Source organism: Pinus tabuliformis, chromosome 3_2, assembly GCF_031772625.1.
Source record: "Pinus tabuliformis cultivar Carrire ecotype Pingquan chromosome 3_2, CPIR1, whole genome shotgun sequence".
In the NCBI taxonomy this organism is placed as follows: domain Eukaryota; kingdom Viridiplantae; phylum Streptophyta; class Pinopsida; order Pinales; family Pinaceae; genus Pinus; species Pinus tabuliformis.
Genome location: NC_142302.1, coordinates 1,198,092,766 through 1,198,236,944, shown reverse-complemented (window position 1 = coordinate 1,198,236,944; position 144,179 = coordinate 1,198,092,766). Strand labels below are relative to the sequence as shown.

Here is a 144,179-nt window from a genome sequence, read left to right as displayed (position 1 = left end):
GTGGGATAGTTTATGGGTTTGTGGCCAACATCTAGATATGTCTATCTATGCATTGAGAAAAAATGGAAACCCTTAATCAAAGGGGAGATCACCTCTTCCTTCTATGGGAGACGTTTTTTCACTTCTTTTTTTTTTTAAATAAACAAGATCTAGATTTGATTTTCCAGGGTGGACTATACTTTATGGATGCCCAAGGAATTTATTTAGATCGATGGAGCCCCAATTTCAATCTAGAATGTGATGTCCCCTTTGTTGTGCCAGTCTTGGATAAGTCACCATGTCTTCCCATCAATTGTTGCAATGATGCTACCCTCAAAAGTATTGGCAACACTTTGGGAAAGTATGTCGACAAAGCAGAATCTCGAGATGGACTCTTTACATGTGCTCGGATTTGCATGGAAGTAAATCTAGATAAGGAACTTCCTACTACAATCAACCTGAGTTTGGATAGTTGGTCCCATATCTAAGAAGTCGATTATGATCACCTCAGTCCTTTAAATGTAAAATTTGTTAGGAATATGGTCACTTTGTTAGAAATTTTCCTAGAAAGCAAGAAGAATAGGAAAAACAAGGAGATTCAGGAGAATAATGGAAACAAGCAAAGAAAAGGAAGAGAGCTAATAGATAACAATTCCCCCCTAATAAGCAGTAGGAACAAGAAAATTAGAGAGGAACCAGATCCAACTCTCCCAAGAATAAATCCACTGGTAGTGGGGAAGGAACGACCAATCTGCAAATAAAGTCATAAATGGGAACACATATGAAGTCCTCGATGATGAAGAAGAGAAAGGGGGAATCCCTCAGGAATGCCTCCCAAAAAAATAAAATCAGCTAATAATCCAACTTGATCTCCATGAGCCCGTAGAGCTATCGAGTAAGTCTAGACCCACTGGGGAACATGAAGCAAATCAGGGTCAATTCTCTTAAGAAGAAGAAGGCTTCCTCTCGCCAAGAGAAGGCAATGCAATGCCAACATTTGCAAATTCAAACGACGAGAAATCTAAAGCATAAAAAAGTAAAAGAGACTGAACGACAAATTTGTAGAATGAGAAGGAATACAAATAGAGAAGTTTGGATAGAAAAAACAAAAAAAGAGAGAAAGAACTAGGACACCAATCCACCCTAAAACATCTCCAAATAAGGGTTATGGGAAATAAGGGAAGAGAAAAGGGTTTTGGTGTTTGCCACTTAAAGGGATTGTTGTTCCTTGGAGATAACCTCTGGTTGCAAGTGGTCAATGCCCAGGACATCTACTAAAATTGATAAAATCTTTTAAATGAAAGGTAAAAGAGAGAGAGAGACCATGAGAGCTGCAATGAATGTTCTAATTCTAAAACCTAGCATTCAGATCCAGAATGTTGAGGACAATGAGTAATGTGACTTTTAAAGTACAGAGATGGTTAGAGGAAAGATGAAGGAGGACAAGGTTTTATAGCTTAGGCATTTAAGAATCTAAGCTTTATCTTTATAAAAAGAATGGTGAAAAAAGAAAAAAATTATGGATAAATTTCTAAAATAATAAAACACCCATTAAAAAATTTAAATAAAAAACATGAAAACCATTTAAAAAGAAAATTCACAATCCTAAATTAAACTATAAATTACTACATACACTCATACTAGCAAAGATATATATATATATATATATATAAATAATAATACATAATGCAATTTTCTCAATCTTAAAATCAAACTAGCTTTTTATTACTCAATGAGAAATTTCTTAATAAAAAGAATGGTGAAAAAGAAAAAAAATTATGGATAAATTTCTAAAATAATAAAACACCCATTAAAAAATTTAAATAAAAAACATGAAAACCATTTAAAAAGAAAATTCACAGTCCTAAATTAAAATATAAATTACTACCTACACTCATACTAGCAAAGATATATATATATGAAATAATAATAATACATATGAAATTTTCTCAAATCTTAAAATCAAACTCGCTTTTTATTACTCAATGAGAAATTTCTTCATCACATTATTCTCTTCATTTCCAAGCTTCGGACCCTCACGAAATGTTCATCTCAACCTTTTATATTTTTTCCAAACTCATTTTTCTTGGTCAGTTTCAAAACTGATTTTAAAATTGTTTATTTTTTTAAAGACTTTATAATAATAGGAAAAAAAAAAAAAACTGATAATTTAATATTACATGTATAATATATATAATGTTAAAAATTTGCCTTTTACAAAGCAAACCCCTGCCCCTTTATAAAAGATATGTGCGCTGTCGTGACAATATAAAACAAAGTTTTAAAGTGGAAATTGATGATGCGGGCCCAGTCTTCAGTCATGTGTATGTCAACAAACCACTTATGGTTTTGGGAAACCACCAGCCACTTTTCGACATTCCCTTGAACTATTTTGGACGACAGAGAATGGTGTCGGAATTAATCTAGACCGTGGATTTGGTGATCGGTGGTTTTGTAGTTCAGCTTTCCGACGGTTCCCCTCAGACTAAATTTTGTCCATTTCAAACTGTCAGAATTTCGTTGATCTGAGCATGAAAAATCTTGGTCGTTGATTGCTTCATAGACTAAATTTTGTCCATTTCAAACTGTCAGAATTTCGTTGATCTGAGCATGAAAAATCTTGGTCGTTGATTGCTTCATTACTTAGAGGAGATATGGGGTGCCCATATTTTTGGGAAAGAAGTAAATAATTTGGAGTGTTTTTTGGTGTTATTTTTTAGAGTTTTTGGTGTGAAATTTGGTGGGAAAAATTGTGGTGAAAGTTTGATTTGTTTTACTTAAACTAGTTTTTTAATTGTATATATAGATTCAGCGCCTTGAAAATTTTTTAAAGCATTTTAATTGTGCAGATTTACCCATCAAACTTGTGATTTTAAAGAAATTAGACAGGAAAAATCCATGGGAAAAACTTCAAAAAAATCACACTAAAAACAACTCCAAACAATTTTGGTATTCTGACGGAGTACATGATATGCAGATCTTGTTGATCTGCCATGACCCCCATTGTTGTGGGCGACTCCTATATCCAACCCTATAGCAAAGTTAATGCGGCCTGACATGGCCGCTCGATACCCAGATATAACACGCGCGCGGTGATGACTAGGGAAAAAAAAACGGCGTGTTATATCGGGGTATCGAGCAGCCATGTCAGGCCGCATTAACTTTGCTATAGGGTTGGAAATAGCATTTCCCATTGTTGTGAGTCTCGTTGGGATGAAAAGACTCAAAGAGTAATGCGTTTCATGCACCATTCCAATTCCAAGCTTGAGCAACTAAATTTGACCATTGGGTCAACTTCTGCAATGGAAACGCGTAAGAACCGGCTGAAGGTATCGAAAACCTCTTGCAATTATAATCTTGCGCATGCTAAATGTTCCTCTATTTTTCTTACATACCGAAATAACTAAAAAACCATCTGTTGAATGTGCTATTATAGTTCACTGCTTCATTTGGATGAGACCTGTCACGCCCCTACACCTGCGGTAGTCTTCCAACCGCTTATAGCGAGGTGCGGCACCACCGAACACTTTCTTTTCACCAATACTAATGTTCGTGGACTACGCCTATTTCACTTTTTTCTTACTTAGTTTGTGTTTCGCAACCAAGCAATATTATGTTTATCCTTTATACTAATGAACACCCATACTCATTCATTATCATCAGCAATTATAAAAGAGAAGACAATTGCACAGTATAAAGGGGAGGGGCAACTCCCTGCAATATGAGTCTGCCCAAATCAATATATTATATAATCATCATTTTTACAATGTCCAAGCTAAATCTTGGGAAACCCCAAATTTACACTTAGTCAATTTTACAATCAAGGTGAACCTCCGTTCACCTTCGTGCACACCTTGCACGATGGGCGGGTGCTCACCCGAGCCACCAAGACACCCACGCCAAGTCCTAGCACAAACCGGCACTTTGCACGACCGTCGTGCACACCGCAACCGATCACCGGGCACACCTTGCCCAACAACTTCACCCAACTCCAAGTACGATTCCAATCGTGCGGCTAAACAATACTTAGCGCATGAGATTGCGCTCTTCTTCTTGTCCCTTCTGCGCACAAGGAACTGCGCACTTCTTGTGTGAAGATGTGTGTCGAATGATGCTCAAATGCTTGAGCGTATCTCCAATATATATGCGTGGCAAGGGGGGGGTGGTGGCTCACCCAGCCGACCACCAAACATATGTTTACACACCCCTCATGAGCGCTATGATGAGTCGGCCTCCACTCCATCGTGATTCGGCCTCTACACATCGCACAATGATCTAGCCGAGGGTATAACTTCATCGCATATCGTTCATCCCTTGTCGCAAATTGTCCATCGTTTCGTCGCAAGCAGCTCGTGGGAACGTCGCATCTCCGTGTGCGCTCGCCCGCCTGCGCGCCTGCCGTGTGCGCTCACCCGCGCGCCCGCCGTGTCAACTCGCCCGCTCGTCGCACCGCCCCCGCACCCATTCACCACGCCCTCACCCGTGTCAACTTGCCCGCTCGTCGCACCGTGCCCGGCTCAACTCGGGGACCTTACATCCTCCTCCACCTGAAATCGTTGTCGTCCTCGACAACATACCATCTCGATAGCCATCCACCAAGATCATCAATATCCATGATGTTAACTCCTCCACATACTGCAACCATCTCTGCATCGTATGTAGAACCACCGTCTCCACCATGTATCGCCTCAGCAACCATCTATCACCAAGATCACCATACCAAGGTATACACCTTATCGGTATGTCATACATCAGAGATCATCTCAATCCATGATCATCGACCACCCTGTCACAATATCCACATGCTGCTCCCCATTGTGGAAGGCTGGTCCCTCCATCCAAGCTACATGCCCACTGCAACATCTCGTGTCGACCTCATCATGTGTCATCATGTGAACTGCTGCCATGGTACTCCAACACAATGCTAACACATCTCTGCACATTGAGCTCCCTCATGTTTGAACTAGTCGGATGGCCAGTCCAACTGTCACGCTCAATCATGAGAATGCACATCCTCATGCCACCATCAGTTGTTTCTCAAGACATCCTGCCACATCCTCAACTCGATCAAGAATCCATCTCCATATAAGTGTAAGCCATGCTCAGGTCCATGAAGTAGCCCTCATCTCATCTGCAACATGTTGTCCAAAGTAGTTGAGTCTCGGCTCAACCCATGCCCAAGTGTAGTCACCAAGGCATCATCATCGTTGTAACTCCATCACTTCAAAGTGTCTCATATCGATCCTCTACATCAAGTCACTCTTTCAAGCCATTCCCATACATGTACTTGAAAGTATGCACCCCATCCTGCATCAAAGTCTCTGACCTCAGCTCCTCAATGCATCAAATCCTCTAAGTCCACCATGGATGAAGTCCCCAAAAGCCACAACAATCTCATGTCATCATGAGCTCCATGAGTCACCTCCTATCAACACTCTAGCAAGCATACAAATCTCGGCCCAAAGGTCTCTGCAAGATGCCTCAGCTCTCCATGTAGTAAGAATGCCCCATAGTCTGCTCACAACTCCATCCAAGTCCATGGCCTTGTTGTACATAAGTGCACAACCTCTCCATCGGCTCATAAGTAAAACATCTCCATGTCACATCAGCAAATCCATCTGCACAACATCCCTGCCTTGGCACTCCTCATTGGATGCCCATAAGTGACACCTCTACAAGTGCTCTTGTACAATGTCCCTGCATAAGACTGCCATGCTCCATGTCTTCAACCTGATGTCCATGACTATGTTGTCCATGTAGTCCAACCAAGTAGACTCATCACAACAATCGGTCATCCTCATCCAAGTCTTCTCTCTTCGGTTTAGTGAACTCGGTCACCCAACCATATCATCATCATCACGAGTCCCTTCCATCATAGCTCCCCCACTAAAGGTTCCACCAAGACTTGCTCTTAGTCTCGGCCATGAGAAGTCCACCCAAGCATCTCAAGTGTGTGCCCTCCTCAATCTGTCCATGAGTCATGCCAGGTACTTAGCCAATTCTCCATGTGGCTAAAGCATGACCCAATCCTCCACAACGATCATCATGTTCCTCCCTTGTCACGGGCCTTTGTACCTTCTACAATAAAGTCACAAACAACCCCAACAAGTCCTGCAACAATCAACAATCCTTGCCTTTCGTCATCATCATGAGGTTCCTCCAAATGAGTATCCTCATTCATCCATGTCTGCAAACTGCACGATCCTGGTCCAACTTGATCAACCTCAAGTTCATCCTCCATCATGGTCATGTCTGCAACATCTTCAACTATTACGGCTTCCTCTTCCTTGTTTGCGCAATCTGCAACTCCATCTTGCTCCATTGTCCATCCAAGTTGAAGAAGCTCGTCTTCAACATTCTTTTCCAAGACTTCAAGCTTATCTCGAATCTGGGGATTCTCTTCTTTAAACCTCTTCAACCTGTATAAGGTAAGCAAGAGCTTCCCTTCGCATTCTTCCAAACTTGCCATGCCTTGTCGTTCAGCTTGGCCCAAGCACTAAGCTTTACCCCTGCTAAACCTGTCTCACCATTCACCAGCTTCACCAAGTTCCCTACAATCATGAACCGGCCCTTGTTCCACTTGTATGTGAAACTAGCTTCCTTCACCTGCAAGTACCTGCTTCCACTGTCATCAACTGTCAAGCTTCTTCAACCCTGAATCAGCCTGCTCTGATACCAACTATTATCTCAAAATCAGGTCCTGGAAGAATGCAGACCAGGAAGACTTCAAGTAACTATTTCAACCTACTTTAGGCTGAGGCTTAGCCTCCTTAGCCTGAGAGGGCTCTCTCAAAGGGTTAATGATATTGATTAAAGATATGGATAGATGGCTAACTCTATGGTTTGGATTTTATATGTTTGTAGATTGGAAGATGGAGACTTGCTACCATTGGGCTATGGAGTCAGTGACAGAGATAAGGATAACAAATAGCTCTTCTTATAAAACTGAGGCTTGTATATACTTCAATGAAAGAGTGACACATTCAAGAAAGTCTCAATAACTTGAAGTTCATAGGAGTCAGAGCATGTGGGCATGAATTCTGAGTAATGATACATCAAGGTATTCAATAGGAAAGAATTTAAGTTAATTGATCAGAGTTTAATACCTACATGGAAGTCAGGGCATTTAGCATTTAAACATTCAGAACATAAACTCATATGGGACCACACAGTTTATGAATGTATACAGGAAGTCAGAGCACATTCAGTGAATTCTGAGTGATTATACATCCATACCACTGTAAGAAATAAGGAAAGGACAACATCACATATTCTGAACATAAAAAATCCTTCATGAATCCTGAGAAGTAAGCATTAAGACTATGAAAGTAAAGCATTTCAAAGATAAAAGATGAAGCTCACTGAAGTACACTAAGAATCTCAGCTTCAGAAAAGTCCAACTGCTTCTGTATATATCAATCCCTGCATATCATTTACAAAAGTAGTCTTTTTCTCTAACATTTTCCAACCCCTAATACATTATATCTTCTCCCATATATAGAGTTCATGTAGATTCCTTCCTCCAGCATGAGGGGAATTCGAATTCCTCCTAATTTGACACCTATTGACACTTAAAACTAACTATTTAATACAAAGGACAACTAACTAGGAGTCCTAGAGACCTAATACAACTAGGAGTGTAACTCATTATTATGATTACAACAACCTTATCTAAGCATTTAAAGCATTCTTTGACAGCTGCAACCTCATGAAATCTAATTTGATGAAGCCTCCCACGTGGTCACCCAACTGCTGATGACAAACCCTAGAAATTAGGGAACATGTTTCCCTGTTTTTAGGTTTAGATCCTTGAAAATTGGCACGTGGGACAGAGCCTTTATCTCTTCATCCATGACACATTTTACGAAACTGAAGGAGGTTTTTGTAGCCCATGTTGTCCAGAACAAAAACCTCTCCTGGTTTTTTAAAACATTTCTCCAGCTGTCCAGAAACTGTCCTTGAAAAACACGTGGCAAACAGGAAAAATCCGTTTTCTGAAAGTAGGGTCTCAATGAAAGCTTAGTATCTCCCAACTGAAAACACTTATGAATAAAGTGAGATAGGTTATTGTATCTGGAGAGTTTATGAAGAGAAACCTCCCTCAGAATTCCAAAATACATCTTCTTGTAACCAGAAACGGATCTTGAAAAAGACTGCTAAAACCAGAAGACAAAGCTTGACTTTCAGCAGTTTCGTAGCGCAAGTTTAACCATAAATTTCTCCCACCTCATAATGGAATTGAAGAAACTGAAAGAGGTTTATGTAGTGTAGCATGTTAGGAAGAAAAGCCTCTTTCAGTTTGCAAAATTAAGTTCTCGGCTGCTCAGGAAAGCTTTTGGAAGTTAACTAGTAAAAACAGTTTTTCTGCTAAAACAGGCTGCTACAGGGGTTTCGTAGCGCGCTACGAAAACGTGGATTTATAGCTAGTTTTAAAATTTCTCCAAAATAATGTGAGATATGACTTCCAAACTCATGGTGAGGCTTCTAGGACATGGAATGAGGCTGTCAAACTTTGATGGAAAAGAGATATGACCTTGAAAGACTTCTAACCTTATGACCTAACTCTTAAAGCATGAAATGACCTAGAGACCCTTTAACACCATGACTAAAAGAAGGGTTTGTAAATGAGAATGACACTAATTGTGATGAGCTGACTCAAAACTTATAAGACTATGATTATAAACAAGGCAACTTACCAAAGCTTAGAGACAAAGATTTTAGGGTGATAACACCAACTATCACGCCCCTACACCTGCGGTAGTCTTCCAACCGCTTATAGCGAGGTGCGGCACCACCAAACACTTTCTTTTCACGAATACTAATGTTCGTGGACTACACCTATTTCACTTTTTCCTTACTTAGTTTTTGTTTCGCAACCAAGCAATATTATGTTTATCCTTTATACTAATGAACACCCATACTCATTCATTATCATCAGCAATTATAAAAGAGAAGACAATTGCATAGTGTAAAGGGGAGGGGCAACTCCCTGCAATATGAGTCTGCCCGAATCAATATATTATATAATCATCATTTTTAGAATGTCCAAGCTAAATCTTGGGAAACCCCAAATTTACACTTAGTCAATTTTACAATCAAGGTGAACCTCCGTTCACCTTCGTGCACACCTTGCACGATGGGCGGGTGCTCACCCGAGCCACCAAGACACCCACGCCAAGTCTTGGCACAAACCGGCACTTTGCACGACCGTCGTGCACACCGCAACCGATCACCGGGCACACCTTGCCCAACACCTTCACCCGATTCCAAGTACGATTCCAACCGTGCAGCTAAACAATACTTAGCGCATGAGATATGCGCTCTTCTTCTTGTCCCTTCTGCGCAAAAGGAACTGCGCACTTCTTGTGTGAAGATGTGTGTCGAATGATGCTCAAATGCTTGAGCGTATCTCCAATATATATGCGTGGCAAGGGGGGGTGGTGGCTCACCCAGCCGACCACCAAACGTATGTTTACACACCCCTCATGAGCGTTATGATGAGTCGGCCTCCACTCCATCGTGAGTCAGCCTCTACACATCGCACAATGCTCTAGCCGAGGGTATGACTTCATCGCATATCGTTCATACCTTGTCGCAAACTGTCCATCGTTTCGTCGCAAGCAGCTTGTGGGAACGTCACATCTTCGTGTGAGCTCGAGCGCCCGCGCGCCCACCGTGTGCGCTCACCCCCGCGCCCGCCGTGTGCACCCGCCCGCGCGCTCGCCGTGTGCGCCCGCTCGTCGCACCGCGCCCGCGCCCGTGTCAACTTGCCCGCTCGTCGCACCGCGCCCAGCTCAACTCGGGGACCTTACAAGACCAATGTTGTTGCCGCTTTCACACCATTTTCATAAGCAATATTCGACTCCAAATTCACTGGATTCTCCATTATAGTGTTGTTTGCAGAAATTCCTATATTTAATCGAGCATGTAAGCCTCACTAATCTTGTGCATGAACTTTATTCATGGCATGAATTGACCCCCTGGTCAAATGAAAGGTAAATTGAATGTATTTCTTGAATCCATCTAAATTGCCCAGACAACCCACAATTTCTTGAATCCGTCCAAATGAGACTCAATTGGGACCCTTCTGCAAAAAACGCAGATTACGGAATTTAAAAATTTGCCTTCATTTACCCACAATAAGCACGTGAAATTGATCTCCTAGGGCCACCTGCGAAAATTATTTTACATAGTGACTGATTTTCATTTCAACATTTTTCACAAATTATGGATTTACATGAGCGCTCATTCTTGAGTAATTCAACTTTCGTAAACTATGGTTGCATCTCGACTTCAACCACAGACACTGAATAGACAGAATTCCCTTCCTATGGAAGACTAGTTTCTCAACCACGACATTTTCTGTGGCATTTTTATATTAGCCCATCTTGCTATCAACATTCATTCTTTAGTTGGTCTTCATCCAATTTGGTTCCTACTTGTGATTCCTCGAAAATATTGGGGATTAATAATTTCAAAACGTATCCTCAAGTCCTCTGCTTCTAATGTATCCAAAAATGTTAAGCAATTGCACTACATTTTTGGCTCCACTAGAAATGTGGCACAAATCCTTCAAACTTGGAGTAATTTTGTCACTTCCACGTTCACCTTCTTTGGACCCATTTTGAAAACCATTTAATGTTGCATCATCGTCCTCGATTTCATCTTCATAGTGCTCTCAAAATATTAATTTCGTCAAAATATTTGGTGGTGTATTTGGGAATATAATTGGTAGAAACAACCAAAAAGTGAGTTTCACAACACACATTGAAGTGACATGCTTAATCTTGTGTATATGCTCAAGAACATGAACATATCCTTTGTGTTTATGTCCATTGCATGCCTAAACATCACCTGTTGAAGTAGAATGGTAGTTCAATATATTCTAGTTGAAAGAGAGACCATGTTGTTATCAGTCATGGAGTAAAGTTGTTGGCAATGAAAATTTGGATCGAGTAAAATAAAGAACCATTCTTAGAAAGCATTACGCGCTCAGTCATTCGTGCTACTATTTTAACTACATGTAGCCACTTCTTGCAATGAAACTTCAAAGGAATATTTCCAAAAAAAATTGTATTCCTTTGAATCATTACTCATCCTAGTCTTACCCTTTAGTAGCCCCATGGAGAAACCTCTCCATCTAAATTCAAAACCATTATATGACACTATATTACAAAGATTGTGATAAGGCATTGGTCCTTCAAAAACTTGATTGCATGAGTAACATAATTTGATGCAGAATTGGAAGTGCCATAACCATGTTGACCTTTCTTGTTGCATCCCCATGTATAAACTTCTCCTGACTCAGTTACTGCTATGTTATGCTTATTAGCCACTGCCTCTGCAATGATTCTTGTGTTACCCAGTGATTACTTGCATATCAATTGAAGTATATCCAATCTAATCCTTATGGTTTGATTCCCAAGTAAACACCTCCCTTCCAAACCCCTAGGTGTACAATTCACCTAAGGTAGTTAAAGCTATACCATGGAACTTTGCAGTAGCAGTTTCCTTTACAAGGAGACCTTGAAGTTCCTCCACCTTGTATGGTAATATGTATACTATTTCCAGTTCCAAGTTGATAGTTCCACCATTTACCCAGCTGAAACAAACTGTTGCACCAGATTAGAAAGTAAATCAATTGGTGTTTACTTGGGAGGAGCTGGAAAATGCTTTCACCCATAAATGGGGAGAAAAGAGGAATCATGAGTACCTCCTCACTGAGTTTAATGCCATAAGAAAAATACCGAAGGAGGATACTTCAGAATTTATCAAAAGATTCAATAAGCAGTACAATAACCTGCCAGCTGACATAAAGCCTCCTCCAGCTACAGCTCGTGTGGTTTTCTTGGGAGCCTTTGAGTCCGACGTTGGTTTTACCCTGAGAGAAAGGAAGTCTCTCACTCTGGACCAACTTCAGATTGATGCCCTCGAAGTAGAAGAAAATCTGGCCTCGGCAAGGAAGTCAAGGGTAAAGCAAGAACCTACTGAACCCAAAAGAGGGAAAGAAGAGGCATCCTCCTCTGGTCAAGATAGAGAATCATCAGACCCGAAGTGGGATGATCTGGACAAACTCATCAGGAGTTTATCACAAAAGGTTGGAAAGCTTGAAATTGAGAACAAGAACCTCTCCAGACAGAATGCTCAAGTCAACAACCAGGGCTATAACCCGCAATATAGAAGGCCTCCACTGCAACTACTTCCAAGGGAAAGAAAGGAACAACTTGATCAAATCCCTCATCCCTTATACTTGGAAGATGGTCCTGACAAACAATCGTCAGATACACAAGAGATGCAGGGAAATATATATTATGCTTTTGCCAAGGAAGAACATGAGAATATGGCTCACCAAGAGGCCAATCATCATAGAGAAGCAACAATAGATGAGGAAGATATGGATTATTATTGCAAACAGTTTGCAGAGTTCATGCAAACACATCCCCAACGTAAGTATAATCTAAGATCTTCAAAGAAGAGGTCAAGAGAACCAGAGCAACAAGAAGGAAGTGCTCCCCAAGTTTCTCCTCCCGCACCAGACAAAGGGAAAGGTAAGCTCCATCTTGACCCACCCAAGACAGGAGTCTCTGCAGATAAGGAAAGCAATGGTCCTAAGGGACACACAGAAAAGGAGGCACCTTTCTACCTAAAACTGCTAATGGGAAGGGAGAAAGAACAGAGCTAGGATATATAGATAAGGCCCAACCCACATTCAATCTCCAGAAGGAGCTAGAAAAGGTAAAATTTCTTGTTCCTTTGACTGAGCTTCTAAAGCAGCCTAATTACAAAACCTAAGTCTCTCAATTCATGCATCCAGTCACCTCAACACCAACCCAGGATAGTTTGAACCTCCAAGAGGAGAGGCCCATGGTTGTTTTCAAGCCGCATGTGGAAGAGTTGGACGCGTCTGTTGCACCTTTCAATGTGAATTTGGTGATCCATGACCTTTTGTTGCACAATTACATGCTGGATTTTGGGGCCTCGCACAAGCTCATGCCATTATCAGTAATAGAACAACTAGGTTTGGAGATCACCAGACCATACAAGGACCTGTACTCCTTTGACTCCAAGAGAGTCAAATGCTTAGGCATGATAAAGGATCTAGTGGTAAACCTGGCTCAGATCCTGGTGAAAAGTGTGGTAATGGATATAGTGGTGGCTGATATACCTCCTCATTTTGGAATGCTCTTATCCAGATCTTGGGGTTCCAAGGTGGGTGGCTCTATCAAGCTAGATCTGACTTATGCCACCATTCCCACTTTTGGAGGTGAGCAAAGGAGGCTATACAGAGAATCCAGGTTTGTGAAAACTGTGACCCTAGCTAAAGGCTCAGAAAACTCCCCAGTGCATGGGAAGGATAGTGACATCTCTTGTTTGTTCCTAGAAGAGGATGAGGCCTTCCTAGAGGAAACATTAGTACACCTAATAGGGCAGTTAGAGCACTTGCGAGCAAATGAAAATAAAATATGGAAATTATACTTCGATGGAGCAAACTCAAAAGATGGGAATGGAGCTGGAATATTGTTGGTGTCTCCGAAGGGCAGCCTAATACCCCTCTCTTTCAAACTAGAATTTGAGGTGACCAACAATGTGGCGGAGTATGAGGCATTGCTCCTTGGATTACAAACGGAAAAAATATGAATATCGAATGCCTAACAGTCTATGGAGATTCTGAACTGGTCGTAAGGAAAATTAGAAATCAATGCCAGGCCAAACACCCTAGGCTGAGGATGTACCGAAATGAAGTGTGGGACTTAATCAATAATTTATTCCTGGCCTTTAACATCCAGTTTTTGCCCAGGGTAGAAAATAGGATGGTTGACTCTCTTTTGGTAGCTTCAAGCACTTTCAGGCCCCCACAGAATCCACTCCTCAGACATTAGATAGAAGTTAGACACAAGCCTTTAGTACATGATAATGTCAAACACTGGTAGGTATTCAAAGATGATGAGCAAGTGAAAAGATTCATAGAATTCGTTGGGGAGTTCGCCCACTCCACCATCGATCAAGAAGAAGAAGAAGCAGAACAAGAAGCCACTCCATGGAAAGACACAGTGGTTGCGCAAAAAAATTTGCAACTAAAAGGGAACACCATCCCTGGTGGACTTGTTCCACTCGAAAGGCTTTTTAATAAAGATGGCATAGCCTCCAAACAAATCCCCCCAAGAAGGACAAGCAAGTAGAAGACTGCAACGTCGGATCATAGGAGGAACCCCAGATGATCAGGTTGTCCAAAGAAATACCCTTGCAATACAAACAAAGGTATTTAAATCTATTCAAAACTTACAAAGATGTATTTTCTTGGTCTTATAATGATTTGAAATCTTTTGATACTAATATCATTCAGCATAAGGTTCCCTTGAAGAGTGGGATAAAACCATGCAAATAGAAACTCAGACAGATAAATCCGCTCTTACTCCCCTCCATTGAAAAGGAGGTAAGGAAGTTGCTAGAGGTCAAGATCATAGTACCTTTAAGATACTCTGAGTAGGTAGCCAATTTGGTCCACGTCCAGAAAAATAATGGAGAGATAAGGCTATGTGTGGACTTTCGGTATCTAAAACAGGGCATCTCTAAAAGATAACTATCCTTTGCCCAAGATGGATATATATTGTAGAAGGTAGTGGGTGCAGCGAGAATTTCCATGATGGACAGATTCTCTGGATATAACCAAGTTATAGTCCACCTTGTGGAACAAAAAAAAGCTGCTTTCACCACCCCGTGGGGAACATTCATGTACACCTGCATGCCATTCAAGTTGATAAATGCAGGGGCCACATTTCAGAGAGCTATGGACATAGCTTTCGTAGGTGAGCAAGACAAATTCATGGTAGTCTACTTAGACGACATCACAGTCTTTTCTAAGACTGATGAAGAGCATATCCTCCATTTAAATCTCACCTTCGAGAAGTGCAAAAGGTATGGTCTCTCTCTGAATCCTAAGAAATCTCAGTTCACCCTGAGTGAGGGGAAGCTACTTGGACACATAGTAGTGCAGGAAGGAGTAAAGATTGATCCTAAACGAGTCAAAGCCATCAACCATATTCCCTTGCCCAGAAATAAGAAATAAGTCCAAGCCTTTTTGGGGAGGATAAATTTCTTAAGGCGATTCATACCCAACTATGTTGAGATAGTCAAAGGTATTACAAATATACTCAAGAAGGAGAATGAAGTCAAGTGGAACTCTGTCCCCTGTGATTCTTTCACTAGAATAAAAGAAGCTTTGGCTGAGGCCCCAGTGCTACTCAGCCCCGACTATTCAATGCCTTTCTACATATTTTCTGTCGCCTCTCCACATACTATCATTGTTGTGGTATTACAGAAAAATAAAGAAGGTTATGAGAAGCCCATTGCCTTTTTCAGCCAAGTCCTAAGGGATGTTGAGCTGAAATACAATATATTGGAGAAACGGGCATATGCACTAGTCAAGGCGCTGAAGTAATTACGTATGTATGTGTTGCAATCAGGAATCCCAGCGTTCGTCCCAATGATTGCAGTCAAGGACATCCTAGTGCAGGGAGACAGCGAAGGAAAGAGGGGCAAGTGGATAACTAAAATACAAGAATATGAGCTATAAATAAAGCCTACCAATCTCATTAAAGGCCAGGGGTTGACCAATATTTTATTTGAATCCAACTGCCAAGCTCTAGGGATAAGCCTGATCATAGAGGAAGGCAGACTAAAGGATCACCAAAGCGGAATTAAAACAGCTGAGCAGAAGATCTATGCCAAATATGAGGGATCACCCAGGTATAAGAACATTGTTCATTACCTCTTATTCCTAAGATGCCCATTGGGACTGGATAGATCTAAATACCAGAGTCTAAGATTGCAGGCATAGAAATACATTATATCCAATGGACTGCTCTACTGGAAGGACTTAGTGGGGGTATTATTGCTATGTTTGGTGGAGGGAGAAACCCATGAAGTGATTGAGGATTTCCACGGGGGAGTCTATGGAGGACACTACAGTTGGAAGAAAACAACACATAAAATCCTTAAGGCAGGATTCTACTGGCCCACGCTGTTTGGAGATGTTTATTCCCAGGTCAGGTCATGCCAGAAATGCCAATTGTTTGCTGAAAGACAGAAGTTTGCTCCTCTCCCCCTGATTCCTGTGGACATAAAGGAGCCTTTTAGACAGTGGGGAATAGATTTTATTAGAGAAATAAATCCACCGTCGAGTGGCCAACACAAATGGATTTTAACAGTCACTAACTATTTCACCAAGTGGATAGAGGCTATCCCAACTGGAAATGCCACTGACTTAGTGGTGATAAAATTCATGGAGGAGAATATACTATCCCACTTTGGTGTCCTTTTAAAATTATCACTGATAATGCACAGGTCTTCAAATCTGCCAAGTTCACCAACTTCTGCCATAAATTCAATAGCGTTATTGGACACTCCACTACATATTACCCTCAAGGGAATGGCTTGGCTGAGTCTTCAAAGAAAACTATGGCAAGGGTTCTAAAGAAGACCATCACTCAAAATCAAAGGAACTGGGACTCCGAACTGAAGTTTGCTTTGTGCGCTCCACAAGGAAATCACCTTTTGAGCTAGTATATGGCAAGGTTTTTGTCTTCCCGATCCAATTAGCAATGTCAGTAGCTAAGCTGCTACAAGAAGTTGAGGAAGATCCAACCGCTTTGACTAGAAGGACAAAGCATCTGGTGGAGCTCCACCGAGAACAGAGAGTAAGTGAGGATCAAATTGTCAAACTACCAACAAAGGATGAAATCTATGTTTGAAAAGAAGGCTAAGGACAAACCTCTTCAGCAAGGAGATTTAGTTCTTAGGTGGGATGTCTGACAAGAAGAACAAGGAAAACATGGGAAATTTGATCCGCTATGGTTCGGCCCCTTCAAGATTGTAGAAGAGAGGGGAAATAACACTTACATGCTTGAAAACTTGGATGGTGAACTGTTGGAACTACCTGTAAATGGTCAGTTCCTAAAATTTTATTTTCAAAACTAGAGATATCTACCTCTTACTCATTGTAAATATCCGGTGTGTGTGTTGAAATTGTTATTTGAATTTTTCAGTTTATTATCAAAAAGGTCCATTTTCACATAATTATATTTTGTTTAAGAATGACTACATGCCCAATGGAAGGAAAAGCTATTGGTCTGTAGGTCCTCAACACCTTTCTAGCAACGCACTGTCCCTAGTTGGAGCCAATGTTGTCACTCACTGCATTGTGAGTTTCAATTGGTCAAGGTTGCCCAAGAGCGGTGAAGTTTGGAGCCACATTCCTAGGCCACAGAAGAGCTCAAAGCTTAATCATACCCTCTCCATTTCCTAGAGCTCGGAAATAGATTTCCAATGGTATATAGAAGTCCAAGAATGGACTTTTGTATAAAAAATTAGAGCATGTTGAAGATCACACTTGGAAAGCCTTGAAAACCAAGAAAATGACTAAGTATGAGGGCAAATATCACATATCGGGGACCTTAGGCACAATAAGCCCCACACATCACAATCCTGCATATCGGCAACCTCGTAGTCCCATAATATAGGCATATCGGTGATCGGCGAGGGGCAATCCCGAATCCCACATTATCGACATATTGGTGGATCAAAGGGCTTCCACTCTAAAACCCTTGTGGGGGCGTGATTATGCGATGTAGTGTAACATCGCTAGGGGAGGCTGAAAATATTTAACAAAGGAGATGAGGAACAAAATCGAGGCTGGTCTACCCCCTTTCTCTCTCCTCCACATGGCATCGATGATCGGTGAGGTGCAATCCTGCAATCCTGCATTATCGACATACTGGCGGGGTCCTAGGGCATACACTTATGGTTGTCGACGATTCACAGTGCTGAACGCCAATATTGTAGTCCCGCAGATCCCACATCTCGGCGACCTCACAATCCCGCAGTCACAACAATCCTGAATCTCGCATGGCCCCTGCAATACCTGATCGTCCATCCTTAAGGAATTGCGGGGGGGATAATCGTCGATATGGTGTGACATCGTCGGGGAGGGCCGAAATTATTTTACAAAGGAAAAGCATGGTAAAACAAAGGTTGGGCCGCCTGCTTCTCTCTCCTCCACATGGTGGTACGAAGGTACAACATATCAACGATGGGCAATCCCGCATCCCACATTATCAGTGATCGCAAGAACAAAGGGGATACCTCCCCAAAAACCTTGCGGGGTTGTGATTTTGTGATTTAGTATAAGATCATTGGGGAAGGCCGAAATTATTTAACAAAGGAAACCCATGCAAAAAACAGGGTTGGGCAGGCCATTTTCTCTCTCTTCCTGGGGGCCACGTGGCGCAATATGATTGGTCCTGATGGCTGACATGGCAATTGACGTCATCAATGACGTGGCAGTACAAAGGACACGTGTCAAGCAGTTTTGACGTTTTCAGGGGTCTTATAGGCGCATTTCCTGGTGACACGTGTCACCACTCACAGGGTGACACGTGGAAACGATGACGTATCCCACATATCAGTGACCACAACTACCTAATGGAGAAACTTAAGGAAAAGTGAATTCAGCGTCGGGATGTGGGATTTCGAATAACAAAGAAAAAGGCCCTTGGATGCGATGTTTCATAGGTTCTATTTGATAAAGATTCTCGTCCAGATTTCAGCCGATGTGATGAAAAGGCGTCATCGAGGGCTATTCAAGTTATAAAAGGAAAAGGCCCCCGCACAGTTGTTGATAGCCTTAGCGCAAATGCTAAGCCCCTGTTTCCAGCCCCCGGTGATATGAGGAAAGTCACACAAGGGGCTATAATAAAGGGGGGCTAAGGGGGGGAATAAAAAAGTGCCTGTTTCGCTGGTTTTAGAGGTTAAAAGTTTGCAACTGAGAGACTTCGTTGTTACACTACATCAAGGCACTGATTTTGTAGAACAGAGGTTTAAAGGGCATGATGGGTCGGAAACTATGGTTTTAAGAAGAATAGGTGGTGCATTGAAAGCATGGGATGGGTTGATCTAGAATAAGCCCACTATGACACGGGTGTGGGAGCCAACGCCGAATGAAATAAAGGTAGAAAAGACAGAGGTTGGTGAAGCAGTGCAGGAAGTCATGCCTTAAGTAGAACAAATCCTGCAACAGAGACGATCACAGGATGGGCAAGGAGATCTTTGTATATTTTGCATCTTATGGTTATTTATTTGTTGTACTATAACGTGCCTCCTTTCCTGAGGCATTTAATTCTGTAATATTTTGGGCCACAGAGCCATTTATGACTGAGACAGCTAGTCAACCCGACAGTTGAGTCTAGACTAGAGATATTTTGTTGTAATGAATGTTCTTGCTCCCCTCTCCAGATAAATAGGGGAAAGAAAGACTTAGAAAAGGTTTAGAAATTCTATAGAAAACACTACATGCTATTTTCAGACTGTATCTCTTTGTAACACAGATTTTTCAGAATATCAAGGGAATGGTGGTGATTCCCTCTTCAAGAATTACAGTATGTGTTCCCTCTGTTAAAACCCATTTTGTGTTCATATTTCTTCTCTGTATTCATGCAATTATAGCTGCTAGAAATATTTCAAGCTTCCTCATAGATTTATTTGTATTGATATGTGAATGCAAGTGCCTGTAATTATATCACAAATTCACTTGTCTCAATATTGTTGATGCATATACCTATGTGGACTATTGAAATCATATCTTTAAATCTGCAACACATGAATCATAACATTCAACTCCTCCTTCATCCATTATTTATGCTTGTAACTCAAATAAGTATAGAAATCCTTAATGCCTCAAGCTCTATGTGTTAAGTGTAGAAGTCTTGAAGCCTTATGCTCTATGTGATGGGTTGCTCCTTCTCTTTGTCCTCTCTCATCTGCCCTGCAAAAGCTTATTAAGCTGTAAGCCCTTGAAATACTTGGCCTCCATTATTTTTATGCATATTTCTGAGATCTGAACCTGTGAAGAAGTACCAGAAATCTATGTCTTATTTCTTTGCATAAATGAACCAAACCATTTCCTATGAATATATGTATCTTTAGCACAGAAGTGATATCTCCAGTTTCATGTACATCATTTGAGACACACAAACCTAGATGTGCCCAAGGACTAGTCTGTAAGCAATCCAAGGTTGTCTCTAGGACCTACAACACCAAGGAATCGTGGAATCTTGAGCTCGAAAGCATTGCCCCCTACAACATTATTAATAGTGTAACGCCCATATCGGAGCGGGTGAAGCTTGCGGTGGGGCACAACGAGCTGCTCCTTTTGCAAATGTAACCAAACTTTGTCGCCCACCTTGAACTTGTGTGGCACCCGATGTTGATCATGACGTTGCTTTGTATTTAGCATTGGCTTTGCCCCAATATGTCATGGACCTGCTGGCGGATGTGTTGAATGAACTCAATGAAGTTGTTGGCCCTGTCAGCTTCCGACTAGACATGAGCTGAATCTACCTGAGTAGCTGCAAATGGTATGGCCATATAAGTGGGACATATTGGCTAGAATCCCAACTTATTTCTCTAAAGGGATGGATACTAGAATTGAACATGGTTGACATGAAAATTGGAAAGTCGTGAACTTTGGTGGCCTTTGAAGATGTTGGAATAAATAAGGGTGTAGGTGAGGTATAAACACATGTAATTTTTTTATGCTAAATGAAAATTTCCCAATTGATATGATTTTTTTGTTGAAATTGCATGGACCGAATCAAATATGAATTCCCCATGCACACACGAATGTAGGACATAGAGAAAATACTTGGGATCAAAGTCAATGGATTCATGACCAAGAATTTGGGTGAATAATTGGGAAAACTCCCTATATGGGTTGGCCAGTGCAAATACCTCAATCTTATTAGCGTTATTAACCAACTCCTTGGTTGGGTTCCTCACGAACTTCTTTAGAAGTTTCTTCCCTCCATTGTAGTTCATAAGGAAGGCATTAGGCTCTGCTACTCTAAAAACTTTGTTGGCTTCTAGAGGTCAGAGCATATAATTGAATACACTAGGTGTCAAAAGAATGGGAGTCTTGGAAGAGTCTACAAATTGTATATGCCCTTTCCTGGTGTCAATTTTATCAACACACGATTGAACTAATTTCAAAAGATGAAACTTTAGGCATGCATCCAACGTGCATAATCCCCGAAGTCCAGACTTTGTTGGTGATCTTTTCTTCTAAGTTATATATACATACCATCTGTAAGTCACAAACCATTGAAAAGTTATAATCCTATTATCAAAGTGTGTTGAGGGTGTCCCTACAAAAAGCTTCTCATACTCTATTTAACATGTTTTTTGGTACATATTAACACTTGTTAAACATATTAATGAATAAAAAAGTGGCTAATTTGAGAGCTTTGATAAATTTAAGTGTATTATTAACTCTCGTTGTGTGGCTTCCTGCAACCTATAAACATGAATAGACCAAGGAAGAAATATTCATGTTGGTTTAGTGCATGCGAGAGAAATAGGGTAAAAGATGTTTAAGAACCCACCAACGTAAAATTGGCTAAGTGTTAGAAAAAGGGATATAAGGGTAAAATGGAGTGTAATGGCTTATAAGCAAGTGATCAATGAATGTTAGTCAACATTTGTGTGCTTCGTCATTCCTATCAACTCATTTAGCTCTCTTGTTAGCGTCAATTAGGGCTTTTACTTTTCCCAAGGTAATCCGACACAATCCTTTACGACTTAATACATCCATCATCTGGGATTTCTATACGAACTAGTTCTATCAATAAGAAAAAAATACTTGTGGTGGCCATATTAAAATATGCAAATAATATGGTTTCAAATGCTAAAACTGACTATTTAAATGGAAATCTCTAGAAAAATAGCCCATTTAAAAAAATGGCACTGAAAAATAGACTTCATATGTGAAAGTAATGCCCTTTCAAAAATGGCATGAATGGTAGCAAAGAACCACGTGGCAGTTGGTCCACGTGGTGATGGATGTTGCCGACATATGAGAAATTTGTTTTCCTCATTAGCTTTGCCCATAAGATCACTTTTATAAACAAGTTGATCTATTTTTAAATAAGCGATTTGAACTAATCCTCTTATTAAATAAAGTAACTCATGACAAATGGTTTCTCATGTGATTTTCGCCGAAAAATCTCTCGTAAACTTGATATGGATCACAAAAGCCTCAACTCTACAAAGTAACTTTTAATCAAGTGAGCTAGTGCAAAACACATAATAATAGTAGTGAAGGAGGATGGGATTATTATTGTTGGGGCTTTGCCTCAAAGCGCATGTCTACCAAAAAAAAGTGTTCATCCAAAAACAAACAACAATTTGGATTTTTTTCCGAAACTCAATAGAAATAAGGTTAGATCTCAATTATCTTCCTCTGAAAATGCAAGTTTTCTGTCTATATGATTTATTGAGATCGCATAGAGCGCATGAAAAAGAGCATATGGAGTCAAGAAAACATTGTCTGCCCTATTTAAGTTTTGTTGAGATTGGACATAGTACACGGTAAAGAGTAAAATAGACCAGAATAGTAACAAATCAAGAATAATAATAATAATAATAAAACACTAAAATTTTACTTTTTAGAATAAAAAAGACATATTTAGATTGCATACCTCTAAATTTAAGGGAAAAAAGACTATACCTTGGGTAAACAAACACCTTTTCAGATGAAACAAAAGGCATTCTTAATTGAAAGTGGTACTTTAAATGCAATGGAATAGTTTGTTCATGCCATAGATGTACATAAATAACATATCTCAGAAATGCAACAAAATGAGCTTGAGATCTTAGTCAACAACATGAGTAGCTCTTCAAATGGGATTTGATACCATGTTTAGGAAAACGAAGTATTCCATACCGGATGAACACCTTCAATAATCACTCACACAACCATATCAAAGATCACAATGCTAGTATTTTTACATGGTTAAATCCCTTTAACAAGGAAGCAGTCCAACCCTAATGAACGTGGCCACTTGAGACAATTTTATTAATGCAAAAGTTTTTTTTTTACATAAGATTTCTCACAATCGATCATTGGCCATGACACTCCATGCTCTTTAAATAGAGATCATAGACTAGTTTAGTGTTAAGCCATGAATTAGTAGCCACTAGCATCAGGGACAATATAAGCCATTAAATCATTTTGTGTCTAGAACATATCATGATTGTCAAATTACAATGCAACTAATGCATGCTAAAGGAACACATTTTTACCTAATAATACATTAGACCAAATTAAACTTGAGTGACTTCTAGATGTGGAAATATCTTAACGTAATGAAGGTTTTAGTGGATACTTACTTTAATTAAAAATTTTGGGTGATCAAAGCGCGCCCTCTCTCTATGTATTAATCCATTGCAGTTAAAACAATATAATCCACAAATGTATACATATTTGTATTATATTTTTCAAAGCTTCATTGAATATAAGATATGATTGAGCATGGATGCTTATATATCCTTATGTATAGTGAAGTCTTGATAATGGCAATGATAACAAGATTAATATCTACAATGCAACATAGTCCCTGCCTCTACCGCTAATTAATTATTTCTCCCCGCGCAAAGCTTTCTGCATAGCTCCCCGCACAAGCATTTGTTCTCCACATGCTTCCTTCACACAACCACCATGACACAACTTCCTCTGCACGACTACCTCTGCACTTAATAATGTCTTTCGGTTAGTCACTAACATTCAAAGTTGTTCTGAATTGATGTGTGTTCCAGATGTTGTATACCTTAATTATATGTGTGGAGGCTTAGCTAGGAATATAAATTTGAGAACGAGCAATGTTGAATGCATAACACTACCATAAAAGATTATGCAAAATACAACTTCCTAGTATTTATCCTCGGGTTTCTGACCAAGCATTCATATACTTGTTAAAGCCAATATTGTGTTTTGTTTGGTTACTTAGGAGTCAAGTAGGTAGTCAGGAAGAAAGATTATTGTGCATATGATACAAGTTCAAGATTATTGTGCATAGGATACAGGTTCAAGATTATTGTTTTGTTTGTTCACATGAATATGGCATTTAAATAAAGTAATACTCTCTCACGTAAAATTCCATTTCGAGTTTTGTGTAAGCATGCAGTAAGGAAAGAAGATTATTGTGCGGAGGGAAGTTCAATATGTGGAAGTTCAACTCATTATGCGGACTTCCGCACAATAATATTTTCAGAGTTTACACTTGCAAAAAAAGACAAGTCCATGATTTTTGTAATAAAAATTAACTTTTACTTGTTGCAACTTTTATTAATCCTACATGTAAAACAAAGTGCACAAATATACCTATTGATATTGATGTTATCATGGTTTAGAGTAATTATTGTAAAAGTAATTATTATTGTATTGTAAAATGTTCTTTAGATAAATGTGCATAAAGTTATAAAGGTTCATTAGATACTTATTTACTTTAGTTAATTTTGATGTTTCATTTTGTTTGGTTCATATAAATATGACATTTAAATAAAATAACTCTCTCTTGTGCAAAATTTGATTTTGAGTTTCGTGCAAGTAGGTAGTGCAGAAGAAAGATTATTGTGCGGAAGGGAGTTCAATGTGCAAAAGTTTAGCTCATTGTGCAGACTTCTACACATTGAACGTCCTTTGACGCTTACAAAAAAAGATAAGTCCACGATTTTTATAACAGAAAAACAACGATTACTTGTTACAACTTTTATTAATCCTACATGTAAAACAAAGTATACAAATAAACCTGTTGATATTAGTGTTATCATTGTTTAGAGTAATTATTGTATTGTAAAATGTTCTTTAGATAAACATGCAAAGGTTCATTTGATACTTTTACTTTAGTTAATTTTAGTGTTTTGTTTCAGTTGCTTCATATGAATATGACATTTAAATAAAGTAATTCTCTCTCATGCTAAATTCCATTTTGAGTTTCATACAAGCAAGTAGTGCACCTGTGGGCTAGTCTTACTAATCATAATGTGCCTAAGCATTATGACCTTAAATTCTCTGATACAAAGGAGTTATCCAGGTCATGTCGCTCGATGCTTCAACTCACCCGCTTCTCATTGACTCGTGCACACAATTTTCCTATGGGAGCCTAGGCACCCCTCCTTCGTGTGGGCGTTCCCAAGGCACTTGCCGTTATGTTGTGCACTTTACATGACGCCCATTGGTCCACTTCATCCAACCAATCCACCAAACACTTGACCCATGTATCCAATGTGTCGTGCCCTTTCTCCACACCCATTGCATCACACTACTTGGGCACGCATGGTTTATAACTTGCCAATGATCATCATGGGCGCCCGTTTAGCCATGGTGCCAACTTGAGGTCCTGACAATCCTTTATGTATATGCATAATTGTTTGTTCATTTTTTTAGGTTGGCATCCCATCATAAGTCGGGTCAACCCACCGTGTGTCATGTAGGCACACCCCTTTATTTTGGCTCGCTCAACACACATTGCCCCATAGGGCACCTGGGCACCCTGCCATTATGCAGGCATGCCCAGGGCATGGACACTCACATCGCCATGTATTGCACGCTACCTCGTCGCTCGCTTCATTGAACTCGCCCACTCTTGTTCCACCCATCGCATGTCTTTCCTGGGCAACTACCATCACACATCTTGCCTCACCTATGCCTTTTTATTTCTCCGCATGCTGTGTCCGACGACCACTCATGTGGTCTGGTTCATGGCCGTTACACATCTCGCCCAACTCGCACCTGTCGTACGTGTATCGTTAACGCCCTCCGCCCGACTCACTGCTGGCCCGTCATGTCACTTGGTACCCCAACTTGCCCACATGTCATCGACTCGTGTACGCAACCCCACCTATAGGCGCCTGGGTCCCACACCTTTGTGTGGGCACGCCTAGGGTGTTTGCCCGTCTTTGTGTTTGAAAGCTTTCTTTGTAGTACTACACATGACCAATGGCTATTTTATTATTAATAGATTGTGCAAATTGTGAAGGTTCGCACAATGAAAGGTTGAAAGCTTCCTTTGCATAATAATCTTTTCGGAATTAACACTTGCAAAAAAAGATAAGTCCATGATTTTTGTAATAGAAAAATAATTTTTACTTGTTGCAACTTTTATTAATCCTACATGTAAAACAAAGTGCACAAATAAACCTTTTGACATTAGTGCTATCATGGTTTAGAGTAATTATTGTAAAAGTAAATATTATTGTATTGTAAAATGTTCTTTAGATAAACGTGCATAAAGTTATAAAGGTTCATTAGATACTTTTACTTTAGTTAATTTTAATGTTTTATTTCGATTCATATGAATATGGAATTTAAATAAAGTAATGCTTTCTTATGCAAAAATCCATTTTGAGTTTCGTGCAAGAAAATAGTGCGGAAGGAAGATTATTGTGTGGAAGGAAGTTCAATGTGCGAAAGTTCAACTCATTGTGCAGACCTTCGCACATTGAACTTCTTTTGACGCTTGCAAAAAAATATATGTCCACGATTTTTATAATAGAAAAATAACTTTTACTTGTTGCAACTTTTATTAATCCTACATGTAAAACAAAGTACACAAATAAATCTGTTGATATTAGTGCTATCATGGTTTAGAGTAATTATTGTAAAAGTAATTATTATTGTATTGTAAAATGTTCTTTAAATAAATGTACATAAAGTTATAAAGGTTCATTATATACTTTTACTTTAGTTAATTTTAATGTTTTGTTTCATTTGGTTCATGAATATGACATTTAAATAAAGTAATGCTCTGCTGTGCAAAATTCCATTTCGAGTTTCGTGCAAGCAAGTGGAAGGGAATGAAGATTATTGTGTGGAAGGAAGTTCAATGTGCGGAAGTTCAACTTATTGTGAGGAAGTTCCACACATTGAACTTCCTTCCATACAATAATTTTTTCAGAGTTGACGCTTGCAAAAAAAGATAAGTCCATGATTTTTATAATAGGAAACTAACTTTTACTTGTTGCAACTTTTATTAATCCTACATATAAAACAAAGTCTACAGATAAACATTTTGATATTAGTGCTATCATGGTTTAGAGTAATTATTATTGTATTGTAAAATGTTCTTTAGATAAACATGCATAAAGTTATAAAGGTTCATTAGATACTTTTACTTTAGTTAATTTTAATGTTTTGTTTTGTTTGGTTCATATGAATATGACATTTAAATAAAGTAATGCTCTCTCATGCAAAATTCCATTTCGAGTTTTGTGCAAGCTGGTAGTGTGAAAAGAAGATTATGGTGCGGAAGTTCAGCCGTTTGTGCAGACCTTTGCACATTGAACTTCTGTCCGCACAATAATCTTTTCGGAGTTGACGCTTGCAAAAAAAGATAAGTCCACAATTTTTATAATAGAAAAATAACTTTTACTTGTTGCAATTTTTATTAATCCTACATGCAAAACAAAGTGTATAAATATATTTATTGATATTAGTACTATCATGGTTTAGAGTAATTATTATTGAATTGTAAAATGTTCTTCAAATAAACATGCATAAAGTTATAAAGGTTCATTAGATACTTCTACTTTATTTAATTTTAATGTTTTGTTTCGTTGGGTTCATATGAATATGACATTTAAATAAAGTAATGCTCTATCATGGAAAATTCTATTTCGAGTTTTGTGCAAGCATAGTGTGGAAGGAAGATTATTGCGTGGAAAGAAGTTCAATGTGTGAAAGTTCAATTCATTGTGCGGATCTCCACACATTGAACTTCCTTTAGTACATAATCTTTTTGGAGTTGATGCTTTCAAAAAAAGAGAAGTCCACGATTTTTATAATAGAAAAATAAATTTTACTTGTTGCAACTTTTATTAATCGTAAAACAAAGTGTACAAAAAAATATGTTGATATTAGTGCTATCATGGTTTAGAGTAAATATTGTAAAAATAATTATTATATTGTAAAATTTTCTTTAGATAAACATGCATAAAGTTATAAAGGTTCATTAGATACTTTTGTTTGGTTAATTGTAATGTTTTGTATCATTTGGTTCATATGAATATGACATTTAAATAAACTAATGCTCTGTTGTGCAAAATTTCGTTCAAGTCACTCACAAAATTAGTTTTGTTTTGTTTTGTTTTTGTTTTTTTTGTGCAGCACTGACAAATAGCAGTCATCCACCAAGGGAATTATGTCCTATTAGAGCTCACTTAACGAATTGAAAATTAGAAATAAGACTTCCAAAAAATTCGAAAATTATTTTTGAATTTACAAGAAAATAGGAATATTAAGCATTTTCTCTAAACTTCGATTAAAATTGTAATAAAATTGGAAAAAAAAAAAATATTGAAATTCAATACAGTTTGACGTGAAGCGAATATTATAATCCCTAGCGAGGTAGAGACTAATAATACCAACAATGCTAATGGTGTTAGTATTCTAGTTAGGAATAACAATGCACTATTACATGCATATTATATTAGTGGATGACAATCTTTTAAATAGAGCGATGCATACATATATATAATAAAAAGCACTATAAAGGTCAAATAAGTGAAATGCACTTTAGCGATATTTTTTTTTTACCATTGTAGCTATGTAAATGTATTTTTTTTGTTTTTTTAAATCAATTTCAATTAATCATTAAATAATGTTGTTGTTTTTTTTTTTCAATTAATGTTTTTAGAATTAGATATAATAATTGCATGTATGGTTAAAACAAATATAACAATTTATTATACTTATATTTTTATACCAGTTAAGATGCAGGTTATATTGTAATCATTTATAGTCAAAATGTTTTGACTTTCAATTAGTTTTAATTTTTAATTTTTTATTTTTTTTTATAAAATTTACTAAAGTTTAAAAAAAATAATTATTAAATTGAATATTTTGAAAATTAAAAATAATTTTTGAAAGTTGAATTTATATTTCCTTATTGGTTCATATAGATGAAATGCCTAATTTCAGGGGTTATAAATAGAATTTGTCAAATAAAATTATTAAAAATAAAAATGAATAAATAAATTATATCCCACCAAGTGTCATAATAGGACACATATCAAATCTCAATATTTATGAACATTTCATTATTTATGAAAATTTCATTTCTACGTAAGTGTATCAAACTCATATTTGACTTTTAATTAATGTGTAACTTTTGAAAATAATTTTCAAAATTTGCTAAAGTTTTTGAAAAATTTACAACACATTTTTATTTTATGATCTTTTTTGTGGTTATATATATGTATTATTTAAAATGTGAAATTATTTTATCTATAGGTTCACTTCTATATATAATATTAACATATACAATATACTTAATATAAAAAAAATCTAAAATTATTGTATCACTACTTAAATAAAATATTCCTAAGTTAGAATGAGAAAGTCCTAACAAAATCTCTTTTGAGCCTTACATCCCCTCTATTTTATAGCTCTTTGATATGCCCCTAAGTCAAAGTGTCTTTTCAAAATTAATTATGTGTTCATTTAATATTATATAATGTTGTTCTTTCAAACATTTTTACCTACCTTTAATAGCTAGCTTGATTTTATGATATTAAATGTTTTTTTTTCAAACATTTTTACCTACCTTTAATAACTATCTTGATTTTATAGGCAACTTGTGTGGAGTCATATATGGCCTTAAAATATCAAATTGTCAAATAATGCAAAGTAAATACTTATAAAAAATTGTAGATGCATTAGTTATTATACCAGTCGCAACACTATATAACGTTTTCAGTTTTTCATTGATTAAAAAGATTTAAAATCTATCCAAAATTTAACATTATGAAATTAAATTTACTATTTTTAATAAAATTTATTTCTATTTATCTCAAATATGATTGGTTGAAATGTCTCCCCTCTTATGATGTAATAATGGCAAGAATTGACTTTTGCGTACTCTATTATTAATACTATGTACTATATCACTAATTACTATGTACAATAAATATAAATCATTTAAAAAATAACATTATATATTAATTACTATGTACCATAAATACAAATGGTTTGTAATTAAATTCAAAAATTCCATTTTGTCATTGGTGTAAAGTATTGAATAGACAATTTTTATGGGTTTTATTTTTTAATTTATGAAAAAATAATTTTAAAAATATAAATTTGAAAAAAATATGTAAAAAAGTTGTGTACAATTTGTACAACTCTCATTATATCAATCTATACTTTAATGACATAACATGTGTATTATATATAAAAAAAAAAAATTTGTCATCATTCAATATTAAATTAATGACTATTAACTTGTTATCGTTCTCTTCAATGTCAATTATATATATATATAACCTTTATCTACCAAAAAAAGTTTATTTATATTAAAAAAATTAATAAGAAAAGGTTAAACAAATATTCATATAACTCATTTTACAATTTTATTATTGTTTGGAGTACATACAACACATCATGACATTAAAATATTTTATTAAACTTAGCGACAGGGAACACTAGCTATGCGGCCTTGTTTAAGAATATAGACAATAAACAAAAGCCAATTGATGTCATTTGTTGTGGAATTTTTGTTATAAATGATTTTGATGCAAAATAGAAATTTCATTGTTTTAACTAAACACTTATTGAATCTTAACTTTGTGAATTCAACTATAAAACTCTCCCTACTTAAAAACTTTAACAATTTTATTTGTTTTAATATTTTAAAAATTTGTTTTAATATTCTGAAGTAGAAACCTAAATTCAAAAGTTGAAGAAGATCTCAACTATTATAATGTCACATCAAATGGAATCTTGCAAATCACAAGTTTTAATAATTAACTTTTGCATAAGAGAAAGGTACTAAGTAGCAATGCTGCATATTACACTTGTATTATAAAAATACAAATAATCTATATATTTAATTGAGAATGCAACTTTTTATAATATTAGAAATTGTATTAAAATAAATAACATATTTTTATCATATAACAATATATGACTATTCATCATACAAAATGATGCAACTTTATTGTTCGCAATAATCAAAACACCAATAAATAATTGTTAAGACTATTGATAACTTGTTGACATATCAATTGTGATAATATGACCACATTAAACATAACATCTATTTTTTACAAGTAACATTCCAAATTATAAAACTTACAATATTCAATTATATTAATCATCATTCATGTTTCAAAAAGGTCTAATTTCTCAACTTAATTGCATGCATTATTTTTTCCTTTTTTTTGATTAACTTGATTTTGTTACACCTCCTCATGTTCCATTTACAAACACAAAAATAAAATGCAATTGATGTATTAACATTTATAATATAGCGTACATAATTGCATAAATTAAAAAAAACATTACCATACGATCTGTCACATAAAAATTCTTTTTTTAAAGTCATCCATGATGTTATCTCTCAAAATAATTTTTATTGACTCTATTCATACTTTATTTCTTGAGAATTTTAGATGCTAATTAGGGTTTCATTTTGTTGTATTATCTATAACATAATTATTTATAAAATTTTCAATTAATCTTTAATATTCAAACATATACTCATATTCTATACATAATATGATCACAATCAAATATATGGAGGACTTTACATAGATATAATTAGGGTTTCATTTTGTTGTATTATTTATAACATAATTATTTATAAAATTTTCAATTAATCTTTAATATTTCAAATATATACTTATAATCTATACATAATATGATCACAATCAAATATATGGAGGACTTTTCATTATGTGTTAGTTCTTGGTAGAAAATATCCATGGACGATTATAAAATAATTAATATATAAATATCACAAGAAACATGAAATATGAAGTAAGGATGATTCGAAATTGATCAAAAAAGTATGCACAACTGCATCATTTTGTGGAAGGATCTGAGGATTAGATCAATAAACAAGTTTATTTCTTATGCATGATTGTTTTTACACTATACAGATAGTTTATTTTACGGTTCAGGTCTTTTTTTATACAGGTTTATCAGAGTGTTTATACAGATGGAATGTTTATACTGCTGATACAACTTGTATATTTTTAAATATTACATGTTACAATTCTTAATTTTTTAACAATACTTTTGTAGGTTGTTTTTTGTTTTTTCTCATGGATAGTTCTGAGTACTTCATATACTCATGGTAAATGTTTTAGCCCACTTAGCCACTCTGTGTTTTTCTTTATGATAACACAAAGTCAGTAATGCTTCAGGTATCTGCAAATGTAACCTTTTATTATCCTAATAAAAGTTTGATATTTTTCTACATCATTTTCCGCAAAAAAAAAAAACAAAAAACAAAAAAAAAAACTACATCATTTTGTGTAAACAAACCAAACTTGGTCTCTTAAAATAACTTCTTGGTGGTTCATAAGGGGCTAAACTTCCATTCTTGCTAGATATCTTCAATTATTGAACCATTATTCTATTTCCTTACATCTAAGGAAGACAAACTCTTAACCAATCTCAAGTAGTTTTAAGTCATACTCTACGACCGCATACTCATATTCTATTACAAAACTACATCATTTTGTGTAAACAAACCAAACTTGGTCTCTTAAAATAACTTCTTGGTGGTTCTTTTTAGCTAAAAAATATTAATGTGTAAAAAAAATCCACCATATTTATTCAGGTATAAACATAATGCAATTAGTCTAAAATATTCATAAGAAATTGATCATATATTAATAATGTATTTCAATTTCAGACACACACATATATGAGGAATATACATATTTTGGATCCCAAGGATAATATATACTCATTAAGAGTTCAACATGTGATGTGCAATAATTAAATCCAAGTGGGAAAAATAATAACATTTCACCCAATAACTCAAGTTATATCTGATTAACAATTCACTACTTTATTTTAATCAACAATAATAATTTATTTTATAGTGATTTTTTTTATCTGGAAATAGTATTTGTATTATATAATTGTATGCTTATTTCACAACAAATACATAAGGTATTACAGAGCTAATTCATGAAACAATTCCAATTGTTTTCTCCTTTCCAATAGAAATACATGATTTTCATGAGGAGAATATATCTGAGCAACAAAAAGAGGGGTTTTGTAGCTGAATAACTTACAAAATTGCCCCGACGAAACACAAAATTTACAACATCTAACATTACTAATTGATTATGAAATCTTTTATGAATATGAATATGTTGTTGTCCTAGAGAGATTCATTTATGTCCAGGCAATTAACAATTGTCGAAGTGCTTGAGATGGCCGAGTCACTTAAGTCGAGAGTCAGGTTCTTGATATGGTCTTTAAACTCCTTAATCTCTCTTCTTAGAGTATCCATTTCATCTTCATGTTGGCTTTCTCTTGACTTCAATTATTGAATATCATCCAGCTCATTGGAAATTGTGGCCTATTGATCATTTTGTTTTAATGTGATTGTCAACATGTCCGATTGAATGACATCCACTCTCTTAGTAAGTTGAGTTAAAAGGACTTTGCATTCACAATCCTTTTTTCGCTTTATTGGGCTATCCAACAAACATAATATGGTCCATTTTGAGACCAAAGAAATTTCAATATTGTAGGCTAAGGTTCACAGGGGAAACACAATCCTACACCTCCTCAATGGAAACAAGATCACTGATAAACAATTTGCAAGCCTTATTCAGGCTGCACTGCCCCCCCACGACAGACATTTTACTAGGAAAAATGCCCCTTCCAACCACATAAGCTACATTGTAGACGAAAATCCCAAAACCAAAGGTCATAATAGTAGAGAGATTCTTTCACAATCTCGTACGCATGATAAAAAACATTTGACCATCTAAACAATTGCCCCTAATTCCAACCACACAAACTACATTATAGATGGCAATTACAAAATTGGAGGTCATAGTAGCAGATAAATTCTTTCACATTCTCACAGGTAGGATAAAAAACATTCCACCATCTGGACAAATCCCACAACACACCGGTAGCATGAAATATACAAACTTCACCTACGTTTGTCCTTGGAACATGTTCTCAGAGGGTGATTGCCCTTCTAATTTTTCATTAAAACTATCCTTTTGAATAACATATCTTGCAAGGAGAAGGTCGGAAATGAGTTCCCTTCCAATTCCAAAAAACACTACAGTCATAAAAATTTTCCAATCCGTCGAAGATGCCGAGCCTCCACAGCTCAATTGTTAATAAGGAAGACCAAAATGCAAGGCTAAAGGGAGGGTGGCGACATGACAATCACGAGCCAACTCCACAATGAAGTTCCACATTTAATGGGGTCTTTTACACTATAACACTTCATAATTGCTCCCTCTTGAATCATAATAACATAACAATGCGACACTATTTGTAAGGCTAGGTACATTATACTTTCAATCTCCATCACCTTGAGTGCCATGGTTTGTGAAATATTATGCGATTTAAGAGTTGGCTTGTTTGCATGCATGTGTTTCCTCAGGGTTTCCACGAAGTCACTCACCCTCCCCCCAAATTTTCCATTTTTATATTTTCTTATATCATCCAAATTAACTAATTTTTTAATAGATTTTATCCGCCATTATGGAATTATAACAAACCTAATTTGACCATTAATCTTTAATTCACCTATCTTCAATTTATGCCCCTCATAACTTGTCTGCTTCTCTATTGAAGTCTCTTAGGGCATGAAAATATGCTTTGGATGTGATACCTTACACAATTTTCCTAATTCTTTTCATGATATTTTCCATAGATTTCTCCTTTGGGAGGGAGCCTTTGACCAAATGGTGCAAGATTATGAAAGAATCTACCATAATCGTAATTGTAACAACCTGATGTTATTTGGCTAACAAAAGTCCCTGGCAAAGACCATATCTCTGCTCGATTATTGGTCATATGACCAAGATCCCGTGAATACCTGAACACTTTGTCCTCATTGGGGCTATAAAGTGCCCCTTCCCCTCCTACCACCCCTAATTTTTTATAATTATTACCTCAAATAAAATATCAAATTAGCCTATAAAAGGTTTGTATTTATGAAAGAAGAAATCTCTTTGATACTATTTATTTGCGTTCAGAAACGCTCTACAACCTAGTATGACAATGATGCCATAAAACATTATGTAATGTAATGTTATGTTGACTTAGTCAACATAACAATTAAAAAGTTAAAAAATTAGAATTAAAAAATAAAAATAAAAATTAATAATTAAAAATTAGAATTAGAATTAATAAATATGTATAAGTTGGAGTTAGTCATTTGATGGTTCACAAAACATGGTATTGAATAGCCCATGGTACTTGTTACGATGAACCCTATTTAAAAGCTGGAGGAAATCCATTACGAAATGCAAGAATACAAACATAGATGCATCTTAACTCCAAACTTAATCCTTATTGACAAATCCGAATTTAAAATACCTAAATTAATTTACAAATATCTACATAAATATAACTCATAAACGAAATAGTTAACTCATGAATATAAATATGTAGGAGGATATCTTCTGTGTTGGATTTCAAAAAAGTGGTAAAATGGACTTGGAAAAAACAACTTAATATACACAAATGTAATTGTCTAGACTTTTTGAAAAAAAATTTCTATTTTTTTTTTTTAAACCATGTGGTGAATCAGTAAGTGCTTGGACTAAGACTAATTTAAGGGAGACCCAAGATCAACGATAGTTGCTACCACTATAACACCAAGAGTATATCCAACAACCTGCAAGCCAAATATACCAAATTCTTATGATTTAGCAAGAGCCGAGACTCACCGATAACGAGAGTCTACTCCTTGAGCCACGCATAAGGGGAGTGGGAGTCTACTCCTCGAGCCAAGATCATCTGAGGACACTATACTCAATGAGATTTGAACCGTGGAGTCTACTCTACTCAATGAGATTTGAACTGCAGAGTCTACTCCTTGAGCCACGGATAAGGGGAGTGGGAGTCTACTCCTCGAGCCAAGATCATCCCAAGACACTATACTCAATGATATTTGAACTCCGATCTCTAAATTCTGTTTTATTTTTCAATCTAATTTGTCTAAAATCGTGCAAAGATTCATTGAATCACAAGTTTTATGGATGAACTCTTCACAATTAAAGTGCCTTAAAAACTTTTAAAAATACTAAATGCATATATAATAAAAAACCAATTTAAATAACATAAATCAAGATCCGCTCCAATTAAATCCACACTAAAAAAAAATCCCAAAATCCCGATTAAAACTACTCTCAACACAAATACTCTCCTCACACCATATTTAATATAAATATCTACGAAAATATATTGTTGGTGGGATTTCAAATTGGCAAAATGGACACTTGAAAACGCATGGATAAAGGTTTCCACGGTTCCAACAACCTTTATATATAAAGGCTGCAGACCATTCTTCGCGGCTTACACGAGAAATTCAGGCAGTCGTTCCTGGTATTAATTGAAGGAGGATTAGGATATTTATATTTAGACATTCAGGTTCGCACCTTCTCCTTCGTATTTGCTGAATGGTGTTAGGATTTGGTGAAGGTTTTCTATTATCCATTTGATTTTAGATTATGGGATTTTACATTTTTTACATGACATGAATCATTGGTCGAATTTGGACACTGCAAATTTACTTAGGCCAGAAAAAGATATGTAGCATTCGGCTTAAAATAACTTTCCTATTTCCCAATTAATAGGACCCAGAATGCGGCCTCGTTTAGATTTCAATCCCTATGTATTAGAGGACGAATGCGATCTCTGGATTAAGAATTGATTTTGACGGGCTCATGGTTTAGGTTTTGTCGTGTGGCTTTTGGTGAAGAAAACCTAAAAATGGTTGAAAGGTGGGAAACCAGTGATGACGGTTGCAGTTAGTAAATATTTAACAAAAGTCCCTTTTTAAAGTTGCATTGAGAAATATGCTCTTGACACGAGTTCCTTTGGTAAATTTATATGCCAGTTGCAGCGTCATCCCTTGTCATGTTTTTGCGGGCTACCACAATGAAAATCGAACCCTGGTAATTGGCATTGTTGATAATATACCAATCAATGGAAACACATTGCCGTCAGAAACACATTACCGTATTAGAGACAAGCGTAATGGTTGAACCTCCTTTGCCCTCTCTCCAATTTGCCTAAATCTGGAATCTGACAATGCAATTTTTGCTGAAATTTACCAGCCAACTTGACTAAATCTGGATTCGGGTAATGAAATATTCCGCAATGAAAATCGAACCCTGGAAATTGGCATTGTTGATAATATACCAATCAATGGAAACACTTTGCCGTCAGAAACACATTACCGTACTAGAGACAAGTGTAATGGTTGAACCTCCTTTGCCCTCTCTCCAATTTGCCTAAATCTGGAATTTGGCAATGCAATTTATGTTGAAATTTACCAGCCAACTAGAATCGGGTAATGAAATATTTTGCCGAAATTTACCATCAAGTCGACTTAAATTGCAGATTTGCATTGCACGAATGGATTCAACATCCGATGTGATCATTTCACATAGTATAACATTCAACCAATGAAAACACCCTAATAATATTTTCCTTATACGTGTTTCTCTTCTCAATCTACATTTAACCAGAGCCAACTATTTATGAGTCAGATTGCAATATATTTTGGTTTCAAAATTTAAACTAGCATACATCTATCTATATATATCTCTGTTCTAGACAGTGTTTTTAAAACCGGAACCGGTGACCGGACCGGTCCACCTAATGAACCGGTTTACCGACCGGAACCGGTCTAATCAGGACTGGTTTGGTCTAAACGAACCGGTTTTAGAAAAATACATTAAATAATTATTTTTTAATGAAAAAAACTATTTTTAAGATTTAAAACCATGATTCCAAGCCAATAGAGACAAAATATGGAAAGATTGCTCATTGATATACCATGTAAAGCCTTAAAGGTGAATATATCAAAATGGCACCGAGTGCAATACATATCATCGACAAAATACATAAGCAATGAGGCTCTAAATGGCCACTAGAGTGCAAAAATAAAGCCTACAAACTATGGGGCCAGTGGCCTACTACAAGACTTCAGTCTAGACTCTAGACTCTACATATATGATAATAGCAATACTATAATAGTGATCAACATTATCACTTGAAGTTGAAACTTCTCATGAGTCTCAGTCATCATGATCAAACTCAGTTGGTTGAGTCTCGACTCCCAAACTGTGTAGCCACAAACTTCTCTATTGGTTCAGTGACTTGAGTCTCAAACTTCTGAAGGTATTCTGCCCTAATATGCCCTATTATTTCATTTGGTGCTCCACATGGCTTTACATGGCCTCCTATCCCAGCCAAGTGTTGCTTGAACCTGTTAATACCCCCTCCTTGAATGGATTTTTGGCAATATTTGCAGATCATTTTGCCATCAATCATATCACAATGAGCCCATGCAGTATCTTCGGCTTTTGGAGGCATGATGACTCCCTGGATGGTAGATCATAGAAGTGAGAAGTTTATAACACAAAAAAAAATTCATGGACAGCAGACTCAAATGAGGAATTATCAAGTGCAAATCCTTACCTGGAAATGCAAACTAGCTCCCTTAGCCTCCTCTTGAAGATGGCAACTCCACTGACAGCTACACACTATCTCCAAAATAGCTCCAACTCCAACTCCAAGATGACTACTTCAGCAAAAACTCCACACTCTCCAAGCTCACAAACAAACTCACAAACACTCACAAACACTCCAAATCAGTTGTGTGAGACAAATGAGAGTGAGAGGGGTGTCTTATAGCAAGTGTGAGGGTGTTTTTGGAGGGAAAACACCTTTCCCTGCCCCCCAAAACCCCTAAACCACCACTAACAGCCAAAACCGCAGCGCTTTTTCCTTTTACCGGCGGCCTGTCCATAAACCGGCCGGTTTAGGACGGAACCGGCCGGTTAGCTATAAACCGGCCGGTTCCGCCCTAAACCGGCCGGTTTTTACCGGTTAGGGCTGTATTTTGGGCGAGTGAGGGAGGAAACCGGGCTAGAAGGGCCGGTTCGGACCGGCCAGGCCTCCAACCGGCCGGTTAGGCCGGTTACCGGTTTTTTCCGCCGGTTTTTAAAACTATGGTTCTAGATCCATCTATATCTCTGTTACATCTATCTATATATATCTCTGTTCTAGATCCATCTATATCTCTGTTACATCTATCTATATATATCTCTGTTCTAGATCCATCTATATCTCTGTTACATCTATCTATATATATCTCTGTTCTAGATCCATCTATATCTCTGTTCTATTAAGCACAAAGAGGCATTACAAAAACCAGGTGCAAACCACTTGCTAGTTAAAAGATTAGAGTTAGGATCGATCTAGGCGAGTTCATTTTTTATTTTTTTAGCTAACATTAGAGATGGGATATCAAGTTTTTTGCCATTTTAATTTAGAAACTTATGCTACACGACACATTTCATCCACTGCGAACTGTAGGAACATCTAGTGTCTCTTCATACAGCAACAGTAGATGATGCATCTTAGTGGGCAGTCCAATGAGAATGTGAAAAGCTTTCTGAGGGAAATACCTCTATTAGCATCCTTCAGAACTGTATCTGGGACTGTTGACACTTCTAACCTGCCAGGAATTTGGCATTATGCAATCAAAGCAGTGGTGGTAAGCATTTAGCAACCACAAATCACTGAACTGAATTGGGCAATCTGTATATGCGCAGTAATTTCTTCTATATTTCCTTATATGGATGATTCTACTTATTCATAGCTTTATGTGGACTTGGAGTTTTTGGAATAATTGCATTATTACAGCTGATTGCAGTTAAGATGTGGACATATCAATATAGGTCTATTTATATTTGACTGGTAAAAACCTGTCTTAATTATCATTCGGTAATACTGACTTAACAGGTTAAAACGTTTATTAATCAAAGTTTATCTATGTTGAATGGGTTCGCAAAGCCGGGGTGGGGTTCTCTCGTCCCCAAGTATCAGATTCGGGTACGGGTGCACCAAGCCCTGGCATGTGCCTTGATATTAGTGACATTGATTGTTGTACTCTTCTATCATGACCCTAATAAAAATGTACCCATCACTCAAACAAAATATTGACATTACATGCTAAGCTTTTTCTATCTTAGTTTAATTCTTAGAGGGTGATATTGATGACGAAGATCCCAATATGGGCAATGGTTTTGATATTATGCAGGTATTTATTGTAGCATGATTTTTTTTGGATGCTAGAGGCCATCTAGGGCCTGTTTGTTGATGTATTTTCGATTTAGAGATGGTTTGCACTGTGTTATTTTGGTCATGTGCACCCTTACATGCTATATAAATCAGAACTTTTTCTTATTTGTGTATAAATGGTTTGGATTCATATGGATGCACATGAATATATATGTATTTGTTTAAAATTTGAATATTTTGTGTTTTTGGTTTGATTTTTTTATCAGTTTTGGTTTGGTTTTTGTCAGTTCTTGGTTTGGGGGTCTACTGGTTCGTTCAGTGGTTTAGTTCTGACAACATTGAATGAGGTTACTACCTTGTAGCCTTTGGCTTGCTTATTGTAGACAAAGAATGCAGGATTGGAGAATCAACTGAAGGTTGAGGCTATCATGTTGCAGATTGCTATGGACGAGAAATTCGAGAGGGGTGATGTCCTAGGGAGAACCATGAAACTTTTTTCTAGAATCTTGCTTACAGATTTGATGGCAAGTCATATCTTATTGAGGATCTGGATGAGGAAGTCAAAGTTGTCTCTCATCTAGAGAATGTTGGCCCAAAAGAGGAAATTTGTTGGCTGGAAGAGACCAATTCCCAACTTGTTTAATGATGTTATCCATTTGCAGGCCTCTATTGATGAGCTTCATGCATAGGTTGCTCCTCTTCAAGAAGTTAATGATAGTGTTTGGTGAGTATCAAGCTTTGAAGGAAAACCATGATTCCTGGTTGTTGCAGCTAATTGAAAAAGATCAGGCCATACAAGACTTAGACATTTGCAATCAGATCCTTGAGCTAGAAGTTAGTGAATTGCAGATTGCTATTGCTATTGAGCTCCTAAGCTCACCTACTGATATTGCTTGTAGTCAAGCTGATTGTAAGACAAATGATATTGATGTTTCTATTGACTCACATGCTCTATTGGCTACTAATGTTGTTTCTTCTAGCTTTGAAAAATACACTATAGGTACTGTGTCCTGACTACTGAGCAAAATGGGTTATACCGGAGGGGAACTTGGGAAAAATGGACAGGGCATTGCCATTCCTACTGCTGCTGAAGTGAAAACATCTAGAGTAGGTCTTGGATGTGTTGTTGCTACTGACTCATTGCCTACCCCTGGTTTTATTGAGTGCAAGAGGGTCATTTGTTGGAATTGGAATTTAGACTGAATTTTTGGAAGAGTAGGCTCCTATTGTTGTCTGTCATCTAGAGAATGTTGGCCCAAAAGAGGAAATTTGTTGGCTGGAAGAGACCAATTCCCAACTTGTTTAATGATGTTATCCATTTGCAGGCCTCTATTGATGAGCTTCATGCATAGGTTGCTCCTCTTCAAGAAGTTAATGATAGTGTTTGGTGAGTATCAAGCTTTGAAGGAAAACCATGATTCCTGGTTGTTGCAGCTAATTGAAAAAGATCAGGCCATACAAGACTTAGACATTTGCAATCAGACCTTGAGCTAGAAGTTAGTGAATTGCAGATTGCTATTGCTATTGAGCTTCTAAGCTCACCTACTGATATTGCTTGTAGTCTAAGTAGCAGGAAACGCTGGGCAGGGGTCCGTTTCCGTACGGAAACGGGTTTCCCCGTACCGTACGGCGTGGAAACGAGTTTCCGTCCGTACGGGCGCGTTTCCCGAGATGGAAACGCGCCCGTACGGACGGAAACTCGTTTCCACGCCGTACGGGCCCCGTTTCCTGTAAAAAAGCACTTGTTTTTTTAAAAAAAAATTTCCTAATTAGTTTAGGGTTTAGCTTAGGGTTTCTAATCACTTCTAGAAAGCGTTTCTAAAGTTATAAAAGAGCTGTGCCTCTCATTCTCTCATCACACTATTCAGCAAGGAGTTTCTCTTGGAGATTGGCAGTTGTTTCAGTAGCTGGTGTTTTGAGCATTGAGCAAAGTAGATTTCAGCAGCGGGAGAAAGAGATTTCAGCAGCAAGAGAAGGAGATTTCAGCAAGAGATTTCTGTAGCAGCAGATTTGGCTCAGCTACAGCCATATTTATCTTCTCTTTTCTGGCATTTCCGGGTAGTTTCAACCACAGAAAATTAATTTGGGTAAGCCACATTCATTTTGTTAGTTTTTTCTTACTATTTCTTCAAATTTTCTAGGGTTTATGCAGCTAAATTGCTGAAAAACGTTTTTTATTTATAGATTTGTTTTTTAAATTTATTTTTGCAGCAGATTTGGCTCAGCTACAGCCATATTTCTCCTCTTTTCTGGCATTTTAGGGTAGATTCAGCCACAGATAATTCATTTGGGTAAGCCACATTTATTTCTTAGTTTTTTCCTTACTATTTCTTTAATTTTTCTAGGGTTTATACAACCAAAAATATGAAAAACGTTTTTATAAATTTATTATTTACAGATTTGTTTTTTTAATTTATTTTTGCAGCAATGGCTTCCAGCCAAAGTGCAGCTGCAACTTCAAACCCTAGGGCCAACCCAAGGGCTGAATATTATCCTCTTTGGAGGCATGTGGTGAAGCTTCAGAAATGTGGAGGTGGTGGCTCATGGGAATGGCGATGCACTCTTTGCAATATTACGTACAAGGGCTCCTACCCAAGAGTGAAGGCGCATCTGTTGCATGGAGGAGGACAGGGGATTGTGGGTTGCACAAAAACAGCAGATCCGTTGGTAAGGAGGGCATATCAAAGAGAGCAAGATGAGGCAGATGGTACTAAGAGGAGGCATGATGAGCATACTCAGGCTACATCTAACGTTGAGCCAAGGATTGTAGTTGAAGCAAGAAAGAGGAGAGGTGGTCTGGGTCACAGTCAAGAACATGAACAAGCAGCACCCAAACATACCAGAGGCTCAGGGGCATCCCAATCAGTTCAGGATAGCAGAATTGCTAGATTGGTGAATGTGCAAGCAAGAGAAGAAGCTGATTCCAGAGTTGCCAGGTGCATTTATGCATGTGGTATCCCATTCAATGTTGTTCGCTCTCCTTACTGGCAAGATATGTTGAGGGCAGTTAACAAAGCTCCTCAAGGGTACAAGGGGCCCAACTATGAGAAAGTCAGAACCCAGCTTCTCAAAAATGAGAAGGAACTTGTGGAGGACGTTTTAGCTCCAATTCGTTCTTCCTGGAGTAGCTCTGGGGTTACCATAGTCTCAGATGGTTGGACAGATATGAGGCGCAGACCATTGATAAATATCATTGCCACTTCCCCCAAAGGAGCAATGTTTATCAAGGCAGAAGACTGCTCAGGAGAGGTGAAAGATGCACAGTTCATTGCTGATATTATTATAAAAGCTATTGAACAAATAGGGGCTAACAGGGTGGTGCAAGTTATCACGGATAATGCACCAGTTTGCAAAGCTGCAGGTTTGATTATTGAGGGGAGGTATGACAACATATTTTGGACACCATGCATTGTCCATAATCTGAATCTGATCTTAGAGGAGATCGACAACAAAGTTTCCTGGATAAAGGAAGTCACAGGGGATGCAAGGGAGATTATCAAATTCATCACCAACCACCACCAGTCTCAGGCCATATTTCGAGAGTACTCCAAATTGGAGTTGTTAAAAGTTGCTGAGACAAGATATGCCTCAAACTTCGTGATGTTGCGCCGCCTTGTTGAGGTTAAGCATGCATTAGTTTCTATGGTGGTGAGTCAACTGTGGATTGAGTGGAGACAAGCAGATTCAGAGCGGGGATCTATGGTGCGTAGATTGTGCCTTGATGAGGATTGGTGGAGCAAGGTAGATTTCTTGCTAAAGTTCACAACCCCTGCATTTGAGCTTCTCCGGAGTGCTGACACTGACCAACCTTTCTTGGGACAGGTATATGATGGCATGGATTCCATGGTTGAGAAAACTATGGAAATCATTTCGCAGGAGTCTCCACAACTTCTGTTTGTTGATGATCATTTTGCTGGTTTGATCAAGAAAATCATTGTTGACCGGTGGAACAATTTCAATACACCATTGCACACTTTAGCACATGCTTTGAACCCCAAATTTTATGATGAGGAGCTTATTGCTAAAAGCAATGGGAAGAGGAAGGCACCCCATAAGGATAGAGAGGTGGCTACTGGGGTGAAAAAAGCACTAATGAGAATGTTTCCTTCTCACCTACATAGGGAGGTAAAGGAGGAATTTGCCAGTTTTGCTGCAGGAATAGATGATTATGCAGATATATCAGCTTTGGAGGAGAGAAGCACCATGAATCCAGTTAGGTGGTGGATTTGTCATGGAGCAAATGGTGTACATTTGCAAAGCTTTGCCATTCGTATTCTTTCACAAGTGGCAAGCTCTTCATCAGCAGAAAGGAATTGGAGCACTTATGGTTTTATTCATTCTGTGAAGCGCAATAGGTTGGGCTCACAGAAAGCAGAGGATCTTGTTTATGTGCACTCCAACCTTCGCCTTGCATCTCGTAGGGGTCCAGAATACAACAGTGGTCCTTCTAAAGAATGGGATGTGGATGCAGAAAATCCTGATTTGGATCTCTCTCTTGCTGCCCTGAATATTGAGGAGGATTCTGGAAGTGGAATTGGTGCATCATCTTCTTCAGCACCACCATCCACTGTTGAGCATTCTGCTGCTTCTATTTTTGATGAGGATTGTTATGATGAGGATTAGTCTTTTGTGACTTGTCTCTATAGTTCTTGCAGCCTTATAGTCTTTATTGTACTTGCAGCCTCATATACTAATATAAATAAAGGCTGATTTTGGATTTTCCAGTTCCTATATTTTTATTTTCATTATGTGATGACTCATGAGTAAATGTGATCATTGTGATGTAAATTTAATCTTAATGTTAAAATGTTTAAGTAAATGTATCATTAATGCTTTATGATTGCAGTCTTGCACATATATATATTAATAATTTTTAAATGTTTTTAATATATATATATATATATATATATTATTATATATATTCGCGTTTCCCCGTTTCCAAAATTCGGGGAGGTCGCGTTTCGTTTCGCTTCCGCGTTTCGTGTCGCTTCCCCGTTTCCCCGTTTCGTGCAACTTAGCTTGTAGTCAAGCTGATTGTAAGACAAATGATATTGATGTTTCTATTGACTCACATGCTCTATTGGCTACTAATGTTGTTTCTTCTAGCTTTGAAAAATACACTATAGGTACTGTGTCCTGACTACTGAGCAAAATGGGTTATACCGGAGGGGAACTTGGGAAAAATGGACAGGGAATTGCCATTCCTACTGCCGCTGAAGTGCAAACATCTAGAGTAGGTCTTGGATGTGTTGTTGCTACTGACTCATTGCCTACCCCTGGTTTTATTGAGTGCAAGAGGGTCATTTGTTGGAATTGGAATTTAGACTGAATTTTTGGAAGAGTAGCCTCCTATTGACCATGTTGAGTAGATTGATAAGATGGCTGATAATGTCATTGTAGATGACAATGTTACTGCACCAGGGTTTGAGCGGAAAGAACAGAAATTTGAACCATATCATGACCCTCATAAGAATCAAAGGAATTTACCTAGGAATCAAAATCACGGTAACTATGCATTCAGATCATTACAAAAACGTCGTGAAAGGTTGAATCGTGGACCAGTGTTGACTATCAGGATTGCTTGTGGTTGGATTGATGGATGGCCTTGGAAGCTTTTGAGCAGGCGTTTGCAGACTTCATATTGTTTTGTACCATTGTTTGTACAATCGTACATTGTTTTGCTCACTCGCTGATTGAATGTTTTGGAGTTGGTTGATCGAGGATCGACCAAGAATCATTATCGATTGGAATGTTCAATTGGAATATTTATCGACCAAGAGTTTTGACTAAGTTATTCATTAACTAAGCTTCGATTACTACTGCTCCCTCTGTTGTGTTTAGCGGGGAATGTTTAATGATGGTAAAAATTTGAATTTATGGACAAAGATTGCCTATGGTTGCTTATTGTCTAGTTGATTGATTGATTGGACAGTGTTGTCTTGTTGTTTTGTTGATTGGGGTTGTGCTTTTGGATAGTAGTTTTTTGCAACTTGTTTGATGAATTGGATGCTTGCCTTGATAGAATTTTATTGATAAAGATTAATGGTTGATGTTGACAATGTTTCAAACTTCTTCAAGTGTATTGCTACACCATTTTTAATAAAATTTTGCAGTCAGAACAAATTAATGGGGGGATGGGGGAGCATTGCTACGCCATTTTTTTCTTCTAAGTTGAGTTTATGGGGAGATGTTGGAACCTTGGGTTCTTATACCCTCATCTTGTCAGAATATTATTCACCATGTCCACATTCATATTTTTAGATCCATTTTTAGTGTTCACGGACAAGTACAATAATACGACCATGAGGTTGTTGGTTTGGACCACATCCAAACCTTTTTATAGATGACCCTTTGGATTGGTCTATCATTGTGGGATCATGGAGATCATTCATGCTTTAGTGCAACAATGTTTTAGACACCACCACTTCTCTTGAATTCATAGTTCTTCGTCGTGGTTACTTGCCTATCCCAACATAAGGTAGTTACCTTGAAGGGCCAAGAAGAATTATTCCTTTTATCTTGTCAGGCATGTTGTATATCAAATCCAGTGAAAGGACTCACTAGGTGAGTGGTCAGACCTTATGAGAATAATGAGGAAGGACTGCCATTGTAACCTCAACGAACTTCCTCCTAATGTTTAGTAGGATTTCAACCGCAAGGGATGCTTCCCTATGTCACCCATAAGATATTCTAATACTAGGGCCCAAGGTGACTTATTTTGAGGGTATAAGGATAGATTGAGGGCTTGGTAGGGCCTAATACGACCAAGATATTCAAAACTAGGGTTCAAGCTCTTTAAGGTCAGATCGTTAACAAGGATGCTATAAGTTAGGGTTTGAATGATATTCATTATTAGGGCATGCAATGGCATATAACAACTTAAGAAAAACCATTCAAACGATATTAAATAGGAAAGGAACAAGGGTTTTCAATAGACACTAGGGCTAACTCAAGCAAACAGGTTTTAGGGCTATTAGATGTGTATAAACAACGATAATTTAAGGTGATATCATCCCTTCTAGCGCATGCAAGGCAACCTACAACGTTAGAATTTGTTTTTAGAGGGTTTGTATAAACTAACTTGCAATTTGGAGGCACTTTTAAGCAATAAAACAACATTTCTATGCGAAAGTTTGAAGCGAAACTTTAGCGGTTGTCCTAGCCATCTAGGAGAGAGAAAGTTTAGGGGAATTTTATTTTAATTTTGAGGTGACCAACACACTCCTTGACCAAAGCCTTAACTTACAAGGGCTAATGGAATATTAATGGAGCAAAATACCAAGGACTGTGATGGAGTAAGGAGGGATGCTCTAAGGAATCCACTCTTTTAAAACCCTAGTTATTATAATTGTGAGGGGTGAAATTAATCATAAGGTTTGCACATAAAGAGTTCGCCTATAGGCTGGAAGAAGACAATTTTACATACAATTATAAATCAAAGTTTCATAAATAAGCAACATTTAGACATGGGACAAGAGAACACCTACTTTAAACATGAAAGCATGCAAAATACCAATAATCAACAATAAAACTTACAAAATATTCTACAATAACACTTCTTTCAATCCTAGAATAATGTCTCCGAGCAAAAGTCAAATCCAGTAGTAAGTCACATCCATAGAAGATCACATTATGCCCAAGTAGCAAAGAATAGTTAGTTTGCACTCTCCTTTCGAGAGGGCGGATTATGTGTGTGATGATGAAAATAAAAGTGGGGGAGGCTGTATTTATATGAGCCTTCTCCCACTCATTTTACGAATAAAATGACTAAGAAGCTCTATTGACAATTTCACTTTGAGTGTTCCACAAGAAGAGGATAAAATCCAACCTCAGCAAATAAACAAGACAAATATGCCATAAAATCCCACACGTATGGGAATAAATGCTCCAAAAGTATGATGTCACCCTTGAAAAGAGCTCAGTAGGGGCATCAAAATATGAGATAATGGCTAATGAGTGCTCCATACTCCAAGAAGTGTCTCAAGGATGATGTGCAAGCTATTAAAAGTCACTCCACGCTAACATATCATGCTTGAAGGTGCCCTATGTCACCATCAAAGGGGGGAAAGGAGTGATGTGGTACTAAATAGCTTAAGTGTTTGGGCTCCAAGTTGATGGACGTGCCCTCCCTTGTCATCTCAAGGATGACCATCATCGTCTAGACTTTGGATCAAGTGATGCCCATCAAATAGTGTCAAGGCTAGTCCAGGGGCATCCTGGGTCCACTGGGCACATCATCAATATCGCCAACACTAAGCATCATGGGCTTAGCATTTCAACATTTGGGGGTCCCTTGGGGTGCAAACATCACGTGAAATCATTAAATAGCCCAATGCGTTGCTCTGGGTAGGCAAAAGTGCACCATCATAGTCAATCTCTTTCTCTACACTGGATAGTACAACTTCTGCAACTCTGCTGAGGAGGTGGGGCAATCACCTCAAGAAACCTTTGTTGATGTGATGTGGACCACTTGACAAAACCTTCTCAAGATTGAGTGCAATTCAACAATCATTAGGGAAAATAAACGATGGATGCATCATAGTGGACCATACTTAATGTTAGGGGCACAAAGATCACCTTCAAATATCTAACTAGACCAAGTCTTGTATAAGTGTTCACTCTTGTGTTAGGGATGGCTTGATTGATAACTCTATTAGGTGTTTCCAACCCCTAAGGGGAAGTGACAAGTCCTAGGTTAACCCATCAATCTATAGGTGCATGTGTAGATGGTGGTAATGGAGTGGGCATGAGTTCAAAGCAAGGTGCCATAGCTAAGTGACCAACTAATTGTGGTCCAACATCCTTAATGTTTAGATGTAAGGAGGGAGCAATCGTGGAGGCATGAGTTACCCTTTCCTCGGTTTGCTTTTTCCACCCCTTTGGTCTGCCTTTTACTTATTTATGATAATGCTTTGATATGGGTGCATAGCTCAGGAGCCCAAGCTTTCATTTGACAGAGTTAACATTTTATCGCTCATCAAGGTTGGGACAATACAAGGTTTCCTTTTTATCTGTGGAGCATCAAGTGCTCTAGGAACTAGGTGATTGCTAGTGAGGGATGGTGCTTATGTTAGGCTTTGGCTTATGCGCTAATTTTTGTCGCAGCCATCTTTTGCATTTCATGTGGCTTTCTTTGCTTTTATCTTTCTTTTAGCTGCATCAATCTCTAAGGCAATGTTTTCTCGCCCAAACCCAAGGATGAGGATGAAAAGGTGCCAATCCCATGACCAATGACCACCAACCCAAAGACTGGATATGGAATAGGGGGGAGGATGGAAAGTGGTAAGTATGAAGTATCATGAACACACTGCTTTAATCGGAGTTTCTCTAGTAGTGTCCTTCCAACCACCCTAAGGCCTTAGAGGAGGTCCCATTGGTCTAGGATCAAAGATTAACCACCTAGGTGAAGTGAAGGAACCAATGACCACCAACCCAAAGACTTTATATGGAATAGGGGTATGATGGAAAGTGGTAAGTATGAAGTATCATGAGACACTATTTTAATCAGAGTTTCTCTAGTAGTGTCCTTCCAATAACCCTAAGGCCTTAGAGGAGGTCCCATTGGTCTAGGATCAAAGACTAACCACCTAGGTGAGGTGAAGGAACAAGAAGACAGTCAGGATTGGTCGATCATCTGGATCACCCCTTGATTCATATTAGCATGCCCCAAAACAGTACGTAAAAACACATGATTACAAAATGCTTAAAGTACTTGTCGATGGATGACCTACCTTTCTTCAAAAAAGAATGTCGGATGGGAGAAGGAATCTGACTGGAGCAATATGTGGAGGGTCCATGGCATTATGTCAAGTGCTAATCAATAGGGCTGCTGGCTGGTTGGCTGTCCAAGGAGGAGAAAAAATTCTCCTATGGGTTTCCCACTTTTTGGTTGGTAACATGGCTTATCCCAACACTGATGAAGAATTCTGCCTTGATCATTCTGAGAGATATTTCTTGCTACAGGTTTCCATTTAAATATGCATTGTAAATAGACCTAGATGCTTCCACCAAATTACAACTGCAGCTCCAAAAACCGTTAGAATGGATGCACTATTCTATGATATACAAGGTGTGTATATAATATATATTATGTTATTCTTGTATCTTTTTCCTTAATACAAAAAATGATTGGTTGGCCCAACTGACTGGTGGCATAGGAATGGATCGTCCCTAGAAATTATTAGAAGAGGTCGACCCTTATTCAAAATTTTGCATTTTATACATTGATATAATGCCTTCTTAAAAAATTATCGAGCTCAACAGCCATAGATGCTGCCCATTTTATGTATGACTGACCTGCTGCTCCATAATACCCATCAATGTTTCCATATTCCCTCTCAATCAGGGCTAAGATAATTGGTCCCCTTTGAGAGGTGAAGATTTTCTCCTGCTTCATCATGTCCACAATATTTGCAGTGAAACACTGCATTTCATTCTTAAAGGGCTCGCTGTCATTTCAAAAATGGATTCCAGGAATGAGGTGTAAACAGACTAGAAAACTGTCATAATTTGATTCTGCAGATGCATATAGATTAATGCTCCTGCTGCACTGTTTCAACGAACTTCACCAAATCAAGCCTATCTTCAAATTTGTACTTGTTCTGTTTGGACTCATGCATAACTCAGAACAGACAACTCTCAATGATGTCCGGGCATCCATCATTGGCCCACTGAACAATATCGGGCCTCATTTCTGGTGTCTTCAATGATAATGTGGAACCAGATATGAAAACAGCATTTACAATTGTAGAAACCCAATTTGCAAACTCGATCTGAAGGTGAGAGTGGGTTGGAAGATTCCATATGCACTCATATTCTTATCATAAATTGACCCCCATAAGATGAAATGGCTTTGAGAAGATGGGCTGCAACATTACTCAGTGTAGTCTCAAATAGACAACTCCCAGACATCCTCAATAGTTAAGGTGCTGCTTCAATAAGCCTTCAGATGTGATATACAACCAGTTCGTACTAAGAACTTCAAATTATATCCATTGACCAAAATGGATTATTTTAGATCTGGGCTAGAGATGATCATAACAATACTCTCCCAAGCAGGTTGCCTTAGTCAACAAAGATGATTCCTGATCTGATATGATGCTAGCATGCAATAGATGAGCCATCAAACATGACTATCCACAAGACATTTCTCTCATCAAAATATCAGCTCAAGCACTATCTCCAAACAAATTTGAAGCTATATAACCTCAATCCATCAAGAACCTTAACTCATCATACACATATTAATCTCCATACAAATGTGCAAGTACAATGATGCTAACTCATGTGAGGCAAAGTGCAAGCATCCTCATCAAATAAGCTGATCCATCCAGCTAAGGCATGCAATATAAAAATAAGAGCATCAGTAGTCAGGCCATCTGTTAACATCAAAGAGTATATTATCACTATCAATTGTAGTGTTGAAGAGATAGGAACCAAGACAAACTCACCATACAATCTACTGAATCTATCTGTAGCACCATGCCAAGATCAACCAAAATGAATCATCTCCCAGTAAAAGGTGTGCAACCCTATATGTCACCCCTAAAACTCCTGTCATGTGATGAGAATCACAATTTACCACTAGTGCAAAAATGAGGGGTAACAGGTCCTTATTAAGACAATAGCCACTGGTTCTTGTGCCTTCATGATAGGATAGAAGGTAGGCCGTGGAAGGGTATGAGAGCAGTGAGCAAGCCACTATCTAAGCATGTTAAAAATACAATATGTTTGAAAGCCAATTCAGTATTTTAAGTTTAAAATGCAGTTTTCAATGCAATTCATAGTGCAACAATTACCAAAACACTTGTCATACAAAAATTGAGGTTTCAAACTGGCTTCCCATACAGGCCAATGATACAGGGTATGCCATTGCTTGGTTTTTTCATTTAGCTATGAGATTTTTAACCTCACAACAAGCTGTCAACTTTACCATTAAGAATAATTTGACCTTGTGATATATTGAAAATACAAATAATTAATAACACCTGGCTATATTTTGAGCATGAGTTGCAGTTCCATGGCATAGGATGTGTTAGCATCCATTCTACCAACTTTCAACATGTCAAGCCTTATTGCTTTCAGTTGCAAATTACATAAATTATTAAATTATGCCCTCGTAATTTCTCTTAATGATGGCAAACGCATGCAGTACAAGATTATACGACTGATTTGAATATACAGATGATTTATTCAATCAACAATTATACGACTGATTTGAATTTGCAGATGATTTATCCTTTAACAAAGTATAAGTTTCTGTTTACTACCAACTGATTTTTGCCTAAAGTCTTCATATTCTGTAGGCAGAATAGAGATTATAATTTGATTTAGAACGTGATGCTTTATTCATATCAAGCATTGGACTTAGAGTTATTTAACTAACTAAAGACCAGCTCATCATGAAAGAGATGTCTGAACTCTGTTGACAGGTGCTGAACAGGTTAGCAAATAGGAAGATACAAGAAACTAACTTTCAGATTTTGTCGAGTCAGAATTTATTGGCTATTGCCCTTGAACACAACTGTGATTCCATTAAAGCATTGGACTTAAGAGTTATTTAACTAACTAAAGACCAGCTCATCATGAAAGAGATGTCTGAACTCTGTTGACAGGTGCTGAACAGGTTAGCAAATAGGAAGATACAAGAAACTAACTTTCAGATTTTGTCGAGTCAGAATTTATTGGCTATTGCCCTTGAACACAACTGTGCTTCCATTAAAATTGGCACCTGCTTTAACTTTTTAAAATTATAGTGCAATTTGGGATAGGATGATTCTAATCAAGGTTATTCAAGGGATCACTTTCTGATTGCTGAAATTAATGTTTTTGATATGTTGTAGTTTGGGATTAGCTTTTGCATTTTGCCTTGGTTTAGCATAACTGTTATCATTTATGTGAACTAAAGTTAGACCTGGAACACTTAGCTTTGATAATTAATTTGGGTGAAGATGACCCTGCCTTGACTTTATTTGCTCGTGGTTTTAAAAACTTATGTATGATTGTTTTCCTTGATCTCCCAGTTTTGCTTCTCTTCATCATGGAGGAACAGTTTATATTAAGAGTGCCTCCATCTGTAGCCGAGAAAATAGAGAGAGTATTGAGTGAAAATCCAATTTCTTCAGATGAAAACTCCATGGATTTGTCTTTCTCTGGTAAGCAGTCTATTTTTGCATATCTTGTAGGGGTGCTTTTCACACCCATCTCTTTTTCTTGGCATTTATTGCTGGTTGCAGTCCCTAGTCCTTTTGACCCATTTTGGTTTTTAGTGGAGATTAGTACAAATTTCAATTTTTCTTTATTTGATAAAATGTACATTGGAGGTCATACTTTGCTGCTACAAAAAACAAAATAGAAGGTAAAAGTTATCGGCAGTGTGATCTATATGGTAGTCTCATTTATGATGTTGATAAATTTTGTATTGACCCATTGGTCCCAATTTTAAGAAGGTTTTCACTTTAGAGAAAGAAGCTTATGTTAAACTCTTTCCAAGGAGTTAAGGTCATAAATCTAAATGAAACAGTCAATATATAAACTTAAGAACAAAGGTGACTTCGAATTGGAACTACTAAGTAGGATGGCAATAAAGCAAGGTAAATTGGCGTACATGTGTTTTAAGTGGGGATGATGCTCAAGTTCAATGAAAATGCAATTAATAGTCCTTTCATTGATAGACAATGATGAGTGAAATAAGATCTTTCTTTCAAATTCTCCTTTATTGACTCTTGAGATATATTGCGTTTGTGGGCCATCAAGGTCACCGAGACTTACCACATAGTCTTGGATGCAGTGGTTGAATTTATTAGTGCTTTAGCATGAACTTGGATTTGAGCTCTAAAAGTGATTTGATTCACTAGAATTCAATCCATTGGATGTAGTCATGTAGCCAAAAGTGTGAAGGCATAGGTTGCCTGTCCTACATAGACAAGAATAGCTAGTACAATAGCCTTGGTAGGTGTCGCACCCCACGCTAGTCGCACGAGTCTTTAGGTCGCCGACTCATTGAGACGTGCGACACTGGTGTGTTACCCCTTAAGAGCAAGGCTAACTTAAGGTTACTTGCCTGGACTATGCCTCTAGCCTATGTGTCTTTAACGAAACTATTTTCAACTTGCAAAATAGTTTACAAATGACTTCAACACAATAGCCCTTCACTAATCTTAAACACTTAGCCCATTTTACAATCTTTACATCATTCACATTACATCATTAATAGTCTTTCACATATAACAATCCATCGTAACAATAAACACTTCAACATGAAACAATCTTCACAATCAATATAAATACACAAGTGCAACAACCATTTACAATATCGAAGGGGGAACTCCCAACCAAATTCTCCTTTTCCTTATTACTAAAACGAACTTCAATCTATACAATAATTTATAGTAGCCAAGGTTAGGCCGAACCCCAAAGGTTTGCTGCCTCAACACTTAGGCAATTTCCAGCAAACTTCAAGAAAACCTCGTGCAACACTTAAGCTCACATGACTTGCCATAAGCTAACCCAAAACTTGCGAGCGGTCCGTGCAACCTATGGCTCGCACAACCTGCCAAAGCCCAAAAACCGATAAAAACTACGCATGTCTCAACTTGCCCAAGCGAACCTCAACTCATTTCCTTCTTCCTGTGACTTCGTTCGTCTTCCTTCGGTTCAGTTCTTGTCTTCTTCGCTTTGACTTGATGTCTTTCGGCTCATGAGGTGGGAGCTTGTCTTCCCTCGCACCCTATGATTTTGTTTCTTCACTTGGTCGAGTCTTCAGCCTTCCCTCATCCGCACTTGTCCAAATATATACGTGTCGTGCCCTTTGGTGGGACGGTCGTGCCAACTTGGGCCTTCTCCCGTCTCTGTCTAGCTAACACCTTAGTGTGGGTGTGGTCGATCTCGTTATGCACGGAATGCCCTTTGCACAATGCTTTCGTGCATCGGCTTGCCCTGCGCCATCATAACTTGCCACTTGTTTCGCATGCCATCGCCCAAGTTCTTCGTGAACGACCATCCATTCCGTTGCCATGTCGTGAACACCAACTTTGGGTGCTCTCGCCCTCATGCCTTCGAGCACGTTCGTTCTATGCACATTACGTCTCGCCCAACGCTTTGGTCTGCTAGGTACATCCTCGTGCCGTTATGTCGTTTGGTGGGCGTGCTCGCCTTCGTGAGGGCGCCCATGTCATTCGGTGGGCATGCTCGCCTTTGTGCAATCACCCTTGTTCATTCCACTGAACTCACCTTTCACTAAGCCTTTGGTTTTCATCCACTTGGGTGTGCTCAACCACCAAATCTCCAACTCCTATGAGCTCTTGCTGCCATACTCCAACTCAACTCCAACACATGTCAGTGCATTGCATGCCCCTATGACTCAAACTAGTTGGGTGATCTGTCCAACCGTCACGTCCAATCCATGAGAATGCCCCTCCTCATGCCTTCATCGGTTGTTTCTCCAACACTTTGTCACATCTTCATCTTCAAGAAATCCTTAATGCACGGTCTCCTTCAAGCTCCATGCCTTCATGTTGTGAGGCCTTTTCCTTAAAGTCCCCTTTGTTTCTGTGGTGCAACCCCTCTTACTTCAGATGATGAACCACACTCACCCCAATTTCAAGGGTTTAGTGCAAAACAAGGGTTAGGAAGTTGCCTCCTTGACTTTTGGCTACGATCGTATGGGATTGATGTTTTGTCTTCAAATACTTTTGCACTCCATCAATCTCTTCCTTCGTGCATCCCAGCTTCGCAAGCTTTGTCTCAGTTAGCTGAAAATCATATATGCCTATCGCATACTTGCAAAACTCTATGATGTCCACTGGGTCTCTACCTGTCATTCCACCTCCATCACTCGCCTCTAAAGAAGTGCTTGGTCCTCCTCTCACCTTGGCACCATCCTAATGAAGACTCACAATAGGAACTGCTTCTTCTTCCTTCTTCATGGTGGGAGGAGTTGTTCCTCCATCTCCATCCTTCTTCCTTCTTGAAACCTGCACAATCAATTCCATCAATGTCTTCTCCTTCGTTACTTGAGTTAAGCTTCCAATTTCTTGCAGGTCTCTAACCTCATGCTTCACATTCGGGTCCTTCTCATACAAAATCACGGAGGAGATCCTTAGACGATAACCCAAGCAACTCTTCCTACTCATCGACATAGTCATGGTCTTTCCTTTAGCTAGGATCTAGAGTAAGTCTAGGTCCATCATCTACACGGCTTGTGTTGCCAACAAAAATTCCATCCCCAACACCATCGCAAGATCATCCATCGACACCACTCTCAAATCCATCTTCCCAAACCATGAACCAACCTTCACCGATGTGTCTCTAGGAATCTCTGTTACTACCTTCAATCCCGAGTTAACATCTTTGAAAGCACTCAACTCTGTCTCCACTATCTTCTTCAACTTCAACGACTTCGCTGCCTTTTCACTAAGGAAGTTATTTGAGGCTCTCGAATCCACGAATGCCACAAACTTCCTTCCAAGCACGGTCACCTGCACAAAAATTAAGTCTAAAGCTTTCTCATCTTGTGAATATTTCACCCCATGCTTTCTTCTTACTTCCATAGTCTTCTTGACTTCTTCCTCAATCGAACTCTTATCGGACTCAATCTTCGGTCTAGTTGTCCTCTTGAGTTGCTCCACTTTTGTACTCGGTTGAGGTCCCTTCATCAAAGAACTTACTCCATCTTTCGGTATGTGTGAAGCACTCGAATTTGGTCCAACTTTGGTAGACTTCATTCCACCACTTTCCTACTCTTTTGATTGTTGCGTCACCACTCCTACTTGACATTCAACTTCACAGCTAGTTCCCTCAATTTTCACCAAGGAAGCCATCGTTCAACTTCCTCCATCCAAAGTTCTTGAATGAGCTCCAAATTGTCCTTCGACTTGGTTGGGCTCCTTTGCTTTTCGACAATCACAAGCCTTCTTAAGCTTTTGTTTGATGATGTTAACTTCTTCCCATAACTTTGCTTGTTCCTCCCTTATACGAGCTCGTTCATCCATGAGCTCTTGGAGTCTATGGTCACTCTACTGCAATTGAGCCTCTAAAGAATCATCTCTCTTTACCTTTTCCTGGAAAGTGTCCAAGTCCTTCTGTAGTTCCACTATCTTCGCTCCAGCGCAGTTCATGTTCTCCAAGACCTGCACAAGTCCATCATAATGTTGTTGCTATTGTAGCTTCCCATGAATCAGTTGCCTTCATCATCTCATCATTCCGTGGAGTAGCATCCATATCTGCCTCAACAAACTTCTTCCAACAAGTTGCAAACCCTGCTATCATGGTAGTGGTCGTTGTGCCACTTCCTTCACTTCAACCAAAATAACTTTCCAAGCTTTGAATTGGTGCTTTGAAACCATTTGTCACGTCCCCATGGTAATCACACGAGTCTTTAGCTCGTCAACTCACCAAGACGTTCGACACCAATGCATTCCCCCTTAGGAGCAATGCTAACTTAAGCTTACTTGCCCAGACTACGCCTCTAGCCTATGTGTCTTTAACGAAACCATTTTCAACTTGCGAAATAGTTTTTAAATGACTTCAACACAATAGCCCTTCGTTAATCTTCAACACTTAGCCTCTTTTACAATCTTTACTTCATTCACATTACTTCATTAACAATGTTTCACATATAACAGTGCACCGTAACAATAAACACTTCAACATAAAACGATCTTCACAATGAATATTAATACACAAGTGCAACAACCAATATGGGAGGGGGAACTCCCAACCAAATTCCACTTTTCCTTATTACTTCAATAAACTTCAATTTATACAATAATTTATAGTAGCCAAGGTTGGGCCGAACCCAAAAGGGTCGTAGCCTCAACACTTATGCAATTTCCAACAAATTTTAAGAAAGTCTCGTGCAACACTCAAACTCGCACGACTTGGTAGAACCTAACACAAAACTTGCCAACGATTCATGCAACTTGTGGCTCGCACGACTCGCCAAAGCCCAGAAACCTAGAAAAACTATGCATGTCTTGACTTGTCCAAGCGAACCTCAACTTGTTTCCTTCTTCCTCCAACTTCGTTTATCTTCCTGCGGTTCAGATCTTGTTTCTTTGGTTTGACTTGATGTATTTTGGCTCACAAGGTGCGAGCATGTCTTCCCTTGCACCTTGTGGTTCTGTTTCTTCACTTGGTCAAGTCTTCTACCTTCCCTCATCCCCACTTGCTTGAATATATATATGTCATGCCCTTTGGTTGGGCAGTCGTGCCAACTTGGGCTGACCCCTATCTTTGTCTAGCCAACCTAACATATTCACCAAACACTTCAGTGTGGGTGTGGTCGACCTTGTCATGTGGGTTGAATGCCCTTCGCACGACACTATTGTGCATCGAGTCATAGACTCGCCTACGCCATTGCCCAAGTTCTTGGTGAATGCCCATCGATTCCGCTGCCATGTTGTGCATGCCAACTTCAGGTGCTCTTGCCCTCATGCCTTTGGGTGCGTTCATGGCACGTTATGTCTTACCCAACGCCTTGATCCATTAGGTGTGGCCTTATGTTGTTATGTCGTTTGGTGGGTATGCTTGCCTTCATGTGGATGCCCATTTCGTTTAGTGGGTGTGCTCACTTTCATGCAAGCACCCTCCTTCGTTCCACCAAACTCGCCTTTTGCTAAGCCTTTGGTTTTTTTGCCACTTGGACACGCTTTTGTGCACGCTCAAGGCCAGGGGCCTTACAGTAGACAATGTAGAATATCTCATTATGTTAGGGCCCTACGCTCACCTCCCTACTTGTTGAAAATGGCAGCTTTGGTCAGAAATTCGATTCAACAAAACATGGAGACAATTCATATTTGTGGGTTTTTCCAAGTCGGCCCAACAAGTGAAAAGACACCTCATGAACCTCACATAAATGGACCATTGTTGACTTCATTTGTAGTAGCACATCACATCAATCAATTTGGTCTGACATTACAGGGTTCTCTCACATGTGCGTAGGAATTTGAGGAGAATCTTTTCTGTGTTGACTAGCTCTCTTTGTTTTGACTTTCGTTGACCTGAGCTATTTGACTTTTGTTGACCATGAATTTTTGCTATTGTTTTGATTGAGATTTTGATTGTGCTTGGAGGTTGAACTTTTGATTGGCATATTTTCTGCGTTGACTGACATTTTGGCTTTGCTTTTTGAGGTTGACCGCAAGCTTTGATTGAGCTTTGTCTATAGGGTTTGACTGTGGCATTTCACTGAAAGTCGCAGAAGACTTTGACTCTATTTGGCCGAGTTTTGATTGAAGAAAGAAGGCCAAATACTTTGCTGTGTTGACTGCAAGGTTGATTGTTGACTTTGATCGAAAATTGCAGGGTTTGTTGATTGTGGTTGACCGAGCTTCCACGGGCTGAATTTTGGCCCTTTGTTGCACACTGTAATGATTGACCATATTTGACTCTCTCTCTCATTTGATTGGTTTTGGCTTGGTTGACTTGGTAGTCAAAGGTTTGACTTTGATTGGTTTATGGATGTACAATTGGACTATGTATCTCAAGCTGAACATTGAATGAATATCTAAGAAGAAGAAGAATTAATTCTAGGTTTTCCCCCTTGCGGGATTTTGCCCTGGTCTTTGACCAGAATCTCTGTGTCTCATTGTGCTTGGCTATCTTCTATTGAGTATCACTGTTATATCTATAATTGCTTAACTGTTATTGGGGTGAATGAAATTGTTTTAAGTAATTATTCCAGCATAGAACATGTGAAAAATTAACATGGTATCAGAGCTAAGGTGAAGATTAGCCATTGGAGAACAGAGAATTCACATCTTGAGACACTTCTCTTGCTGATCGGTTATCATCTCTCTTGGACAAGATGACTTCCTCCTACTTCAAGATTGAAGAGAAGCTAAATGATGCCTCCAACTTTGCAGCATGGAGGGCTAGATTGGATCTTACCCTTGAAGAGAATGATGTGATGAAGTATGTGGAGGGCAAGGTAGCTAAACCTCCTGAGAGTGCCAATGTCAATTTCAAGTACAAGGGTGAGATCAAGCCTAAGAACATCATCATTGATTCCCTTAGAGATTGTTAGAAACTCAGAAAAGCAGAAAGATTTTGTTATACTTGATAATTACTTGTGATGTTCGTGACTTCTTATTAAGTTTTCTTTATATCTTCTTTCTGTTGAAATTTGGTACCGGATGACAGGTGGTTCCCTTAGGCTTTGATCTTTGGCCTAGGGAAAAGTGTCCAAAAGAATTTAATTTTTCTCCTAAAGTGACTTTATAATTTTATAAAGTTAAATCTAATTTAAAAGTGACTTTAAGTGATAAAGTTACTAAGTCTAATTTTAAAGTGACTTTTATAAAGTCAATGAAAAATTAGAAAGGAAAAGTGACTTTGGAAATAAATGACTAAGTGGGTCTTTATTAAAGTGGGGTGAATTAAAAAATAAAAAGTGAGATTTAAATGAGCATTTAATCTCAGCGATTGATCTAAATCTATTTCAGCCATTGGATTTAGAGATCACCCAAAAGTCACTTGGGTCACCCAAAAGTCATTTGGAGTTATATTAAGGGAGGAAAATGAGGAAAAGATCATATTCGATTCAATTCTTTCATGAGCAGATTGGGAGAAGGAGAGCAAGAGAGCAAGAGAGATTTCTGAGCAGGGAGGAGAAGGAGACAGCAGCTTAGCACACATTCCAACGCAGCAGTTGAGCAGATTTGTACAGCTGATTCAACACACAGTGAAAGGCAGATTTTGGCACGATTTTCGAGGAGAGGTTTGCACAAAAATCGAGGAGCAGTTTGCTGGTTTTTCTGCACGCAAAACGAGGGCCATACAACAGCATTTAATGCTGAAAGTGGGCACGAAAATCGAGGAGACCGTACATCATTTATTGCTGTCCTGTTTGCTGTAATTTCTAGTTTGCTGTGAAGCATGGGAAAAGAGATAAGTTGTAAATTTGCTTGCTGAATTTTTGCTGAAAATTTCTCACTGTAAAAGGCAATTTTCAGAAATAAAGAAGAGCTCTCAAACTGGTTTTCCCCAAGAGTTGTAGGGGGTTTTTCCAGGGTCACATTGACTAAAAATCTCAGTGTTTAAATGTGTTTTAATGGCTGGTTATTACTGCTGATTTTTATTTCTGCAATTTCCAGCGTTCTGTAAAATTTTCAGAATTTGTGTTTTCAGCAAATTTATTTTTTTCAGCTTGTTAAATGTATGGTTATGGGAAAGAGCATTTAACTATATGGGAGAAATAAGGAGAAACTGAAAACCGGGGTGGGAAAACAGAAATTTTTACATAGTATCAGAGCTTGAGTGCTGAAGGGCAGTTTGGGACAGCAAAATGAAAAATTACAGTTGCTGATTTTTCACTCAGAAAATTCCAGCAAGCTGATTTTTTCATAAACAGCAGTTTTATCTTTACTACAGCAGTGCTATTTTTCAGTTTTAGGACAGCAGGATGTCATTGGGATTGAGGGTGGAGGATAGGCTGGATGGATATATAAATTACAGCGTTTGGAAGGAGAGAATGCAGAGTATCTTTGAGGAGGCAGAAGTCTGGGATATCATGGTGCATACCACACAGAACCCTGTTGTTGTGCCTACTGATGCTACTCAGTTGACAGCTTATAATAAAAAGAACAACAAGGGTAAGAGGCTGATTCTAGACGGAATCAAAGACCATTGCATTCCTCATGTGAGAGGAAAGAGCAATGCCCATGAGATGTGGACAACATTGTCCAATCTCTACCAGAGTACCAATGAGAACCGGAAGATGGTCCTGAAGGAGAAGCTGAAGAACATTAAGATGGGTAATGATAGTGCAGCTGGATATCTCACAAAGATTACTAATGTGAGAGATGAGTTGGCAGCGATTGGAGAGGCCATTCCACCCACTGAGTTGGTGCGGATTGCAGTGAATGGCCTCCCCTGTTCATGGTTGAACTTTGCTGATGGGGTTTGTGCACGTGAGACCCTTCCCACATGGGAGAGGTTTTGGGATGATTGCATTCAGACAGAGATCAGGAAAGGTCAGCTTGGGGCAGCCAAGCCAGTTGAGCAGGATGAGGATGTAGCACTGATGGCAGGAGGCAAGAAAGGCAAAGGGAAGAAGCAGGCTTCCACAAGCAGTGGTGGGGGCAAAGGCAAAGGTAAAGGTAAACAGGGGAACACACAGAAGGACTATTCCAAGGTGAAGTGTTGGAATTGTCAAAAGATGGGACACTATGCAGTTGTGTGTCCGGAGAAGAAGAAGAAGAAGGGGAAGAACCAGGACGTGGCAGCTTCAGCAGAGATTGAGGACTTTGCTGGTCGTTTTGACCGAGAGTTTGCGTTCACTACGTGTGAGTCCTCTAGTGCAGGATCACCTGCCACACAGGTTCAGAGGGAGCATGCTTTTCCCTCGATTAGCGGAGCATCTTCAGGTATCTGGTATGTGGACAGTGGGGCTTCACGTCATATGACAGGAGTCCGTGAGTACTTCTCAGAGCTTTCAGAGAGTGGCACTGATATTGAGGTAGTACTCGGTGATGACAGAGTTGTTAGAGCAGTCGGGGTGGGGACAGTGACATTTCAGAGGGAGTCCAAACCTCCCTTGAAGGTGTCAGAGGTTCTTTATGTGCCAGGGATGAGGAAGAACCTCATATCCGTCTCAGCTTTGGAGGACAGAGGATATGAGGTACTGTTCAGGGGAGGACAGGTGTTGATGTATCCCAGGGGCACTCCAGCTGATTCAGCTAGAGTGATAGGTGTACGCCATGCAAAGGTGTACAAGTTTGCATTCCAGCCCCTTTTGGCATTGAGCAGTAGTACCGACAGCAGAGCTAGTAGTTCTGAGCTGTGTGAGATTTGGCACCGCAGGATGGGACATATGTATCATGGAGCCTTGAGGACATTGCGGGAGATCATTACAGGTGTGCCAGATTTCAGTACTGATCACTTTGATACTTGCAGAGGTTGTGTGATGGGCAAATTTGCCAAATCCCCTTTTCCCAGCAGTGACAGCAGAGCGACGGGGATACTTGATTTGATTCATTCCGATGTGAGCGGTCGGATGTCTCATGTTTCCTTGAGTGGATATGAGTACTATGTTTTATTCATTGATGATCACTCCAGGAGGACCTGGATTTATTTTTTGAAGACCAAGAGTGAGGTCTTCAAGCGGTTTCAGGAGTTCAGAGCTCTTGTGGAGACTCAGACAGGTCGAAAGATCAAGTCCTTGAGGTCGGACAATGGAGGAGAGTACACCCTTGGAGAGTTTGTTGACTATTGTGCGGAGGCAGGCATTAGGAGGGAGTTCACTGTTCCTTACAACCCCCAGCAGAACGGGGTTGCGGAGAGGAAGAACAGATCCATCATAGGGGCTGCCAAAGCCATGTTACATGATCAGGGGTTGCCATTGTTCTTGTGGGCAGAGGCCTGCAATACAATTGTTTACTTGCAGAACAGGAGTCCGCATCGTGCCTTGGGGCACATGACTCCGGAGGAGGCTTTCTCTGGGAAGAAGCCTGATATTGGTCATCTTCATATCTTTGGATGCATTACATACTCCTATATACCCAAGGAGAAGAGGACCAAACTAGAGCCCACTGCAGAGAAGGGTATCTTTGTGGGCTACAGTGAGACCTCAAAGGCCTTTCGGATTTACATTCCTGCACAGAGGAGAGTTGTTGTCAGACGGGATGTGAAGTTCGAGGAGGACAGGGCCTTTAGGAGGTCACGGGAGTTAGAGTATCTGGATCAGCCAGACCCTCAGCAGCAATTGAGTCAGTCGTAGGGATCTAGTGGGCAGGGATCAGGAGGATCCGGAGGTACATCTATGAGGATGTCAGGTCCGTCAGTGAGCAGTGGCTCGCCGAGCCAGAGGGGTGGTGCTCCGAGCAGCATGCAGAGCAGTTCACAGAGCAGTTCACTAGGGAGTCCATTGATGGATAGTTCACACGGTACCTCAGCTTCTACAGGTTCAGGTGCAGGCAGGAGGACAGCAGACAGACAGTCATGATTTTAGGCTCCTAATGATGATGAGGAGGAGGAGTTTCATTCTCCGGTGGGAGAAGTGCGCTCAGGGAAGAGAAAGCCCAAGTGGCTTCAGGACACCTTGAGAGATGCCACCTCTGTTGCTGAGCCGAAGAGGCCGGTCAGAGAGAGTAGACCACCTGAGAGGTTTTGAAGCTATATGGCGATGGTTACCAGCATCCTTGACTCTGAGCCTTCTAGCTATGAGGAGGCAGCTAGCCAGCAGGTCTGGAGAGAGGCCATGCAGGAGGAGTATTCTTCTATCATGAAGAATGATGTTTGGGAGGTGGTGCCGAGGCCTGAGGGCAAATTCGTGGTTACTTACAGATGGCTTTACAAGGTAAAGCATGCTACAGATGACAGCATTGAGAAATTCAAAGCGAGGTTTGTGGCTAGAGGGTTCTCCCAGGTAGAGGGAGTTGATTATGAGGAGACCTTCGCTCCCGTGGCTCGATATACTTCGATCCGCTCCATTATATCGATAGCAGCAGAGATGGGTTGGAAGATCCACCAGATGGATGTGAAGACCGCATTTCTCAATGGCTTCATACAGGAGGAGGTGTACATTGAGCAGCCACAGGGCTTTGAGGTGCATGGGAAGGAGTCCCATGTGTGCAGACTGAAGAAGGCCCTTTATGGCCTGAAGCAAGCTCCCAGAGCTTGGTACTCCAGGATAGATACATATTTGTAGGGGATGGGTTTCACAAAGAGTGAGGCAGATCCGAACCTTTATTTTATTGTGATTGGTGAGGAGCCTCTCATTCTGGTGCTGTATGTGGATGACTTGATCATTACAGGTGCAGAGAGACTCATAGAGCACTGCAAGAGAGATCTTGCGACGGAGTTTGAGATGAAGGACATCGGCTTGATGCATTACTTTTTGGGTTTGGAGGTGTGGCAGGAGGAGGGGCATTTCTTCCTGGGGCAGGGGAAGTATATTGTGGACATCCTTAGCAGATTCCACATTGAGGATTGTAGACCCATGTCGACACCGATGATCACCAACTGGAAGAAGCTTCATGCTTCGGATTTCGAGTTGGTGGATCCCACATTGTACAGGCAGCTGATTGGTTCCTTGATGTATTTTGTCAACACTAGACCAGATATCTGTTTTGCAGTCAACACGATGAGTCAGTTTATGTGTGAGCCTAGGAAGGTTCACTGGGTGGCTGCAAAACACATTTTGCGATACTTGCAGGGGACAGTGGATTATGGTCTGGACTACAGGCAGGGAGATGGAGTGAGATTGGCAGGATACACTGATTCTGATTGGGCAGGTTGTGCTTCTGATAGGAAGAGCACTTCAGGGTGCTCTTTTGGGTTGGGTTCAACAGTAGTGTCATGGTTCAGCCGGAAGCAGCAGTCAGTAGCACTGAGTTCAGCGGAAGCAGAGTATATGGCAGCCAGTCTAGCTAGTTGTGAGGCTATCTGGCTTCGCAAGATGTTGTTTGGCTTATTTGGTCAGCCGTTGAGACCTTCAGTGATTTACTGTGATAATCAGAGTTGCATTAAACTCACGGAGAATCCAGTATTTCATGACAGGTCAAAGCATATCGGGATCAGATATCATTTCATCAGAGACTATGTGCAGAAGGGAGTTGTGAAGCTTGAGTATATTTCCACTGATGAGCAGGTTGCAGATATCCTTACCAAAGCCTTACCACGGGGCAAGCATGTCTACTTCAGAGACAAGATGGGTTTGGTGAGGAACACCTTCCTTGGTAAGAGGGAGTGTTGAAATTTGGTACCGGAGGACAGGTGGTTCCCTTAGGCTTTGATCTTTGGCCTAGGGAAAAGTGTCCAAAAGAATTTAATTTTTCTCCTAAAGTGACTTTATAATTTTATAAAGTTAAATCTAATTTAAAAGTGACTTTAAGTGATAAAGTTACTAAGTCTAATTTTAAAGTGACTTTTATAAAGTCAATGAAAAATTAGAAAGGAAAAGTGACTTTGGAAATAAATGATTAAGTGGGTCTTTATTAAAGTGGGGTGAATTAAAAAATAAAAAGTGAGATTTAAATGAGCATTTAATCTCAGCGATTGATCTAAATCTATTTCAGCCATTGGATTTAGAGATCACCCAAAAGTCACTTGGGTCACCCAAAAGTCATTTGGAGTTATATTAAGGGAGGAAAAGGAGGAAAAGATCACATTCGATTCAATTCTTTCATGAGCAGATTGGGAGAAGGAGAGCAAGAGAGCAAGAGAGATTTCTGAGCAGGGAGGAGAAGGAGACAACAGCTTGGCACACATTCCAACGCAGCAGTTAAGCAGATTTGTACAGCTGATTCAACACACAGTGAAAGGCAGATTTTGGCACGATTTTCGAGGAGAGGTTTGCACAAAAATCGAGGAGCAGTTTGCTGGTTTTTCTGCACGTAAAACGAGGGCCATAAAGCAACATTTAATCCTGAAAGTGGGCACAAAAATCGAGGAGACCGTACAACATTTATTGCTGTCCTGTTTGCTGTAATTTCCAGTTTGCTATGAAGCATGGGAAAAGAGATAAGTTGTAAATTTGCTTGCTGATTTTTTGCTGAAAATTTCTCACTGTAAAAGGCAATTTTCAGAAATAAAGAAGAGCTCTCAAACTGGTTTTCCCCAAGAGTTGTAGGGGGTTTTTCCAGGGTCACATTGACCAAAAATCTCAGTGTTTAAATGTGTTTTAATGGCTGGTTATTACTGCTGATTTTTATTTCTGCAATTTCCAGCATTCTGTAAAATTTCTAGAATTTGTGTTTTCAGCAAATTTATTTTTTTCAGCTTGTTAAATGTATGGTTATGGGAAAGGGCATTTAACTATATGGGAGAAATAAGGAGAAACTGAAAACCGGGGTGGGAAAACAGAAATTTCTACACTTTCTTTAGTTCATCAAGCAATTACCAAAGCGAAAGCACATAAAACAATGGACATCAGATATAGGCACTATGCCAAGGCAAAACCCCCCTCGAGGGGAAAACCCAGTGAAAATTCTCTTTCTTTCAATAGTATTCTTTGAGACTCTTCACCCTAGACAAAGACCAAACCTTCCCTCCACACCAAGTCAACCTCCCACATCTTTGATCTCTTTTCTAGCAACTTCGACTATGTAGCAGCTTTCGACATTAGGTAGCTTCTGGCATCAAAGAAACTTGGAAGACTTCGATCTCCCAAACTAGGGCACAAAACAAAGAGAGAGAGGCACCAAAATTTCATTTTTCTTCTTCTCCTTAGATTCCACACAACTCGCACTTCCTTTGGCTTCCTTAGACCCACTTAGCACTTCTCCGACTTCCTTAGAGATATCATACTAGCTTAAGATGAGATGTCCCAAATGAATTCGACTTGCTTCTATTTATAGGCTTCAAGGGAGGTTGAATTGATGTCCTTAGGCCGACTTGATCTCTCCTTGGCCGACTTGGTGTGGAGGATACATAAATTACATTTGACTCAATATTAAACCTTTTTACAAGAAGGGTCTCTTTAAAAGTATAATGACTCTATTGACTAAGAATAAATCCTAGAAGTCTTCAGTGGGGACTTTGATCTAAAACATGGTGACCCAAGCATGAAACCCATGCTTTAATAAGTCACAATAATAATAAAATTTCTTTTTTTTTTAATTCTTTGGACAAGGTCATTACAAGATGACTCGAATACATTTAATGAAGACTGAACGTGGTTACATTTTCCAACACTCCCTCTTAAATAGGGAGGTATTCATCATATACAAGTACAAGGAAGATCTCAACTATATGAACCATGAAGAACTTTAGGCACCGCAATGCCATGGACTAGATTCTTGACCAGGGCAATCTATCCATTGGTCTCAACAATTTAGGCACCACAATGCCACGGACTAGATTCCTGACTAGGGAAATCTATCCAAGTGGGAATAAGGTGGACTCAAGCTTTCAACCTCTCTAGGTACCATCAGGCTTACTTGCTAACCACCAACCCAAAGATCTAGGTGTGTATCCAAAAATAGAGCTCTATAACCAACACCACCTTTTCCAACTTCGGCACCTAGACATAAACACAAAGTGCCAGCCATATGTCATCCCAAGCAATGCTTCACTCACAAAGCCTCAACACTCCTAGATCCAGCAGATCAAGGATAACCAATCCTCCCAATCAAACTGTTTGGTAACCAACATGCTATCAAAACCTTTAAGAGATTCACCTCTAAAAACACAACCCCAATCAATAATATACTTCCATATAATCAAATACAAACCTCCGGGGTCTTCCAGACAACTTGATGTTGCTTCTCAACTTTTCATAGTAGGACTATCAACCAAATCTCTGACAAAATATTCCTCAATCATACACTTTCCTTTCCTACTTCTCATGCAACAACATATCCTTCGAAATTCATTCTTCAATCAAAACCAAGCTATGCCCTCCTTCTTAACTAGGGAGCATCTCTTTATCCAGACTCCCTCTTAATCTTAGGGAGATCAACTTCTTCTTTTCGTCATCGAAGAATTTTTCATGGCTTCCAATCATTTCATCAGAGTTATGATCATCCCCATTGTGCTTATCACATCAACGAACATCTTCACCATATTAAAGATTGTGTACCTGCACAACTTAGATAGCAAGGACAACTAAAACTATAGAAGCATGAAGTTAGCCATATCAAAATTATAGAAGCATTTCAACCTTACATATATCGGATACCCAAACTTAAACAAGAGACACATTCTCTTCAACATCTTGCTAGGGACTTTGTCTTAACAACTTTCATTCCATCTAGGGTTTCAATGTTTCTTTCAAAGGTGTGACATACCTTACTACAACATATAGCAAACCCTAGAAGCAATTCAAACAAATATAGATCTACAAGGCATCTAACAACTTTCAGAATTCATATGTTAGACTTTCCACTAGGGATTCATACAAATCCTAGATTTCATACAAAAGAATCAATCAAAACCAATCATAGCTTAGTCATTAACATGACCAACTTCCACTAGGGTTAGTTACAAACCCTAGATTTTCAATCAAACATCAATCCCAACTAAAACTCAGATTTTCCAATCTTACACAAATCTCAAATTATCATATTGTCATCATTCATCAGAGATTTTCACTTCTACTAAGGTTTAACTCCAAAACCCTAGAATTTCACAAATACTATCATCCTAGAAAGACAAACTTTGACTAGAGCTTGTTTCCAAACCCTAGGAGTCATGATCCAGGTCAGCTCATACATCTAGGACTTCATCATCATGCATAGGCATTTCATATCATCTGTTAGTCAAACTCAACTTCACAAATATCAATAAGAGATCGACATACAACAAACTTGATTAGACTAGGGTTTGATCAGAGAAACACACACATACCAAGGAAATCATTTTTGAGACATTACAAGGGTCTTGCTTACACATTCCACCAAACCTTAGTTAGGGTTTCAATATAGGAACATAGCAAACCCAAGATCACCAATATTCCAAAGGTTTGGGATTTTAGACTTTATCATTCAACCCTAACAAGTTAGGTTTTGTTGATCATACCAAAATCCTAAACATGACATCATCAACAAAAACTTCAAATAACATTTCTCAATAACCCTAAGCAGTTTTAGGGTTTCAGACATTAACATTAGCATATCCTTAGGTTAGGGTTTTCCAGAGAACCTGTCTAGGGTTCTATAAAATTAGTTAAGAATAGGAGTGAGGTAGATTTATCAAGTGATGAATCTCCCAAAATAAGAATCAATATGATTCACTATAGCTAGTCACAACAATGTTAGTAATAGATTGTCAAATGAATAAACATTTATTATAAAGAAATCAATGTTTTAAAGCATACCTTTGTTCCTTGACAAACCTTGTCTTGAGAGGTCCTCTTTCATACTCCTTGAGAATATAGCAGATGTTTTCCTGATCAAGACAATAGAGAGAATGATGATTAGTATTTAATATAATCATAACTAAATGAGTACCTGAAACCAAAAATTGAAAGGAATGAGATACTTATTTTTGAAAGTTGTTGGGGGCTCCCTTCAAAGCTTTAGGGATACCTATAAACTTACAAAACAAAAAATGTATTTTTCCAAAAACATGTTAAAAACCTATAAGTTCTAAAACATCAAAAACATAAAATAAGATATCTAAGGCTACAAGCAAAGGACTTAGTAGTGTAAGTCCCTTATGTCAGAGTCTTCGGGTTTGGCTTTCTTTAGGTCTTCCTCTTCAACAACATTGGCTGGATCTCTTTCTCTCTTCTTGTTTCTTGGATTTTAGGGACAATCACTCTTGTAGTGACCCTTCTTATGACATTGATAGCATTCTACTTTGGACATGTCAACTTTCTTCTTTGGTCCTTTTGATTTATTTCCTTTATGTTGAGCAATGTAAGCATTTGAAACATCTTCAAAATTGGCAACTAATGAGATCCTCAATTCTACCTGACTGCAGACAGTCCATTGTTCTTCAAAAGTGGGAGCTTCCTTCCAACTGTTAAGTCCTGTAGCAAATGCACCCGAAGTAGGTGGCAATCCTAATAGAACGGTGATCACGAGTTCTTTATCTGGAACAATTTCATCAATGGCCCCAAGATCATATCTGATTTTTGCTATCTTCACAAAGAAGGAGGCCACTGTATCTTCTTTAGTCATCTTTGTGGTCCTTAGTTCATTTTTCAAGCTTTCCACTTGACCAATGTTCTTAATAGTGAACAACTTTGACAAGGCTGCATACATTTCTTGAGCATGATTGATGTTGACTATAAATGAGACAAGATTGTCCTTTATTCCTTCTATAATTAGAGTCATGGCCATCATTTCCAATTCTCTAAACTTTACTTTGTCAGCATCACTAGAGTCATCTATAGGCTTCTTTACTTTTCCTTTGACCAAGTCAAGTACTTTGTTCTTTTCAAGGATGAGGTCAATCCTCTTCTTCCAAGATCTATAATTTGAGGCTCCTTCAAGTTTGTTCTCTCCCTTGATTGTGTTAGACATTTTCCTTGAATATAGTAGACTCCTTCCCTGAGATAATCCATTTGAATGGTTCCTCGATCAAGGGCTTAAGACCGCCTTTTTCTTCTTTCTTCACCAAAGCTCTAATACCATGTTAGAAAATCAGAAATGTAGAATTTTTTTCTTACACTTGATAATTACTTGTGATGTTCTTGAATTCCTATTAAGCTTTCTTTATATTTTCTTTCTTTAGTTCATCAAGCAATTATCAAAGCGAAAGCACATAAAACAATGGACACCAGATATAGGCACTATGCCAGGGCAAAACCCCCCTCGAGGGGAAAACCTAGTCAAAATTCTCTTCCTTTCAATAGTATTCTTTGAGACTCTTCACCCTAGACAAAGACCAATCCTCCCTCCACACCAAGTCAGCCTCCTAGATCTTCGACCTCCTTTTTAGCTACTTAGACTATGTAGCAGCCTCCGGCATCCGACAATTTCTGGCATCAGTGAAACTTGGAAGACTTCGATCTCCCAACTAGGGCACAAAATAGAGAGAGAGAGGCACCAAAATTTCGTTTCTCTTCTTCTCTGTAGACTCCGTCCAATTCGCACTTCCTTAGACCCACTTCACACTTCTCCGGCTTCCTTAGAGATATCGAACTAGCTTAAGATGAGATGCCCTAAATGAATTTGAATTACTTCTATTTATAGGCTTCAAGGGAGGTCAAATTGATGTCCTTAGGCCGACTTGATCTCTTCTAGGCCGACTTGGTGTGGAGGATACATAAATTACATTTGACTCAATACTAAATCTTTTTACATTATTCAAAAGCCCAAGAAGGGTCTCCTTAAAAGTATAATGACTTTATTGACTAAGAATAAATCCTAAAAGTCCTCAATGGGGACTTTGACCTAAAACATGGTAATCCAAGCATGAAACCCATGCTTTAATAAGTCACAATAATAATAAAAATTCATTTCTTTATTCTTTTGACAAGTACATTACAAGATGACTCGAATACATTTAATGAAGACCAAACCTAGTTACATTTTCCAATAGAGATAATGTCATCACTTATGCGCCCAGGCTGAGGAAGTCAAAGGATATGTGTGACAAATTGATTAGGATGCATGAGGTCAACAATATTAGCCACAACATTTTCGTGAAGAGTCAACTCCATGACATCAAAATGTCTTAAGTTTGAATCTATAGTAAACAAGGGTTTGTTTGTAGGTTCGTGCTCAAATTAATTGAAGGAGGTCTTTTCATACTTGTCAAATTTTCTACCATCTTAGCATGCCTTCTTGGCTCCTGAGTTTTGCTCTCCAAATATCCTTAAAATGCATCACAAAAGGTTCTCAAACTGGTCTAAACAAGCCCTTAATGATCTTTGTAATCTGGGCTAGACATCGACCTTCCTTCTGCTGTGAGAGCATACACAACTCTTCTTATACTTGGCTTCTTCATGGCACTTTAATGGCAGTCAAATCTTTTCCTCCTTAATTCATAGGGAAATAACACCATTTATTAACGTTGCACGTTCTTCCTCCAGACACTGTACTTATCAACCTTCAAAACCAAATGTTTGAACTTTGAACCTCCTTTAGCAAACAGACTTAAAGAAATAACACTCAACGATCTCCTATGCTAATATGGCAACCCCGTTCATTACCTCACTGGCCTTCCCATAGGTTTGAGGTAATTTTTTACCTCTTTGCTATCTTCTATTGCTTCTCGACCTCTGTTGCTATCACACTGAGGCTTTTCGGCCCTCCAGAGTTACCCCTACAATCTTTCGGCCTTCTTGTAGTTAGACTGAGGCCATCTTCTCTCTATCTCGCACGTGTGAATAGAAAATTAGATGAGATGTTGATCCAAATTGCGTCCAAAAGATGATTGCAGGCAGTCCATAGTTCTTCAAAAGTGGGAGCTTCCTTCCAACTGTTAAGTCCTGTAGCAAATACACTCGAAGTAGATGGCAATCCTAATAGAACGGTGATCACGAGTTCTTTGTCTAGAACAATTTCATCAATGGCCAAAAGATCATATCTGATTTTTGCTATCTTCACAAAGAAGGAGGCCACTGTATCTCTTTTAGTCATTTTTGTGGTCCTTAGTTCATTTTTTAAGCTTGCCACTTGACCAATGTTCTTAATAGTGAACAACTTTGACAAGGCTGCATACATTTCCTGAGCATGATTGATGTTGACTATAAATGAGACAAGATTGTCCTTTATTCCTTCTATAATTAGAGTCATGGCCATCATTTCCAATTCTCTAAACATTACTTTGTCAGCATCACTAGAGTCATCTATAGGCTTCTTTACTTTTCTTTTGACCAAGTCAAGTACTTTGTTCTTTTCAAGGATGAGGTCAATCCTCTTCTTCTAAGATCTATAATTTGAGGCTCCTTCAAGTTTGTTCTCTCCCTTGATTGTGTTAGACATTTTCCTTGAATATAGTAGACTCCTTCCCTGAGATAATCCATTTGAATGGTTCCTCGATCAAGGGCTTAAGACTGCCTTTTTCTTCTTTCTTCACCAAAGCTCTGATACCATGTTAGAAAATCAGAAATGTAGAATTTTTTTCTTATACTTGATAATTACTTGTGATGTTCTTGAATTCCTATTAAGCTTTCTTTATATCTTCTTTCTTTAGTTCATCAAGCAATTATCAAAGCGAAAGCACATAAAACAATGGACACCAGATATAGGCACTATGCCAGGGCAAAACCCCCCTTGAGGGGAAAACCCAGTCAAAATTCTCTTCCTTTCAATAGTATTCTTTGAGACTCTTCACCCTAGACAAAGACCAAACCTCCCTCCACACCAAGTCAGCCTCCTAGATCTTTGACCTCTTTTTTAGCTACTTAGACTATGTAGCAGCGTCCGGCGTCCGACAATTTTTGGCATCAACGAAACTTGGAAGACTTCGATCTCCCAACTAGGGCACAAAATAGAGAGAGAGGGGCACCAAAATTTCGTTGTTCTTCTTCTCTGTAGACTCCATCCAACTCGCACTTCCTTAGACCCACTTCACACTTCTTCGACTTCCTTAGAGATATCGAACTAGCTTAAGATGAGATGCCCTAAATGAATTTGAATTGCTTCTATTTTTAGGCTTCAAGGGAGGTCAAATTGATGTCCTTAGGCCGACTTGATCTCTTATAGGCCGACTTGGTGTGGAGGATACAAAAATTACATTTGACTCAATACTAAATCTTTTTACATTATTCAAAAGCCCAAGAAGGGTCTCCTTAAAAGTATAATGACTTTATCGACTAAGAATAAATCCTAGAAGTCCTCAATGGGTACTTTGACCTAAAACATATTAGAATATATCTCTAATTAGTAATGCTCAGTCTTTTAGCTGTTTCTATTTTTATTCTTTTAGCAGTTTCTTAGATGAAACTGTTTGTTCTATATTCTACATAGAAACCTGATGTTTCTATTATTGTAAATATCTTTGTATTATCATTGAGCTGTTTGCTCCAGGTTAATCAATTCATTCGATATTCTTTTACATGCGTGTTTCGCACTGTTTTATGGTATCAGAGCACAGGGATTTTTTTCGAAATAATTTTTCATAGTTTGAAAAATTCAGGAGTTCATTTCGAAACTGCTCTCAGGGTTTGTAGATTTCTTGATCAGCTATCCTCTTCATTTCTTTCTAAGGTCGAGCCCTCTGTAAGCCAGGTAGCCTTCACTGAGTCTTAGCTTCGGCTTTGCTCATTGTGATAAAAGCTTACAGTCGTCAATCTCGATATAGAAAGAGATTCTGCTCCTGCATTATCTTTATTATGAGGAATTAACTTTGTGGCGATACTCGGGATCGTGAAATTCTCTTGAAATTAAATCCGGCATTTTGAATCTGGGGGCAGCAGTCGATTTGTCGGTTGAACAGTTTATCTGTGTTGAAGTCTTGTTTATTTTTGTGGCCCGTGAATTCTCAGTCTCAGCGTTTTCAGTCAGTGAAGTATTCAACCCTAGTCTCGTACCAGCGTTTTCAAGGTGAATCGATAACCACGGGAACGTAGCATCTCAGTATTTTTTTCTGTCACGATATCTGGAATAGCACGCATATCCGGTTAATTTCTTCGTCGGAGCGGGATTTTGTTTTGGCTGGCGAATCCGGTTACATTGCTTCGAAGTTGTGGAACCTGTGAATACACTTCGGATATTCAATCAAGCTCTCGTATATTGATTTTTAAAACCCTCACGGCTTCCAGCATTTTGGTATCTGCGTTCTCGGCTTCGAGTGCTTCAAATCCATTGCATTCAAACCCGTGCCGCTCGGATTCGCCTTTGAATTCGAGTTCGACTCCACGGACTGTATAACAAAACCGTTCTGCACCGAAGGCACAGCCCTGGCCACCAGATCCTCCGGGTTACCTATACAGGGGTGCCTACCTGGCAGAGGCCGAACGCAGTGCAGACGTGGAACAGGGGAACCCGACTCAAGCCGGTCCACGTAGAAGAACTGTCCTAGCTGCAGCTTGTCTATCAAAATAAGATCGTTATCGTCATCCGACAGGGAGACCCCGTCAACAGAGGCACGCTCGGTCAGCAAGCCCGTTAACCTGCAAGCCCGTCAGCAGTAAATATAGCCCGTCGATCCGTCAACAGATATCATCGTCAACAGATAGCTAGCCCGTCAACAGATAGCCCGTCAACAGAACCCGACGTGATAAGAATCAGTCACGTGTTTGCTGAGATCCGATTTATGAAATGCATGTTTTTTAAAAAAAAAAAAAAAAAAAAAACAGAGCGAGACTATACCCGTGGTCAACACTGTCCAGTCGTATATATACATTCAGATCAGAGTGACGGCAGCGAAATTCTTCAAATCGCGTGACGGCAGTGACAAAGGTATTTTCCAGATCCACGTTTTGTGTTTAGAAAGTGGATTAAAAATTATTATGATATGATTTGAAGCGGTGGGACCAGAATAAAGTATCACAGTCATTTTTAAGTAAGTATTACAGCGTGATCAATCCAGCATCACAGTCATTTTAAAAAAAAAAAAAAAGTGGAGTGATCAGATCTGAGTAAATTTTTCTGGGGCAAGTCTATTTCTTTCACAACAGCATTTATTTTTTACAACAGAATTTGTTAAGATTTGCTACAGTAAGACTTGTGAAAGAAGGGTACAGCTACAGCGGTGGAATCTGCTCTATTACTATTTTTTTTAGACTGTGGAGATATATTTTTCTGGACTTCTGTATTGCCTTTGGGAAAATGGCCACGCTCACCAATCTGATGTTAGAAGGAAATCAAGCCTTTTACGCCTTTATGGCTAAAAGGTCTTCAGATCATGTTCCTTCTTCTGCATGGTACATTGATTCTGGTGCATCACGCCATTTCTCTCACAGGCGTGACTGGTTTATTGACTTCTCACCTTTCAGTGATTCCGTGGTATTTGGCGGAGGTGAAAAGTACACAGTCGCTGGCAGAGGTACAGTTCAAATTCAGTCTGGTGGGCGCACACTCATATTTATGAATGTATACTATGTTCCTGGTATGGAAATTAATCTGCTGTCTGTCAGCCAGATTATAAGGAATTCTCCTCAGCTTGATGTTGTGTTCAGTGCACACAAGTGCTCTATTATTGACAGGGAGACTAGTCTAACAATTGCTGTTGGCCTAGAGGACCATGGTCTATATAGGCTACTTGACACCGGTGACTCTCCAGAAGTGGCTCTAGCAGCACGTGTCTCTCCCATCAGTACTCTTTGGCATCAGCGATATGGGCATCTAAATATGCAGTATCTCTCTCAGCTCTCCCGGGAGGGACTTGTGTCAGGATTACCTGACATTCAGACTCAGCAGTTGGGGGTATGCGGCGCCTGTCAAGCGGGAAAGCAACATCGGTCTTCATTCAAGAATGGAGAATCTTGGCGAGCATCTAAGGTACTCCAGTTACTTCATGCTGATATTTGTGGTCCTATGAATACAGCTTCTATCACTGCTTGCAAATATTTTTTACTTATTGTAGATGACTTCAGTAGAAAGATGTGGGTGTATTTTCTAAAAAATAAATCTGATGCACTTAGTACCTTTCAGAAGTTTAAAACCTTAGTTGAAAAAGAGTCTGGCTGTAACATCATGACTCTTAGGACCGACAATGGGGGGGAATTTTGTTCATCAGCTTTTGCCAATTTCTGTGATATTCATGGCATCAAACATCAGTTAACCGCACCCTACACTCCTCAGCAGAACAATGTTGTCGAGCGCCGCAACCGCACGGTTGTTGAAATGGCTCGTTCCATGTTACAACACAGGAGTGTTCCAAACAGATTCTGGGCTGAAGCAGTATTTACTGCTGTTTACCTTCTTAACCGATCACCCACTCAGGCTGTTACAGGGAAGACTCCTGAAGAGGTTTGGTCTGGCCGTAAGCCTAAGATCAGTCATCTCAAAGTATTTGGCTCAGTTGCATATGTTTGGATTCCAGCTGCTAAGCGCTCTAAGTTGGATTCCAAAAGCCAGAAACTCATGATGACAGGGTACAGTGATCATCACAAGGCCTATAGGCTGATAGATATAGCCACTGGTCGTCTTAGCTTCAGTCGGGATGTAGTCTTTGATGAGGACAGAGGATTCTTTCAGCAGTGTTTTGAGGATCAGCCTCACAGTGTTCTTCTTCCGGTCGGTCCACCTGATGGGAGGGATGATGTAGCATCAGTATTTGATAATACTCTATCTGAACTTCCTCCAGAAAATAACCCTCCTCTTGCGGCCCCTATTGCTCTTGAGTCTTCTCCACCTCCTCCTGATATTGGTTCCTCTACTCCTGACATTGGTTCCTCTACTCTTCGGCCAAAATGGTGGGCTAAAACCATTGGTGATCTCCGGGATGATGAGCTCCTTGAAGGTAGAACTTCTAGACATAAGAACAGACAACAGTCTACAGTCAATTTTGCTCTTATGGCTAACATACACAGTATTGTTGAGCCTCAAACCTATTCAGAGGCTAAGGGTACATCTGAGTGGGAACAGGCTATGGAAGCCGAATTCCAAAGTCTTCAGAAGAATCATACATGGACACTTTCTGATCTTCCTGCAGAGAAAAAACCCATAGGCTGCAAATGGGTTTATAAAGTGAAATACAAAGCTGATGGAACCATAGACAAGTATAAAGCTCGTCTTGTGGCTCGAGGGTTCTCACAGAAGGAAGGCATTGACTATGAGGAGACTTTTGCTCCTACAGCCAAGATGAGTACCATAAGGCTTGTGCTTGCCCTAGCAGCTCAGTTCAATTGGAAAGTTCATCAGATGGATGTAAAGAGTGCTTTCCTAAATGGTGATCTCCAAGAAGAAGTCTACATGACGCAGCCTCTAGGATTCAAGGTTGTTGGTCAAGAACATAAAGTGTGTCGGTTAGTTAAAGCAATCTATGGATTGAAACAAGCTCCTCGGGCTTGGTACATGAAAATTGATCAGTACCTGACAGATCAGGGTTTTCAGCGGAGTCCATCTGATGCAAACCTGTATATCAAGCATACTGGTGATGATATCTTGTTTGTAGTTGTCTATGTGGATGATCTTATCATTACTGGCAGCTCTGCACATTTGATCCATGGGATCAAACAAGATCTATGCAGAACTTTTGAGATGACAGACTTGGGACTTCTTCATTACTGTCTGGGGGTTGAAGTGTGGCAGACTGAAAATCAGATCTTTCTTTCTCAGTCCAAGTATGCCAAAAATCTTGTGGAAAGGTTCAGAATGCAGGATTGCAAACCGGCCACGACTCCTATGGAACCAGGGCTCAAACTTTCAACACAATCATCCTCTCCTCTTGTGGATGAAACTTCATTCAGGCAATTAGTGGGCAGTCTCATCTATCTTACTGCTACCAGACCTGACATCAGTTTTGCAGTAAGCTACATTTCTCGCTTTATGTCAGCTCCTAAAGCTGATCATTGGATAGCAGCAAAGCGGGTGCTACGATATGTGCGTGGTACTTCTGATTATGGCCTCTTATATACTCGCAGCTCCAATCCTATTCTCAGTGGCTACACTGACTCTGACTGGGCCGGTTCGGTTGATGACCGTAAATCTACAGCTGGGTATGTGTTTAGTCTAGGATCTGGTGCTGTTACTTGGACTAGTAAGAAGCAACAGGCAGTGGCTCTCTCCTCAACAGAAGCAGAGTATCGGGGAGCAGTTAAGGCAGCCTGTGAGGCAGTTTGGCTTCGTCGTATGCTTGCAGATATGCATGTTTTCCAGACAGGGCCTACTTCTCTGTTTTGTGATAATCAGGGAGTGCTCAAACTTGCCAAGAATCCAGTCTTTCATGAACGAACAAAGCATGTGGAAACTCACTGCCACTACATTCGACAGCTGGTTGAAGACGGCTCAGTTCAGTTGCACTATGTTCCCACAACAGAGCAGCCCGCCGACATTTTCACCAAGCCTCTTGGTCCTGATAAATTTGTAAAATTCCGCGGGTCTATTGGTGTTGTAAATAGATTGAGCATTAAGGGAGGGTATTAGAATATATCTCTAATTAGTAATGCTCAGTCTTTTAGCTGTTTCTATTTTTATTCTTTTAGCAGTTTCTTAGATGAAACTGTTTGTTCTATATTCTACATAGAAACCTGATGTTTCTATTATTGTAAATATCTTTGTATTATCATTGAGCTGTTTGCTCCAGGTTAATCAATTCATTCGATATTCTTTTACATGCGTGTTTCGCACTGTTTTAAAACATGGTAATCCAAGCATGAAACCCATGCTTTAATAAGTCACAATAATAATAAAAATTCATTTCTTTATTCTTTTGACAAGTACATCACAAGATGACTCGAATACATTTAATGAAGATCGAACCTAGTTACATTTTCCAACAGAGATAATGTCATCACTTATGTGCCGAGGCTGAGGAAGTCAAAGGATATGTGTGACAAATTGATTAGGATGCATGAGGTCAACAATCTTAGCCACAACATTTTCGTGAAGAGTCAACTCCATGACATCAAAATGTCTTAAGTTTGAATCTATAGTAAACAAGGGTTTGTTTGTAGGTCCGTGCTCAAATTAATTGAAGGAAGTCTTTTCATACTTGTCAAATTTTCTACCATCTTAGCATGCCTTCTCGGCTCCTGAGTTTTGCTCTCCAACTGTCCGTAAAATGCATCACAAAAGGTTCTCAAACTGGTCTAAACAAGCCCTTAATGATCTTTGTAATCTGGCCTAGACATCAACCTTCCTTCTGCTGTGAGAGCATACACAACTCTTCTTATACTTGGCTTCTTCAAGGCACTTTAATGGTAGTCAAATCTTTTCCTCCTTAATTCACAGGGAAATAACACCATTTATTAACGTTGCATGTTCTTCCTCTAGACACTGTACTTATCAGCCTTCAAAACCAAATTTTTGAACTTTGAACCTCCTTTATCAAACAGACTTGAAGAAATAACACTCAATGATCTCCTATACTAATATGGCAACCCCATTCATTACCTCGCTGGCCTTCCCATAGGTTTGAGGTAATTTTGCACCTCTTTGCCACCTTCTAAGGCTTCTTGACCTCTATTGCTATCACACTGAGGCTTTTCGGCCCTCAAGAGGTTACCCCTACAACCTTTCGGCCTTCTTGTAGTTAGACTGAGGCCATCTTCTCTCTATCTCGCATGTGTGAATAGAAAATCAGATGAAATGTTGATCCAAATTGCGTCCAAAAGATGTATGCTGAGTTTGTATTTATAGTGATCTTGTGGTGCCCAAGGGGTACGCCTCCTTGTGCTGGGCCGACCTATACTCTGGGGCCGACTTGAGCATAATTCAAATTCAAAATTCAATTTTCCCTCTTTTAATTGGGCCGACTTATAGCTTGGGAATACCTCCTGCAGCTACCCAAAAATCAACATTGATCCGGATTTAAACAGGAACGTAACAAAATACAAAGATAACCATATACACAAAGATGCAGCGGAAATAATAATTCATTTCATTAATGTAAAATACTGAAATATGCTTACAAACAGAAATGGAAATAAACCAGCTAGGGTGATGGTAGCTTATCTCTGAGAAGAGATGTGGTGGCTACATGCCTCTGAATTGTGTTACAATGAGTCTCGAAGACCTGTTTATTGTTGAGAAATAATGGAAAACCCTAAACATCCAAAAACCTAACCCTAGAAGATGAAACGCCAAATTGTGGGCCCCGTTTGGGTAAATTGGTACATCAACTTTCCCGGGGTTGTAACTTTGGCATACGATCTCTGTTTGACGCCCACAGTATCTCGTTAGAAAGATCTATCTGAGAACTACAACTTTGGGAAGAGCAACATCGGTCCATGGACCCATGTTGCTCTCAGTTTTCCCAAAAAACGTTGTTTAGGGCCTCAAAATGGCTACGGAAGTTCAGGACCCGAAAAACTGCCAAAAATAGTAAAATGTGCTACAATTAAGGAAACTGAAATGCTGAAAGAAACAATGGTGGGGGTCCAAGTGGACTTGGCAGGTGGCCACCAATATCCATCTGGATCATTCCTCCCTCCTTAGGAAGCAATGTTCCCCATTGCGTTGAGTTCCTCCATGAGATGAGGAAACTTCTGCTGAACTTGGTCCCTAGTGAGCCACTTGCCTTGGTGAAGGAGTTGGCCTGCTTTGACAACTTGATACAATTGGATATTCTGCTGGCGAGTGTGCTTGATTTGTGTGTCCATGATCCGATCAGTTGCAGCTTGTTCCATGCAATCTGGATTTAACTCTGTGGGTGTGAGCTGTTCTGCAATGTCAGATGTGTCTAGTAATGGTGGAAAGTATGGCCGAAGGCGGTCCACATTGAACACTGGGTGCAGGCCAAGGAATGGGGGAATGCTGAGCTCAAATGCATTGTCTCCCACAACCTTGGTAATGGTGTAAGGACCATATCAGAGTGGTTTGAGTTTCCGATAGGCTCCGGTAAGGCGTTCCTTTTGCAAATGCAACCAGACTTTGTCGCCCACCTGAAACTTGTGTGGCACCCGATGTTGATCATGTCGCTGCTTGTACTTGGCATTTGATTTCTCCAGAATGTCATGGACCTGCTGGCAAATATGTTGGATGTGCTCAATGAAGCTGTTTGCCTTATCTGTTTCGGACTGGACATGAGCCGAATTTGCTTGAGTAGCTACAACTGGCATGGCCACATCAATGGGACATAGTGGCTGGAATCCCAAGCCCACCTGAAAAGCGCTGTGGCCAGTCGAGTTGTGGAGAGCCCGTTTGTAGCTATGTTGAACATAGGGGAGGCTCTCGTCCCATGTGCGTGGATGCTTTGAGTTGTACATGCGTAGAATGTGTACGATCATCTTGTACCTCTGTCTAGCCATCAGTTTGAGGATGGAAGGCTGTGGACTTAGTGAGTTTGGTGTCGAGCATCGACCAGAGATTGGACCAAAATGTACTGAGGAACCTGCGTCCCGATCTGAGATGATAAACTGTGGGATCCCAAAGTGTACCCACACTCGTTCAAAGAAGAGTTTAGCAGTGGCTTCTGCTATGATATTCTTCTTGCAGGCGACCATAATGGCCATCTTCGAGAACCTGTTGACGACCACAAAAACATAGTCGTTTCCATGCTTAGTGGAAGGAAGACCTGACATGTAATCCATGGAGATGGATTCCCAAGGTCGATTAGGGGTAGGTAGCGGGGTATAGAGGCCTTGCTTCTTGATGGTCGGTTTGGCAATGGCGCAGGCAGTGCATGATCTGATGTACTTCTGGACATCATGTCAAAGATTCAGCCAACAGAAATACTTCTGTAGTACTGCCATCGTTTTCTCGACCCCGAAATGTCCAGCAGCCCGACTGTAGTGTGCTTCCCAAATCATCTTTGGCACGCTCGATTGAAGGAACACAAAGGTGACCTAGGTGGCATAACAGGGCATCCTGGAGGTGAAAATCTGGAACATGCTGACCCTCCAAGAGTGTTTGGTATGTGTGGCCGAATTCTGGGTCGCTTTTGTAGAGAAGTGGCCAATTAGAAGTCTCGTGCCCACAAGAGTTGAGCACAGTGGTTAACGCCATGATCGGTTTTCGACTGAGGCAATCTGCAACATTATTGGTGCTACCCTTCTTATACTTGATATTCAAAAGGAACTGTTGCAGGTATGTGGGCCACTTCTGATGGCGATCATTCTGCAATTTCCCTTGGGTCTGTATGAACTGTAGGGGTCGGTGGTCTGTGTGGATGACCATTTCCTTCCCCAAAATGTAATGCTTCCATTGTCGGTAGGCCTACACAATGGAATACATCTCTTTGTCATAAGTGGGATACTTCCGGACTGTGTCTGAAAGTGTCTCACTGTGATATGCCACTGGATGCCTGTGTTGAGTAAGGACTGCCCCAATAGCATAGTCAGAGGCATCTGTCTCGACCTCAAATGGTTGTTGCAAGTCTGGTAATGCGAGCATGGGTGCCATGCAGAGGCGATCTTTCAACTCTGTGAATGCCCTTTGTTGAGATTCAGACCAAAAGAATTTTGCTTTCGCTCCTCCCTTGGTGACTTGACTCAAGGGCCAAGTGATATGAGAAAATCCCAACACAAACCTGCAGTAGAAGTTGGCAAGACCTAGAAAGCTACGGAGCTCTGTTAGAGTGGTTGGAGATGGCCAATATCAAATGACTTGGATCTTGGATGGATCCACATGCACCCCCTGTTCATCAATAATGTATCCCAGATACTGAACCTGGGTCATGCCAAAAGTGCATTTCTCCAAATTGGCACATGACTAGTGTTGCCGCAGTGTTTGGAGAACTTGTCGGATGTGGTGGAGGTGCTCTTCCCAACTCTGGCTGAAGATCAGGATGTCATCCAAGTATACCACTACAAATGAGTTGGTGAATGGTCACAAGATGTCATCCATTAGCCTCATGAAGGTTGCAGGAGTATTTGTCAATCCGAAAGGCATCACCAACCATTCGAATAGGCCCTCCTTGGCTTTGAAGGCAATCTTCCACACATTGGAGGGTTAGATTGGTACTTGGTGATATCCTGACTTCAAATCGATCTTGCTGAAATATTTTGCCCCCTTTAGTTGGTCCAAGAGGTCATCAATCCGTGGTATTGGGTACTTATCACAGACAATGATCTTGTTCAACGCCCGATAGTCAATAGAGAGTCTCCAAGTCCCATCCTTCTTCTGTACCAACACGATCGGGCTCCCACGGGGTGATGAACTTGGACGGATGTGACCTTTCTGCAATAGCTCTTGAATCTACTCTTGATTTCATCATTCTCTAGAATGGAGTGCCGATAGATTGGTCCATTGGGCAGCGACGTACCTAGGGTTAGATCGATGGAGTGCTTGACCTAACAATGTAGATGAACCCCTGCGGGGGAGGTGAAGATGTCCTCGTACTCCTCCACGACCTTGTCCATCTGTAGTTGTCGTGCAGAGGGGCCCTGTCTGGAGGTCATGGCCACCGTCTTCTTCTTTCCTTGAGGGCGTATCATCAGGAAAACAAATTTCCCGGTTTTGGAAACGAGCTTACTACATTGTTTTGTAGTAATCAAAGAGATGGTGGTAGGCGGTGCTACCTCCGGTATCCTGTACAACTTAGTTCCCAAAGTAACAATAACAACACGGGGCCTTGATTCATACACAACATGTTTCTTCCACAAGTATGGTTGTCCTAGTAATACATCACAAACTTCAAGGGGAGCAATGTCACACAATACCTCATCCGTGAAAGGCTTGATGTTGTATGGAAGGCGACACTGCTGGCTCATGCGAAGATCCCGTCCTTGGTGAAGCCACCCAATGGTGTACGGTTGTGGATGTGCTGTGGTTGGTAAGCCCAGCCGCTTCACGACCTCTACCGAAATGAGGTTCTTTTGGCTCCCATTGTCGACAATGAACTGTAGCGGGGAGCCCTTTACCCACATCTGGGAGTGGAAGAGACGCTCCTCCTCCTCTGGATCTTCGGGTTCCTCCTTTTGGATCTTCATGGTGGCAATGGTGGCGTTGGGCTCCGCATCGATAATCTGCTTCCCTTTGTCATTCCCCTTGTTGGGTTCTGACTCAGAGTCGGAACCTGCATCCGATTCTGAAACCTTTAGCTCAGCCACCAGTGATTGCTTGGTCCGACACTCACTTGTGTTGTGACTGGAGCTCTTATGGAACTCACACCACTTTCTCGTGTCCTTTTTCGGCTTCGCGGCGCTGTTCTTTGCTTGCAGCTTTGGCGGGTTGTCTTGCGCCGCCCCGCCTTGGCTTTGTCGTTTGTTCTACGGTTTGGGGGCACCTTTCCTTTGCTTCGGATTCGCAGATCCAAGTCTCGCTTCTTCTGTTTAAACTTCTGTTCGACCCTGATGGCATATCGGTATGCAGTGCCGAGCGAGGAGATGTTCAGTGATTCTATTTCTTCCTGGATGTACTTGTGCAGGCAGTCACGGTATTTGAGTACCAAATGCTGCTTCGAATCCTTGATACCCAACTTTGTGCGAAGGGTATGGGAAATATTGGTGAACTCCGGCACGTCTTGGTACCTTCCCTGCCGCAGTGTGGTCCACTTTATGTATTGATCCTCATAGCTTCCAACAGGGTAGTGCTGCTCCTTGATGGCATCCCCGAATGAATTCCAAGTGGGTGCCGCTGAAAATAGTGAGCCGTACTTTCATCCTTATGCTCGCAGTAGGTTTCCCACCAGTCCTTGACGTGGGGGGCTGCTTTGAGAAGAGCGAAAATAATCTTTTCCCGACTGGAAAAATCATGAACAAAAAAATAACCCTCTAGCAGATTTAACCATTTATCGACGACATCTGCGTCTATCTGACCCTCGAATATGGGGATTTCAAAATTAACTTGTACCTTAAACGGTGTGGCGTTTCCAGAGTAGCTGTTGGAAGCCGATGTGTCGCCCCTGGGTACCCGCTGAAGCATCTGAGCAAAGTTGTCCATCATCGTGTTCCTTTTTCGCTCGAGGGCTTCTTCGAGCAAGATTTTGATAGGATCTCCTGCCCCCTCGTCTTTCTTTTCATCCGCCATGGGAGGCTGTCGGGATTTGCGAGGCTGGTCTTGCAAAGGTTCGACCAGTTCAAGCCCTAACTCCTTATATCCCGACCTCGTTGGGGACATGCAAAGAAAAACAGAGAAAAAAGCAGACTGCTTTGATACCACTGATCCGGATTTAAACAGGAACGCAACAAAATACAGAGATAACCATATACACAAAGATGCAACGGAAATAATACTTCATTTCAATAATGTAAAACACTGAAATATGCTTACAAACAAAAATGGAAATAAACCAGCTAGGGCGATGGTAGCTTATCTCTGAGAAGAGATGTGGCGGCTACATGCCTTTGAACGGTGTTACAATGAGGCTCGAAGGCCTATTTATTGTTGAGAAACAATGGAAGACCCTAAACATCCGAAAACCTAATCCCAGAAGATGAAACACCAAACTGTGGGCCCCGTTTGGGTAAATTGGTACATCAACTTCCCAGGGTCGTAACTTTGGCATACGATCTCTGTTTGATGCGCACAGTATCTCGTTAGAAAGATCTATCTGAGAATTACAACTTTGGGAAGAGCAACATCGGTCCATGGACCCTTGTTGCTTCAAGTTTTCCCAAAAAACGTCGTTTAGGGCCTCAAAACGGCTCTGGAAGTTTAGGACCCAAAACACTGTTAAAAATAGTAAACTGTGCTACAATTAAGGAAACTGAAAAGTTGAAAGAAACAATGGTGGGGGTCCAAGTGGACTTGGCAGGTGGCCACCAATATCCATCTGGATCAAACATATTCTTAAGATCAAGTATCGTGCATGTATGACATCGTTAGATGGCTGTAGAGTGTCTTGAACCTAATTTTCTTGAGAGATAAGTTCTCTAATTCCACCTTTGAGACGCTAGAGGATAATAACCTCACTTCTTCTTGTAACTACTCAAACAATGTAACAAATTAGCAAAATTAGGTAAGGAGTACAAAAGGATCAATTGAGAGGGTCTTAACCCTAGGAATAAATAATGTAGGACCTGTTGGATTGGAGAGAGGAACCCTACAAGGCTAACACTAGACCAAGTGACAACAATGGGGTGATGGCCCACTGTCACCACAACCAAAACCCTTTGCTCTTTATGGGATTTTCACCGATGGGAGGAATCTCGGTTGTGAGGTCACCTAATGGATATCCTTAGGTTATGGTGCAAGGTGATACAATGAGGATTTCTAGAAGAAAGGCACAAGTTAGGCTCAAGGCTCCAATAGGGGGCAATTTGATTTCTTTGTAGAGACCTGTGGAATGAGGCACAAAACCCAAGGCTTGATTGGTAAGTTGAGTTGTTGTGATGGCCAAAGGTCAAGGTAGGGAGGGAGGGTTTCCAAAAATATATATTAGCAAGATCAAGATACATGAAACCCTCAAACAAGCCCCTAAGTTGAAGCAAGACTAGACTAGGGTTTACCCTAGGGAAAACAACTAAGGAAAAGAAATTTATGGACAAGATTGAAGTGGATGCCCATCAAAAGGGTAGAGATTATGGGGCAAATGCAATCCTCTTGATGTTTAGGCTCTTTAATCCCACAAATGTTCTTTGCCTAAGGATTCACACCAAGCCCTAGTTAGTGAGCTTGTCTTTAAAGGGGTTGAATTGAAGAGAGAAGAGTTTATAGGTAAGAGATGTGTTTGATCACTAACAAAATGCACTGGTTCCTTGTTCCTTGGGAGTATGGAGTCTTAGGAGGCCAAAATCTTGATCCCATATCACCAAAGCTCAGGGAATTATCTATACAATGGATAATGGAATTTTCATGGGAGAGCTAGTAAAAGATCACCATTAGGGTATTCATTCACATGTTATTCATTAGTAATGCATGCAATAGTGACATCTAGATAACATTCAATAAATTTTCAACAAATTAGGGCACAATAGCAAACCCTAGATTCAACATTCTATACACTAGATATATAAAGAATAGATATTCAACAGTGAGTACGCTTACAAGATAACATGCAAGATAATCCATCCATTTGATCCAAAGAATAACTCTAAAGATAAGCAAATTAGCTCCAAATATCAAAATGCATTCATAGATCTGAATTCTCCACAAGAAAAGAAGGCCGAATTACACAAGTTCTGATGAGCATTTGATACAATGAATGTCTTCTCTACTTATATGAGGAGTTTGACTTCTAATTTTAGCCTAGTGCCCCTCAAAATAATAAAATAATGCACTGATCACAAGTTAGGTCACAAGCTGACTTAGTAGCCAACGATAAAACATAACTCTTGCCCACATGTGTGAGCTGTAAGAGAGGAAATGATGACATCATGCATGTGTGAGCCCTTCTAGGGCTAGCGTTGAGGCTTCTTGGTCCCAAGATGTGAGTAGAAACCTGAAACATAGTGAACGGAACTCCCACTGATCATCTGGTTCAGTTTTTAGAACTTGGACTGCTATAATTGAGGAGATATGCCCTGAGGAATTTGTTATATTAGTTTGCATGCAAAGTGTTTGAAGAAATGCTTAAATGTTTTAATGATTCATTGCATACAAACTGTTTGATGAAATGTCCCAATGAAAATGTTGTTTTGTGGATGGGGATAGTATTGTTGCATGATAATATTGCTGTAGTTGATATATGCCTATTTGCAGGCATAGAATTTGAAGAAATGCGTTAAAGGTGTTCTATTACAATTTGCATACAAACTATTTGATAAAATACCTCAAAGATGAAAATCAAAAGTTGCATGATTGACTGGTATGTTTCAGTTAGTTTGACAAGTGGAATTAGAGTAATGTTTTTGATTTGATTTCATACCAAATGTTTGACAAAATGTATACAAGAAAAATACTACTCAATTGGTTGTATATAAAGTATTTGAAAAAAGGTTTACATGTAAAGTGTTTGAGAAAATGTATGAGAGTTGAAAATCAGGTTTTTGCAAGTGTGGTTAGGACAAATTTATTGAGGGTGTGTGACCAAGTGGTATCAGAGCTTATTGTCAAGCTAGTAAAAGGAAGAAGAAAATTTTGGGTACCCCATAACCTTTGTTAGTCATTGAGGGAGCTGGGTATGTTACAGATTCAAACTGGGGACTTGTTGTCATGGAACTAGCCAAATGATTAGCAACATGAGTGACAATCAGTTTAATATTATTGTGGGGTTTTAAATTTCAATTCGAAATATATAAAGCTTTTACTTTTAATTTGACTTGATATAAAGTAAGGACATACGGTTGCTTTAATTGAAATTTACGTGCCCCAGAAAACATATCAAAGGAATATCAAAGATTATATATATCTCTAAAAAGTGAAAAAGTGCATTTCAATGATATCAGTATCAAAAGAAGGAAAATTAAGGAAGAATATCAATTGAAAGATCACAAGGAGAACATTGCATACTTGTGGAGTTGTCCATGGCATATATACACAATTAACTGAAGAACTATGCCGAGTTTGCTTTCACTTGGATTAGGATTCATATGTTGCTTAGAATTGATCTTGCTAGCGTTTGTGTTCTGGGCATCCATATGTTCTTTAGAGGATCTCCAATTAGGAACATGCTTCCTGTATTCTATTGATTGATCAGCAATTTTGGAATCTACTAGTTGAAAGTGACAGATCTCCATTCTGAACAAAATTGACCATCTTCTCCAGCAGGTAAACTTGGGCAATTGTCTTTTATATTATATATGCTTTGGTGATTGCCTTGGGATCTTATCGGGTAACACTGTAATTAGGAAAACTGGTGTTTAAGGAAATATTTTTGATGGAAACAGCATGGATACTGGACGTTTTGTTTTTAATGAGGCTGGAAACCTTTTTCTTTTTCCTCCGGGAAGTCTGTGTTCATGGAAAAATGCCATTAAATAACTAATAACAGTGCTCATTATTTGTTTGTAGAGGATGGGAGAACTGGCACCTTTGTTATCGGTAATAATCGCTTTCCAGTCTCACTCTTGGATCTTCCTTGCATTATTGAGTCATATAAATCTTATGATGACAGTGTGCTCATTAAAACTGCTGACGTAGGCCAGGTCAGATTTCTTCTCCTTGTCTTTTTAGATGAGTCACTGTACTGATTAAAGTTTGATAGGAGATCTGTTTGAGCATAAAATATTTATTTTAGTCTGTTAAACAATTTTTGGACATTGTAGATGATCATGGTAAGAGAAAAGGATGAACCAGAACCTGAAGGCCCTGAATATAGACATGGTCTTACACCTCCAATGCGAGATGCTCGCAGACGCCGGTTTCGGAGAGAACCAGACCTAAATGTATGTATCTTGTTTTACAGCTTTACTGGAGTTTCCTATTAGATTTTAAGTGATATTACAACTGAATTTTTTTTTATGGTGTTGCAGCCGGAGATTGTTCAGAGGGTTGAGAAGGACATAATCAGCATCATGGCCGGAGGAACGGCACACAATGTTGATATCCTTCCAGAATCTGATGGCTTTTTATATTTTGGCAAGTTCTTTTCTAGGACCAAGGCTTTACCCTTATTCAGGGGCATTCTTGTTGAATGCTAGGGAAATGAAAAATCTAATGTTTGTTAGTGTAAGTTTTCTTGTTTGTCCTCGACTTCTGTAGCACATGTTGAAGTTGTGGAACAGGAAGAAGATGCAGAAGATGAAGGGGAAGAAGAAGCTGAGAAAATGGTTTCCCAACCACCAGCAAAGGCAGATGTTCCAGACGCTGAAATGAATGATGATGCTGAGATGAATGATGAACCAGACAGAACTGAGAGTGATGATTCAGATGACTCAATGTGATGAAATAGATGCTTCTGCTTCAGTGAAATTCTGGGTTTAAATATTTGGCTGGAAGTAGCAACTACAAAGTTGGTGAAATGGAGCTGGGACTCGGGAGCATTGAGTACAAATTTATACTCTACATTATGATTTATGTTTATACATTTTGCATGAATGTATTCAGGACTTCCAAGCATTATTATTGAAAGGATAACTCTATCGTAAAATTTGTATTTTTGGCCAGGAGTTATAGATGTTTGAAAAACAAGCATGTATCTCCTCCATTGAAGGATAAAGTAGTGATGGCGTTGATCTATTACTGTGGCCATGCACAACAAATGTTGTAAATCCGTAAAAAGCTGCAATGAAATTTAGATTTCATCCAAGCTTTGTATTATTTGCTTTTCCTCTCATTCTTGGCAGATGCATATAATTATTGGCTTAGTTGACTTGCTCATACGGCTGGTATGCCTGTTTAAGCTCTAAAAAGCAGATGCAATATCTCCAAATTACACCATTTATATTTAGTGAGATCAATCATCAAACCCATAAACATTGCTGTAGACTCTGCACTCAGGGATTGAGGTACAAGTTGAAAATCTCATAGACTTGCAGGATGACTCCTCACACTGTTGTAAACCAATAGCCCAAGAAGGGGACGTGCAGATTCCAGAGTCATTTTTTAGCAAGCTGGATGTAAAATATAACATTAATGGAATGGAATCAAGGATGGTCTGGAAACTTTTGTCTACGAAAAAAGAAATGGCCTCTCTTGGAAAATGGCCTTCTACAATTTCCTTGGAAAGAAAGAAAGACTATGGCAGAAACTATTGTTGAAGGGCTCTTAACAGAAAAAACAGCGCAAGCTAAGATGGGGCATATCCGGTGTAGGTACTGCACTAACAAATAGGGTCAGAATGGGTAGTGTAGGGGGCGAGAGAGAAACAACTGAGCACACAAAAAATCAATCCAAACCCCATGATCAAGAAGGTGGCAAGCAAAATGTCTCGACGTGTGCCATCTTGGAGCTAAGTAAGTATCAAGAATGCTGAGATTTACATTAGAATCTGTGCCTCAAGCAAAACTGCAATGAAACATAAATCCATTGCAATAAACTATTTTCAACCATGAAAAGCGTCATGGATATCAAATTCAATAATATTTCTTAACTGCTCCAAGAAACAAAATGGAGAGCGAAAGTGATGTCAAACTTGAGCCTCAATGCTGTTTGGCAGGAGCAATCAACAACGTGTTCTGGAGTGATGCCACTTTATTGTGAAGAGTCAGGATCAGATGATTGGATATGAATGACTGTGTAAGAAGAAGATTGTGCAGCAAGCAAACCTAAAGGGAGACTTTTCAGCCGAGTTATTCCCACGGTATCCCCTCATGCAATGCAATCAGATTACAACTTCAATTTAAATCATTCGGATAGGACATCTCCACATGTCTTCATGAAAGAGAGGATGGCCTTCAAGGGGAAAACTCAAGGACCGACCTCTAAACTAACAAAGGAATATTGTATGAACAAAGAGTCTTGCTTAGGAAAGGAATATGTTCATTAAAAGACTTAAATGATCCCCAAAATGGAGGTCCCCTAAAAGTGAAAATGCATGCCTTTTTAAGGAGAAAAGAAAAGAATGTGCTAATCCATAGGGACATGTAATGCCATCAGTGACCAGCCTTTGTGTTGCATGACAATGATGGAAAGATGCAAATATTGCAGAAATTTGCAACTCTTATTGGAAACAGTGTTGGCATTGATGTGAAACACAGGGGAAGACTACTTATGTCCAAGATAAAGATTGCAATATCGAGATTGTTGGGAATATTGTTTTTAGACTTTTCATGCCACATACAAGAGGAAATAATACCACAAAATGCAAAATATGGTTGGGAGTCGGGACAATAAAGATTAGCACGTGGCAAAAAGCCCAATATGAGCTCTACCCGTTATCATTATGGCCATCACCATGGTTCCTAGGGCCCCTATGAGTGCCCCCTGCATCATCAAGGAACCCGTGCATGTCCCAACCCCTAGTGGGCAATGCATTGCCCCACCTTAAGGGGATAATCATTGCTATATCACACAAAACATGCTCTCATCCCCTGGAGTCCCAAGCAGTGAAATAAAAGAAAAATCAATAAAAGGAAAAAGGAAAATGAACAAGTGTGGAAAAACAAAGGTTGAGGTAACTCTTGTATCACGATTGCTCTCTCCTACATTCATACAATCAAATATGTGGACATTCCTTATGATTACCACCCTTGAGCCCGCGACATTTGGCCTTGAGACCGCTGTGTCCCAATCCACGTCATCATTATTCACGTGAAGCCTACCACTTGAAGGATGTCCCTTGGACATGTCTTTCCCTTTAGGGGTTGGGAACACCTAATATGGTTGTTTATTAGCCACCCCTACCTAGGGAGGTAACACGTTTACATGCTCAAAACCGTAAATTTGGAGGGGAAACACATTATGAAGTCTCATTTGTGCCCTTGATTAATAAGCTTTGTCCACTTAGATGCACTAATGAATTGTTGTACCTGAAGGTGAGGAGACACATTGGATATTATACAAGATTTGTAGGTGGTTTCATCATGGGTTGGACAACTTAATCGAGACCTAAGCCCATTATATGATCATATTGACACTTGTAGGGGAAGCGTTGAAAGCCATGGGTTTCCATCAGGTGATAGAGAATTATCTCATGCCATGGGCAACCTCAACACCTTCAACAACTTGTTCATTGCCCCACATTATATGCGAGATGATGCACTTGGATCAACAATGCCCCAGCCAGATTTAACAATATATACATGGTTTTACAGCGGATTCAAGGCCCAAAGGAGGTTTGTCTCATCGTTGAGACATGGGAGGGAAATCATCATCTTCCGTGCCCTCATTTGGAGCAATCTATAGGCTTATTTTTCATTAGGAGATTTATGAGACCACTACTAGTGCCCATAGCCACTTTGGAGCACCACATGATGATTTGCTTAGAGATCACACCTGCGAAATTCTGAAGCTGCTGAAACTTCAGATCTGCAGTAGGGCTGAAATTATGGAAGTTGGGGGCCGAAAGTTTTGTGTTGTTGTTGGGTTGAAACTGGTAAGAAGAGACTACTGGAGTTTGTAGAATCATCTTGTAAGGCTGATTTGGTACAAGAGGAAGGTCTTTTGGTCATGTCTAAGGTCTTAGTTTGTCTCAATTTGATTTGACTCTGTTAGTGGAAGAGTTTCACTGAGTTTTCCCCTATAGAGGGGTTTTAGCCTTAGATGAATGCGTATATTTGGTGTCCTTGATCTTCATGTTTTATTTTGATGAGTGCTTGATGAAAAGATGATAAAAGAACATAAAGAAAGTTAATAAGACTACAAGAATATCACAAGTGATTATCAACATAAGCGAATCCTTCTGCCTTTCTAATTTTCTAACATGGTATCATAGCTAAGGGAAAGAAGGAAATAAATAACGCAACACGAAGATCTATTGAAAGAGTAAAAGAAAAAGGATCATATAAGAAGAGGAAGGCTTACTGTCTATATCAAAAAAAGAAGACAGGACAATGAAGACTGAAAATAAGCTAGAAGGAGCCTCCAACTGTAGGGCATGGAAGAAGAGGATATATCTCATCCTTGTTAAGCACAAAGTAGTGGATTTTGTTTTAGGAAAAGTTGCGAAACCAACAAATGATGCAGGAAAATAAAAAGTACAAGGAAATTGACATCTTGGCCATGAATTTGATTGTAGATGGAGTGAAGGACAATATAATCCCATACGTATCTAATATAAAATCTGCAAAATAAAGGTATGAAGCCCTCTTCAAGTTTTTTACTATCAAGAACATTGGTCAGATAACTAGTCTCAAGAATGAACTAAGCACAATAAAGATGAGAAAAGATGACATTGTATCATCATATTTTGTAAGATTCTCTAGAATAAGAGATGAACTCCAAGCTATTGAGGAAGTTGTACCAGAGAAATAACTCATGATTGCTGCACTACTAGGTCTACCAAAATCATGGAGCTCTTTTGCATCAGGAATTATTAGTTGGAAAGATACACCAACCGTTGAACAAATGTGGAATGCATGCAGTCAAGAGGAAGCCCGCATCTCATTGCAAATAATAAGAAGGAATTAGCAAATCAGAAAGGCAGAAAGATTTTCTTATTCTTGATAATTACTTGTGATGTTTCTTACTATTACGATCCTTTATATCTTTTTTCTTTTAGTTCATTAAGCAATTACCAAAGCAACAACACATAAAACAATAAACACCAAATGTAGGCACTGTGCCAGGGCAAAATCCCCTTCGTGGGGAAAACCCAGTCAAGAAATTCTTCCTTTCAATAGTATTTTTTGAGACTCTTCACCCTAGACCAAGACCAAACCTTCCCTCCACACGATGTCAACCTCCCAGGATTTCGACCCCTTTCCAACAACTTCGACTAGGCATCAACTTCTGGCAACTGATAGCTTCCGACAACAGTGAAACTTGGAAGACTTCGATCTCCCAATCTAGGGCATGAAACAAAGAAAGAGAGGTACCAAAATTTTGATTTTCTTCTTCTCTTTAGGCTCCACTCAACTCACACTTCCTTTGGCTTCCCGACAACAAACTTCACTCTTTTCCTAGCTACAAGAGACATCGAACTTCTTGTGAGAGTTTGTTGCAAATGAATTTGATGTGCTTGTATTTATAGGCTCCATGTGAGGTCGAATTAGAGTCCTTAGGTTGACTTCATCTCTTCTAGGCTGACTTGGTGTGGAAGATACATAAATCATATTTGACTCAATACTTAACCTTTTTACATGATTCAAAAGCCCAAGAAGGGTCTCTTTAAAAGTATAATGATTCTATTGACTCAAAGTAAACCCTAGAAGTCCTCAATGGGGACTTTGACCTAAAACATGGTGACCCGAGCATGAAACCCATGCTTTAATAAGTCACAATAATAATAATAATAAAATTTCTTTTCTTTATTCTTTTGACAAGTACATTACAGGATGACTCAAATGCATTAAATGAAGATCGAACCTAGTTACATTTTCCAACACTCCCTCTTAACTAGGGAGGTATTCATCATATACAAGTACAATGGAAGATCTCAAACTATATGAACAATGAAGAACTTTAGGCACCACAATGCCATGGACTAGATTCTTGACCAGGGCAATCTATCCATTGGTCTCTCAACAATTTAGACACCGCAATGCCACGGACTAGATTCCTGACTAGAGCAATCTATCCAAGTGGGAATAAGGTGGACTCAAGCTTTCGACCCCTCTAGGTACCATCAGGGTTACTTGCTAACCACCAACCCAAAGATCCAGGTGTGTATCCAAAACATAGCTTTATAATCAACACCACCTTTCCAACTTCAGGACCTAGACATCAACACAAAGTGTCAGCCAGATGTCCTCCCAGGCAATGCTTCACTTACAAAGCCTCAACACCCTTGATCCAATAGATCAAGGATGACCAATCTCTCTTAATCAAACCAACATGCTATCAAATCCTTGGAGAGATTCACCTGTACAAACACAACCCCAATCAATCATATACTTTCACATGTACATAAACAAATACAAACCTCCAGGGTATTTCAGGAAGCTAGATGTTGCTTCTCATCTTTTCATAGTAGGACTAACAACCGAATCTTTGGCAGAAGATTCCTCTATCATACACTTTCCTTTCCTACTTTTCATACAACAACATATCCTCTGAAATTCATTCTTCAATCAAAACCAAGCTATGCCCTCCCTCTCAACCAGGGAGCATCTCTTTATCCAGACTCCCTCTTAATCTTAGGGAGATCTCTTCTATTCAGGCTTCCTTAGGGAGATCAACTTCTTATTTTCGTCATTGAAGAATCTTTCATGGCTTCCAACCATTTCATCAGAGTTATCATCATCCTCATCATGCTTATCACATCAACGAACATCTTCACCATATTGAAGATTGTGTACCTGCACAACTTAGATAAAAAGTACAACCAAACCTACAGAAGCATGAAGTTAGCCATATCAAAATTACGGAAGCATTTCAACTTTACCTATATGAGATACCGAAACAAGAGATAAGCACTCTTCAACATCTTGCTAGGAACTTTGTCATAAACCCTACACTACTTCCTAACAACTTTCATTCCATCTAGGGTTTCAATGTTTATTTCCAAGGTGTAACATACCTTACTACAACATATAGCAAACCCTAGAAACAATTCAAACAAATATAGATCTACAAGGCATCTAACAACTTTCAGAATTCATATGTTAGACTTTCCACTAGTGTTTCATACAAATCCTAGATTTCATACAAAAGAATCAATCAAAGTCAATCATAGCTTAGTCATTATCATGACCAACTTTCACTAGGGTTAGTTGCAAACCCTAGATTTTTAATCAAATATCAATTTCAACAAAAACTCGGATTTCAGCAATCTTACACAAATCTCAAATCATCATATTGTCATTAGAGATTTTACTTCTACTACGGTTCAACTCCATAACCCTAGAATTTCATTTTCATTGTCTCAACAATCATTATATAAATAGATCTCAGATTGTTATATCACACATACTAGAGAATTTAACTCTTATTAGGGTTTAGATGCAAAACCCTAGATTTCCAAATATCATCATTCTAGAATCTTGGACAAGGACCATCAATAATTAGGTCAACACACATATCTAGGAATTCATAATCATACATAAACATATCATATGTCTGACAACATTAATACATTAGACATACACTGACCTAGACCAAGCTAGGTTTCGACCAAAAGGACATCTCTATAAATACCTAGGGTTTCATCATCATGAAAAGGTATTTCATATCATGTGTTAGTCAAACCCACCTTCACAAAATATCAATAAGAGTTATACAACAGGTTTGATCAGATAAACAGACACCAACCAAGGAATCATTTCAAAGACATTATAGGGATCTTACTTACACATTCCACCAAACCCTAATGAGTTAGAGTTTCAATATAGGAACATAGCAAAACCCAAAATTTACCAATACTTCAAAGGTTTGGGATTTTAGACCTTATCATTCAACCCTAAGTTAGGTTTTCCTGATCATACCAAAATCCCAAACATGGAATCATCAATGAAACTTTAAATAACATTTCACAATATCCCTAAGCAATTTAGGGTTTCAAACATTCAATTAGCATACCCTTAGGTAGGGTTTTCCAGAACCTATCTAAGGTTCTACAAAACCAGTTAAGAATATGAGTGGGGTGGGTAGATTTATCAAGTGATGAATCGCCCAAAACAAGAAACGATATGATTCAATATAGATAGACACAACAATGTTAGTAACAGTTTGTCAACTGAATAAACATTTATTATAAAGAAATCAATGTTTAAAGCATACATTTGTTCCTCGACAAACCTTGTCTTGAGAGGTCCTCTTTCATACTCCTTGAGAATATACCATATGTTCTCCTAATCAAGACAGTAGAGGGAGAATGATGATTAGTATTTAATATAATCAAAACTAAATAAGTACATGAAACCAAAAACTGAAAGAAAATGAGATACTTATCTTTGGGAGTTGTTGGGGGCTCCCTTCAAAGCTTGAGGGATACCTACAAACTTATAAAAACAATAAAAACGTCTTTTCCAAAATATGTTAAAAACCTATAAATTCTAAACATATAAAACAAGATATCTAAAGCTACAAGCAAATGACTTAGTAGTGTAAGTCCCTAATGTTAGATTCTTCCGGCTTGACATTCTTTGGGTCTCCTTCTTTAACAAAGTTGGCTTGATCTCCTTCTCTCTTCCTGTTTCTTGGATTGTCGAGACAATCACTCCAATTGTGACCTTTCTTATGACATTGATAGCATTCGACCTTAGACATGTCAACTTTCTCCATTGGTCCTTTCAATTTCTTTCCTTTATGTTGAGCAATGTAGGCATTTGATACTCCTTCAGGATTGGAAGCTAATGAGATCCTTAATTCTTCCTTACTGCGGGCAGTCCACAGTTCTTCAAAGGTTGGAACTACCTTTCAACTGTTAAGTCTTGCAGCAAATGCACCCAAGTAGGTGGCAATCCTAATAGGGCAGTGATCACGAGTTTTTTGTCTGGAACAATTTCATCAATGACCAAAAGGTCATCCCTGATTCTTTCTATCTTCACAAAGAAGGATGCCACCGTGTCTTCTTGAGTCATCTTTGTGGTCCTTAGCTCATTCTTCAAACTTGCTACTTGACCAATGTTCTTAATAGTAAATAACTTTGACAAGGCTTCATACATTTCCTAAGCATGGTCGATGTTAGCTATGAATGGGACAAGGTTGTCCTTTATTCCTTTTACCATCAGAGTCATGGCCAACAATTCTAGTTCCCTGAATTTCACTTTGTCATCATCATTGGAATCCTTTGTAGGCTTCTTTACTTTTCCTTTGACCAAGTCTAGTACCTTGTTCTTTTTAAGTTGAGGTCAATCCTCTTCTTGCAAGCCCTGTAGTTAGAGGCTCCTTCAAGTTTATTCTCTCCCTTGATTTTGTTAGACATCGTCCTTGAATATAGTAGATTCCTTCCTTGAGATAATCCTTTTGAATGGTTCCTTGATCAAGTGCTTGAGAGTGCTTTTTTCTTCCTTCTTCACCAAAGCTCTGAAACCATGTTAGAAAATCAGAAACACAGAAATATTTGCTTATTCTTGATAATCACTTGTGATGTTTCTTATTTTTGCGATTCTTTATATATTCTTTCTTTTAGTTCATCAAGCATATACCAAAGCAACATCACTTAAAACAATAGACACCAGATGTAGGCACTATGCCAGGGCAAAACCCCCTTCAAGGGGAAAACCAAGTCAAGAAATTATTCCTTTCAATAGTATTCTTTGAGACTCTTCACCCTAGACCAAGACTAGACCTCAACTACAAGAGATATCGAACTTCTTATGAGAGTGTGTTACAAACGAATTCGATGTGCTTGTATTTATAGGCTCCATGTGAGGTCGAATTAGGGTCCTTAGGCCGAATTGGTGTGGAGGATATATAAATCATATTTGACTCAATACTTAACCTTTTTACATGATTCAAAAGCCCAAGAAGGGTTTCTTTAAAAGTATAATGACTCTATTGACTCATAATAAATCCTAGAAGTCCTTAATGGGGACTTTGACCTAAAACATGGCGGCCCAAGCATGAAACCCATGCTTTAGTAAGTCACAATAATAATAATAATAATAATTATTTTCTTTATTCTTTTGACAAGTACATTACAAGATGACTCAAATACATTAAATGAGGACCGAACCTATTTACATTTTCCAAAAAGGACAACACCTCCAATGCATACTCTGCTAATCACAGGAAGAAAGGAGGATACATGAAATTCAAAGGACCAAAGAAGAAGGTTGATCTATCAAAGGTTGAATGCTACAATTGTCATAAGATGGGACATTACAAGAGTTAATGTCCTAAAAATCCTAGGAATAAAAAGAGAGAGAGAACATGCAAATGTTGTTGATGAAGCCCCACCAAAGAAGAACAAGGTTGAAGAATTCGAAGTCAAAGACTTATTTTCTAAAGTCTCTTGGGAATGTTATTCCTTGCATATATTTCTACTTTAAGTTTTGTAATGTTTTCTTTTATGTTTTGATTTCTAGAGTTCGTAGATCCAATATATCTTGTTAAAACTTTTTGAATTGTTTTAATAAGTTGTAGGTATCCCTAAGAAAGATTGGATTAAGAGGGAGCCTTCACCATTTTACCAAAAGATAAGTATATTATTCTTTGTTTCCTCTTTCATGTTTGATTTCCTCCACACACCTAGATTTATTTGTATTATATACTCATAATCCTTTCTTTGTATTTTCCTCAGTAGGAAAGCTTGCGAGATTACACAAAGTTTATGGAGGAAATTTCAAGAAAAGACCAGTGTCATGCAATTAGGCTTGTTGCTAAAAGAGACTCTATAAGGTTTGTTAAAGAACAACTCAAGGTGTGTTTTGATTTAACTTGTTGTAGAAGAAGGTATGAATATTATTCATTTTTAAATTTGCTTCATACTACTAACTGTCTTATGTCTAGGGTGATTCTCATACTACTAACTGTCTTATGTCTAGGGTTATGAATCATAAGGATTCTTGTTTGGGTAATTAATCTTTAGATTGAATCTACCCTTATCATTCTTCTCTTGCTGTTTGCTCATTTTGGTGAAACCCTAACCTTTAGGGTTCATTGTAAAACCCTAACCTTTTGATGCTTAGGGAATGCGAATGAAGAAACCCTAATCTTCATAGGGTTGATCACTTGCCAAAAATCCTACTCTCTTAATGTTTATGGTTTTGGTTATGTTATGGTAAAAATCCTAGCCTTTAAGGGTTTTTTGTTAATGTCTATAAACCTTCGTTTTCTTAAGGTTTGGCAAATTAGGGTTTATGACAAAACCCTTTTAATAGTCAACATAAAAACCTAGAAGTGGACATCTAGGTGTATATTTTTCCGTATTATTGAAACGCTAGCCTGGTCAAAATTGTTGTATATCTAAGTTTTGTGTTTGATGTTTGTATCTAGGGTTTACGATAAAACCCTAGTATGAGATTGATATAAGTCTCTAGGAAATAATAATGGAACCCTAGAAATGAAATGTTGGTATGCTAACTTAATTGCTGGTATTCAAGATTTAGTTTTTGAAATCTAGGGTTTGTAATAAAACCCTAGTAGTGATAGTGGAACTCTAGAAGTATAATGTTTTTGTTTATTGATATGATGATGAGATTAGGGTCTGTGACGAAATCCTAGTAAATGTTGCTACAAGAAGTTTAATGGATGAATTTCTTGATTGATAAAACCCGACTAGGTTTAGGTCTTGAATGTGTAAAATCTGATTTATTATGCTCCTATTATAATGACATGCTTCATGCATTTGTACATATATATTTGTGTTTGGTTGTACTTGTTATTAAGGTTTATAGGTACATATTCTTCAAGATGATGAAGACGCTTAACTCATATTTGATGATAATGTGAAGCATGCTGGTAAGAGGGAGTTGTGAGAACTTTAATGACATGAACATGTTACCATGTGAAGGAATGATGAAGTTTTGAAAGGTCTAAATTCTCCGATGAATTGTTGATGCAAAAAGGAAGAGCATGTAAGAATAAGATAGTTGATGAACTTGTCCTCTAATTACTTGGATAAAGGAAAGTGTATGTCTCCCTAGTTGAAAGGGAGTTTGAAGAGAAGTGAATGACTTGATGAAAAGGCCATGAGGATGTTTGAAATCAGAGAATAACTGAAGCAATACTGATGGTTATTCATGATTGATAAAGTTGTGAACAAAACTTGGATGTTTTGGAAGAAAGTGCTAAGGTTGAGTTTGGTGCTGCTGAAAAGTTGAAGAAGTAAAGCTTTCGAGTAGATGTGTTTGATATGATGATGATCTAAGCAACATTAGAATGATTAAGAAACCCCAAAGGTTTGTGTTAAATATGTATAGTGAAAGGTTATTATCAATTGGGGTTGTATTTGTGCAGATCTCCTCGTAAGAAGGTTGAATGTTTGAAGCATGCTTGGATTAGTGGATATATCTGGTTTAATTGATAAGGAGAGATGAAGCATATTTGGGTGACAAGATGCTTAGGAGGACATCTGGATGGCCTGTGATGATGTTTAGATCCCAAAGTAGGGAGGATGGCGTTGGTCTAAGAGCTTTGACCTTGGATACACACCTAGATCCCTGGGTTGGTGTTAGAGTAGAAGCCTAATGGTACCTATAGAGGCTGAAGCTTGGAACACACCTTAGTCCCACCCGGTTAGATACCTTGGTCATGTATCTAACCTGTAGCATTGCGTGTTCCGTGACTCTTCATAGAGCACATCATTTTGAGATCTTCCATGTACCTATGTATATACGTAATTATGAATACCTCCCTAGTTAAGAGGGAATGTTGAAGAATGTAACTAGTGTCAATCTTCATAATTGTATTGGTCAAAATAAAGAAAAAGGATTTTTTATTATTAAAACAAATTGACTCATTAAAGTATGGGTTTCATGCTTTGTTCAATGGTTAATAGGTCAAAGCCTCCATTGTAGGATTTTAGGGTTAATGTCAAGTGTCCTTGTCCACTGTAGAATTTTAGGGTTTATGTCAAGTGTCCTTGTCCATGTCATTATGTAAAAGACCCTTCATGGGCTTCTTGAGTCAAGAAATAAATTTATTTTTGTGTCAAATATGTCATTTTGGCCTCCTCCACCAAGTAAGCCTCATCAAGGGAATTCTACCTCACAGATTCTCTATATATTCGCAACTATTCGACCTCATGTGAAGCACCAACTCAAGAAGTTCGATGTGCAATAGCTAGAGGTAGAAAAGAAGAGCAAAATTCCCAAGAAGGAGAAAACCCTAGCAAAGGAGAAGGATATTGAGAAATCTAGGGCAACTAGATTAGGGGGATTTCTCGTTCTTTGATAACTATTTGTGATTTTCTTTTACTTAACTTTATTAAATTATTCTTTCACTTTATTATTATTATTGTTCTTATCATCAAACAACTATCAAACTATGAAGATCAATGAGACAAGAGGACCCAAAATATAGGCTACTAGCCAGGGCAAAAACCTCTCTTGAGAGGAAAACCCACAAGAATTACTTTCTTCTTATAGAATCTTCAAATGATGAATTCCAAGACCTAAGACCCTTGACTAAGACCCCTCCAAGACAAAGTCAACCTTCCTTCTTGATGAACTTTCCTTACACAACTTACCACAACAACCTTTGACTTTCCAGCAACAACTTCGACCCCAACTACTTTCCAACAACTTCGACCCCAACAACTTTTCCAACAAGTTCGATCCCCAGTAATACTAACTTCAACTTTGACCCCAAATTTTTTTCCAACAACTTCGATCCCCAGCAATACTAATTGCAACTTTGACCTAGTAGCTTTAGCACCTTCAACCTCACAGATTCACAACTTCGACCTTGATGCAGCTTCACAACTTCGACCTAGATGCAACTTCACAACTTTGATGCAGCTTTAGAATTTCGACTTGCCCAACAACTTTAGAAGCCCTAACACAAGAGAGAGAGAGAGAGGTCCGAGACTTTGATCTTTCTCTTCTTCTTCTTTTCCTTGATTTTCGTCCTTTTCTAGCTTCTTTCTTGAGGAGATCGAACTTGCTTGTTGTGTGTCCAAATGAGGTCGAGTTCCTTCTTATTTATAGACTTTCTAGGGGTATGAATTGCCTCCATGAGGCCAACTTGTTGTAACTCGTTGACAAGGTCTTGGAGGGTCTTTTATGACTCAAATAAATTTCTTTTACATAATACAAGATGCTCAAAGGGGACTTACATGTATGACAATGACTTTTTTAACTTCATAATTCTATGACAAACCTAGAAGCATTCAATGGGTGCTTGAACTATAAATAAATTTACCTTGAGCATGAAACCCATGCATCAAGAATGAAAATTGTCAGGCCAGGGTAACTCCACATTGAACGAGAGACAAAACTGATTGATTTTATTCATTAGGTAACTCATGTTTATATACAAAAATAAGAACGGATCAGTTCATCTTCTAGATGACTGTCCAGTTCACCCATCCGTTTCGGATTAGGTGTCAACATTCCCCCCCTTAATCTGAAGGGATGTTGGTGAGTCCAAGCATCGTTCTGAATCTTTCAAGCTTTTCTCTTCCAAGCGCTTTGGTGAAGATGTCTGCAATTTGCTCGTTTGTGGAACAATGACGGAGATGGATTGTTTTGGCCTCAACATGATGTCGGATCAGATGATATTTAGTATTGATGTGCTTAGTACAATCATGGAACTTTGGATTCTTGGCCAACTTTATTGCAGATGTGTTATCAATCATGAGTGGAGTTGATTGTATTTGTTTTACCTGCAAATCTTCAAGAATTTTCCTGAGCCACACAATTTCTTTCGTTGCTTCAGCTGCTGCCACTATTCTGCTTCTGTTGTGGAATCTGCTGGTACTGATTGTTTGCGTGATCTCCAGGAGACAGCTCCTGATCCAAGACTCATAGCATATCCTGAAGTAGATACCCCAGTTTCTTTGTCTCCATCGAAGTCTGAATCAGAGTATCCAATCAAGTTGAAGTCGTCCACCTGTGTATACTTGATTCCAAGGTCTTGAGTTCCCTTCAAGTACCTTAGAACTCTTTTTGCAGCAAACCAATGTCCCTCACAAGGCTTTTGCATAAACCTGGAGAGGATTCCAACAACAAATGAAATGTCTGGTCTGGTAGTAGTGAGGTAGATGAGACTTCCTACAAGCTGTCTATACTTTGTTGCATCTTCAAATTCCTTTCCTTCAATAGATGTGAGCTTCAAGTTTTGTTCCATTGGAGTAGAAAGGGGATTGCACTCTGTCATGCCAAATCTGTTTAACAAATCTCCAATGTATTTCTTTTGAGAAAGAAATATGGACTTTGGATGTTGGGTTACTTCAATGCCAAGATAGTAATGAACATAGCCCAAATCAGTCATTTTAAAATTTTTTCCTAATTCTTTCTTTATGGATGCAATATATCTTTCATTGTTCCCTGTCATTAAAAGATCATCTACATATACCACAAGATATACAACTGTTTTGCCAACTTTCTTGACAAATAAAGTTGCATCATCAAGATCAAAATGTTTGAAGTTGAGTTTCAGAAGATGCTCAGTTAGTTTTTCATACCAGGCTCGTGGTGCTTGTTTGAGGCCATACAAGGACTTCACAAGTTTGCATACTTTGTGTTCATGTCCTTTCACAGCAAATCCTTCAGGCTGGGACATAAAAACATTCTCTTTTAGATCTCCATTCAAGAATGCAGTTTTTACATCCATTTGATGGACTTTCCAACCGTTCTGAGCAGCTAGTGCAAAGAGTGTCCAGATGGTGGCCCATTTTGTTGTGGGAGCAAAAGTTTCCTCATAATCGACCCCTTCCTTCTGTGCAAAACCTTTTGCCACAAGCCTAGCTTTGTGCTTGTCAAGTGAGCCATCAGCTTTGTACTTGTTCTTGTAGACCCACTTGCAGCCAATTGGTTTGGTTCCAAATGGAGGATCAACCAGCTTCCAAGTGCCATTCTTTATGAGGGCATCATACTCCTTCTGCATCGCTTCTTTCCATTCATCATGAGAAGCAGCTTCTTTGAAGGAAGTTGGTTCAAAATCTGTAGACAAGTTCAATTCACAATCATAAGTAACATCCATATCAACAGGTGAATTAGAGTTATCTACATCACCTCCATCTTGTCGGTTTGTATTTCTGGTTCCTGTTTTTCCAATTTCATCAGGATGAACACTTTCAAGTGTCTTTGTCAGCCACTTTGGGGGACCTTTCTGAGATGGTCCAGGCTGTTCTGTTGATTGAGTTGGGTCTGAATCAAGATTGAGTCTCCCAATTCTATCAATTACATCACTTAAAGCATCATCCGTTGTTGGAGTGTCATGCAGGGGAGATTGTTCTTTAGAAGAAGATTCCACATATTGATCTAGTATAGGAATCCCCCCTTCAAGATGTGGAATCTGATTATCAAACTCTTGAAATGATTTCGGTTTTGTGAATCTATCCAAGCGATCAAGTTGCCGCTCAACAACACTGTCAGATTTGGATGATTCAAGAAAAATGACATCTCTAGATAAAACAAACTTTTTATTTACTTCATCATAGAGGCGGTATGCTTTAGATGTGTTTGAATACCCCAGGAAGATACACTTACGACTTCTAGCACCAAGTTTGTTTCTATGTACCTTTGGTATTAAAGCATAACAGGTGGAACCAAAAATCCTGAGATGTTTTACCGAAGGAACATGTCCATACCACAATTCATAAGGAGTCTTGTTTCTTATAGCACTAGATGGACATCTATTCTTTATATATGCAGCACATAGAACAGCATCAGCCCAAAACATTGCCTTTACATTTTTGAAGAAAAGCATGGATCGTACCATATTCAAAATTGTTCTGTTCATTCTTTCAGCTACACCATTCTGTTGAGGATTATAAGGCACAGTTGTTTGATGTTTAATCCCATGTTGGCGAAGATAGTGTTCAAATTCATTTGATGTATATTCTTTTCCATTATCAGTGCGAATAGACCCAATATGAGATTGTGCATCATTTTCAATCCACTTATGAAAATTCTTGAATGTTTGAAAAGCATCAGATTTGTTCTTCAATAAATAAACCCAACACATTCTGGTGTAATCATCAATAAATGTCATGATATACTTATTTCCATTTGCAGAAGGAACAGGCATTGGACCACATAAATCTGAATGAATAAGTTCAAGCTTCCTATGTGCTCTTGAATGTGAATCATGAAAAGACTGTTTGCTATGCTTTCCTAGAATGCAAGCATCACATTGTTTATGTTTTCTAGGAATTGTAGGCAAACCAGCAACACCATTTTTCTTCAACAAGCGGAGACTATCATAGTTTAAATGTCCAAATCTAGCATGCCATAATAAACTTGATGGAAGTGTACCTTCATCATGATGAGAAATATATGAAAAATGTTGTGCATGAGCAGAGGTTCCTTGCAGTTTAAGAAGTCTTTCTTCTTCTATACCCCTCATGACAAGTGAATGGTCAGATGCCTTTCTTACCTCAAGCTTTCCATCAAACATATGAATGGAGTGACCTTGCTGGCGGATGTGGACCAGGGACAACAAGTTTCTCTTGAGCTGTGGGAGATATAGAACATGATCCAGAAGAAAGTCTGGAAGACCAGGCAGTTTAAGCCTGACTGTGCCAAGCCCTGATGGCTTGATTTTTGACTGATCTGCAAAGTATACTGCTCCATCAACATTATCAGTGAAATCTTCAAAAAAATCTTTCCTATGAGTCAAATGGCAGGTTGCTCCTGAATCAAGCAACCAGTCATTTTTCGAAGAAGTAAGTGAAGCATTAAACAAGTCTTCATTTACTCCAATGTTACATTGTGCCTCAATATAGTGAGCGGATTCAGGTGCTTTACCTTTGTCTGTGTCATCAGTTTTACCTTTCTGCTGATTTCTTCTCTGCTCAACCTTGTCCCATGGTAGCTTGCATGTAGAAGCATCATGTGATCCATTTCGTTTGCAGCGAATGCAATGCAGATCTGCCTTTTCTGCTTGAGAATGTCTGCCCCCCCTGCCTCTGAAGTATCTTCCTCTTCCTCTTCGTCCACCTCTTCCTCTTGTAGAATCTTGAGCAGGATGCTTTTCTTTGTGAGCAAGGAAAACAGTCTCTTCAGAAGATTCAGGGACTGTTTTCTTTCCAAAGGCTTTCTCTCTTTCAGCAAACTTTTTCACAAGAGAGTCAAAGGTTATATCTTTAAGATTTCCATTTGCTTGTAAAGACTCAAGATAATTGGAGTAGGTAGGATAGAGTGCTTTGAGAAAGGCAATAAGAGAGATATCCAGCTCAACCTTAGTGGATTTAATATCATGCATTATAGACTTTATTTCAGATGCAAGAGCAAGAGGATCATTATTTTTCAGTTCAAGAGTGAAGAGTTTAATCATGAGCTGAACAACTTCAAGTGCAGAATGTGTATCATATAGTTCTTTTAGCTTTTGTAAAGCTTCAAAGGCAGTGGAATAGGATGAAATATGACGACTTACTTCCTCATTTACAGATGCTGCGATCAATGCATAGGCTTTGCTGTTCTTGTTTTCCCAAATGGCGAGTTCTTTGTCTGATGTGGGCTGCACAGGGTCTCTGTCTTCTTCTCCGACACACACTCCTTTCCACAGCTCATTGTAGATGAGGGTGTGTTTCACCATCCGAGACCATTCAGAATAGTTCTCCTTGCCAGTGAGAACTATTCCGACCATAGAAATGATTGAATGCATTCTGTAAAAATATCTGTGCTAAACAAAACTTCTGTTGATAAAAGACTTCTGCTGGAAAAAAAATTCTTATGCCACAGATTCCAAAAAAATATCAATCTTTAGATGTTTAAGACACTCGTTCCTTTATAGCCAAAGACTATCACATGCTACTAAGTAATTCTATACATTTTACTGTTCTCGGCTCATTGCAGTATTCTATGTATCTACCTTTAGAATCTCAGTTTTTCAATACAGTTTATATAAACCTCAGCATCAGTCTTCAATACAGTTTATATAACCTCGACATCAGTCTCAATACATAATTCTATGGCACAGTTTCAATACAATTTGTCAATACAGAACCTCGGCATCGGTCTTAATATATAATTCTATGGCACGGTTTCAATACAATAATACAGAACCTCGGCATAATTCTATGGCACGGCATTGATTTTAATACAGTTTATCAATACAATAAACCTCGGCACCAGCACCAAATGAGATGACAGCCCCAACTATCTCGAGCATCCGTTTGATAAGAGAGCTCCACAGCTCTTTTATACAGTCGTCTTACACCAAAAAAAACGCAGACACAAGAAAACGCAGTCACCACAAGAAAACGCAGTCACCAATAGAATACAACGCAACCATGCTTCAATACAACGCAGGCTTCAATAGAATTCAACCACCATAATAAAACGCAGTCACCATAATATTAAACGCACTCGTTTTATTACCATATATGCATTCACCATCAAATTTCTTCAATATATATGAGTTTGTTAATTGAATACCAAAGAAAAACGTTATGCATTCACCATATTTCACCATCAAAGTTCTTCAAGCCGTGACAGAGCTTCAATGCGCGTTCTTGCTAGGAAATGGCGTGATGCACAACAGGTATAGGAGCAAACGAGGGTTACAGGATGGTAAACGCTCAAAGTCTTCGAATTCACATCCAGACCAGGTGAAACACATCAACGGTTATGCGCGTTCATTATCAATGACTCATGCTCTGAGAGGGCACAGTCTCTGGCAGTCAGAGAGCGCAGGGCATTCAGAAACGTATTGCAGGGAATCGCTCAGGATGTCAGAGCAGAACAACGCTCAGGACAGAGGGCGCAGTCTACAGCAGTGGCAGCGCTATATGCTCAGAGAATCGCTCAGTATGATGCAACGCTCAGCAGGGTTACACTATTTTGGGACCTGTGCTCTGATACCATGTCAGGCCAGGGTAACTCCACATTGAACGAGAGACAAAACTGATTGATTTTATTCATTAGGTAACTCATGTTTATATACAAAAATAAGAACGGATCAGTTCATCTTCTAGATGACTGTCCAGTTCACCCATCCGTTTCGGATTAGGTGTCAACAAAAATAATAATTTTCTTTTTCTCTTTTTATCAAATACATAAAATCATAATTACAATAGACATTATGAAGATTGAATCGAGTTACACATTTCAACAAAGGAGACACTTGTCAAGCAAGAAGAAGCTATGTTTCTCTCTTTGACCCACACGTGTGAAATTTTGAAGCTGCTGGGGAGGCCAAAATTTTAGATTTGTAGTAGGGCCGAAATTTTGGAAGTTGGGGGCCAAAAATTTTGTGTTGTTGTTGGGTTGAAGCTGGGGGGCAAGAAAAGACTACTGAAGTTTGCATAATCATATTGGAAGGTTGACTTGGTGGAGGAAGGTCTTTTGGTCAAGTCTAAAGTCTTGGTTTGTCTCGATTTGATTTGAATCTATTAATGGAAGAGTTTGACTGGGTTTTCCCCTATAGAGGGGTTTTATCCCTGTCTGAGTGCCTATATTTGGTGTCCTTGATATTCATGTTTTATTTTGACGATTGATTGATGAAAAGAAGATAAAAGAAGAACATAAATAAATTTAATAAGACTAAAAGAATATCACAAATAATTATCAACATAAGAGAATCTTTCTTCCTTTCTGGTTCTCTAACAGGTAAATGGTAAAGAGTAGTTCACTGATGTATGCTTAGAAATTACTAAGAATGGGGATGAAAGGAGATTGCAATCTCCCAATCATAATACAAAGTAAAATTATAATGATGCAAATATACATTGATCTAGGCTCATCTTGAACATGTTTTGACTAGATATGCAAATGTTTAACTAGACTATGCACATTTGAAAATGTTTATTTACATGATATATATACATTTTTGCATAAAATTTTGTATCCAAGAATGATCCTTTGTTCTTGTTGCTTCTTGATTGCTTCAAAATCTTGACACAATCATATGCTTCTTGCGCCCCCTTTACTCCTTGCTCTTGTAGTCTCCCCCTTAGATAGTGCATTCATTTTTATATTATCTACAATGTTTTAGGCTTTTATTTTGAAGTCAAACTAGTGAGAAGAGTCTGCAGGAACTATCACTAATTTGTTCCTCAAATATTCAAATTGTTCTCTAGCAAGTGGCTTTGTAAATATATCTGCTATCTATTCTTTTGTGCGTATGTATTCCATCTTCACTATTTTCTCAACCACTTGTTCTCAGAGGAGTGGTACTTTATAGGGATATGTTTAGTCTTTGAGTGAAGCACTGTATACTCTTCAAAAAGTAAGGGATACATGTGTTATGATAAACGACTACATAAGATTGTGGATTGTATAGATGTAAGGTTTGATGAAGAGTTGTCTGATAAGAATAAGAGCACACGTTTTATCAATCCTCCAGATCATCATCACGACATTGAAGAAAATGAAGTACAATATGAAGGATCAAAAAATACTGAGATATTCAAAAGTCCCTTCATGGCATGTCCAAAAGAATCACCTTGAAAGTCATATTATTGGAAATAAAAGTGAAGTAATTCAAACAAGGAGGCAACTTATAGAGAAAACAAACCAGGCTCATATTGCTATGTTGTCACAAATTGAACCAAAGAACTTTGATGAAGTAAAGAAAAAAATTGGATAGATTCCATGAATGAGGAGTTAGATCAAATGGAAAAGAACAAGACTTGGGAACTGACACCAAGACCAACTGGAAAGAATGTCATAGGTACAAAATGGGTATTAAAAAAAAGATGAATGAACAAGGAAAAATTGTTAGAAACAAAGCCATATTAGTATGCAAAGGATTACTCACAAGTAGGTGGTCTTGACTATGAAGAAACTTTTGCACCAATGGCAATATTGGAGGCAATCAGGATGTTTTTGGCCTTTGCTTGTTATAATGATTTCAAAGTGTACCAAATGGATGTGAAGTTTTCTTTCCTAAATGGAGAACTTGAGGAAGAAGTCTATATGGAACAACCTGAGGGATTTTTATTATCAGATAATCCTAATTATGTTTGCATGTTAAAGAAGGCACTATATGGTCTTAAAAAAGCACCATGGGCATGTTATCCTAGGCTGGACAAGTATCTTCAAAAACATGGTTTCAAGAGAGGAGGAGTTGATAGTAATATATACATCAAGGCTGATGGAGATGAATTACTAATTGTGGTTGTATATGTGGACAATATTATGTTTGGAGGCAATAAAGATCATCTAGTATAATGGTTTGCTAAAGAGATGAAGTCTGAATTTGAGATATCAATGATTGGAGAACTTACCTTTTACCTAGGGCTGTGAATCCTACAAAACGAGGAGGCATACTCATTTCTCAAGAGAAGTACATAAAAGATATGTAGAAAAAGTTCGAAATGGAAGAGTGTAAACCTGTCTCAACCCCCATGGAAATTAGATGCACGTTATGTGCAGATGATGAATTACCTGATGTTGATCAAAAGCTTTACAAATCTATGAAAGGGAGTTTCGAGCAGATATAATGTTGGCAGTTGGATTAGTAGCAAGATATCATTCAACACCTACACAAAGTCATCTACTTGCAACAAAGAGGATATTCAGATACTTGAAAGGGACTACAAACTATGGAGTATGGTACCCAAAAGGTAAGAACTTCACATTGACAACATACACAGATGTAGACTGGGCTATTTGTGTGGATGAAAGGAAAAATACAAGTGGTATAAGAGCGACAAGTCTCGAGTTTGAAACTCACCTGGCTCATGCTGGGGAGAGATTGTTGGACATTGGGTTCAATGCTCCCCATGTGATTCACGATAGGGACTAACCGCCTCTCATGGATCCTAACTTTGGCACTTGTAGCGGAGACTAACGCTTGTGGGTTTTGGTCTAGCAACAATCATGATTCCAACATTTACTTGTTTTTGATAACGCTTTGTATTACTGTGCATAGTTGAAGGATCAAAGCTTTCTATTCATGATATAACTTTTAGTTTACCCCTTAAGATGAGGTAGTTTATCGCTCATCATGGTTGGGACATGCAAGGGTTCCTTTTGATGAGATGGAGCATCGTGTTTAGGAACCAGGTAATGGCCAACGAGGAGGGTAGAGCTCATGCTAGGATTTTTTCCACACACTAATTTATGTCTCGACCATCTTTTGCATTTTGATTTTCTTTTTCATTCATTGCATCCATATTATGCTTTTCTATTCTTTTAGTTGCATCAACCTCCAGGGCAATTATTTTCTGGCCCTACTCAAGGATGTGGATAAGATGTGTCAAATCCTAATGAACTAATGGCAAGTTAGACTTGAATAATGGAGATGATATCAATGGCTTGTAACGTGATATGAAAAGCCTTAAGTATGGTGTAAGGGAGAATGAACATGCTATTTCAATTCATGCTTTCCAAGTAGTGGCCCTCTTATAACCCTAAGACATCAAGGAAGGTCTTGCTAGACAAGGGCTAAAATTTAAACCCCCTGGTAAGGTGAGAGAACAAACATACAATCAAGATTAGTCAATCATATAGATCACCCCTTTATCCATAGTAAATGCCAAAAGCATTAAGTTAAAGCACCCAATTGCAAAATGATAAAAATACCTATTAAGTGGAAGCCCACCTTCATCCAAAAGGAATTTCAGATGGTGAGAGGTGTAGTGACTGGGGTAGATGGTGAAGGAGCTATCATGTCATCATCATCAAGCTAAAGTGTAGGGTTGTTGGTTGGTGGGATGTCCAAAATAGGATAAAATTTTTGTTCTAGGGGGTTGCCCATTTTGGTGGGTAACATTGGTTCCAACTTGGGGACATGTGCTCTCTGTAGAGCGCATGATACATCTACTTGAATGTGGAGTTCATGTGAACCCCAACAATCCTTGGGTTCGCAGACCTGATACTTTCACACTCAAATCAACTTGTTTGGAGGCATGTACAATGGGTGTTGGTTATCATCCTTGTTTTATACATATGATAAAATCCACATAGAAAAATAAAATCTAACTACATGTAATCTAATATATGATGCAACACAATAACATGATAAAATGCACACAATATATCATCCAAGCATAGTCGTATAACCAATGTAGCCAACAAATCATTAGATCAATGTTATACCTCTTACACCTATGATTAGTTATGAGATAAAACAAGGAAAAACCACAATTATCTATATCATGATACTCACATGTTGGATCACAAGAGTGGGAGGTGGGAAAATAAATGAACCATGGATCAATTTTGATACCATGAGAAGGGACAGAGAGAGAATCCAAATTTTCCCTACACTTGCTATTTCCTTCTTGTAGCCTGAATATGGAATAATCAATGATCAATTTTAAGAATTCTCACCTAATAGCTATCTTTGGCATGCAACTTTCATTGATGTCCCTAGGGACATGCTACGTGTGGCACAAGGATAAAGATGGTTGTAGGACAAGATATCAACTATCCAACTTCTTGTCATAACAATAAAATTCAAAAGGCTCAACCAACGCTGGTTCATCATGTTCAAAATTTATGCGACTGGAATATGATTGAGGGATGACAACAAGGAGATATAATGATGAGTCAAATACATCAAAAATCATATCTTCTTGATTATATGGAGTGTAAGGTAGGACAAAGTCGTTATTAACATCATCATTAATATCATAAATCAAATCCTTGTCAAAATGATGGCTACTCATATCCCACTTCCCCTCTTCTATATGTATAAAATCACCAATGTTAATCTCTAGGGAATTTATGGGACCACCCTTTTCAAGGTCTTCAAAAAGTGTATCATCAAATTTAAATTCTGTTGGCATTATGATACATATGTTGTACTTGATGGCAACCCACTCATCTCAGATGATAAATTATAGTGCAGCAAATTTCACGCACGTTCATGAAGATAAAAGTTTCTTTCATGAAGATAAAAGTTTCTTTTATGTAGAGAAAAGTTCACGCACTTTTATGCAGAGAAAAGTTTATTTCATGTAGAGAAAAGTTCACGCACTTTTATGCAGAGAAAAGTTTATTTCATGTAGAGAAAAGTTCACGCACTTTTATGCAGAGAAAAGTTTATTTCATGTAGAGAAAAGTTCACGCACTTTCATGCAGAGAAAAGACCCTTTCATGAAGAGAAAAGTTCACGCACTTTCATGGTTGGCTCATGGTATTAGTCCGACAGTTTTTGATCCTATGGTTTTGGTCCATGGTATTGCATCCAAAAGTGTTGATCTCACGCACTTTCATGGTTGGTTCATGGTATTAGTCCTATAGTTTTTGATCTTATGGTTTTGGCTTGTGGTATTGCATCCAAAAGTGTTGATCTCACGCAATTTCATGGTTGGTTCATGGTATTAGTCCAACAGTTTTTTGATCCTATGGTTTTGGACCGTGGTATTGTGGAAGGCCTAAGACTATAAAAGAGGAAGGAGATCATTTGGCAAAGCATCATCGAATGAATTGAATATCTAATAAGTGCTAGATCTGAAATATTTGTGATTGGGTTATGGTGCAGATCTGGATCTGAATGAAGGAGGAACCTTAGCGCATAAAGAAGGATAAGTTCTATTGATGGGTCATAATGTTTATGCTTGAATAATAGTATCTTTGCATGATTTTGATCTGTTATATGAGGTGCATGCTTGATCTATAAATCTGACAATTTGGGTTAATTAGTGTCTGAATATTTGAAAGAAGGAATTATCCTTTATAGATCTGCACGCAGGTTTCAGGTTGTTGAAGTAGCGTATATCTTTAAATTATGATCTAACTGCCTCTGTCTATTGCTGCAGTATTCTGGGTTCAGAATTTGGTGTGTGGTTACTGTTACTGTGTTCTGGGTACAGCTGTCAGAGAAGTGTTTACTTGATTCAGTGCTAATTGGGAAAAGGAGATTGTTTGATGCAGATATACTTGATGATTGATTGATGTTCATGTATCCAGTCTGAAAATTTATGAAACGTGGTCCCTGGAAGAAAGAGAAGGTTGTAGCCTTCAGTAGGCCAGCACCTATGTACTAGTATCTTGGCTAGTACAAGAGCTAAGGGGGTTGTAGCTCCCTTCCAGGAGAAGCTGGAGAACGAGAGAGGGTTGTAGCTCTCTGCAGGTTGTAGCCTGCGTACTGGTAAAGGACTGCACCAGTACAAAATCATTGTAAAAGGAGTTTCTAATTGAAAGAAGATAGAGACATATTGCAGCATGTGGTTTTCACCCACATTGGGTTTCCACCTTATATCTGGTGTTCTTTTGTGTGACTATTTGCTTTTCTTGTTCCTGCTCATTATTTTATGATACTGACATACAAAGTAATGATCAATATTTGAGGAATTATCCAAAGTATAAATAAGGAAGATAGATTGAAAAGAATTTGATAATATTGATTCACCCCCCCCTCTCAGTATTATTTCCAACAAATTCCATGTAAAGGATGGAGCTTGCCTCAAATTCACTTTTAAAAGTATAATTTTCAACAATATGCTCTTTATTAACACCATGATCCCCTCATGGGTCATCTTCAAGGCCAATGAATTTTAAAGGGACTCTTCCTCTTGCTCATGGTGTTCTTCCTCATCCCAACCTTGATTTCTTACATCAACAAAATGGTCCATGATCAACTTGATAATAAGGGCTATTCTCTTTTGGATGACAATGATATTCTTCCTTAGATTCTACATCTTCAGAGAGATGAAGACATTCTCTTTGGATGGTTATGGTCAAATATTGAATGGCATATTCATTACTTTGAAACATTGGCCTCCAAGACATAAGAAACTTTTTGACAAAAACCTTAATAGAGAAATGTTTTTAGGTCCATAGGAATATTTAACCCATTCATGTTGATTATTCCCAAGAGAGTTAACGAATAACCTCATGAGGGCATCCTCATGAACCATATTGACCTTTGAAGCATATTTGATGAATTTTGTTATGTGATCAATTGCTGAAGAAGGATCACTATTAAATTATGGAACAATTGTCATAGAATTTGTATCACAATGATTTGGATATCTAGGAATTTCCTTGAAATTCAAAGCAAGGAACATCTCATGTAGATCCTAAGGATCCATTACCTTGAGTCTTGCATAATTGCCAAGGTGAATTCAAAATGCCTTAAGAAATGCTTACTCCACCCTACAAGCATTAAATCTTTGAAGCTTAATGAAGAGATGGGGCTTCGTTGTTACAGTGAAGTCACCATATGAGTAGATTTATCCTTCTCTATGGGATAAGCTCAATAAAAAAAATGAAGTTAGTAGTTTGAAGTGCAAGGTTGACTCAAATTCTCTCTGACAACGGTGCTGGAAATGTTGCCTCAAGATCTAACATATTTTGTGAGAGGCCTCACAAGAGGAGAGCTAGATCAAGATAAAACAATGGGGTGGAGGCCATTGTCACCTCAACACTCCACCTCCTGCTCTTTAGTGGAATTTCACCACAAGGGAGGCTTCACAATATAAGTCACCTAAAGGATATTCTAAGTCAACGGCTCAAGGTGATGGCTTCAATAGGCTCAAATATGGTACTTAGGCTAAGAACAAGGCTCAATTCAATGTAATAAGGAATAATGTACCCTCAAAAGAACCCACAAAGAACTTATAGCCTAGGGTTTTGGATGATATGATGCAAAATTACACAACTAAACATACAAGATGAAGAAAAGGTCTGCTAGAAAGATATGATGAACAAAAGGGAACAACAAACCTCCAGCTAGCCCTAAATTGAAGTCTTAATGCTAGATTAGGGTAATTTAGGCTTGAATTACCTAGGGTTTGTGATTTCAACCCTAAAGAGGCTATTCCAACCATGCAAAATTCAAGGTTTAGTTAACACAAGATCCGATCAGGAAGAGCAACCTTAAAATAGGCCAATGACTTAATCCTAGATGAATTCGACCCATTTCCCTAAAACCTAGTGGCTTTTCTTGAAGGGCTGAATAGGCGAGGAGAGAGAAGAGTAATGCCAATGCCTACTAACTACTTGGGTGATGGAGGCTAAGGGAGATTTACAATGGAAATATCAAACCCTGGAAGGGAGTAAGCTGGGAATCCCTAAGTTTCCACTTTAAACCCCTAGCTATCATTCAATATGAGGATAAAAAAAGACAAAATCTCTTTAGGAGGTTTTCAAAGGAAGTTCAAGATTCTGAATTAAAGCATGAAAAGTTTCACCAAGAATTTCATATAAAAATAAGCATTTAGACATGGAATATAGAAACCCTAGCAAGATACATTTCACACAATAACCATGGATGATATTCAACAATAAAAGTACTCACAAGATATCAATGAACAATACTTCTTTATCCCAAAATGATGTCTCCACAACAAGGGCTAGTCTCCAATAGCAAAAATACACAAAGATCACATCTTCACAAGAGTAGTGAGGTACACGAGATACGCCAAAAATCTCTAAGAAGGCTGAAATAATCCACAAGTGATGATGAAAAAACGAGTGAGGTGACCTTTTATTTATGATGTCTATCTCACGTAAGTTCTAACTAAGAATCCCCTACAAAAGTTTGATTTTGAGTGGACAAAATTAAATTAGGGTTAAGCCCAGACATGTGAGCCATAGGGCTAAAAATGTGATGATGTCATTTGATTTTTGTGCTCCAAATGCTCCATAAAGGAAAAGTGAAGGCTGAAAATGCCTTTGAGCATCATGATCATCCTCCATTTGAGGAAAACCCCAAACTCATGCATCAAACAACTCTAAGGGTCCAAATATAGTTGTGGATGCCACATGCTATCTCCATGGGTTCCAAGTGAACGACATGGTGACTCCTATCTCCAAGGTTAGGGCTATATCATGTGCAACAAGCCCTCCTCAATCATCCTAAGAATGACTATCCTCATTTGTGCCTTGAATCATGGCATACTCATCAAGTAGTGTCAGGTCTAGCATGGGGGCATGTTGGGTCCACTGGTATGTCATCAAGAATCCAACATGCTAGGCAAGAGAAGCTTAATGTTCTGGCTCACAAGGGTGCTTCGGGATGTATCAAAACTTCTCAAGTCATCAAGAGGTCCAATGTTTTGCTTAAAATGTGGAATGCTGCATCTTTCAAGTCATCATGCTCTCTGGATTGTATTGCATATCCTGGGCATCATGTGGAGTAGGGTCCCCTCTAGGTCTCTACTGCTCAGGACCACTTGGAAAAACCAACTTAAACTCAAGTGAAGGCAACCATTCACTATAGGCCAAGATCATAAATGCATTTATGTGTACCTTCCTTAAGTGTTAAAGGCATACTAATACTTTAACTATGATCACTTTAACATATCTAACTAGACTGTTGGAAATACTGAGAGGGGGGAGGGGGGTGAATCAATGTTCCTTTTTTAATTGTTCTTTTTATCACCAAATATATATATATATATATATATATATATGGAACACAAAAATGGTTAGCTGAAATAAATGCTTTTATTAACACAAACAATGCTATGAAATAAATACAATATATAACTAGTTGCAATAAGTTGCCAAGCACCAACTCTCTCTTGCAATAGTTTGCACTTAGGAGCACCAACTCCCAAGGATTTCAATCCTGTTCATTCCTGAGGCTCCAACCTCTTGGGCTCCAACCCAAAATTGGTATAAACTGTTTTGTTGCAGTTCTCTATTCTGCTAAGCTTCTCCTTCACTCCTGTTCTCCTACTTCTCTTGCCTCTCCTACCTTTGCTGCCTCTCACACAGATTATTCACGACAACAACCCATCTCTCCTTGTCTTTTATGTTTTTATGTATTCCTGATGCCCTCTGACTGTTCGTTTTCACCTTCCACTGGCTCTTCGGCTTCTTCCATGCTTGCTTTAGCTTCCTTTGCGCTGGCTTGACCTTTGGCTTCCCTCTTCTCCATTGATTTGGCTTTTTGATTTCCTTTGTGTTGGCTTTCCATTCAGCTTCCTGGCTTTTCGGTCATTGTGTGTTAAAAATGTAACACTGCCCCGTTTTTTCAATGATAACAGGCATCCACAGAGGCTATTTTGTTTAACGGACATGCCACGTCCTAATTGCAATTGCAATCGGCATTAGTTCAGCCTCCTGAACTATCGGGAGCATTCCTTAGTGTATTTCTGCCTCCAAACGCCGCACAAGCCAAATATTCAATTACACAAGAAATATGAGCAAAAACAGGCAAAAAAGGCTAAAGGGCGGATTTCAAGAATCAACACACCCCCATCTATACTGTATCGGCCCCGCAGTATAATCGCAATCGATGCTCAAGACTTCCAGGGGTCCTTTATACATCGAGACCATGGCATCGTTGATGGCCGATGGCCGATCCTCCATTGGACGCGATATTATATTAAGCCCATCTATAATGTTGCATTGGGTCCGGTCTTGCAATCGCAATCGGCACTTGCCCTTGGCGGAGGTCCGATGCGATATCGCTAATCGCTATCGGCTATTGCAATGGGCCGCTTAACACTTTATGACTTCCGCTCCCGAAGTGCCGATGCGATATACGTCGGCAATCACAAATCGCAAAGGTTCAGGGCTCGACGTTAACGTAGGCCACTCGCTTATAGCGATGCGATAATATGTGCCGGACCCGATAGGACTCAACACTCCCGTGCATAAAATTTCAAGTCCACTTTCCTGAATCCGCTAAGTGTTTAGCGTGATTTCTCTGTGTAAAAGGCATTCGGTGATAAACAAGTAAATACACAGGGGTGATGCTATATGGGTTCTACGGGCCTGATAGCATTAACACTTCCGCCTCCGATAGTGTATTTGCAATACACCCAAGTCTTCCGCCTCCGATAGAGTATTCTTTGCACACATATATAAACTCTGCCTTTCCACTCCGATAGTGTATTTGCATATATGTATGGTTTTATGCCGCTGATAGTGTATATAGCCCTGTCTATATATGTGTTATGAGTTTTGGCCTCCGATATATGAGTTTGTGGCATATATTGCTCCCTATAGTGTAAATGCATCCATATATATGATATATGCTCCCGATAGTGTATTCCTTTGGCATTCTTGCTCCTTTAATAGCTCTCGATAGTGTAATATTTGGCATATATGGCTCCCGATAGCTCATTTGCATGCATATGACCCTTTTGTGGCATGCATTACTTCGATAGCTCTCGATAGCTTTGTCTACTTCTCCATTTCTCCGATGGATTTGTTTGCTTCCTCTGGCTTTGTTTGCTTCCTCCGATGGCTTTGTTTGCTTCCTCTGGCTCCTCGAATATTGCCATATTGACATCAATGACAATCTATGTCAACATAGACCATGTTCCGTAAAGGTGTTCCTTACCTTTATAGGAGTCGCTATGTAGTCAACCCTATTAGGTGCTTCCATCCCCCAAGGGGAGGTGGAATTTCCAAGGTTAACCCTTTAACTAATAGGTGTTGGTGCAAGTAAGTGACGATCAATGGGAAAAATTTCATGGCCAAGTGCCATGGTTAGGGGACTAGCTAATATGAGTGCACATCTTGAGTGTATAGATGTAATGGAGGGAACATTCATGGATGCAGGAGCTACGCTGCTCGACCTAATGTTTCCATCCCTCTGGTGTGCCTTTTACTTATTTTTGATAATGCTTTGTATTACAGTGCATATCTCAAGGATCAAAGATTTGTCTTCATGATAGAAGTAGTTTATTGCTCATCATGGTTAGGACATGTAAGGGTTCCTTTTGATGAGATGGAGCATCATGTTGAGAAATCTAGGGCATTTAGAAATTAGAGTGATTCTTCTTCACATGATAACAATTTGTGAAGTGTTTTATCATTTATCTTAACTTGATATTATTTTCTTTATTAGTGTGTTTGTGTGTTAGCTTCATCAAACTGCTATCAAAACAAAAGAGACAAAAACACAAAGTATTTGGATTTCTGCTAGGGCCAAAATCTCTCCCTCTTGGAGAGGAAAAACCACACAAAATTCTTCTTATCATGATTCCAATTGACGAATACCAAGACCATGACCCTTGACACATTCTGCCACTCCAAGACCAAGACATCAATACTCTTCTCTGTGACTATCACTGCTGAGATCATTATCACTACAACTGCTGTACTGCGGCCATCACATTTGCATCACTGTTGCACATTCACTGAGGTCATCCTTATATCTCCTTCACCAAGATCATCATTATAACAGTGAGATCTTAATGAGAGCTAAGCCTTGATATAGACCAAGACCTTGTCTTCATAAGATCATTACTTCACTGAGATATTGACTGTAATGCCTATTAGGATCATGGTTCAATCAAGACAGAGTGTGACATTACACTCATCATAACTGTATGCTGATATTGTGTGTATTTGTGGGATCACTAAGATACATAGACAGATCCACCGAGACTAAGTATGTCGAGATTGTATGCCAATATCGTAGTAGTCACTGTCATATTCATTTTAACACTATGTCGAGAATATTTGAATGCTGAGACAATGTTGGTAACTGTAACATTACCTTCACCAATACCGTAACCAAGTTTATTATTACACTTGAGATACGCTGAGGATAAGTGAGAGAGCAGGAGCACACACACACACACACACACACATTCCGAGTTTGTCATCACAAGAATTATGATTATTCCGAGAGCATACTACGTCCTCATTTGAAGTCCTTTCTGCTCCATCCATCCGAGATCCAACTTGACTGCACCTACAAGTATGCCGAGAATGAGACTAGCACAAAACTTCTTGTGTCTTCTTGTCATGCGTTTCTTGGATCTCTGAGATCATACGTGTTGCTATGAGACTAGCCCAGGTTCTTCTGCTCCTTATACCCATCTGAGGTAGTAGTCAAACCCTAGATCTATCCCACCTTTGATGCAGATCTTTTGCTCCTTTAATCACCTGAAATTTTAGAGATGAATTGTGAATTCTCTTGTGATTTGCGTTGAACCTAAGGGGGTATTTATAGTAGTTCGTGCTCCTATTTGAGACGACATGTACTTGTGAACCGAAATGTATTTCATTGGAGCCGACATGTCATTTAAACATATTTAATTCAATAGCTGAAGCCGACATGAGGATCTCTTTCTCAATTTGTTGGCTGCCTTCTTTGAGCTTGCTAATGGAGGATTGTTCTTGGTCTTGGAGGGCTTTGTTAACATACATACATTTTACATAGGCTCTTAAAAAGATTCTCTACACATGACATGACTCTTTGACATAATAATAAAATCATAAAGACATCAAGAAGAAGTCTTTGACCTAATGACACTTCTTTCTCATGAAACCCATGTAGCAAGATATACAAGAATAATTTATTCTCTTTATTACATCAGTTACAAAGATTATGTCATCATGAAGACTGAACCTAGTTACACTTTCTTCAACACATCAAGTGCTTGGGAATTGGGTGATGGCTAGTGAAGAGGGTAGAGCTAATGCTAGGATTTTCCCCACACGCTAAATTACGTCCTAACCATATTTTGTATTTTGATTTTATTTTTCTTTCATTGTGGCCATATTATGCTTTTCCATTCTTTTAGCTACGACAAACTCCAGGGAAATGATTTCCAACCCTACTCAAGGATGTGGATAAGAGGTGCCAAATCCCAATGAAGTAATGACAAGTTAGATCGAAGAATGAGGATGGTACCAAGGGATTGTAATGTGACATGGAAAGCATTAAGTTTGATGTAAGGGATAATGAACACACAATATTAATCCACGTTTTCCAATTAGTGCCCCTCCTATAACCCTAAGGCCTCAAGGGAGGTTCCACTAGATTAGGGTTAAAAATTACCCCCCCTGGTAAGGTGTGAGAACATGCTTACAGTTAAGATCGACCAATCATCCAGATAACTCCTTTATCTATACTAAATTCCCAAAAAATTAAGTAAAATCACCTCATTACAAAATGATTAAAGTACCTGTTGAGTGGTAGCCCACCTTCATCCAATAGGAATGCTGAATGATGAGAGGTGTAGTGATTGATGCAAATGGTGGAGGAGCTATCATGTCATCATCATCAAGCTAATTTGTAGGGTTGTTGTTGTTCAAAATAGGAGAAACGTATTTTCCTAGGGTGTTACCATTTTGGTGGGTAACAATTATCAGAGTAAGTTCCTTTGAAAATAGTCTAATTGTTGGAAGATAGATTTTGAGAGCACAGATGGCCATAAAAGAAGGGTTCTCCACAAATAGGGTGTTGACTCATACATGACTCCAATCCATTTCCTACTGACTCTCTCCCATAATATTTAATATAATTTAATAAGAATATTTTGAGTAGGTGGGGTTCATGTATCAAATAAGAAGATATTGGCACTTAGATGAATTGAATGATTGACATATGTTGCATCATCACTCTGGTTATTTATATATTCTATGTGATAGAAGATCAAAACATGAAGAAGCGATTATGGCTAAGAACTCATCATTTTAATAATGTTTTATGAGGGTCACACACACAATATCTTCGTTTAGCATGGAAAAATTCACTTCATGATTTTAAGCATATGAGCAAAGGGTAGCATTAAAATTTTTGTTATGGTCCACACAAGCTAAACTCCATGCCGCGATTTTGGTAGAATATCTCTTGGTTACATATTGTGTTAGTTTTATGAATTGTTTCAATTTTACTAATGGCGGAATATTATAATTGTTTGGTTGCATATTATTATAGTTGTCGCATGTGATTACTCCCAAATATTGGTATAAGAAATATGTGTTGGCATTTTAACATGAAATATGATCAAAAGTTTCTATGGTTTAAATGTTAAGGTTTGGGTCATCTAGGATTGTCATGCAAAAAGGTTTGAATACATAACATATAGCTTGGTAACATGGTGGCATATATTGGTCGCTAGTTGTATTGTGTAACATCAACAGTGTATGTGGTATGCATTGAGATGATGGTAAGTTTAGTGGTTGAATATGTATCCCAAAACATGTCTTGGATATCTACTTCATGTATTGCAGGTTGCAAGCATTCAAAGCGGGATGCCAACCAACTCTTGCACTCGTTTGGTCGCATTATTTCTATGCTCATGTTGTTTACTCAAACCATCCCTTAGCTCGGTTGAAACCCTAACATTCATAGGTTAATCAGTTGTGAAAGCTGGTATCTCGCTGTTGTGTGGTTGGTAATGGTTTTGTTTTTTGCTAACAGTTTAAAGCTACAACATAGGTATGCAAAGTTTTTGTTTCATGGAAATTTCATTGTATAACTTGCTTATCAAATAGTTGTTTTTTGTGGTTCTATCTGAGTGATGCATTTAGGTTAATCCCCTTATTCCAACTCGATTTATGGCTCTGTTTCCTTCCCCCGTGCTTGTTTTAAGCACCGTTCTATTTTAATTAAAATGTGTGGATTGTTTTCAAAATAAAAACACCTATCCCTCTTTGAGATGGTTGGTTGGTAGCGTCATGGTCTCACTGATTTTGAAAGAAGCTTGCAACAACTCCTTGTAAGGAAAAGGATCTGATAGTTGGTCTTCTCAGTCTATTTAAATGAATGCTATCATGGCTGTAAACAATTCCTCAATCCTTTAACACGACCCTCCATAGCCGTTTTCCATGACACAACATGCAATCTTGTCTTTCAAAAAGAAGAGCCCTCATGGCTTTCCTCCCTAGATGATTTGGGTTAATTTTTTTTTTTGACTTATGCACAAGCTTTGGTAGTTCAAAATGTACATACTTTACTCCTCTCCTCTCGCTCCACTTTAGTATTTTGTGTTTTGATGAGGAGTGTCATATTATTGGTTCTTGCTATCACTTACAATGTCATTATGCATTGTCTTTACAATATCGATACACATTTCACTCAAGTTATCATGCTGTATTCCACTCGAAATAGTTGTGACCGAAAAGTTTTAGTTTAAATGTGTTGTTTCATCGATTTTTTGTTTCATGTTTTGGCTGCCATTACTATGAATTTCCTTATATTATTGTACTAGTATGAAGGGAAATTGAATAAAATACTCAACCCTTGGGTCCTATTTTGTTTTTCCTGTTATCATTACCATGCTCTGTTATTAAGCTGATGTTCTATTTATTACACTGGTCCTGCATTAATATGTCAAATGCTTCGTGAATTTTTTTACAAGAGATCTTAATACAAGCCTCCTATGATGATCCATTTTCCAAGATCTTCCAAATCACTTCACTCCTCATCGACTTCATACCATTTTGATGTTGAATTTTCTACAAGATGCATAGTAGAATACAATTTTATGCTAGATAATTACTTCCTAATGATTTCCACACAATATTCTTATGCCACTAATATCATTGAACAATTACACTTTAGAAAATATCAATAGTAAATGCAATGAAAATAATAAAGATCAAATAAATACAACCATGCACAATAGAGACAACAATTTTACCCTGGGAAATCTAACCTTAGGATAAAACCCAACAAATTTTCTTCTAGGAGAAATTATTCTTCAACAAGCTTTACAAATTCAATTTGTTTAGAAATCTATGCCAAATTGCAAGTAAAAATACAGTCAAACCTTGTCAAATTCCAACAAATTAATGCTGGTCAAACCAACCAAAATACACATAAGTCAAAGCTGGTTCAATAGTCAAACTATGGTAAAAATTCGGTCTTGTGGCCCTTGTGGTAAATCTACGGTCTGCTCCCTCTGTCAAATCCGTACTGAGGTTAGCTCTGGTCAACATTTGAATTGATTACTTGGGCAAACTATAGTCAACTCAGCCTCTTTTTGTCACATGTGTGACTTCTCTAGAATAAAGAAGGCGTTGAATGATTTACGATGAAAATGAAGTGTCAAATCGTGTATATATAATAGTCGAGTGGGGGTGAATTAGTTTAAGGGACACACCCTTTCATGTGGTTGGGTTGATTTGTCTTCCTAGGTTGACTTGATGCCCCAAAAATAAATATTTTTTGATTTTTTTTCAAGGACTTAGGCATGCAAGAATACTTTCCAATGCTACAAAAGTCAACACCCTTCTTAGCGAGGGAGGTATTCTCTTTGGTTGCAACATATTCCCCTTGGTTAAAATTTCTCCTACATAATAAAAGTTCATGAGCTTGTGTTGACGGTGCTGGAAATCTATCAACCAAGGGGGTCTCCCTGATGTGAAGTCCCAATTAGACTTCACACATTTGGAATATGAGTCCCATCTGGAGTGTTGTCCCTTAAGAAACCAATTTCCTGGCTGTGTTGAAATTGTGCTTAAGACATTAATGTTTATTGCTTATGTCACTTAGTGGTCTCTTAACTATATATTATACTTTCAAATGAAGAACCTGAAACACCTGGTTTTAATCTTCAATACTTAAGTGACATGAAAGTCTTAGAATGACATTTGAATGCTGAATATAAATGCTGAGTGAAGAATGCTTTGAAAAGTTAGAGACAATATGCTGCTTTTCACAGAAACTATTATTTGTATCTTAGAGGAAATGTAGAAGTAGGAACTTTAAATATAGGAGCACTCTTTTAAGGGATTTTAACTTCATTCACATAAGTAAACAAAGACCTGCAGCTTCATTACCATATTTAAAGAAAGGAAGACACATGATGACACATAACAGAGAAATTACAAAATCATACCCAACAATGTGTGGAAAACTCCTGATTATTTCATTAATCATCAATTCATATCAAAAATACAACAGTGTATGCCAAGTTCTTCAAAATTCGAACCCTCTTTCTATAATTTTTCCTTTTCTTATACATCATGGAACAGTTGGTAACTACCAAAACTGCAAATTTTTTAAATATCTTCCTAACTATCTAAGGTAAAGGGTCATTACAAAATATTACATGGAGGGTAAAAGACACCTCATTCTTCTTAAGAAAACAAGAAAATAAGAAGCGATAGAAATCAGAGTATGATTGGTGATTGCTGCTCGTTGTTCAGATCTGTAGCCTGAGTATGCGGTTCTGCTGATGTACCTTTGTTATGCTCTATCATCCATTCCTTACACTTTCTCCATAGTGGTACATTTGACTTTGGTGCTTCCTCTAGCTTGTCAAGTGCTATTCTGCAAGCTGTTATCATACCATAAGTAGGTTTGTCAGAAAATAGAGTCTTCACCATCTAGAGAAGTTTAAAATCTTTGTTCAGGAAATTCACAATGGTGGCTCCTTTTAATATTGTTGTCCTTTCATGAGTATTATCAACTTTGCTTTTTGCCTCAACCAACAAAGTCTCATATGTTTTCCATGGCAGCAAGTTTCCCTGAAGATCCCAACAAGAAGGAAGTCTAGACCTAACCCTTTTGTCAAACAAGATGTTAAACTTTGAAATTGCTTCCTTTATCTCCTTTATCTTCTTTTTAGCAGTAATCATGTAGATCTTTCTAACAATCATTTTATTGAAATCAATTGCACATGTTATCCTGTCTGGCATGTCATGCTCCTTCAACTCTACAGTAGACTTAGAGTTAATGAAGTCTATCATCCTCTTTCCAAACTTTGACCTATCTAGATCTTTTTGGTTAATTTTGATAACCACCTCCTCCATATCCCTAATTAGTGTTTTTCCTTCAGAAATAATCTCCAAAACTCCAAAATACCTCTGACAACCTCAATAATTTCATCCCATAGTTTTTCTCTGGCTTGAATTAAGGACATGTTGCCCTTCATTTTCTCCTTTAGCCTTTTGATTTCATCTTCAGTCCTCAAGAGATCTTCCCTGTATTTCTTGGCATTATCTCTTTCTCTTATTGTTTCTTCTTCACTTAAATTCAATAATTTGCACGCTGTTTCTAACTCTTTGAGCTTTCTTCACATCATGCTCAACCATTTTAAGCTCTGTTCCCAATTGTAGAACTTGTGCTACTGGATCATCTGTGTTGGATGGCGTTACCATTGTACAAACATGAGTGTCTACCTATCTTTGTAGCTTGTCCAGAGTTTCTTTAAGTAAAGAAAATTATTCAGTTTTCTGCAACACATCTTGTAGGAGCTTTTATTTTTCATTTTCTACTCCAGCTATCTCTGCAGCTAAGGGATGCTCACTTGTAGGTAGATTCAACTTCTTTTTCAATGCTCCAATATCTGACTTAGCAGATTGCAACAATTTTTGAACAGCAGGTTGGTCATCAGGATTGACCCCTATTTTAATGATAATCTTCTTTAGCTCATCAACTTGAGCATTCAAAGCTCTGGAGTTAGCTTTCTCCAACTTCAGCTACTGAATCACTTTGTTTAGAATTTTCTTAGCTTTGGAAACTACTGCATTTGTCTTATATAGATCATTTACAATCAACTGCCCAGTTTTCATGTGTAGATTGACCTTGTCAAGCATTGGAAGCTTGTGAGTGTCAACAGGGAAATTTACAGTCTTGAAATTTCTAGAAGATCCCACTGATATTTCTGTAGGATGATTTTGAGTTGACCCTTCTCCAAATCCATGGCAGATAGTAATCTTGTTTATTTAGGAGTTACCTGAGACTCAGCCTGAGCTTCCATATTTAACTTCATCTTCTAATTTTTCTCAACTATTTGAGCAAACATACTTTGAGTTAAAGGAACCTGATCATGAACAGGTTCTCTCGAGGATGGTGAAGCAGGGGCACCCTCTGTTTCTCTTAATTGAATAATCAAACCTGGTTGGGCCAAAGACATTGCATCCTGAAGCTTGATTCTTTTTGCTGCTTTAGATTCTTCCTCATCTAGATCAATAATTTCCTCTCTAACCCACTTGACCCCTTTTTCAGTAATGCTAGGGGTTTCTGGCAATTTTTCTGCTTCAGGTCTACTTTCATGCATAAAGGCTGAATAGCCATTCTCCACTCTTCTCTTTGAAATAATTTGGTGAGGGTCATAAGCCCACTCAACCTCCTGTAAAAGACACATATCATTCAATAATCTTTCAACTTCCTGGGTAGCCTGTCTGGTATTTACAATAAATGGTCCCACTGTTTTAGGTAGCTTGAAGAAGAAGCCTTTCTTCATAGGGAAAAAATGAAATTGATTAACATTTAAGCTTCGCCTTATGAATTCCAAGGCAAAAAGCCTCATTGGCACAAACTTGGGTTATCTATAAGGTTTGACATTGGCTCCATAAAGCCTAATCTCTGCATGCTCTTCAAAGATGAACCAATCCCCCATCTCACATCCTTAATCAATTGAAGACACTCTTGAGCTTTAGGAAAGAAAGTTGGGGGTAGGCTTCCATTCAGAATCTTATAAGCCACTAGAAGAAACAAGTAAACTCAAATAAACCACTATCTCCTAGATCATTCCTTATTAGGTCTGTCCAGAAAACCACTGATTGCTTCCTTTTTTTGATATCAACAACGTTTAACCCCAAACTTGAGAAATGTTCAGCATTCCGGTACAAAAATAAATAAGTAACAATTGAAGGAAACTTGAAAGAGCCAGTGAGAGGCAAAGTCATGAATTGAGTATTGATGGCATCTACCCAGAAAGCTGGGATGTCTAGTACAAATTCAGGCTTCATCATTAAGGAGAAAAATCCTAGAACAACTTTATCTACCTGCTTGGAGTCTTCTTTCCCTAGTATATTAGAAATTACTTGCAACACAGGTCCTATATCCACTGCAAATGTTTCTAAAGAGAAAAGATTGCCATCTAAGGAGAATTTGCTAGATTTAGGAGCTAAGAAGGAAGTGACATGAGAGAGCTCCTGAGGAGACATGCTATCATAATAAGAAATCAGGGATTCCTCAGTAAAGGTGGTGTAAGTTCTTGACACAGGGTAATTCAAAGCATGGTGTATTAATTGTGAAGTCACTTGAAAAACGTTTTCCCGACACTGATTCATTACAAAACATTTCTTGGGGTACATTGCTGAGGCTAGCCATTGAATAAACTCAGGAAATAAATGAGTTATGGGAACAAAAGCGGCTAGAACACCTGACCTGACCATTGCCATGAATATAGGAGACTTCTTATGATTTAGAATGACCTCTTGATATAATGAGAGATGTTTAATTGTATAGAGGGTATCAGAAATATCTCTTTCAACATCCATTAAGGGGGTATGAATAACTGATGAAGAACTTACTTGTTGGGCCATGGTGACTATAGGTGACAGATACAGATGATAGTTACTGGCACAGTTTCTGACTTGGATGTTACTGGCACGGTTGCTGATTTGGATTCGCTGAACTGGCTACAAGACTGCTTAATATTAAAACAAGGCTAAAACAATGGGGTTTCGCTGATCTCTTATATATAAAATAATCGAATGGGGGGAAACAAAGACTGTAATTAATGAACTTAATTAATGGAATGACAGGTGAAGTGACGGGGAACAATGGATGAAGCGGTTGATAATAAATGAGTGTGGCGGATGATGTAGAGGGTATGAGATGGAGTGAAGTGATGAGGGTGGCCCGGTGCGGGGGTAGGGAGTGTACGAGATATTCATCGGGTTTGAACCCCCGCGGTAATCTTGGGCCGTATATCTTGGTCAACCAGCTTGATGCCATGGTCAACTGCGAGGGTTGAGCCTGAGTTAAAACTCATGCTTGTTGCTCCCCCGTAGAGCACTTTATCAACCTCCCGATCCCATGCTCACTTAGATTTTATGATACCACTCATTCTTTAATATGGGTTGGGGCCCACCTTATCTCGGCTTTGAATGCCGTCATCAATAAATAACTGCTTTGGACTTTTTCACTTTTATTTAATTTTTAGAATATAATATTTGATTTTTATTTTTGTTCATTTTTTTATAAAATTAAAGGATGAATTTTAAATAACAATAGATGCTACAACATCTGGCTCCACCTGGGGATAGCACTTTTTCCATAGAAGCACTAAGAATCGCAGATCAGTGCCTTATCCATTAGGCATGGAGTAACATATTGCTTGTCCAATTAAAATTCTATGGAATTTGTACAATGAATTCACTCCGGTATCTACAATGATAGGATGCTTGTGCTTCAAAACTGAAAATAATGTTTGAGGTACTGCCCATTAACATGCAACTATAAAGATTCACCATCAATATTCTCCAAGAAGATTGTATTATTTTTCCCTGGCTTCTATAATTCTGAATGGGCCATACCAGAGAGGATCAAACTTACCATGTTTACCCTTATCTTCTCTTCTAGTATCCCACCTCAATACTAGGTCTCCAACTTTGAAATCAATATCTCTTTCTTTTCTGTCAAAAGTACTCTTCATCTTTGATTGATACATAATGAAGTTGTCTCTTACCTTATCCCTGTTTTCACTTAACTCTACTACCTTATTCATTCTTCTTATCAGGGCATTGGGCTCTTCTTTTGCCTCCTGAATCATTGCAATCACAGGCTTCACAAGCTGACTTGGGAACAGAGCCTGGGTTCCATACACTAACTCAAAAGGTGATTTTCCTGTAGACCTTCTTGTAGTTACTCTAGCAGCCCATAGAGAAAACTTTAACTTGGAATCCCAGTCCTTCTGGTTCTCTGCAATAGTTTTCTTAAGGATCTTCATCAATGTTTTGTTTGTGGATTCAGCCAATCCATTTCCCTGTGGATGATAGGCTGTTGAATGGGATATAATAACATTATACTTTTGACAAAAAGCACTAAACTTACTTGAACTGAAGACTTGAGCATTGTCTATTATAATTTTGACAGGGCATCCAAATCTGCTGAAAATATTCTCCTCTAAGAACTTCATCACCACCTGGTCATTTGCCCTTTTAGTAGGTATAGCTTCTACCCACTTGGTGAAATAATCAGTAGCTGTAAGAACCCACTTGTGCTGCCCACTTGAAGGTGGGTTAATCTCTCCAACAAAATCTAATCCCCATTGTCTGAATGGTTCTTCTATGAAGACTAGGATCAAAGGCAAGGGAGCTAGCCTCTTCTTCTCAGCAAAAAGCTGACACTTCTGACAGCTTCTGACAAACTTATATGTATCACCAAATAGGGTGGCCCAATGAAACCCTGTCTAGAGGATTTTATGTGCAGTAGCCTTCCATATATAATGTCCTCCACATAACTTCTCATGGTAATATTTGATGGTTTTTGTGAATTCATCTTCTGTTAAACATAACAACAAAATTCCTACAGGATCCTTCCAATACAATCTACCCTCAACAATCACATATGGCTATGCATTGATCTTTAATGCTCTATAATTTGTTCTATCTAAGGATTGGGGACAAGAAAGAAAACATAAATAATGAACTATATGCCTGTACCATTCTAAACATAAAAATTTATACCTGATCTTCATACTTGGATCTGGTTTTTCTTCACCTTCTTCAATTGTTCCTTCATTCATAGGTGTCAGCAAGTTGATTCCCAATGCTTGAAAGTTCGACTCTGTTAACATATTTGCCAATCCTTGCGCTTTTACCAACTTTGTGGGCTTTATGTGCAAGTCATACTCCTGGATCTTAGCTATCCATTTTCCTCTTTTGCCTTCTACATCACTCTATACTAATACATCCTTTACTGCAACATTTGGCACATAAGCAATGATCTGTGACTGCAACACATAAGTTCTGAAGGCCTTTAAGGCTTTTACCAAAGCATATACCTATTTTTCAAGAATATTATACTTTAGTTCAGCATCCCTGAGAATCTTGCTAAAGAAAGCAACTGGCTGCTCCTTCTCTTCATCATTTTTCTGCAACAAGACAACAACTATTGAATTAGGTGATGCGAATGAAAAAACTTGGAAAGGCTTTTGATAATTAGGGCTGATTAGGACTGGAGCTGCTTGTAATGCTTCTTTAATTCTGGAGAATGACTCTCTAGCTCCCTTGGTCCAATGTACTTCATTCTCCTTCTTCAACATATTTGTAATTTCCTTTACAATTTCTGCATAGTTAGACACAAACCTCCTTAAAAAGTTTATTTTTCCCAGAAATCTTTGAATATCTTTCTTACTCCTGGGCAGGGGTATTTTCTGCACAGCTTGTACTCTTGCTGGATCTATCTTCACTCCATCCTTAGAAACAATGTGCCCCAACAACTTGCCCTCTTCAAGAGCAAAAATAGACTTCTTAGGATTCAAGGAAAGCCCAAACTTTCTACATTTCTCAAAAGTCTTCTTAAGATGGTTTAGGTGCTCCTCATCAGACTTGGAGAAAATAGTGATGTCATCCAAATATATCACTACAAACTTGTCACCCACAAAAACAATGTCCATAGCCCTCTGAAATGTAGCACCTACATTCATCAGCCCAAAAGGCTTCAAGCGTACATAAAAGTTCCCCAAGGAGTTGTGAGTGTAGTTTTTTTTTTTGATCTTCTTTATCCACAACCACTTGATTATACTCAGAGAACCCATCCAGCATTGACATCCTGAATGATCCTGTTACCTTCTGCAATACATGATCCATTTTAGGTAACATGTAGTTATCTTTTAAGGAAGCCCTATTGATATTTCTAAAGTCCACACATAGCCTTATCTCTCAATTTTTCTTCCTTATAGGCACTAAATTGGCCACCCAATCAGAGTACCTGAGTGTAACTATTATTTTGGCATCAAGCAACTTTTTGACCTCTTTCTCAATTGATGGTAAAAGCAGTGTATTTATCTGTCTAAGTTTCTGCTTAAATGGTTTTATCCCCTCTGTTAGTGTCAGTCTTTCCAGCCTTCCTCCAGTGATCAAATGTGCTCTTACAAAGTGATTTTGAAGTGTCAAGGTCAAATTTTGTCATTTCAGTGAGTTTTCAAGCAAAATTTGGTCACTAAGCATTAGGTCTAGGGTTTGCCCAAATGTCAGTCCATGTCATCATTCAGCTGAGCCTATCATCATTCAGAGGGTTGTCATTATCATGTCAGTGTCGAATGAGTCATTTTACATCTTATTCATGCTTCAGTTGCACCTAGGCAAGGTCATTTCCCTTTCCTAGGGTTTTGAAAGCCAATTTCTCTTGGATGGTCAAATCATTAGCGAAACTTGTATCCTGATGTTTATACACCTTCCCCTATCCTTAAAGTACCTTATCAAATGCTTCCCATCACTGAGATCCCCCAAAATCCTCATTTTTGCACAAACCCTAGTTTCTAGCTACAACCTGGCAATTTTCTAGGTTGGGCCTGTGTTTTGCCCTTTTGGACCCCTTCCCCTCACTCAATCTCTGAGATTCCACTTTCCCCTACTTCCTAACATCCCTCCCTACTCCCCAAAATTTCCCCAAGAATTTAGAAGCCCCCTATTCCCTTCATTTCGCTCCATTTCGACAAAATCCCTTGTTTCACACATCGGGACAAGTTGCACTCAAATGATGTTTCAGAGCAATAAAAGATGAAATTTTGGAAAACTGAGAGAGGTTTTTGTCCAGAACATGCCAAAGAAGAAAAAAATCCTTCACTTTTTGCACAGGTGTCATTTTTTGAGAGAAATGTCAAGAATACCGTTGCCTCAGGAGAATCCAAGACACCTCTGAAGTGACCTTGGGAAAATCAAGTTTTCTCCTATCTTGGTTGGCAAAATGATTTGCTTGATGGGTAAAATGATAACTAGACACAAAGAGCTTTCCAATGAGCTATCATGAGCTCAATATGGGGTTGAGGAAGGCATTCAAAAGTTGACTGCAACAACACTCTTCCTTGAGGCAGCCTCATTTGGCACTTTTTGACCAGTCTTGGGAGATTTGATTTTTGACAGGTCAAATCAACTCCAAATTGAAAAATTCTAGTTGGGTTGGAAAGTAGACTCAAAGATATTTCCAACGAGCTATCATGTGCCCGATTCCGACACCGGGAAGGCCTCCAAAAGCCTCTTGCAAAAGCGCGACCCGTTGGGTGGTGCGCGACCCGTTGAGAGCTCTTCTACAGTTCAGAAAATCAACGTGCGCGACCCGTTGGGAGGGGCGCGACCCGTTGGGGATTTCTCCACAGAAATTTGCCAGTAAGCTGCCAAATGACCCCAAATCTCTTCAAGGTTGCAGATAGGCCTCTGATCATCAAAGTATTTTGCTTGATAGAGAGAAATGAGCATGGGAAATGTGTTTTAATGCCATCAAGTTGAAATGAGAAGTTCATGTATATTTGCTTTAAAAATGTCAAAATGCAAGTAGAGATCGGGTTTTGTTTTGCTGCTCTCAAGGTTATCCCTTTCACCCCCTGAGGTTGTTCATGAGGAGGGAAGGCCATCACAGTAGCATGATATTCTTGAGACCAGACATGTCAGCTCTCCTCCATTGGTCACTTATCAGAGAAGCCCAAGGGCCTTATTTGCAGTAGCTAGGCGAGTACTATCTCCACAACAGGTGGAAGGGGTCTCGCCTTCATCGTCAGCACAACGAGTGTTATCTCCACATCAGGTGGAAGGGGCCTCGCTTTCTTCACCAGCACAGGTACCAGAGAGGGGCAAGCAGCCCATGATTCATGAGGGTCCATCAGGAGTTCCGGACACCGAGGTGATTGATCTTGAGGCCAGTTCTCCTAACCAAGAGGCAAAGGAGATCATTCAGCATCTCAGGGCCGAGAATGATGTTTTGCAGAGGAGACTTGAGGGTGCCCAATGGACCATCACCTACCTGGAGCAGCAGAACAAACAGCTAGAGGAGGAGAAAGTTCTTGATGAGCTATGGAGGATTCGTAGTGACTGAGTCCTAAACCGAAGGAGGCCCGGTGATCCTTTGCCTGCTAACCGTGAGTCTATGCTTATCCGGGTCAATGCACACTTAGAGAAGCTGTTGGCAAAGGCCAAACAAGACAAGAGGCTGCTAAGAAACATGAAGAACCATTACTGGGCAAGAATGCATGTGTACAAGGCCAAAATGAAGATGTTTCAAAGGCGGTTGACCGAGGCTCTAAAACGGAGAAAGAAGACCAATCCACTTCGTATCTTGCCTGAGGCATCCCTCAAAGATCATGGCACTCACTAGCATCAGCTACAACACAAATCCCAAATTTTTTTGAGAATTTTGGGTAATTTTGGCATTTTTTGGAAATTTACAGGTTTTGGCTCCTCAACGGGTCTCACCCCCGGTGAGACCCTTTGTCATCATAGCTCCGTTTTGCAAAAACTCAACATTTCTAGATTTTTCATGCAAAGTTACACATGCCTATGGATGGACTTGAGTTTTTATGGAGTTTTGGTCCTCCAAAAGGTCAAAATACAGGCAAAATTTGACTTTCTGCCCCTTTTTTGAGTTGCAGAAGCAGTCTTGGGAGAATTGACTTTTGACTAGGCAAATGATCTCCAAATCCAAAAATTCCAGTTGGGTTGGAAAGTAGACTCAGAGACCTTTCCAACGAGCTATCCTGCACCTAATTTTGACACCGGGAAGGCCTCCAAACAGAGCTCCAAAGTGCGCGACCCGTTGAGGAAACTTTGCTAGATTTGACCAGTTCAGCCCATAAAACGCAGTTTGGCTCTAGTTTGACTTTTTGAGGTGGATGGTGGTCCTCTTGGATGTAATTGTGACACTTTTTGGATATTTTTACTCTTGTTTAACTTTTCTAGAAGATTCTTGCATGTAAAGGGTAAAAATTGAATGTATGAATTGGTTTCCAAGTTTATAGAGGCAAGTTGTTTTGACTGCCTATTTTCTAGTGCTTAGTTTAGAAGTGGTTCAAACAGCTCCTAGGATAGTGAGCTCGACCCATGGAGGCAGGGAAAGAGGTTAGATCATCTATATTATGTACTTTCTTGCTCATTTTCATGGTTGGACTCTTGAGGGAGAAGCTATCACTGTATTATTTCACTTGTATCTCTGCAATTTTTGGCTAAGGAAGACCAGGGTTTTGCAGTCATCTTTAGGATTCTTGTGGACTCATGTGTTGATGGTGTGTTTCTTCATGTTCTTGTAAGCTTTGTTATGTGATTCATTTCCTTTCTTTACTGCTGCACATTAAACAAATGAAGTGATAAAGTATGAATTCATGCTAGCCATGCTCTGCTTTTAAATTTGTTTAATTTCAATGTTTTCTTCTGTCTAAAGAGAATTCAAATTCATTGTTTGCTCTCTTTAGCCTTCTTATCTTTCTTTTCTAATCATCCACTTCAGCTAAAGACATCGATACAGGCTCCTACCTCGCCCCAAAGACCCCCCTGCAGAAACTGTGTCCAATCCCCGCACCCTAAATTGCAGCTCCTCAATTTGCCACCAAAAACCCAAAAACCCCCAAAATCAACCTTTATAACCAGTTTACTAGCCTAATATCAGTGTTACATTGTTGGTCATCTCATCCTATTGAATATTTTACGAGATAGACCGGAGAGAGCCTTCTCCTGCCCCGTAGGGCTAGCTATGAGGCTGAATGGTTTGATGTTGCCTTGAGGTTTGCCTTTCTCAGCCTGAGGTGAAATCTCAAGCGCTAACATACTGGCGACCATACTGGGGAGAAAAAATTGTTTGTGGGTTGATGTGTTTGTTTCATAAGTCTTAGACGGAGCCTGAAGTTATGCCAGGTAGCCTTCGAAACGCTTTTGCTTTGCATAAGCGGAAGTAGATAAACGCTGCTTCAGTCAATCTCCGTGAGCTTGTGAATACGACCACTTCATTTGCATTTCACCCCAGCACATATATCAAGATCAGATCTAATTGTTGATTGTGGACAACGATCAGACACTTGAAAGGCTGAAATCATTCACTTGGCGACTCTAAATCAGTTTCAAGATCAGATCCAAAGACTCCACTGGAGGATGATCCCGACCAGCAAAAACATGAAAGGACAACATGGACATATCAGGTATTCAAGTTGGAATTTCATCCAAGACATTTTGTTCTGTGTCATAAATTATTTCTTCTCTTTTCCTACGAATCTCAAGAAGGCTTTGCAAAGTATATTGTATTTGAGAAAAGATCCCAGGCTTGCATTTGATTCCTTCCCTTTGAAAAGTGTGAAAACCAAAGATTTGCATACCTTTGAGCTTGATCAAGACCTTTCTTCCGAATTTTGTGATGGCCATCTTCAAGTTGATGAACCTCAAATGACCAAAACTAATTCTATACCTGCTGTACATACCCCTATACCTTGTAAAATTCCAGATCGGTATAGACCTCTTGTTTTACCTTCTGTTCTTCATGCTTTCCCCAAAAACTATGATCTATACTTGCCGATGTTTGATGGTGAAAGTAAGAATGTCAACGCTGAGCAACATGTCCAGAATTTTGAGAATTTTCTAGATCTTTTTGAAGTTGATGAAGAAGATGTTAGTATAAGGCTTTTTGCTCTTTCTTTGCAAGCCAAAGTGAAGAGTTGGTTCAAAGCCCTGCCTGATGCGAGCATCTTAGATTTCTAGCAGTTCGTCAAAGTTTTTCTTGACAGGTGGATGATCGGGCAGAACCTTCTCTTGATTGTAGAAGAGTATAACCAGCTGAAAAGACTGCCAGGTGAGACAGTACAACAGTTTTCGGCCAGATTTAATCAAGTTTATTATTCGATGCCAGTTGATATAAGACCTTCTCCTAGATCTGCTCTCTTGCACTATCCGGGTGCCTTTGATCCAGAGATGGAGTTTCAGCTGAGAGAAAGGGATATTGCAACACTTCACGAGATGCAAAACAGTGCAGTAAATGTAGAGGCTCATCTGCTGATCCGAAGGGCAAGGTTGAAGGAAGAAGAAATGAAAAACATAGATCCGGCCGAATCGACATCTCTAGAGGTGAAGCTTGATACTTTGCTAAGTGCAGTGAAAAAGATGATTGACAAGATCAACACAAGAAATGCTTCTGATGTTCAAGCCCATGGCTCGCTGATTGAAGAAGAACAAGTTGCTGATTCAAATCATTTTCTTTTTGATGCCAATTGTTATGGATCTGATAATGATTGTCTTATTAATCATCTTGGAGAAGAGAGATCTGTTGATATGACATGCACGCTTGATGATGTGTTTTATAGTGATGATTTGCCTCATTTTGATGAGTATGATGATGATTATGTTCTTCAAACAAACGCTAATCTTGCAAACGAACCAGCAGCTAGTTTGTGGGAGGAAAAAGTTCATTTTCAGCAGCTTGAATACAATGTTCAGCCATCACATATCAGCTATGACATCGATGAGGAAAGTGCAGAAAATTGGGAAGTAAGTGAAGGATCTTTGCCTCTTTGTTTTGATTCATTTCAGTTCATCAGAGACAACTTCCATGAAATTAGGAATCAGCTTTCAACAAGTCTTGATCTAGACCATCTTGAAGGTAATAAAAACCTTGTTCAAGACTTCTCATATTCAGATTTGCAGCCCCCAAATGCCATTGGTTGTCAAGTTGCAGATGAAGGCATCGAAGTTGACATATTTGATCAAATGATACAAGAAGGTTCCCTACCATTTTGTTTTGAATCATTTCAGTTTTTGAAGGGTAGATTGCATAGTAAATCATTTAATGTTGAGGATGAGATAGATAACAAAATTCTTGAGCAGCCTGTAGCATCAGATTTGCAGCCACCAAATGAACTTGAAGGGCAGATTATAGATGAAGTTGTGGCAGACAAAATACATGACTTGATAATGCAGGAAGATTCTATACCCTTTTGTTTCGAAGCATTTCAGTTTATAAGGCAGAATTCTCGTAAAATCTCTCAAGAACAAGATGAACAGCTAGAAGGATGTCATGCATTTTCAATGGATACATTACAGCAGTCTTTTCACGTTTTTCATGATCCAATAGCTGATGTTTTGGATGAGGTTTGCAGTCAAAGTCTTTCTCCATTGACTACATGTGAGCTTGAAACATGTGCTGATATGAATTTGATCCGGCAGCCAGTTTCTTTGTCATTTTCAGCAGAGGTCTCATCACAAGGCTTAGATCAACATTTGCATTCATGGTATAAGGAAAAGACAAATAATCCATTGGGTGAGCTAAGTTCCAGTGTGCATGAATTTCAAGATCCTTATGCAGTGTTTTTGGAGGCGGATAGAGAATTCATAACATTCAATGGATCTGTTTCTAAGTTATCATGGGAGTTGCCTTTCAGTAGTTCTCTCTTGTTGGTCATAAGCGAGAACTTGTGGAGAATTCGAACAGCAGATGGGATACTTACTTGGTTGCATTGGTTGTTTCATTTCACTTGATCAGGTGATGAATGAAACTGTTAGAGTAGGTTGTGATGAATAAGCTCCCTTTTGAGCATCATTTTCAGTTTGTCGGTTGTGTTTAAGTGTTGAGTCAGTTTTTAGTTGAGTCATGAGTCCTTTATGAGTCAATTTGTGTTATCAAGTCATCATTTTTCAGTCATGCATTTCAGCTTGAGTTTTTGACTCCATTGCCCAATGGATGAAGGCACTGGTCTGCTCTCCTAGAGGTCTAAGGTTCTTGGCACCTCCAAGGAGCTACCATCCCCATTGGAGCCAATGTTAGTGTCAGTCTTTCCAGCCTTCCTCCAGTGATCAAATGTGCTCTTACAAAGTGATTTTGAAGTGTCAAGGTCAAATTTTGTCATTTCAGTGAGTCTTCAAGCAAAATTTGGTCACTAAGCATTAGGTCTAGGGTTTGCCCAAATGGCAGTCCATGTCATCATTCAGCTGAGCCTATCATCATTCAGAGGGTTGTCATTATCATGTCAGTGTCGAATGAGTCATTTTACATCTTATTCATGCTTCAGTTGCACCTAGGCAAGGTCATTTCCCTCTCCTAGGGTTTTAAAAGCCAATTTCTCTTGGATGGCCAAATCATTAGCGAAACTTGTATCCTGATGTTCATACACCTTCCCCTATCCTTAAAGTACCTTATCAAATGCTTCCCATCACTGAGATCCCCCAAAATCCTCATTTTTGCACAAACCCTAGTTTCTAGCTACAACCTGGCAATTTTCTAGGTTGGGCCTGCGTTTTGCCCTTTTGGATCCCTTCCCCTCACTCAATCTCTGAGATTCCACTTTCCCCTACTTCCTAACATCCCTCCCTACTCCCCAAAATTTCCCCAAGAATTTAGAAGCCCCCTATTCCCTTCATTTCGCTCCATTTCGACAAAATCCCTTGTTTCACACATCGGGACAAGTTGCACTCAAATGATGTTTCAGAGCAATAAAAGATGAAATTTTGAAAAATTGAGAGAGGTTTTTGTCCAGAACATGCCAAAGAAGAAAAAAATCCTTCACTTTTTGCACAGGTGTCATTTTTTGAGAGAAATGTCAAGAATACCGTTGCCTCAGGAGAATCCAAGACACCTCTGAAGTGACCTTGGGAAAATCAAGTTTTCTCCTAGCTTGGTTGGCAAAATGATTTGCTTGATGGGTAAAATGATAACTAGACACAAAGAGATTTCCAATGAGCTATCATGAGCTCAATTTGGGGTTGAGGAAGGCATTCAAAAGTTGACTGCAACAACACTCTTCCTTGAGGCAGCCTCATTTGGCACTTTTTGACCAGTCTTGGGAGATTTGATTTTTGACAGGTCAAATCAACTCCAAATTGAAAAATTCTAGTTGGGTTGGAAAGTAGACTCAAAGACCTTTCCAACGAGCTATCATGTGCCCGATTCTGACACCGGGAAGGCCTCCAAAAGCCTCCTGCAAAAGCGCGACCCGTTGGGTGGTGCGTGACCCGTTGAGAGCTCTTCTGCAGTTCAGAAAATCAACGTGCGCGACCCGTTGGGAGGGGCGCGACCCGTTGGGGATTTCTCCACAGAAATTTGCCAGTAAGCTGCCAAAAGACCCCAAATCTCTTCAAGGTTGCAGGTAGGCCTCTGATCATCAAAGTATTTTGCTTGATAGAGAGAAATGAGCATGGGAAATGTGTTTTAATGCCATCAAGTTGAAATGAGAAGTTCATGTATATTTGCTTTAAAAATGTCAAAATGCAAGTAGAGATCGGGTTTTGTTTTGCTGCTCTCAAGGTTATCCCTTTCACCCCCTGAGGTTGTTCATGAGGAGGGAAGGCCATCACAGTAGCATGATATTCTTGAGACCAGACATGTCAGCTCTCCTCCATTGGTCACTTATCAGAGAAGCCCAAGGGCCTTATTTGCAGTAGCTAGGCGAGTACTATCTCCACAGCAGGTGGAAGGGGTCTCGCCTTCATCGTCAGCACAACGAGTGTTATCTCCACATCAGGTGGAAGGGGCCTCGCTTTCTTCACCAGCACAGGTACCAGAGAGGGGCAAGCAGCCCATGATTCATGAGGGTCCATCAGGAGTTTCGGACACCGAGGTGATTGATCTTGAGGCCAGTTCTCCTAGCCAAGAGGCAAAGGAGATCATTCAGCATCTCAAGGCCGAGAATGATGTTTTGCAGAGGAGACTTGAGGGTGCCCAATGAACCATCACCTACCTGGAGCAGCGGAACAAACAGCTAGAGGAGGAGAAATTTCTTGATGAGCTATGGAGGATTCGTAGTGACCGAGTCCTAAACTGAAGGAGGCCCAGTGATCCTTTGCCTGCTAACCATGAGTCTATACTTATCCGGGTCAATGCACACTTAGAGAAGCTGTTGGCAAAGGCCAAACAAGACAAGAGGCTGCTAAGAAACATGAAGAACCATTACTGGGCAAGAATGCATGTGTACAAGGCCAAAATGAAGATGTTTCAAAGGCGGTTGACCGAGGCTCTAAAACGGAGAAAGAAGACCAATCCACTTCATATCTTGGCTGAGGCATCCCTCAAAGATCATGGCACTCACTAGCATCAGCTACAACACAAATCCCAAATTTTTTTGAGAATTTTGGGTAAATTTGGCATTTTTTGGAAATTTACAGGTTTTGGCTCCTCAACGGGTCTCACCCCCGGTGAGACCCTTTGTCATCATAGCTCCGTTTTGCAAAAACTCAACATTTCTAGATTTTTCATGCAAATTTACACATGCCTATGGATGGACTTGAGTTTTTATGGAGTTTTGGGCCTCCAAAAGGTCAAAATACAGGCAAAATTTGACTTTCTACCCCTTTTTTGAGTTGCAGAAGCAGTCTTGGGAGAATTGACTTTTGACTGGGAAAATGACCTCCAAATCCAAAAATTCCAGTTGGGTTGGAAATTAGACTTAGAGACCTTTCCAACGAGCTATCCTGCACCTAATTCTGACATCGGGAAGGCCTCCAAACAGAGCTCCAAAGTGCGCGACCTGTTGAGGAAATGTGCGCGACCCGTTGAGGAAACTTTGCCAGATTTGACCAGTTCAGCCCAGAAAACGCAGTTTGGCTCCAGTTTGACTTTTTTAGGTGGATGGTGGTCCTCTTGGATGTAATTGTGACACTTTTTGGATATTTTTACTCTTGTTTAACTCTTCTAGAAGATTCTTGCATGTAAAGGGTAAAAATTGAATGTATGAATTGGTTTCCAAGTTTATAGAGGCAAGTTGCTTTGACTGCCTATTTTCTAGTGCTTAGTTTAGAAGTGGTTCAAACAACTCCTAGGATAGTGAGCTCGACCCATGGAGGCAGGGAAAGAGGTTAGATCATCTATATTATGTACTTTCTTTCTCATTTTCATGGTTGGACTCTTGAGGGAGAAGCTATCACTGTATTATTTCACTTGTATCTCTGCAATTTTTGGCTAAGGAAGACCAGGGTTTTGCAGTCATCTTTGGGATTCTTGTGGACTCATGTGTTGATGGTGTGTTTCTTCATGTTCTTGTAAGCTTTGTTATGTGATTCATTTCCTTTCTTTACTGCTGCACATTAAACAAATGAAGTGATAAAGTATGAATTCATGCTAGCCATGCTCTGCTTTTAAATTTGTTTAATTTCAATGTTTTCTTCTGTCTAAAGAGAATTCAAATTCATTGTTTGCTCTCTTTAGCCTTCTTATCTTTCTTTTCTAATCATCCACTTCAGCTAAAGACATCGATACAGGCTCCTACCTCGCCCCAAAGACCCCCCTGCAGAAACTGTGTC

At 38.9% G+C, this 144,179-nt stretch overlaps 1 protein-coding gene across 2 annotated transcripts; it reads left to right on the top strand.

Annotated features, from left to right (window-relative positions):
- Positions 1-36,068: 36,068 nt before the first annotated feature.
- On the top strand, positions 36,069-90,856 carry LOC149185030 (transcription initiation factor TFIID subunit 7-like). Of its 2 annotated transcripts, none has more exons than XM_089417763.1 (6): positions 36,069-36,232; positions 52,921-53,052; positions 89,620-89,753; positions 89,874-89,993; positions 90,081-90,154; positions 90,317-90,856. In XM_089417763.1, exons 2-6 carry the CDS (start codon positions 52,938-52,940, stop codon positions 90,489-90,491), a joined length of 618 nt encoding a protein of 205 aa, XP_089273889.1. In that variant the 5' UTR covers positions 36,069-36,232; positions 52,921-52,937; the 3' UTR covers positions 90,492-90,856. The 2 variants fall into 2 exon arrangements, with proteins under 2 accessions (XP_089273889.1, XP_089273890.1); XM_089417764.1 differs by lacking the exon at positions 36,069-36,232 and adding an exon at positions 52,370-52,523 and having other exon boundaries at positions 90,081-90,152; positions 90,315-90,856.
- Positions 90,857-144,179: the final 53,323 nt, after the last annotated feature.

What these genes read in the sequence shown, in the direction of transcription:
- LOC149185030 (XM_089417763.1), top strand. Translation starts at nt 52,938, where the DNA reads ATGGAGGAACAGTTTATATTAAGAGTGCCTCCATCTGTAGCCGAGAAA. An exon ending in CATGGATTTGTCTTTCTCTG is followed by an intron (nt 53,053 to 89,619) that starts GTAAGCAGTCTA and finishes ATTTGTTTGTAG; the next exon opens with AGGATGGGAGAACTGGCACC. An exon ending in GGAGAGAACCAGACCTAAAT is followed by an intron (nt 89,994 to 90,080) that starts GTATGTATCTTG and finishes ATGGTGTTGCAG; the next exon opens with CCGGAGATTGTTCAGAGGGT.